The sequence below is a fragment of the Ranitomeya variabilis genome, chromosome 5 (assembly GCF_051348905.1).
Source record: "Ranitomeya variabilis isolate aRanVar5 chromosome 5, aRanVar5.hap1, whole genome shotgun sequence".
NCBI classification, from domain to species: Eukaryota; Metazoa; Chordata; class Amphibia; order Anura; family Dendrobatidae; genus Ranitomeya; species Ranitomeya variabilis.
In genome coordinates this window covers 163541116-163685294 of record NC_135236.1, presented here as the reverse complement: position 1 = coordinate 163685294, position 144179 = coordinate 163541116, and the positions used below count along the sequence as shown (strand labels likewise).

Below are 144179 nucleotides of genomic sequence, written 5' to 3'. Positions count from 1 at the left end.
CAGTGGTTTACCCCCACATATGGTGTATCGACGTACTCAGGAGAAATTGCACAATAACTTTTGTGGTCTAATTTCTCCTGTTACCCTTGTGAAAATAAGAATTTGTGGGCGAAAAAATCATTTTTGTGAAAAATGCGATTTTTTATTTTCACGGCTCTACGTTATAAACTTCTGTGAAGCACTTGGGGGTTCAAAGTGCTCACCACATATCTAGATAAGTTCCTTGGGGGGTCTATTTTCTAAAATGGGGTCACTTGTTGGGGGTTTCTACTGTTTAGGTACATTAGGGGTCTGCAAATGCAACATAACGCCCGCAGACAATTCTATCAAAGTCTGCATTCCAAAACGGCGCTCCTTCCCTTCCGAGCTCAGCCATGCGCCCAAAAAGTGGTTTACCCCCACATATGGGGTACCAGCATACTCAGGACAAATTGGACAACTTTTGGGGTCCAATTTCTCTTGTTACCCTTGTGAAAATAAAAACTTGGGGGCTAAAAATCTTTTTTGTGGGAAAAAAAAATATTTTTTATTTTCACTACTCTGCATTATAAACTTCTGTGAAGCACTTGGGCATTCAAAGTTCTCACCACATATCTAGATAAGTTCCTTGGGGGGTCTATTTTCCAAAATGGGGTCACTTGTTGGGGGTTTCTACTGTTTAGGTACATTAGGGGTCTGCAAATGCAACATAACGCCCGCAGACAATTCTATCAAAGTCTGCATTCCAAAACGGCGCTCCTTCCCTTCCGAGCTCAGCCATGCGCCCAAAAAGTGGTTTACCCCCACATATGGGGTACCAGCATACTCAGGACAAATTGGACAACTTTTGGGGTCCAATTTCTCTTGTTACCCTTGTGAAAATAAAAACTTGGGGGCTAAAAAATCTTTTTTGTTAAAAAAAAAAAATATTTTTTATTTTCACGACTCTGCATTATAAACTTCTGTGATGCACTTGGGCATTCAAAGTTCTCACTACACATCTAGATAAGTTCCATGGGGGGTCTAGTTTCCAAAATGGGGTCACTTTTGGGGGGTTTCTACTGTTTAGGCACATCAGGGGCTCTCCAAACGCGACATGGCGTCCGATCTCAATTCCAGTCAATTTTGCATTGAAAAGTCAAATGGCGCTCCTTTGCTTCCGAGCTCAGCCATGCGCCCAAACAGTGGTTTACCCCCACATATGGGGTGTCGGCGTACTCAGGACAAATTGTACAACAACTTCTGGGGTCCATTTTCTCCTGTTACCCTTGGTAAAATAAAAATTTGGAGGCAAAAAGATCATTTTTGTAGAAAAAATGCGATTTTTTTATTTTCACGGCTCTACGTTATAAACTTCTGTGAAGCACCTGGGGGTTTAAAGTGCTCACCACACATCTAGATAAGTTCCATAAGGGGTCTAGTTTCCAAAATGCTGTCATTTGTGGGGGGTTTCCACTGTTTAGGCACATCAGGGGCTCTCCAAACGTGACATGGCGTCCGATCTCAATTCCAGCCAATTCTACATTGAAAAAGTAAAACGACACTCCTTCTCTTCCAAGCTCTGCGGTGCGCCCAAACAGTGGTTTACCCCACATATGGGGTATCGACGTACTCAGGAGAAATTGCACAACAACTTTTGTGGTCTAATTTCTCCTGTTACCCTTGTGAAAATAAAAATCTGGGGGCAAAAAGATCATTTTTGTAGAAAAAATGCGATTTTTTATTTTCACGGCTCTACGTTATAAACTTCTGTGAAGCACTTGGGGGTTCAAAGTGCTCACCACACATCTAGATAAGTTCCTTAAGGGGTCTAGTTTCAAAAAGGTATCACTTGTGGGGGGTTTCCACTGTTTAGGCACATCAGGGGCTCTCCAACCGCGACATGGCATCCGATCTCAATTCCAGCCAATTCTGCATTGAAAAAGTCAAACGGTGCTCCTTCACTTCCAAGCTCTGCGGTGCGCCCAAACAGTGGTTTACCCCCACATATGGTGTATCGACGTACTCAGGAGAAATTGCACAACAACTTTTGTGGTCTAATTTCTCCTGTTACCCTTGTGAAAATAAGAATTTGTGGGCGAAAAAATCATTTTTGTGAAAAATGCGATTTTTTATTTTCACGGCTCTACGTTATAAACTTCTGTGAAGCACTTGGGGGTTCAAAGTGCTCACCACACATCTAGATAAGTTCCTTAAGGGGTCTAGTTTCCAAAATGGTGTCACTTGTGGGGGGTTTCCACTGTTTAGGCACATTAGGGGCTCTCCAAACGCGACATGGCGTCCGATCTCAATTCCAGCCAATTCTGCATTGAAACAGTCAAACGGCGCTCCTTCACTTCCAAGCTCTGCGGTGCGCCCAAACAGTGGTTTACCTCCACATATGGGGTATCGGCGTACTCAGGAGAAATTGCACAACAAAATTTGTGGTTAAAGGGCCACTGTCACCCCCCCCCAGCCGTTATAAACTAAAAGAGCCACCTTGTGCAGCAGTAATGCTGCAGTCTAACAAGGTGGCTCTTTTAGTTTTTGATTCATTTATTACCTCAAAAAAGCCTTTTAAAAATTGGCCACACATACCAGATATTATACCTGGAGGCGGTCCGAAGCGTCCTGTATGAATCCCCCAACTGCCGTCACTCATCTCTTCAGGGCCGATGGTCCCCGCCCCCTGAGCGCTGTTATCGTCTGAAATCCGGCGCCTGCGCTGTGCGTGCCTGCCTGGGGCCTGCGCAGTGTTCATTGTCAGTGCGGCCACCCTGTTGCTGAATCTCCCGCCCCGCACTGTTATTCATTATGCACAGTGCGGGGCTGGGGTTCCTGGGAAGGCGGGGGAGCTGGGGAGCGTCTAAACAGCGCAGTGCGCATGCCCAGGAAGTCTCCACATTGTATTTTAGCCTTTCATTTCATGCATAGGGCAGGACAAGCCCATGATGTATCTGTGTAACACATGTAAGGTGCTATAATAACAGGCTTAGGCTGGTTTCACACCAGAATTCGGCAGGGCTGCGGACGGCAGCCTTCTTCCTCCGTTAAGGCTACTTTCACATTAGCGTCGTGTGACGCACGTCTCAATGCTTCGTTTCAGAGAAAAAGCGCATCCTGCAAAGTTGCCCGCAGGATGCGTTTTTTTCTCCATAGACTTTCATTAGCGACGAATTGGGATGGATTGCCACACGTCGCATCCGTCGTGTTTTGGCGGACTGTCGGCACAAAAAAAGTTCCATGTAACTTTTTTTGTGCGCCGAGTCCGCCATTTTCAACAGCGCATACGCGACCGAAACTCCGCCCCCTCCTCCCCGGAACTCACAATGGGCCACAGATGCATTGTAAAACTGCCTCCGCTGCCCACGTTGTGCTACATAAAACACACTGTCCGTCGGGCCGACGGTTTGCGACGGCCCGTACCGACGGACTAGTGTGAAAGTAGCCTAAGCCCTGCTCACTGCCACGCCTCTTCCTTCAGTTCCGCCTACGTCTGCATGCGTCCTGCATACCCTATCTTTAATATTGGGTATGCAGGCCAAGCGGATGCCTCCACATGCGTTGTTTTAACGCTGCGCCGACCGCAATAAAATGCAACATGTTGCGTTTGACGCAGTTCAGCGCATCGTCAAAATGAGGCATGCCTGCGCACCCAATGTTAAAGATAGGGGACGCATGCAGACGTAGGCGGAGCTGAAGGAAGAGGTGCAGCAGTGGGCGGGGCTCAACGGAGGAAGGCTGCCGAACGCTGGTGTGAAACCAGCCTGAGACAGGTAAACCACTTTTGAAACAATGTTCACTTGTATAAGCTCTTAGCCCCTTTGTGGCGGGGCCAATTTTTTAAAATCTGACCAGTGTCACTTTATATAGTAATAACTCTGCAATGCTTCAACATCCCATTGATTGTGAGATTAATTTTTTTTTTCGTGACATATTAGACTTTATGATAATGGTAAACTTGTGTTGATATGTTTTGCTTTATTTTGTAAAAAATCTGAAATTTTACAAATTTAAAAAATAGAAATTTTTAATGATTTTCCCTTTAAGGCCGGAGTCACACTAGAGAGGAATACGGACGAGTGCTATGCGAGAAAAAAAATCGCATAGCACTCGGACCAATGTTAATCTCCCATCACTTTTTTTTTTTCACGGCCGTATTATATGTGCGAGTGAAATTGCAGTATGCTGCGATTTGCACCGTATATCAGCCGAGACTCGCCAATGAAAGTCTATTTGTGCAAGAAAAACTCGCACCACACGGGCCATCAGTGTGACTTGTGAGAAATACACAACGGTGTCCTTTGAAAGGCCGACAATTCAGGTGCAGTGTACAGTAAAATCACACTGACAGGTTACAATAGAATAGATATATACACACAGTATAGGTGTATATAAAATCTAAAGAGATACACTACAGACCAAAAGTTCTGTGCTTTGGTCAGGTGAGTCCAAATTTGAGATCTTTGGTTCCAACCACTGTGTCTTTGTGCGACGCAGAAAAGGTGAACGGATGGACTCTACATGCCTTTTCCCACCGTGAAGCATGGAGGAGAAGGTGTGATGGTGTGGGGGTGCTTTGCTGGTGACACTGTTGGGGATTTATTCAAAATTGAAGGCATACTGAAACAGCATGGCTACCACAGCATCTTGCAGCGGCATGCTATTCCATCCGGTTTGCGTTTAGTTGGACGATCATTTATTTTTCAATAGGACAATGACCCCAAACACACCTCCAGGCTGTGTAAGGGCTATTTGACCAAGCAGGAGAGTGATGGGGTGCTACACCAGATGTCCTGGCCTCCAGAGTCACCAGACCTGAACCAAATCGAGATGGTTTGGGGTGAGCTGGACCGAAGAGTGAAGGCAAAAAGGGCCAACAAATGCTAAGCATCTCTGGGAACTCCTTCAAGATTGTTGGAAGACCATTCCCGGTGACTACCTCTTGAAGCTCATTAAGAGAATGCCAAGACTGTGCAAAGCAGCCATCAAAGCAAAAGGTGGCTACTTTGAAAAACCTAGAATATAAGACATATTTTCAGTTGTCTTACACTTTTTTTGTTAAGTATATAATTTCACATAGTTTTGATGCCTTCAGTGTGAATGTACAGAAAAATCTTTAAATGAGGTGTGTCCAAACATTTGGTCTGTACTGTGTGTGTGTGTATGTGTATATGGTGACACAGGTATATACTATATACAGGAGGAGATGACATACAGGTATATACAGGGGAGATGACACACACATATATACTATATACAGGAGGAGATGACTCACAGGTATATACTATATACAGGAGGAGATGACTTACAGGTATATACTATATACAGGAGGAGATGACATACAGGTATATACTATATATAGGAGGAGATGACACACAGGTATATACTATATACAGGAGGAGATGACACACGTATATACTATATACAGGAGGAGATGACATACAGCAGGTATTTACTATATAAAAGAGGAGATGACTCATAGGTATATAGAGGAGGAGATGACTATATGACACACAGATATGTTATGAGCTGGTGGCCTAGGAGCAGCATGGACGAGCTCTGGAGTAGGTGGCCTCTATACTGACCGCAGACCCTGAACTTAACACATCAACTAGAAGTAGCCGTGGGATGTTCCTGTAACTCCCTAGACACCTCGTCACGGCCGGAGGACTAATTACACCTAAAGAAAGAAACAGGAATACTATCTTGCCTCAGAGAAAATTCCCAAAGGAAAGGCAGACCCCCACAAATATTGACTGTGAGAGGAGAGGGAAATTACAAACGCAAACTGAAAACAGAATTTAGCAAAGGAGGCCACGCTACCTACAAAGAAAAGACAGGAAAGAGTACTGTGCGGTCAGTATAAAAAATACTACAAAATCCACCACAGAGAATACAAAAATCTCCACACCTAACTAAAGGCATGGAGGGTAACTCTGTGACTCCAGAGCTTCCAACTTGGCTGAATAAATCTTAACACAGACAAAGCTGGACAAGAAAAAAAATAGCAATTCACAGAACTATTAAGTCCACCGCATGTGAACTGCAAAAACAGAGCCAGGACTTATCTTTGATGATTTGGACAATCCAGAAGGAGAAACCAAGCAGAGATGTGGATCCCTAGAAAACAATGGACAACTGGCACTCACTAAAGGCAGGAGCCAGACTAAATAGCCCCGTCCAAAGTGGAAGCAGCTGATGACTGTTGTGAAGGACAAACAGCAGCACTACCACTCAAAACCACCGGAGGGAGCCCAAGAGCAGAACCCACAACAATATACTATATGCAGGAGAGATGACACACACATATACTATATACAGGGGAGATGACATACAGGTATATACTATATACAGGAGATGACATAGGTATATACTATATATAGGAGATGACATACAGGTATATACTATATACAGGAGGAGATGACACATAGGTATATACAATATACAGGAGGAGATGACATACAGCAGGTATATACTATTTACAGGGGAGATGACATGCAGGTATATACTATATACAGGGGAGATGACATACAGGTATATACTATATACAGGAGATGACATACAGGTGTATACTATATATAAGGGAGATGACAAACATGTATATACTGAGAGGAAAATGAGGTGTGAGGTGAAAATGAAAAGGTGTGAGTGAAAAATGAGAGGAGTGAGGGAAATTAGTGGATTGATTGGAAAATGACAGATGTGAGGTCGAAATGACAATTGTTAGTGGGGAATGAGAGGAGTGAGGGGAAAATGACAGGAGTGAGGGAGAAAATGAGAGATGTGAGGGGAAAATGAAAGATGTGAGAGGGAAAATGAGAGGCGTGATGGAAAAGTAAGAGAAGTGAGGTGCTATAACTAACCACAGATATTTACTATGCCCAGGCAACACCGGGCTCTTCATCTAGTAATATATATACCTGACAGGGGCCCATACATTCTGATATCATCACTAATATATACCTGACAGGGGCCCATACATTCTGATACCATCACTAATATATATCTGACAGGAGCCCATACATTCTGATATCATCAGTAATATATACCTGACAGGAGCCCGTACATTCTGATACCATCACTAATATATACCTGACAGGAGCCCGTACATTCTGATATCATCACTAATATATACCTGACAGGAGCCCGTACAGTCTATATCTACAGTAATATATACCTGACAGGAGCCCTGTACAGTCTTTATCTACAATAATATATACCTGACAGGAGCCCGTACAGTCTGTATCTACAAAAATATATACCTGACAGGAGCCCTGTACAGTCTGTATCTACAATAAAATATACCTGACAAGAGCCTGTACAGTCTGTATCTACAATAATATATACCTGACAGGAGCCCGTACAGTCTGTATCTACAGTACTATATACTTGACAGGAGCCCGTACAGTCTGTATCTACAATAATATATACCTGACAGGAGTCCGTACAGTCTGTATCTACAGTACTATATACCTGACAGGAGTCCGTACAGTCTGTATCTACAATAATATACACCTGACAGGAGCCCGTACAGTCTGTATCTACAATAATATATACCTGACAGGAGCCCGTACAGTCTGTATCTACAATAATATATACCTGACAGGAGCCCGTACAGTCTGTATCTACAGTAATTTATACCTGACAGGAGCCCGTACAGTCTGTATCTACAATAATATATACCTGACAGGAGCCCGTACAGTCTGTATCTACAATAATATATACCTGACAGGAGCCCGTACAGTCTGTATCTACAGTACTATATACCTGACAGGAGTCCATACAGTCTGTATCTACAATAATATATACCTGACAGGAGTCCGTACAGTCTGTATCTACAGTACTATATACCTGACAGGAGTCCGTACAGTCTGTATCTACAATAATATATACCTGACAGGAGCCCGTACAGTCTGTATCTACAATAATATATACCTGACAGGAGTCCGTACAGTCTGTATCTACAATAATATATACCTGACAGGAGCCCGTACAGTCTGTATCTACAATAATATATACCTGACAGGAGCCCATACAGTCTGTATCTACAGTAATTTATACCTGACAGGAGCCCGTACAGTCTGTATCTACAATAATATATACCTGACAGGAGCCCGTACAGTCTGTATCTACAATAATATATACCTGACAGGAGCCCGTACAGTCTGTATCTACAGTAATTTATACCTGACAGGAGCCCGTACAGTCTGTATCTACAATAATATATACCTGACAGGAGCCCGTACAGTCTGTATATACAGTACTATATACCTGACAGGAGTCCGTACAGTCTGTATCTACAATAATATATACCTGACAGGAGTCCGTACAGTCTGTATCTACAATAATATATACCTGACAGGAGTCCGTACAGTCTGTATCTACAATAATATATACCTGACAGGAGCCCGTACAGTCTGTATCTACAGTACTATATACCTGACAGGAGTCCGTACAGTCTGTATCTACAATAATATATACCTGACAGGAGCCCGTACAGTCTGTATCTACAATAATATATACCTGACAGGAGCCCGTACAGTCTGTATCTACAGTAATTTATACCTGACAGGAGCCCGTACAGTCTGTATCTACAATAATATATACCTGACAGGAGCCTGTACAGTCTGTATCTACAATAATATATACCTGACAGGAGCCCGTACACTCTGTATCTACAGTAATTTATACCTGACAGGAGCCCGTACAGTCTGTATCTACAATAATATATACCTGACAGGAGCCCGTACAGTCTGTATCTACAGTACTATATACCTGACAGGAGTCCGTACAGTCTGTATCTACAATAATATATACCTGACAGGAGTCCGTACAGTCTGTATCTACAATAATATATACCTGACAGGAGCCCGTACAGTCTATATCTACAGTACTGTATACCTGACAGGAGTCCGTACAGTCTGTATCTACAATAATATATACCTGACAGGAGCCCGTACAGTCTGTATCTACAATAATATATACCTGACAGGAGCCCGTACAGTCTGTATCTACAATAATATATACCTGACAGGAGTCCGTACAGTCTGTATCTACAATAATATATACCTGACAGGAGCCCATACAGTATGTATCTACAGTAATTTATACCTGACAGGAGCCCGTACAGTCTGTATCTACAATAATATATACCTGACAGGAGCCCGTACAGTCTGTATCTACAGTAATTTATACCTGACAGGAGCCCGTACAGTCTGTATCTACAATAATATATACCTGACAGGAGCCCGTACAGTCTGTATATACAGTACTATATACCTGACAGGAGTCCGTACAGTCTGTATCTACAATAATATATACCTGACAGGAGTCCGTACAGTCTGTATCTACAATAATATATACCTGACAGGAGTCCGTACAGTCTGTATCTACAATAATATATACCTGACAGGAGCCCGTACAGTCTGTATCTACAGTACTATATACCTGACAGGAGTCCGTACAGTCTGTATCTACAATAATATATACCTGACAGGAGCCCGTACAGTCTGTATCTACAATAATATATACCTGACAGGAGCCCGTACAGTCTGTATCTACAGTACTATATACCTGACAGGAGTCCGTACAGTCTGTATCTACAATAATATATACCTGACAGGAGTCCGTACAGTCTGTATCTACAATAATATATACCTGACAGGAGTCCGTACAGTCTGTATCTACAATAATATATACCTGACAGGAGTCCGTACAGTCTGTATCTACAATAATATATACCTGACAGGAGCCCGTACAGTCTGTATCTACAATAATATATACCTGACAGGAGTCCGTACAGTCTGTATCTACAATAATATATACCTGACAGGAGTCCGTACAGTCTGTATCTACAATAATATATACCTGACAGGAGCCCATACAGTATGTATCTACAGTAATTTATACCTGACAGGAGCCCGTACAGTCTGTATCTACAATAATATATACCTGACAGGAGCCCGTACAGTCTGTATCTACAGTAATTTATACCTGACAGGAGCCCGTACAGTCTGTATCTACAATAATATATACCTGACAGGAGCCCGTACAGTCTGTATCTACAATAATATATACCTGACAGGAGTCCGTACAGTCTGTATCTACAATAATATATACCTGACAGGAGTCCGTACAGTCTGTATCTACAATAATATATACCTGACAGGAGCCCGTACAGTCTGTATCTACAGTACTATATACCTGACAGGAGTCCGTACAGTCTGTATCTACAATAATATATACCTGACAGGAGCCCGTACAGTCTGTATCTACAATAATATATACCTGACAGGAGCCCGTACAGTCTGTATCTACAGTACTATATACCTGACAGGAGTCCGTACAGTCTGTATCTACAATAATATATACCTGACAGGAGTCCGTACAGTCTGTATCTACAGTACTATATACCTGACAGAAGTCCGTACAGTCTGTATCTACAATAATATATACCTGACAGGAGCCCATACAGTCTGTATCTACAATAATATACACCTGACAGGAGTCCGTACAGTCTGTATCTACAGTACTATATACCTGACAGGAGCCCGTACAGTCTGTATCTACAATAATATATACCTGACAGGAGTCCGTACAGTCTGTATCTACAATAATATATACCTGACAGGAGTCCGTACAGTCTGTATCTACAATAATATGTACCTGACAGGAGCCCGTACAGTCTGTATCTACAGTACTATATACCTGACAGGAGTCCGTACAGTCTGTATCTACAATAATATATACCTGACAGGAGCCCGTACAGTCTGTATCTACAATAATACAGTTAGGTCCGTATATATTTGGACAGAGACAACATTTTTCTAGTTTTGGTTATAGACATTACCACAATGAATTTTAAACAAAACAATTCAGATGCAGTTGAAGTTCAGACTTTCAGCTTTCATTTGAGGGTATCCACATTAAAATTGGATGAAGGGTTTAGGAGTTTCAGCTCCTTAACATGTGCCACCCTGTTTTTAAAGGGACCAAAAGTAATTGGACAGATTCAATAATTTTAAATAAAATGTTCATTTTTAGTACTTGGTTGAAAACCTTTGGCTGGCAATGACTGCCTGAAGTCTTGAACTCATGGACATCACCAGACGCTGTGTTTCCTCCTTTTTGATGCTCTGTCAGGCCTTCACTGCGGTGGTTTTCAGTTGCTGTTTGTTTGTGGGCCTTTCTGTCTGAAGTTTAGTCTTTAACAAGTGAAATGCATGCTCAATTTGGTTGAGATCAGGTGACTGACTTGGCCATTCAAGAATATTCCACTTCTTTGATTTAATTAACTCCTGGGTTGCTTTGGCTTCATGTTTTGGGTCATTGTCTATCTGTAGGATGAAACGACGACCAATCAGTTTGGCTGCATTTGGCTGGATCTGAGCACACAGTATGGCTCTGAATACCTCAGAATTCATTCGGCTGCTTCTGTCCTGTGTCACATCATCAATAAACACTAGTGACCCAGTGCCACTGGCAGCCATGCATGCCCAAGCCATCACACTGCCTCCGCCGTGTGTTACAGATGATGTGGTATGCTTTGGATCATGAGCTGTACCACGCCTTCACCATACATTTCTCTTTCCATCATTCTGGTAGAGGTTGATCATGGTTTCATCTGTCCAAAGAATGTTCTTCCAGAACTGTGCTGGCTTTTTTAGATGTTTTATAGCAAAGTCCAGTCTAGCCTTTTTATTCTTGATTCTTATGAGTGGCTTGCACCGTGCAGTGAACCCTCTGTATTTACTTTCATGCAGTCTTCTCTTTATGGTAGATTTGGATATTGATACGCCTACCTCCTGGAGAGTGTTGTTCACTTGGTTGGCTGTTGTGAAGGGGTTTCTCTTCACCATGGAGATTAGTCTTCTATCCTTCACCACTGTTGTCTTCCGTGGACGCCCAGGTCTTTTTGCATTGATGAGTTCACCAGTGCTTTCTTTCTTTCTCAGGATGCACCAAACTGTAGATTTTGTCACTCCTAATATTGTAGCAATTTCTCGGCTTGTTTTTTTCTGTTTTCGCAGCTTAAGGATGGCTTGTTTCACTTGCATGGAGAGCTCCTTTGACCGCATGTTTACTTCACAGCAAAACCTTCCAAATGTAAGCACCACATCTCAAATCAACTCCAGGCCTTTTATCTGCTTAATTGAGAATGACATAACGAAGGGATTGCCCACACCTGTTCATGAAATAGCCTTGGAGTCAATTGTCCAATTACTTTTGGTCCCTTTAAAAACAGGGTCGCACATGTTAAGGAGCTGAAACTCCTAAACCCTTCATCCAATTTTATTGTGGCTACCCTCAAATGAAAGCTGAAAGTCTGAACTTCAACTGCATCTGAATTGTTTTGTTTAAAATTCATTGTGGTAATGTCTATAACCAAAATGAGAAAAATGTTGTCTCTGTCCAAATATATATGGACCTAACTGTATATACCTGACAGGAGCCCGTACAGTCTGTATCTACAATAATATATACCTGACAGGAGCCCTGTACAGTCTGTATCTACAATAATATATACCTGACAGGAGTCCGTACAGTCTGTATCTACAATAATATACACCTGACAGGAGTCCGTACAGTCTGTATCTACAATAATATATACCTGACAGGAGCCCGTACAGTCTGTATCTACAATAATATATACCTGACAGGAGCCCTGTACAGTCTGTATCTACAATAATATATACCTGACAGGAGTCCGTACAGTCTGTATCTACAGTACTATATACCTGACAGAAGTCCGTACAGTCTGTATCTACAATAATATATACCTGACAGGAGCCCATACAGTCTGTATCTACAATAATATACACCTGACAGGAGTCCGTACAGTCTGTATCTACAGTACTATATACCTGACAGGAGCCCGTACAGTCTGTATCTACAATAATATATACCTGACAGGAGCCCGTACAGTCTGTATCTACAGTACTATATACCTGACAGGAGTCCGTACAGTCTGTATCTACAATAATATATACCTGACAGGAGTCCGTACAGTCTGTATCTACAATAATATATACCTGACAGGAGTCCGTACAGTCTGTATCTACAATAATATGTACCTGACAGGAGCCCGTACAGTCTATATCTACAATAATATATACCTGACAGGAGCCCATACAGTCTGTATCTACAGTAATTTATACCTGACAGGAGCCCGTACAGTCTGTATCTACAATAATATATACCTGACAGGAGCCCGTACAGTCTGTATCTACAATAATATATACCTGACAGGAGCCCGTACAGTCTGTATCTACAGTAATTTATACCTGACAGGAGCCCGTACAGTCTGTATCTACAATAATATATACCTGACAGGAGCCCGTACAGTCTGTATATACAGTACTATATACCTGACAGGAGTCCGTACAGTCTGTATCTACAATAATATATACCTGACAGGAGTCCGTACAGTCTGTATCTACAATAATATATACCTGACAGGAGTCCGTACAGTCTGTATCTACAATAATATATACCTGACAGGAGCCCGTACAGTCTGTATCTACAGTACTATATACCTGACAGGAGTCCGTACAGTCTGTATCTACAATAATATATACCTGACAGGAGCCCGTACAGTCTGTATCTACAATAATATATACCTGACAGGAGCCCGTACAGTCTGTATCTACAATAATATATATCTGACAGGAGCCTGTACAGTCTGTATCTACAATAATATATACCTGACAGGAGCCCATACAGTCTGTATCTACAATAATATATACCTGACAGGAGCCCGTACAGTCTGTATCTACAGTAATTTATACCTGACAGGAGCCCGTACAGTCTGTATCTACAATAATATATACCTGACAGGAGCCTGTACAGTCTGTATCTACAATAATATATACCTGACAGGAGCCCGTACACTCTGTATCTACAGTAATTTATACCTGACAGGAGCCCGTACAGTCTGTATCTACAATAATATATACCTGACAGGAGCCCGTACAGTCTGTATCTACAGTACTATATACCTGACAGGAGTCCGTACAGTCTGTATCTACAATAATATATACCTGACAGGAGTCCGTACAGTCTGTATCTACAATAATATATACCTGACAGGAGCCCGTACAGTCTATATCTACAGTACTGTATACCTGACAGGAGTCCGTACAGTCTGTATCTACAATAATATATACCTGACAGGAGCCCGTACAGTCTGTATCTACAATAATATATACCTGACAGGAGCCCGTACAGTCTGTATCTACAATAATATATACCTGACAGGAGTCCGTACAGTCTGTATCTACAATAATATATACCTGACAGGAGCCCATACAGTATGTATCTACAGTAATTTATACCTGACAGGAGCCCGTACAGTCTGTATCTACAATAATATATACCTGACAGGAGCCCGTACAGTCTGTATCTACAGTAATTTATACCTGACAGGAGCCCGTACAGTCTGTATCTACAATAATATATACCTGACAGGAGCCCGTACAGTCTGTATATACAGTACTATATACCTGACAGGAGTCCGTACAGTCTGTATCTACAATAATATATACCTGACAGGAGTCCGTACAGTCTGTATCTACAATAATATATACCTGACAGGAGTCCGTACAGTCTGTATCTACAATAATATATACCTGACAGGAGCCCGTACAGTCTATATCTACAGTACTGTATACCTGACAGGAGTCCGTACAGTCTGTATCTACAATAATATATACCTGACAGGAGCCCGTACAGTCTGTATCTACAATAATATATACCTGACAGGAGCCCGTACAGTCTGTATCTACAATAATATATACCTGACAGGAGTCCGTACAGTCTGTATCTACAATAATATATACCTGACAGGAGCCCATACAGTATGTATCTACAGTAATTTATACCTGACAGGAGCCCGTACAGTCTGTATCTACAATAATATATACCTGACAGGAGCCCGTACAGTCTGTATCTACAGTAATTTATACCTGACAGGAGCCCGTACAGTCTGTATCTACAATAATATATACCTGACAGGAGCCCGTACAGTCTGTATATACAGTACTATATACCTGACAGGAGTCCGTACAGTCTGTATCTACAATAATATATACCTGACAGGAGTCCGTACAGTCTGTATCTACAATAATATATACCTGACAGGAGTCCGTACAGTCTGTATCTACAATAATATATACCTGACAGGAGCCCGTACAGTCTGTATCTACAGTACTATATACCTGACAGGAGTCCGTACAGTCTGTATCTACAATAATATATACCTGACAGGAGCCCGTACAGTCTGTATCTACAATAATATATACCTGACAGGAGCCCGTACAGTCTGTATCTACAGTACTATATACCTGACAGGAGTCCGTACAGTCTGTATCTACAATAATATATACCTGACAGGAGTCCGTACAGTCTGTATCTACAATAATATATACCTGACAGGAGTCCGTACAGTCTGTATCTACAATAATATATACCTGACAGGAGTCCGTACAGTCTGTATCTACAATAATATATACCTGACAGGAGCCCGTACAGTCTGTATCTACAATAATATATACCTGACAGGAGTCCGTACAGTCTGTATCTACAATAATATATACCTGACAGGAGTCCGTACAGTCTGTATCTACAATAATATATACCTGACAGGAGCCCATACAGTATGTATCTACAGTAATTTATACCTGACAGGAGCCCGTACAGTCTGTATCTACAATAATATATACCTGACAGGAGCCCGTACAGTCTGTATCTACAGTAATTTATACCTGACAGGAGCCCGTACAGTCTGTATCTACAATAATATATACCTGACAGGAGCCCGTACAGTCTGTATCTACAATAATATATACCTGACAGGAGTCCGTACAGTCTGTATCTACAATAATATATACCTGACAGGAGTCCGTACAGTCTGTATCTACAATAATATATACCTGACAGGAGCCCGTACAGTCTGTATCTACAGTACTATATACCTGACAGGAGTCCGTACAGTCTGTATCTACAATAATATATACCTGACAGGAGCCCGTACAGTCTGTATCTACAATAATATATACCTGACAGGAGCCCGTACAGTCTGTATCTACAGTACTATATACCTGACAGGAGTCCGTACAGTCTGTATCTACAATAATATATACCTGACAGGAGTCCGTACAGTCTGTATCTACAATAATATATACCTGACAGGAGTCCGTACAGTCTGTATCTACAATAATATATACCTGACAGGAGCCCGTACAGTCTGTATCTACAGTACTATATACCTGACAGGAGTCCGTACAGTCTGTATCTACAATAATATACACCTGACAGGAGTCAGTACAGTCTGTATCTACAATAATATATACCTGACAGGAGCCCTGTACAGTCTGTATCTACAATAATATATACCTGACAGGAGTCCGTACAGTCTGTATCTACAGTACTATATACCTGACAGAAGTCCGTACAGTCTGTATCTACAATAATATATACCTGACAGGAGCCCATACAGTCTGTATCTACAATAATATACACCTGACAGGAGTCCGTACAGTCTGTATCTACAGTACTATATACCTGACAGGAGCCCGTACAGTCTGTATCTACAATAATATATACCTGACAGGAGTCCGTACAGTCTGTATCTACAATAATATATACCTGACAGGAGTCCGTACAGTCTGTATCTACAATAATATGTACCTGACAGGAGCCCGTACAGTCTGTATCTACAGTACTATATACCTGACAGGAGTCCGTACAGTCTGTATCTACAATAATATATACCTGACAGGAGCCCGTACAGTCTGTATCTACAATAATACAGTTAGGTCCGTATATATTTGGACAGAGACAACATTTTTCTAGTTTTGGTTATAGACATTACCACAATGAATTTTAAACAAAACAATTCAGATGCAGTTGAAGTTCAGACTTTCAGCTTTCATTTGAGGGTATCCACATTAAAATTGGATGAAGGGTTTAGGAGTTTCAGCTCCTTAACATGTGCCACCCTGTTTTTAAAGGGACCAAAAGTAATTGGACAGATTCAATAATTTTAAATAAAATGTTCATTTTTAGTACTTGGTTGAAAACCTTTGGCTGGCAATGACTGCCTGAAGTCTTGAACTCATGGACATCACCAGACGCTGTGTTTCCTCCTTTTTGATGCTCTGTCAGGCCTTCACTGCGGTGGTTTTCAGTTGCTGTTTGTTTGTGGGCCTTTCTGTCTGAAGTTTAGTCTTTAACAAGTGAAATGCATGCTCAATTTGGTTGAGATCAGGTGACTGACTTGGCCATTCAAGAATATTCCACTTCTTTGATTTAATTAACTCCTGGGTTGCTTTGGCTTCATGTTTTGGGTCATTGTCTATCTGTAGGATGAAACGACGACCAATCAGTTTGGCTGCATTTGGCTGGATCTGAGCACACAGTATGGCTCTGAATACCTCAGAATTCATTCGGCTGCTTCTGTCCTGTGTCACATCATCAATAAACACTAGTGACCCAGTGCCACTGGCAGCCATGCATGCCCAAGCCATCACACTGCCTCCGCCGTGTGTTACAGATGATGTGGTATGCTTTGGATCATGAGCTGTACCACGCCTTCACCATACATTTCTCTTTCCATCATTCTGGTAGAGGTTGATCATGGTTTCATCTGTCCAAAGAATGTTCTTCCAGAACTGTGCTGGCTTTTTTAGATGTTTTATAGCAAAGTCCAGTCTAGCCTTTTTATTCTTGATTCTTATGAGTGGCTTGCACCGTGCAGTGAACCCTCTGTATTTACTTTCATGCAGTCTTCTCTTTATGGTAGATTTGGATATTGATACGCCTACCTCCTGGAGAGTGTTGTTCACTTGGTTGGCTGTTGTGAAGGGGTTTCTCTTCACCATGGAGATTAGTCTTCTATCCTTCACCACTGTTGTCTTCCGTGGACGCCCAGGTCTTTTTGCATTGATGAGTTCACCAGTGCTTTCTTTCTTTCTCAGGATGCACCAAACTGTAGATTTTGTCACTCCTAATATTGTAGCAATTTCTCGGCTTGTTTTTTTCTGTTTTCGCAGCTTAAGGATGGCTTGTTTCACTTGCATGGAGAGCTCCTTTGACCGCATGTTTACTTCACAGCAAAACCTTCCAAATGTAAGCACCACATCTCAAATCAACTCCAGGCCTTTTATCTGCTTAATTGAGAATGACATAACGAAGGGATTGCCCACACCTGTTCATGAAATAGCCTTGGAGTCAATTGTCCAATTACTTTTGGTCCCTTTAAAAACAGGGTCGCACATGTTAAGGAGCTGAAACTCCTAAACCCTTCATCCAATTTTATTGTGGCTACCCTCAAATGAAAGCTGAAAGTCTGAACTTCAACTGCATCTGAATTGTTTTGTTTAAAATTCATTGTGGTAATGTCTGTAACCAAAATGAGAAAAATGTTGTCTCTGTCCAAATATATATGGACCTAACTGTATATACCTGACAGGAGCCCGTACAGTCTGTATCTACAATAATATATACCTGACAGGAGCCCTGTACAGTCTGTATCTACAATAATATATACCTGACAGGAGTCCGTACAGTCTGTATCTACAATAATATACACCTGACAGGAGTCCGTACAGTCTGTATCTACAATAATATATACCTGACAGGAGCCCGTACAGTCTGTATCTACAATAATATATACCTGACAGGAGCCCTGTACAGTCTGTATCTACAATAATATATACCTGACAGGAGTCCGTACAGTCTGTATCTACAGTACTATATACCTGACAGAAGTCCGTACAGTCTGTATCTACAATAATATATACCTGACAGGAGCCCATACAGTCTGTATCTACAATAATATACACCTGACAGGAGTCCGTACAGTCTGTATCTACAGTACTATATACCTGACAGGAGCCCGTACAGTCTGTATCTACAATAATATATACCTGACAGGAGCCCGTACAGTCTGTATCTACAGTACTATATACCTGACAGGAGTCCGTACAGTCTGTATCTACAATAATATATACCTGACAGGAGTCCGTACAGTCTGTATCTACAATAATATATACCTGACAGGAGTCCGTACAGTCTGTATCTACAATAATATGTACCTGACAGGAGCCCGTACAGTCTGTATCTACAGTACTATATACCTGACAGGAGTCCGTACAGTCTGTATCTACAATAATATACACCTGACAGGAGTCCGTACAGTCTGTATCTACAATAATATATACCTGACAGGAGCCCTGTACAGTCTGTATCTACAGTACTATATACCTGACAGGAGTCCGTACAGTCTGTATCTACAATAATATATACCTGACAGGAGCCCGTACAGTCTGTATCTACAATAATATATACCTGACAGGAGCCCGTACAGTCTGTATCTACAATAATATATACCTGACAGGAGCCCATACAGTCTGTATCTACAGTAATTTATACCTGACAGGAGCCCGTACAGTCTGTATCTACAATAATATATACCTGACAGGAGCCCGTACAGTCTGTATCTACAATAATATATACCTGACAGGAGCCCGTACAGTCTGTATCTACAGTAATTTATACCTGACAGGAGCCCGTACAGTCTGTATCTACAATAATATATACCTGACAGGAGCCCGTACAGTCTGTATATACAGTACTATATACCTGACAGGAGTCCGTACAGTCTGTATCTACAATAATATATACCTGACAGGAGTCCGTACAGTCTGTATCTACAATAATATATACCTGACAGGAGTCCGTACAGTCTGTATCTACAATAATATATACCTGACAGGAGCCCGTACAGTCTGTATCTACAATAATATATACCTGACAGGAGCCCGTACAGTCTGTATCTACAATAATATATACCTGACAGGAGCCCGTACAGTCTGTATCTACAATAATATATATCTGACAGGAGCCTGTACAGTCTGTATCTACAATAATATATACCTGACAGGAGCCCATACAGTCTGTATCTACAATAATATATACCTGACAGGAGCCCGTACAGTCTGTATCTACAGTAATTTATACCTGACAGGAGCCCGTACAGTCTGTATCTACAATAATATATACCTGACAGGAGCCTGTACAGTCTGTATCTACAATAATATATTCCTGACAGGAGCCCGTACACTCTGTATCTACAGTAATTTATACCTGACAGGAGCCCGTACAGTCTGTATCTACAATAATATATACCTGACAGGAGCCCGTACAGTCTGTATCTACAGTACTATATACCTGACAGGAGTCCGTACAGTCTGTATCTACAATAATATATACCTGACAGGAGTCCGTACAGTCTGTATCTACAATAATATATACCTGACAGGAGCCCGTATAGTCTATATCTACAGTACTGTATACCTGACAGGAGTCCGTACAGTCTGTATCTACAATAATATATACCTGACAGGAGCCCGTACAGTCTGTATCTACAATAATATATACCTGACAGGAGCCCGTACAGTCTGTATCTACAATAATATATACCTGACAGGAGTCCGTACAGTCTGTATCTACAATAATATATACCTGACAGGAGCCCATACAGTATGTATCTACAGTAATTTATACCTGACAGGAGCCCGTACAGTCTGTATCTACAATAATATATACCTGACAGGAGCCCGTACAGTCTGTATCTACAGTAATTTATACCTGACAGGAGCCCGTACAGTCTGTATCTACAATAATATATACCTGACAGGAGCCCGTACAGTCTGTATATACAGTACTATATACCTGACAGGAGTCCGTACAGTCTGTATCTACAATAATATATACCTGACAGGAGTCCGTACAGTCTGTATCTACAATAATATATACCTGACAGGAGTCCGTACAGTCTGTATCTACAATAATATATACCTGACAGGAGCCCGTACAGTCTGTATCTACAGTACTATATACCTGACAGGAGTCCGTACAGTCTGTATCTACAATAATATATACCTGACAGGAGCCCGTACAGTCTGTATCTACAATAATATATACCTGACAGGAGCCCGTACAGTCTGTATCTACAATAATATATACCTGACAGGAGTCCGTACAGTCTGTATCTACAATAATATATACCTGACAGGAGTCCGTACAGTCTGTATCTACAATAATATATACCTGACAGGAGCCCGTACAGTCTGTATCTACAGTACTATATACCTGACAGGAGTCCGTACAGTCTGTATCTACAATAATATATACCTGACAGGAGCCCGTACAGTCTGTATCTACAATAATATATACCTGACAGGAGCCCGTACAGTCTGTATCTACAGTACTATATACCTGACAGGAGTCCGTACAGTCTGTATCTACAATAATATATACCTGACAGGAGTCCGTACAGTCTGTATCTACAATAATATATACCTGACAGGAGTCCGTACAGTCTGTATCTACAATAATATATACCTGACAGGAGCCCGTACAGTCTGTATCTACAGTACTATATACCTGACAGGAGCCCGTACAGTCTGTATCTACAATAATATATACCTGACAGGAGTCCGTACAGTCTGTATCTACAATAATATATACCTGACAGGAGTCCGTACAGTCTGTATCTACAATAATATGTACCTGACAGGAGCCCGTACAGTCTGTATCTACAGTACTATATACCTGACAGGAGTCCGTACAGTCTGTATCTACAATAATATATACCTGACAGGAGCCCGTACAGTCTGTATCTACAATAATACAGTTAGGTCCGTATATATTTGGACAGAGACAACATTTTTCTAGTTTTGGTTATAGACATTACCACAATGAATTTTAAACAAAACAATTCAGATGCAGTTGAAGTTCAGACTTTCAGCTTTCATTTGAGGGTATCCACATTAAAATTGGATGAAGGGTTTAGGAGTTTCAGCTCCTTAACATGTGCCACCCTGTTTTTAAAGGGACCAAAAGTAATTGGACAGATTCAATAATTTTAAATAAAATGTTCATTTTTAGTACTTGGTTGAAAACCTTTGGCTGGCAATGACTGCCTGAAGTCTTGAACTCATGGACATCACCAGACGCTGTGTTTCCTCCTTTTTGATGCTCTGTCAGGCCTTCACTGCGGTGGTTTTCAGTTGCTGTTTGTTTGTGGGCCTTTCTGTCTGAAGTTTAGTCTTTAACAAGTGAAATGCATGCTCAATTTGGTTGAGATCAGGTGACTGACTTGGCCATTCAAGAATATTCCACTTCTTTGATTTAATTAACTCCTGGGTTGCTTTGGCTTCATGTTTTGGGTCATTGTCTATCTGTAGGATGAAACGACGACCAATCAGTTTGGCTGCATTTGGCTGGATCTGAGCACACAGTATGGCTCTGAATACCTCAGAATTCATTCGGCTGCTTCTGTCCTGTGTCACATCATCAATAAACACTAGTGACCCAGTGCCACTGGCAGCCATGCATGCCCAAGCCATCACACTGCCTCCGCCGTGTGTTACAGATGATGTGGTATGCTTTGGATCATGAGCTGTACCACGCCTTCACCATACATTTCTCTTTCCATCATTCTGGTAGAGGTTGATCATGGTTTCATCTGTCCAAAGAATGTTCTTCCAGAACTGTGCTGGCTTTTTTAGATGTTTTATAGCAAAGTCCAGTCTAGCCTTTTTATTCTTGATTCTTATGAGTGGCTTGCACCGTGCAGTGAACCCTCTGTATTTACTTTCATGCAGTCTTCTCTTTATGGTAGATTTGGATATTGATACGCCTACCTCCTGGAGAGTGTTGTTCACTTGGTTGGCTGTTGTGAAGGGGTTTCTCTTCACCATGGAGATTAGTCTTCTATCCTTCACCACTGTTGTCTTCCGTGGACGCCCAGGTCTTTTTGCATTGATGAGTTCACCAGTGCTTTCTTTCTTTCTCAGGATGCACCAAACTGTAGATTTTGTCACTCCTAATATTGTAGCAATTTCTCGGCTTGTTTTTTTCTGTTTTCGCAGCTTAAGGATGGCTTGTTTCACTTGCATGGAGAGCTCCTTTGACCGCATGTTTACTTCACAGCAAAACCTTCCAAATGTAAGCACCACATCTCAAATCAACTCCAGGCCTTTTATCTGCCTAATTGAGAATGACATAACGAAGGGATTGCCCACACCTGTTCATGAAATAGCCTTGGAGTCAATTGTCCAATTACTTTTGGTCCCTTTAAAAACAGGGTCGCACATGTTAAGGAGCTGAAACTCCTAAACCCTTCATCCAATTTTATTGTGGCTACCCTCAAATGAAAGCTGAAAGTCTGAACTTCAACTGCATCTGAATTGTTTTGTTTAAAATTCATTGTGGTAATGTCTATAACCAAAATGAGAAAAATGTTGTCTCTGTCCAAATATATATGGACCTAACTGTATATACCTGACAGGAGCCCGTACAGTCTGTATCTACAATAATATATACCTGACAGGAGCCCTGTACAGTCTGTATCTACAATAATATATACCTGACAGGAGTCCGTACAGTCTGTATCTACAATAATATACACCTGACAGGAGTCCGTACAGTCTGTATCTACAATAATATATACCTGACAGGAGCCCGTACAGTCTGTATCTACAATAATATATACCTGACAGGAGCCCTGTACAGTCTGTATCTACAATAATATATACCTGACAGGAGTCCGTACAGTCTGTATCTACAGTACTATATACCTGACAGAAGTCCGTACAGTCTGTATCTACAATAATATATACCTGACAGGAGCCCATACAGTCTGTATCTACAATAATATACACCTGACAGGAGTCCGTACAGTCTGTATCTACAGTACTATATACCTGACAGGAGCCCGTACAGTCTGTATCTACAATAATATATACCTGACAGGAGCCCGTACAGTCTGTATCTACAGTACTATATACCTGACAGGAGTCCGTACAGTCTGTATCTACAATAATATATACCTGACAGGAGTCCGTACAGTCTGTATCTACAATAATATATACCTGACAGGAGTCCGTACAGTCTGTATCTACAATAATATGTACCTGACAGGAGCCCGTACAGTCTGTATCTACAGTACTATATACCTGACAGGAGTCCGTACAGTCTGTATCTACAATAATATATACCTGACAGGAGCCCGTACAGTCTGTATCTACAATAATATATACCTGACAGGAGTCCGTACAGTCTGTATCTACAATAATATATACCTGACAGGAGCCCGTACAGTCTGTATCTACAATAATATATACCTGACAGGAGCCCATACAGTCTGTATCTACAGTAATTTATACCTGACAGGAGCCCGTACAGTCTGTATCTACAATAATATATACCTGACAGGAGCCCGTACAGTCTGTATCTACAATAATATATACCTGACAGGAGCCCGTACAGTCTGTATCTACAGTAATTTATACCTGACAGGAGCCCGTACAGTCTGTATCTACAATAATATATACCTGACAGGAGCCCGTACAGTCTGTATATACAGTACTATATACCTGACAGGAGTCCGTACAGTCTGTATCTACAATAATATATACCTGACAGGAGTCCGTACAGTCTGTATCTACAATAATATATACCTGACAGGAGTCCGTACAGTCTGTATCTACAATAATATATACCTGACAGGAGCCCGTACAGTCTGTATCTACAGTACTATATACCTGACAGGAGTCCGTACAGTCTGTATCTACAATAATATATACCTGACAGGAGCCCGTACAGTCTGTATCTACAATAATATATACCTGACAGGAGCCCGTACAGTCTGTATCTACAATAATATATATCTGACAGGAGCCTGTACAGTCTGTATCTACAATAATATATACCTGACAGGAGCCCATACAGTCTGTATCTACAATAATATATACCTGACAGGAGCCCGTACAGTCTGTATCTACAGTAATTTATACCTGACAGGAGCCCGTACAGTCTGTATCTACAATAATATATACCTGACAGGAGCCTGTACAGTCTGTATCTACAATAATATATACCTGACAGGAGCCCGTACACTCTGTATCTACAGTAATTTATACCTGACAGGAGCCCGTACAGTCTGTATCTACAATAATATATACCTGACAGGAGCCCGTACAGTCTGTATCTACAGTACTATATACCTGACAGGAGTCCGTACAGTCTGTATCTACAATAATATATACCTGACAGGAGTCCGTACAGTCTGTATCTACAATAATATATACCTGACAGGAGCCCGTACAGTCTATATCTACAGTACTGTATACCTGACAGGAGTCCGTACAGTCTGTATCTACAATAATATATACCTGACAGGAGCCCGTACAGTCTGTATCTACAATAATATATACCTGACAGGAGCCCGTACAGTCTGTATCTACAATAATATATACCTGACAGGAGTCCGTACAGTCTGTATCTACAATAATATATACCTGACAGGAGCCCATACAGTATGTATCTACAGTAATTTATACCTGACAGGAGCCCGTACAGTCTGTATCTACAATAATATATACCTGACAGGAGCCCGTACAGTCTGTATCTACAGTAATTTATACCTGACAGGAGCCCGTACAGTCTGTATCTACAATAATATATACCTGACAGGAGCCCGTACAGTCTGTATATACAGTACTATATACCTGACAGGAGTCCGTACAGTCTGTATCTACAATAATATATACCTGACAGGAGTCCGTACAGTCTGTATCTACAATAATATATACCTGACAGGAGTCCGTACAGTCTGTATCTACAATAATATATACCTGACAGGAGCCCGTACAGTCTGTATCTACAGTACTATATACCTGACAGGAGTCCGTACAGTCTGTATCTACAATAATATATACCTGACAGGAGCCCGTACAGTCTGTATCTACAATAATATATACCTGACAGGAGCCCGTACAGTCTGTATCTACAGTACTATATACCTGACAGGAGTCCGTACAGTCTGTATCTACAATAATATATACCTGACAGGAGTCCGTACAGTCTGTATCTACAATAATATATACCTGACAGGAGCCCGTACAGTCTGTATCTACAGTACTATATACCTGACAGGAGTCCGTACAGTCTGTATCTACAATAATATACACCTGACAGGAGTCCGTACAGTCTGTATCTACAATAATATATACCTGACAGGAGCCCTGTACAGTCTGTATCTACAATAATATATACCTGACAGGAGTCCGTACAGTCTGTATCTACAGTACTATATACCTGACAGAAGTCCGTACAGTCTGTATCTACAATAATATATACCTGACAGGAGCCCGTACAGTCTGTATCTACAATAATATATACCTGACAGGAGCCCGTACAGTCTGTATCTACAATAATATATACCTGACAGGAGCCCGTACAGTCTGTATCTACAATAATATATACCTGACAGGAGTCCGTACAGTCTGTATCTACAATAATATATACCTGACAGGAGCGCGTACAGTCTGTATCTACAATAATATATACCTGACAGGAGCCCGTACAGTCTGTATCTACAATAATATATACCTGACAGGAGCCCGTACAGTCTATATCTACAATAATATATACCTGACAGGAGTCCGTACAGTCTGTATCTACAATAATATATACCTGACAGGAGCCCGTACAGTCTGTATCTACAGTACTATATACCTGACAGGAGCGCGTACAGTCTGTATCTACAACAATATATACCTGACAGGAGCCCGTACAGTCTGTATCTACAATAATATATACCTGACAGGAGCCCGTACAGTCTGTATCTACAATAATATATACCTGACAGGAGCCTGTACAGTCTGTATCTACAATAATATATACCTGACAGGAGCCCGTACAGTCTGTATCTACAATAATATACACCTGACAGGAGTCCGTACAGTCTGTATCTACAGTACTATATACCTGACAGGAGCCCGTACAGTCTGTATCTACAATAATATATACCTGACAGGAGTCCGTACAGTCTGTATCTACAATAATATATACCTGACAGGAGTCCGTACAGTCTGTATCTACAATAATATGTACCTGACAGGAGCCCGTACAGTCTGTATCTACAGTACTATATACCTGACAGGAGTCCGTACAGTCTGTATCTACAATAATATATACCTGACAGGAGCCCGTACAGTCTGTATCTACAATAATACAGTTAGGTCCGTATATATTTGGACAGAGACAACATTTTTCTAGTTTTGGTTATAGACATTACCACAATGAATTTTAAACAAAACAATTCAGATGCAGTTGAAGTTCAGACTTTCAGCTTTCATTTGAGGGTATCCACATTAAAATTGGATGAAGGGTTTAGGAGTTTCAGCTCCTTAACATGTGCCACCCTGTTTTTAAAGGGACCAAAAGTAATTGGACAGATTCAATAATTTTAAATAAAATGTTCATTTTTAGTACTTGGTTGAAAACCTTTGGCTGGCAATGACTGCCTGAAGTCTTGAACTCATGGACATCACCAGACGCTGTGTTTCCTCCTTTTTGATGCTCTGTCAGGCCTTCACTGCGGTGGTTTTCAGTTGCTGTTTGTTTGTGGGCCTTTCTGTCTGAAGTTTAGTCTTTAACAAGTGAAATGCATGCTCAATTTGGTTGAGATCAGGTGACTGACTTGGCCATTCAAGAATATTCCACTTCTTTGATTTAATTAACTCCTGGGTTGCTTTGGCTTCATGTTTTGGGTCATTGTCTATCTGTAGGATGAAACGACGACCAATCAGTTTGGCTGCATTTGGCTGGATCTGAGCACACAGTATGGCTCTGAATACCTCAGAATTCATTCGGCTGCTTCTGTCCTGTGTCACATCATCAATAAACACTAGTGACCCAGTGCCACTGGCAGCCATGCATGCCCAAGCCATCACACTGCCTCCGCCGTGTGTTACAGATGATGTGGTATGCTTTGGATCATGAGCTGTACCACGCCTTCACCATACATTTCTCTTTCCATCATTCTGGTAGAGGTTGATCATGGTTTCATCTGTCCAAAGAATGTTCTTCCAGAACTGTGCTGGCTTTTTTAGATGTTTTATAGCAAAGTCCAGTCTAGCCTTTTTATTCTTGATTCTTATGAGTGGCTTGCACCGTGCAGTGAACCCTCTGTATTTACTTTCATGCAGTCTTCTCTTTATGGTAGATTTGGATATTGATACGCCTACCTCCTGGAGAGTGTTGTTCACTTGGTTGGCTGTTGTGAAGGGGTTTCTCTTCACCATGGAGATTAGTCTTCTATCCTTCACCACTGTTGTCTTCCGTGGACGCCCAGGTCTTTTTGCATTGATGAGTTCACCAGTGCTTTCTTTCTTTCTCAGGATGCACCAAACTGTAGATTTTGCCACTCCTAATATTGTAGCAATTTCTCGGCTTGTTTTTTTCTGTTTTCGCAGCTTAAGGATGGCTTGTTTCACTTGCATGGAGAGCTCCTTTGACCGCATGTTTACTTCACAGCAAAACCTTCCAAATGTAAGCACCACATCTCAAATCAACTCCAGGCCTTTTATCTGCTTAATTGAGAATGACATAACGAAGGGATTGCCCACACCTGTTCATGAAATAGCCTTGGAGTCAATTGTCCAATTACTTTTGGTCCCTTTAAAAACAGGGTCGCACATGTTAAGGAGCTGAAACTCCTAAACCCTTCATCCAATTTTATTGTGGCTACCCTCAAATGAAAGCTGAAAGTCTGAACTTCAACTGCATCTGAATTGTTTTGTTTAAAATTCATTGTGGTAATGTCTATAACCAAAATGAGAAAAATGTTGTCTCTGTCCAAATATATATGGACCTAACTGTATATACCTGACAGGAGCCCGTACAGTCTGTATCTACAATAATATATACCTGACAGGAGCCCTGTACAGTCTGTATCTACAATAATATATACCTGACAGGAGTCCGTACAGTCTGTATCTACAATAATATACACCTGACAGGAGTCCGTACAGTCTGTATCTACAATAATATATACCTGACAGGAGCCCGTACAGTCTGTATCTACAATAATATATACCTGACAGGAGCCCTGTACAGTCTGTATCTACAATAAGCCGGATTACTCACCGGTAATGCTCTTTTAGTGAGTCCACGACAGCACCCTACTGGAGAGAGGGATCCGCCCCGCAGGAACAGGAAACCTATTGAGAAATAAATGGGGGCGGTCCGCCTCTCCTCCTCAGTTTTGATTTCAGAGTACCCGGAGGACCGCCAGTATTAGGCAAATATCATTTATTTCATTGTTTAAACTTATTTGCTTATGATTAAAAGGATTTTACTCAAATAATATGTATTATATTAATCTAGGGAGGGATGTAAGAGGGTGCTGTCGTGGACTCACTAAAAGAGCATTACCGGTGAGTAATCCGGCTTTTTACTCTTCGCCACGACAGCACCCTACTGGAGATCTTTCAGAGACCATCACCTAGGGAGGGGACCACCGTGCTGAGGACAGTCCTGCCAAAGTCTAGGTCAGAAGTTGACGATAGGTCTAGCCTATAGTGGTTATAAAATGTAGAAGGGTTTGACCACGTTGCCGCCTTACATATAGTTTCAATCGGGACGTCTCCCCTCTCTGCCCAGGAGGATGCCATCGCTCTGGTAGAGTGTGCCGTTATGCCTTCCGGAGGGTTTTCTTTCCTCGCGGAGTAAGCCAGTCTGATAGCCTCTCTGAACCACCGGGATAAGGTGCTTTTTGTTACTCCATGACCCTTCTTGACGCCCTGGAAGGAAATAAACAGAGCCCTACTCTGTCGCCAGCTGCTGGTCTTTTCAATGTATTTTAACACTACTCTTTTAACGTCTAGAGTGTGATATTTTTGTTCTTCAGGAGTGGATGGATTACTGAAGAAAGTGGGCAAGATTATTTCTTGTGACCTGTGGAATTTTTTTGCTACTTTGGGCAGGTAGGAAGGGTCTGGTTTAAGAATTAGCTTATCCTGAAAGGTTAACAAAAAAGGTGGATCTATAGAGAGTGCTTGGATGTCACTGATTCTCCTAGCTGAAGTCAGTGCTACCAAGAGGGCCGTTTTTAGTGATAGACATTTAATTGGTATTGAGTCTATTGGCTCGAATGGAGAGTCTGTTAGGGCTTGTAAGACTAAATTTAAATCCCAGGGTGGAATCCTAGGTATGTTAACTGGATTCATTCTTTCGCAGGCCGTAATAAATCTGGATACCCATCTATCCCCCGCGATGTTATGGCCATAGAGGGCTCCTAGCGCTGAAACATGAACCTTTAAGGTGTTTACAGTTAGACCTAGTTCTCTCCCTTTTTGAAGAAACTCCAGGATAGAATGTATCGGAATTTCTGATGTGTCGGTAGATGTATGGAATTGAAAAAATTTTCTCCATACTCTTGTATAGATTTTTGTGGTGGAGGGTTTTCTACTATGGAGAAGCGTATCAATTAAACCCCCCGAGAATCCTCTCGATCTTAACATCTGCCTCTCAAGTTCCAGGCCGTCAGGTGTAGATTGTCCACCTGAGGGTGGAAAAACGGACCCTGGAAGAGAAGGTTGGGCGTTGAGGGGAGGACCCAAGGATCTGAGACCGACATGGTCTGTAACCATGAGAACCATGGTCTCTTGGGCCAGAATGGAGCTATCAGTACAACTCTCGCCCCTTCTTCCCTGATTTTGCGTATAACTTGAGGAAGCAATATGATCGGAGGAAACGCGTACGCCAGACTGAACTGCCAAGGGGCTTGGAGAGCGTCCAGAATGTCCGGATGATCCGCTGGAGATAGAGAAGCAAATCTCCGGACTTTTCTGTTTTTCCTTGTGGCGAAGAGATCTATCTGAGGACGGCCCCAAAGAGATATTATGTCCAGAAATATCTGCTGGTTTAGACACCACTCTCCTTGCCTCAGGGTGTGTCTGCTTAAGAAGTCCGCCTGCTGATTGCTTGCTCCCCTTATGTGCAATGCAGTAAGGGATGTTAGGTGACTTTCTGCTAGATTTAAGATTTCCGTAGCAGAAGACATCAGAGTCTCTGATCGCGTACCTCCTTGCCGATTTAGATACGCCACCGTGGTGGTGTTGTCGGACAGGACTCTGACGTCTTTCCCCCGAATCTGTGGGAGGAAATGGTATAAGGCGTATTTTACAGCATTCAGTTCTTTAAAGTTAGAGGAGCTGCAATTTTCTTCCCTGCTCCATAAACCCTGGCAATAATCGTTCCCCATATGAGCGCCCCATCCATGAGGACTGGCGTCAGTGGTTATGGTGTGAGATGGCGTTATTACCCATGGAACCCCACTCAACAAATGGTTTGAGTCTAGCCACCACTCTAAGGAAGTTAAAACCTCCTGAGATAAGGTTATTTTTGTATTTAGGTGACCAAATAACCGTCTATCCTCTTGTAAAATTTGATGTTGTAGGACTCGAGTGTGGTGTTGAGCCCATCTCACTGCTGGTATACAAGAGATAAGAGACCCTAGTAACGACATAGCTTGTCTTAGGGATATACAAGGATTAGTTATTGCGGCTAGGACTTTGTGTCTGATCAGTAGGATTTTTACCTGCGGCAGGAGACACTTTTGAGATATGGAGTCTAACTGGAACCCCAAAAACGCCTGACGGGAAAGCGGAGTGAGTCTGGATTTGTCGGTATTGATTATCCAGCCCAGGTCCTGTAGAGAGGAAATTGCGTGAGCCAAACGATCGGCACATTGAGTAACTGAATTTCCTATTACCAAAAAGTCATCCAGATAGGGCACAATCAAAGTTTCCTTCTGGCGTAGGTATGCCATCACCTCTAGCATTATCTTGGTGAAGATCCTCGGCGCTGTTGAGAGGCCGAAGGGTAAGGCCGCATACTGGAAGTGACGAACCTCGTTGTTGATTTTTACCGCCACTCTGAGGAATTTTTGGTATCTGTTATGAATGGGGAGATGATAGTAAGCATCCTTTAGATCAATGCCCCCCATCATACAGTTTGGGAAGAGGAGTTTTATGGTGGACCTAATGGACTCCATTTTAAATGTATAATTTTCAATGAATGAATTGAGTTTTTTAAGGTTTATGATGGTTCTGAAAGAACCGTCGGGCTTAGAGATTAAGAATAGGGGAGAATAGAATCCCCTACCCTCCTGTCCCACTGGCACTTGGACTAGGACCCGTTTTGATATTAGGGTTTGAATTTCAAGCTCTAAAGCCTGTTGCTGTATAGGCGAGCTGAGAGTTGTTATAATATAAGACTCGTGGGGTACACGAGAGAATTTTAATTTAATTCCATCTCGGACGATATTTAAAACCCACGAGCTAGATGTTATCTTCTCCCATTGGGTGGTGAAAAATTTAAGTCTGCCCCCAACTGGTATGTCCTCAGTATTTGTCTTTTGGGGGGTTGGGTCTTCTAAACATGGTACCTCTCTGCTTGTCGTCTTTAGGGGTCTATGTTGTAGACCTATCCGTTTGCCTCCTTTTGCCAAACGGCCTCCTTTTAAAGGCTCTCCTGTAAAACGGAATAGAGGTTTCAGGAAAAGCTTTCTTCCTGTCCTTTGCCTTTTTGAGTATCTCATCTAAGGTTTTACCAAAGAGGTACTCACCCTCACATGGGATTGCGCATATTTTAGACTTAGATTGCGCGTCCCCTTTCCAACTCTTCATCCATAGGGCTCTTCTTGCGTTATTTACAAGGCCCGCAGATCTTGCTGCTAAACGGAGTGAGTCGGCGGAGGCGTCTGCCAGAAAGGCCGCTGCTCCTCGTATTAAAGGGATGGCTGCTCTTAGTTTTTCCCTCGAGCTTTTCTTTTCAATTTGCTGGTCTAACTGATCAATCCAGATGATCATTGACCGGGCCGCGCAAGTGCTGGCTACTGCAGGTTTGAATATCCCTGTAGCCGCTTCCCAGGAACGTTTAAGGGATGATTCAGCCTTACGATCCAAAGGATCGGCCAATAGTCCCGCATCCTCCACAGGTAGAGTGGATTGTTTGGAGGTAGAGGCTACAGCTGCGTCGACCTTAGGGACTTTGGTCCAAGTAAGAAGCTCCTCGTCACTAAACGGATATTTGCGTTTTGAGGCTGAGGGTAGAAAGCCTCTCTGATCTTGCTTCTCCCACTCTCTTTTAATCAATGTTTTCACTGCTGGAATAACCGGAAAACATCTCCTCTTTCTGTCTGCCAAACCCGCGAACATTATTTCTTGCGCGGTTTGCGCACCCTTAGACTCCTCACACCCCATGGTATTTCGAATAGATTTTACCAAGTTGTCCACACTGTCCAAGGGGAAACATGAGCGTCCCTCAATCTCTGATGAGGATGATGACGCTGGACATGATGATAGGGAGGCATCTGACAGTATCGGTTGGTCACTGTCGGAGTCTGACACAAGTGTTGGCGTTTTAGATTTAGAACTACGCGGTTTTTCCTGGGTCATATTTTTTAGTTCTTCTCTAATAATGGCCCGTAGGTCCGTAATGGACACTGCTGCTCCCTGTGTTTCTTTTAAACAGTCCTCACAAAGTTTTTTGGGGTATGAGTCAGGGAGGGGCTGGTTACACAAGGCACATTCCCTGTGCTTCGTTTTTCGTGTAGAGAGAGAAAGGGAAAAGAGAGAGATAGGGAGACAGCGTTAGCTTAATAGGTAGAGTTCACAACTCACCCAGTGAAGCAAATAATACCGGATCAGAAGGCCGAGATCCTGTTCTGGAACCGTCGCTTTTACGAGCGGTGTCCGAGGATCCTCTGGCGTGATCTTTGGCGGGGGGTACTGGAACTCCGGTTGTAGGGTCCATGGCACCTGGGGATGACATCTCTGCATCGCCGATTCAGCGTTAGTGAGCGCTTTAAATAGAGCGCCAAAACGTTTTTTTTTTTTTGTTTTTTTTTCGCGCATGCGCAGATCAGTGCCGGCCCCCCCGCCCTGGATCCGGCCTAGGCGCCCCGGAAGTCCAAGAACCACTTCCGGGGTAGCCTGTATGTGCGGCGGTCGGCGCACGCGCGGCCCGGGATTCCACGCCGGCCGCTGGAAGGTCACCTTACCCGGCTCCTGCTGCCGTACCGCACGCTGGGAAGGACGCCGGTCGGCCTTTCCCGGACCCGGCCGTCTGCCCGCTCCATCAGACGAGGGGGGAGCCGTCTAACGGAACTCCCCCGACGCTGCTTCTGAGCCGCAGCCCCTGCCGTTCTCACGGATACTGCGCAGGCGGCATGCAAGCCCAGGTATGTCTTCTCAGTAAGAGTCCTGTCGTTCCCGCAGGAACAGGAAACCTAAACTGAGGAGGAGAGGCGGACCGCCCCCATTTATTTCTCAATAGGTTTCCTGTTCCTGCGGGGCGGATCCCTCTCTCCAGTAGGGTGCTGTCGTGGCGAAGAGTAAAAATATATACCTGACAGGAGTCCGTACAGTCTGTATCTACAGTACTATATACCTGACAGAAGTCCGTACAGTCTGTATCTACAATAATATATACCTGACAGGAGCCCATACAGTCTGTATCTACAATAATATACACCTGACAGGAGTCCGTACAGTCTGTATCTACAGTACTATATACCTGACAGGAGCCCGTACAGTCTGTATCTACAATAATATATACCTGACAGGAGCCCGTACAGTCTGTATCTACAGTACTATATACCTGACAGGAGTCCGTACAGTCTGTATCTACAATAATATATACCTGACAGGAGTCCGTACAGTCTGTATCTACAATAATATATACCTGACAGGAGTCCGTACAGTCTGTATCTACAATAATATGTACCTGACAGGAGCCCGTACAGTCTGTATCTACAGTACTATATACCTGACAGGAGTCCGTACAGTCTGTATCTACAATAATATACACCTGACAGGAGTCCGTACAGTCTGTATCTACAATAATATATACCTGACAGGAGCCCTGTACAGTCTGTATCTACAATAATATATACCTGACAGGAGTCCGTACAGTCTGTATCTACAGTACTATATACCTGACAGAAGTCCGTACAGTCTGTATCTACAATAATATATACATGACAGGAGCCCGTACAGTCTGTATCTACAATAATATATACCTGACAGGAGCCCGTACAGTCTGTATCTACAATAATATATACCTGACAGGAGCCCGTACAGTCTGTATCTACAATAATATATACCTGACAGGAGTCCGTACAGTCTGTATCTACAATAATATACACCTGACAGGAGTCCGTACAGTCTGTATCTACAGTACTATATACCTGACAGGAGCGCGTACAGTCTGTATCTACAATAATATATACCTGACAGGAGCCCGTACAGTCTGTATCTACAATAATATATACCTGACAGGAGCCCGTACAGTCTGTATCTACAATAATATATACCTGACAGGAGCCTGTACAGTCTGTATCTACAATAATATATACCTGACAGGAGCCCGTACAGTCTGTATCTACAATAATATATACCTGACAGGAGCCCGTACAGTCTGTATCTACAATAATATACACCTGACAGGAGCCCGTACAGTCTATATCTACAATAATATATACCTGACAGGAGCCCGTACAGTCTGTATCTACAATAATATACACCTGACAGGAGCCCATACAGTCTGTATCTACAATAATATATACCTGACAGAAGTCCGTACAGTCTGTATCTACAATAATATATACCTGACAGGAGTCCGTACAGTCTATATCTACAATAATATATACCTGACAGGAGTCCGTACAGTCTGTATCTACAATAATATATACCTGACAGGAGTCCGTACAGCCTGTATCTACAATAATATATACCTGACAGGAGCCTGTACAGTCTGTATCTACAATAATATATACCTGACAGGAGCCCGTACAGTCTGTATCTACAATAATATATACCTGACAGGAGCCCGTACAGTCTGTATCTACAGTACTATATACCTGACAGGAGCCCGTACAGTCTGTATCTACAGTACTATATACCTGACAGGAGCCCGTACAGTCTGTATCTACAGTAATATATACCTGACAGGAGCCCGTACAGTCTATATCTACAATAATATATACCTGACAGGAGCCCATACAGTCTGTATCTACAGTAATATACACCTGACAGGAGTCCGTACAGTCTGTATCTACAATAATATATGCCTGACAGGAGCCTGTACAGTCTGTATCTACAGTAATATATACCTGACAGGAGCCTGTACAGTCTGTATCTACAATAATATATACCTGACAGGAGCCCGTACAGTCTGTATCTACAATAATATATACCTGACAGGAGCCCGTACAGTCTGTATCTACAGTACTATATACCTGACAGGAGCCCGTACAGTCTGTATCTACAGTAATATATACCTGACAGGAGCCCGTACAGTCTATATCTACAATAATATATACCTGACAGGAGCCCATACAGTCTGTATCTACAGTAATATATACCTGACAGGAGCCCATACAGTCTATATCTACAATAATATATACCTGACAGGAGTCCGTACAGTCTGTATCTACAATAATATATACCTGACAGGAGCCCGTACAGTCTGTATATACAATAATATATACCTGACAGGAGTCCGTACAGTCTGTATCTACAATAATATATACCTGACAGGAGCCCGTACAGTCTGTATCTACAATAATATATACCTGACAGGAGCCTGTACAGTCTGTATCTACAATAATATATACCTGACAGGAGCCCGTACTGTCTGTATCTACAGTACTATATACCTGACAGGAGCCCGTACAGTCTGTATATACAGTACTATATACCTGACAGGAGCCCGTACAGTCTATATCTACAATAATATATACCTGACAGGAGCCCGTACAGTCTGTATCTACAATAATATATACCTGACAGGAGCCCGTACAGTCTATATCTACAATAATATATACCTGACAGGAGTCCGTACAGTCTATATCTACAGTAATATATACCTGACAGGAGCCTGTACAGTCTATATCTACAATAATATATACCTGACAGGAGTCCGTACAGTCTATATCTACAGTAATATATACCTGACAGGAGCCCGTACAGTCTGTATCTACAATAATATATACCTGACAGGAGCCCGTACAGTCTGTATATACAATAATATATACCTGACAGGAGTCCGTACAGTCTGTATCTATAATAATATATACCTGACAGGAGCCCGTACAGTCTGTATATACAATAATATATACCTGACAGGAGTCCGTACAGTCTGTATCTACAATAATATATACCTGACAGGAGCCCGTACAGTCTGTATCTACAATAATATATACCTGACAGGAGCCTGTACAGTCTGTATCTACAATAATATATACCTGACAGGAGCCCGTACTGTCTGTATCTACAGTACTATATACCTGACAGGAGCCCGTACAGTCTGTATATACAGTACTATATACCTGACAGGAGCCCGTACAGTCTATATCTACAATAATATATACCTGACAGGAGCCCGTACAGTCTGTATCTACAATAATATATACCTGACAGGAGCCCGTACAGTCTATATCTACAATAATATATACCTGACAGGAGTCCGTACAGTCTATATCTACAGTAATATATACCTGACAGGAGCCTGTACAGTCTATATCTACAATAATATATACCTGACAGGAGTCCGTACAGTCTATATCTACAGTAATATATACCTGACAGGAGTCCGTACAGTCTATATCTACAGTACTGTATACCTGACAGGAGTCCGTACAGTCTGTATCTACAATAATATATACCTGACAGGAGTCCGTACAGTCTGTATCTACAATAATATATACCTGACAGGAGCCCGTACAGTCTATATCTACAATAATATATACCTGACAGGAGCCCGTACAGTCTGTATCTACAATAATATATACCTGACAGGAGCCTGTACAGTCTGTATCTACAATAATATATACCTAACAGGAGTCCGTACAGTCTGTATCTACAATAATATATACCTGACAGGAGTCTGTACAGTCTGTATGTACAATAATATATACCTGACAGGAGCCCGTACAGTCTGTATATACAATAATATATACCTGACAGGAGCCCGTACAGTCTGTATCTACAATAATATATACCTGACAGGAGCCCGTACAGTCTATATCTACAATAATATATACCTGACAGGAGCCCATACAGTCTGTATCTACAATAATATATACCTGACAGGAGCCCGTACAGTCTGTATCTACAATAATATATACCTGACAGGAGCCCGTACAGTCTATATCTACAATAATATATACCTGACAGGAGCCCGTACAGTCTGTATCTACAATAATATATACCTGACAGGAGCCCGTACAGTCTGTATATACAATAATATATACCTGACAGGAGCCCGTACAGTCTGTATCTACAATAATATATACCTGACAGGAGCCCGTACAGTCTATATCTACAATAATATATACCTGACAGGAGTCCGTACAGTCTGTATCTACAATAATATATACCTGACAGGAGCCCGTACAGTCTGTATCTACAATAATATATACCTGACAGGAGCCCGTACAGTCTATATCTACAATAATATATGCCTGACAGGAGCCCGTACAGTCTATATCTACAATAATATATACCTGACAGGAGCCTGTACAGTCTATATCTACAATAATATATACCTGACAGGAGCCCGTACAGTCTATATCTACAATAATATATACCTGACAGGAGCCCGTACAGTCTATATCTACAATAATATATACCTGACAGGAGCCCATACAGTCTATATCTACAATAATATATACCTGACAGGAGCCCGTACAGTCTGTATCTACAATAATATATACCTGACAGGAGTCCGTACAGTCTGTATCTACAATAATATATACCTGACAGGAGCCCGTACAGTCTGTATCTACAATAATATATACCTGACAGGAGTCCGTACAGTCTGTATCTACAATAATATATACCTGACAGGAGCCCGTACAGTCTGTATCTACAATAATATATACCTGACAGGAGTCCGTACAGTCTGTATCTACAATAATATATACCTGACAGGAGCCCGTACAGTCTGTATCTACAATAATATATACCTGACAGGAGCCCGTACAGTCTGTATCTACAATAATATATACCTGACAGGAGCCCGTACAGTCTGTATCTACAATAATATATGCCTGACAGGAGCCCGTACAGTCTGTATCTACAATAATATATACCTGACAGGAGCCCATACAGTATGTATCTACAATAATATATGCCTGACAGGAGCCCGTACAGTCTGTATCTACAATAATATATACCTGACAGGAGCCAGTACAGTCTGTATCTACAATAATATATACCTGACAGGAGTCCGTACAGTCTATATCTACAATAATATATACCTGACAGGAGCCCGTACAGTCTGTATCTACAATAATATATACCTGACAGGAGCCTGTACAGTCTATATCTACAATAATATATACCTGACAGGAGCCTGTACAGTCTGTATCTACAATAATATATACCTGACAGGAGCCAGTACAGTCTGTATCTACAATAATATATACCTGACAGGAGCCCGTACAGTCTGTATCTACAATAATATATACCTGACAGGAGTCCGTACAGTCTGTATCTACAATAATATATACCTGACAGGAGCCCGTACAGTCTGTATCTACAATAATATATACCTGACAGGAGCCCATACAGTATGTATCTACAATAATATATGCCTGACAGGAGCCCGTACAGTCTGTATCTACAATAATATATACCTGACAGGAGCCAGTACAGTCTGTATCTACAATAATATATACCTGACAGGAGTCCGTACAGTCTATATCTACAATAATATATACCTGACAGGAGCCAGTACAGTCTGTATCTACAATAATATATACCTGACAGGAGCCAGTACAGTCTGTATCTACAATAATATATACCTGACAGGAGTCCGTACAGTCTGTATCTACAATAATATATACCTGACAGGAGCCCGTACAGTCTGTATCTACAATAATATATACCTGACAGGAGCCCGTACAGTCTGTATCTACAATAATATATACCTGACAGGAGCCTGTACAGTCTATATCTACAATAATATATACCTGACAGGAGCCTGTACAGTCTGTATCTACAATAATATATACCTGACAGGAGCCAGTACAGTCTGTATCTACAATAATATATACCTGACAGGAGCCCGTACAGTCTGTATGTACAATAATATATACCTGACAGGAGCCCGTACAGTCTGTATGTACAATAATATATACCTGACAGGAGCCCGTACAGTCTGTATGTACAATAATATATACCTGACAGGAGCCCATACAGTCTATATCTACAATAATATATACCTGACAGGAGCCTGTACAGTCTGTATCTACAATAATATATACCTGACAGGAGCCTGTACAGTCTGTATCTACAATAATATATACCTGACAGGAGTCCGTACAGTCTGTATCTACAATAATATATACCTGACAGGAGTCCGTACAGTCTATATCTACAATAATATATACCTGACAGGAGCCAGTACAGTCTGTATCTACAATAATACATACCTGACAGGAGCCCGTACAGTCTGTATCTACAATAATATATACCTGACAGGAGCCCGTACAGTCTGTATCTACAATAATATATACCTGACAGGAGCCTGTACAGTCTATATCTACAATAATATATGCCTGAAAGGAGTCTGTACAGTCTGTATCTACAATAATATATACCTGACAGGAGCCCATACAGTCTATATCTACAATAATATATACCTGACAGGAGCCCGTACAGTCTATATCTACAATAATATATACCTGACAGGAGCCCATACAGTCTATATCTACAATAATATATACCTGACAGGAGCCCATACAGTCTATATCTACAATAATATATACCTGACAGGAGCCAGTACAGTCTGTATCTACAATAATATATACCTGACAGGAGCCCGTACAGTCTGTATCTACAATAATATATACCTGACAGGAGTCCGTACAGTCTATATCTACAATAATATATACCTGACAGGAGCCAGTACAGTCTGTATCTACAATAATATATACCTGACAGGAGCCCATACAGTCTATATCTACAATAATATATACCTGACAGGAGCCCGTACAGTCTGTATCTACAATAATATATACCTGACAGGAGTCCGTACAGTCTGTATATACAGTACTATATACCTGACAGGAGCCCGTACAGTCTGTATCTACAATAATATATACCTGACAGGAGCCTGTACAGTCTGTATCTACAATAATATATACCTGACAGGAGCCTGTACAGTCTAGTGTCTTCACCAGTGAGCCGGCTAGACTGTATGGGCTGCAGTCAGGACCTGGCAGGAGCCCATATATTCTGCTGGCTTCAATAATTTATACCTTGAAGGAGCACATACATTCTAGTGTCAGGTATGGGCTGCAGTCAGGGCCAGGCAGCAGCCAATAAAGTCTGCTATGTTCAGGAATATATACCTGGAAGGAGCCCATACAGTCCAGCGTCTTCAGTAGTGAGCCGGCTACACTGTATGGGCTGCAGTCAGGACCTGGCAGGAGCCCATACATTCTAGGCTCAACCGTGCAGCCTCGCGTCTTCCTGCTCTCGGGCTGCACCTCACTTCCTGCACATAGCATAGGCTCCGCCCACGTAGGCTGGTCACATGGCCGTGACGTATTCAGAGGTCCTGCAGCCACTAGGATTTCCCTGTCCCCGGTAAGTGCGCGGAGCGCCCAGCGCTGGGAGTGGAGGTGCTGCTCCCTGGCATGGCTGGCTCAGTGCGGGACGTCCGGGGGGCCCGGCAGTCCCGCTCCGGGGCACACGGCGGCTGTGCTTCCTCTCGGTCACTCAGTTGTCTGTTGATGCCGTAGTTAGTTTGCCGCTACTTTGTAGTGTCTGTGGGGGAGTGTCCGTGACAATGTGCCGGTGCCCGCAGTCCTCGGAGCTGTGTGGCGTTACCTCTGCACAGCTGAGGGTTTGCCACAGTTGTTTCCTCCGGATTACATCTGATACTCCGGACGGGAAGTGTAATGGTTTGGTTTTGAGAGGATTCCCAACCTGGATACTTGGAGTGAGCCCCGTTTGTGCCCTTAGTGAGCGCGGGCCCCCCTGTGTATGCGCTGCCTGTAGTGAGCGGTCCCCCTGTGTGTGCGCTGCCAATAGTGAGCGGGCCCCCCCCCGTGTGTGCTTTCAGTAGTGAGCGGGCCCCCCTGTGTGTGCGCTGCCAATAGTGAGCCCCCCGTGTGTGCTGCCAGTAGTGAGAGGGCCCCCCTGTGTGTGCGCTGCCAATAGTGAGCGGGCCCCCCTGTGTGTGCGCTGCCAGTAGTGAGCGGTCCCCCTGTGTGTGCGCTGCCAATAGTGAGCGGGCCCCCCTGTGTGTGCGCTGCCAATAGTGAGCCCCCCGTGTGTGCTGTCAGTAGTGAGCGGGCCCCCCCTGTGTGTGCGCTGCCAATAGTGAGCGGGCCCCCCTGTGTGTGCGCTGCCAGTAGTGAGCGGTCCCCCTGTGTGTGCGCTGCCAATAGTGAGCGGGCCCCTCTGTGTGTGCGCTGCCAATAGTGAGCCCCCCGTGTGTGCTGTCAGTAGTGAGCGGGCCCCCCCTGTGTGTGCGCTGCCAGTAGTGAGCGGGCCCCCCTGTGTGTGCGCTGCCAGCAGTGAGCGGGCCCCCACTGTGTGTGCGCTGCCAGCAGTGAGCGGGCCCCCGTGTGTGTGCGCTGCCAGTAGTGAGCGGGCCCCCCCTGTGTGTGCGCTGCCAGTAGTGAGCGGTCCCCCCTGTGTGTGCGCTGCCAGTAGTGAGCGGGCCCCCCCTGTGTGCGCGTTGCCAGTAGTGAGCGGGCCCCCCCTGTGTGTGCGTTGCCAGTAGTGAGCGGGCCCCCCCTGTGTGTTCGGTGCCAGTAGTGAGCGGGCCCCTGTGTGTGTGCGCTGCCAGTAGTGAGCGGGCCCCCCCTGTGTGTGCGTTGCCAGTAGTAAGCGGGCCCCCACTGTGTCTGCGCTGCCAGCAGTGAGCGGGCCCCCCCCCCTGTGTGTGCGCGTTGCCAGTAGTGAGCGGGCCCCCCTGTGTGTGCGCTGCCAGTAGTGAGCGGGCCCCCCCTGTGTGTGCGTTGCCAGTAGTGAGAGTCACATTCACGGACAGCAGGAAGAGGTGTTTGGGAGACAGACTGTAAAGTGAGTAACAAGTGGCCGTGTCCACAGAGCCACATAAGCAGCGGCCATTATGCGGGCTCATGCCATGAGGCGTCCACTGTGGCCCGTGCAAACAGCTGATTTCCTATTGGTTCATGCAGAAAAATCTCCGCATGTGTTACTGTTGTTATACAAAGTGGAGCAATGTCTGAAATGAGAGTCAGCGCAGACCCCCCCTCCTGCAACGCGGAGAAACACAGATCAATATGCACCTGATTTTCAATACAGCCATCTGCATACAGCCTTATCGAGAGTGGAAGCTGCAGGGGGCGCTGTGTTGGGTGTGAAGGAATTCTATGTTTGTGGTATGAGTTGTGTGCCCGGGGTTATAATGAATGTGAAAACGGAGTGCAAGAACACTTTAGAGCGGAGGCCCCCTGTGGTTGCCTGTATAGGCGAAACTTGTGGGGAGGTGGTGATACCTGTATATACAGGTCCTTCTCAAAAAATTAGCATATAGTGTTAAATTTCATTATTTACCATAATGTAATGATTACAATTAAACTTTCATATATTATAGATTCATTATCCACCAACTGAAATTTGTCAGGTCTTTTATTGTTTTAATACTGATGATTTTGGCATACAACTCCTGAAAACCCCAAAAATCTGTCTCAATAAATTAGCATATCAAGAAAAGGTTCTCTAAACGACCTATTACCCTAATCTTCTGAATCAACTAATTAACTCTAAACACATGCAAAAGATACCTGAGGCTTTTAAAAACTCCCTGCCTGGTTCATTACTCAAAACCCCCATCATGGGTAAGACTAGCGACCTGACAGATGTCAAGAAGGCCATCATTGACACCCTCAAGCAAGAGGGTAAGACCCAGAAAGAAATTTCTCAACAAATAGGCTGTTCCCAGAGTGCTGTATCAAGGCACGTCAATGGTAAGTCTGTTGGAAGGAAACAATGTGGCAGAAAACGCTGTACAACGAGAAGAGGTGACCGGACCCTGAGGAAGATTGTGGAGAAGGACCGATTCCAGACCTTGGGGAACCTGAGGAAGCAGTGGACTGAGTCTGGTGTGGAGGAAATGGGCTACAGGTGCCGCATTCCCCAGGTAAAGCCACTTTTGAACCATAAACAGCGGCAGAAGCGCCTGACCTGGGCTACAGAGAAGCAGCACTGGACTGTTGCTAAGTGGTCCCAAGTACTTTTTTCTGATGAAAGCAAATTTTGCATGTTATTCGGAAATCAAGGTGCCAGAGTCTGGAGGAAGACTGGGGAGAAGGAAATGCCAAAATGCCTGAAGTCCAGTGTCAAGTACCCACAGTCAGTGATGGTGTGGGGTGCCATGTCAGCTTCTGGTGTTGGTCCACTGTGTTTCATCAAGGGCAGGGTCAATGCAGCTAGCTATCAGGAGATTTTGGAGCACTTCATGCTTCCATCGGCTGAAATGCTTTATGGAGATGAAGATTTCATTTTTCAGCACGACCTGGCACCTGCTCACAGTGCCAAAACCACTGGTAAATGGTTTACTGACCATGGTATTACTGTGCTCAATTGGCCTGCCAACTCTCCTGACCTGAACCCCATAGAGAATCTGTGGGATATTGTGAAGAGAAAGTTGAGAGACGCAAGACCCAACACTCTGGATGAGCTTAAGGCCGCTATTGAAGCATCCTGGGCCTCCATAACATCTCAGCAGTGTCACAGGCTGATTGCCTCCATGCCACGCCGCATTGAAGCAGTCATTTCTGCCAAAGGATTCCCGACCAAGTATTGAGTGCATAACTGAACATTATTATTTGATGGTTTTTTTGTTTGTTATTAAAAAACACTTTTATTTGATTGGACGGGTGAAATATGCTAATTTATTGAGACAGGTTTTTTGGGTTTTCAGGAGTTGTATGCCAAAATCATCAGTATTAAAACAATAAAAGACCTGACAAATTTCAGTTGGTGGATAATGAATCTATAATATATGAAAGTTTAATTGTAATCATTACATTATGGTAAATAATGAAATTTAACACTATATGCTAATTTTTTGAGAAGGACCTGTATTACCGCAAATAGATATCCGAATGATGCTGCCTTGATCCATGGACTGCAGCCATAGTAGACTTAGGACACTGCAATCCCTGACAGAAGTTATGTCACTTATCCATGTTATGTAAATAAAAGCTTATAGCCTGACGTTAAATTCATCCATTGGTTGTATAAATTATTCTTTTGAAAGCTGAAACCCTCCGAAATGTGGTTTAGGTTAATGAAATAAATTGGCATCAATGCAGAAATATTGATTAGTTAATGGACACAGAATGGTCAGATTCTGGCAAGACAAAAGTTTTACAGAAAGTAATGTGATATTCAAACAAATAATTAACGTAAAATACAAATATATGTTGCATAACATTGCTGAATGAAGTTGTGGTGCTATTAGTCATATTTAATATTTTGTGTGACTTCCATGAGCTTGAAGGACTGCATCCATGCAGTTCAACAATAATTCATACAATTTATTAATGAAGTCATCAGGAATAGCAAAGAATGCAGTCTTGCATGCCTCCCAGAGTTCATCTAGATTCTTTGGTTTTGTCTTCCAAGCTTCCTCTTTCATCCTACCCCAAACATGCTCAATGATGTTCATGTCTGGTGACTGGGCTGGCCAGTCCTTGAGCACCTTGACCTTTTTTGCCTGGAGGAACTTTGTTGTAGAGATGGATGTATGAGATGGAGCACCATCCTGCTGCAGAATTTGACCCTTTTTATGATTTGGAATATAAGAGGTAGCTAATACTTCTTGATATTTTAGGCTATTGATATTGTCTTTCACCTTGCAAATGTTTCGCACACCCACATACTGAATGTAACCCCAGACCATGATCTTTCCACCACCAAATGTAACTGTTTTCTGGATGTATTTTGGATTCATACTGGCTCCAGTAGGTCTCCTGCAGTACTTGTGGCGGCTGTGGTGTAATTCTACTGAAGATTCATCAGAGAAATCCGCCTTCTGCCACTTTTCCAGCGTCCATCTATTTAGCAGGCTGTGGGACTTTGCAAATGCCACACAGTTTTTTATTTGCCTTTTGTTTAGTGCTGGTTTCTGGGCACTGATTCGACCATGGAGGCCATTTCAAGACAGAATCAGACAAACTGTTCTAGTTGACACAGAGACTTGAGGTGACCAGGCCTGTTGGAGCTCTGCTGCAGTGGAAGAGGGGCTTGCTTTGGATTTTCTAACCAACAAACGTTCCTCCTGAGCAGTTGTCTTGCGGGGTCTGCCGGACCTGGGCTTGTCAAACATATCTCCAGTCTCTTCAAATCTTTTTTTAATTCTTTGTACTTGACGCTGAGGCACATAAAGGTGCCAGCCACCTCTACAGTGGAGCTGGTCTTCAGCCTCTTGATAATCCAGGCTTTAGTCGCAGGGTAGATTTTTGGCATGTTGTGTGAGCTCAAGTTGCAGTTCAAGTGAAGGTCTGGGGTGCCGGGTTTTTTTTTTATATATATATATATATATATATATATATATATATATATATATATATATATATATATATATATATATATATATATATATATAGTCAAAATTGGAACAGCATCACATATTACCGCAGTTGTTGTGCTGCACTCTCCCAACCAATGTCCAATTGGCCTCCAATAATAAAGATAAAAAAAAGATACCAATAAAAGTAAAATTTATTGAGACATCAGTAGTTTAAGTGTTTTTGAGTATCCATATTGAATCAGGAGCCCCATATAATGCTCCATAAAGTTTATGATGGCCCAATAAGATGATCCATATTAAAATATGCCCCATATAATCCTGCATAAAGGTTAATAATGGACCCATAAGATGCTCCATAGACACATTTGCCCAATATGCTGCACAAATGTTGATTATGGCCCCATAAGATGCTCCATAAAGATATTTACCCCATATAGCGCTGCACAAACGTTATGGCCCCATAAGATACTCCATACAGACATTTGCCCCATATAATGCTGCACAAATGTTAATTATGGCCCCATAAGATGCTCCATACAGACACTTGCCCCATTTGCTGTTGCTGTGATTTAAGAAAAAAAAAAAAATCACATACTCGCCTCTCCATCGCTCAGGCCCCCGGCACTTTCAATATACACCTGACTTCGTTCCGGCGCTGCTCCATCTTCAGCATCTTCTGCACTGGCGTTCAGGCAGAGGGCGCGCACTAACCACGTCACCGCGACCTGAGCGTCACTGCAGAAGACCCTGAAGACGGAGCGGCGCCGGAACGAGGAGCAGGTGAATATCGCGCAGCGCTGCGCTCCCCGTTATACTCACCTGCTCCTGGCGCTATGCAGTCCCTGCTTCCTCGGCGCCGCAGCTTCTTGTACTGAGCGGTCACCGTTACCGCTCATTACAGTAATGAATATGCGGCTCCACCCCTATCGGGACCTGCAGGGACCGCGCCAGGATCAGGTGAGTATAATTAGACAGCCCGCGCTCCCCCTCCTCTGCCAACCTCTGGGTATGACTCGAGTATAAGCCGAGAGGGGGACTTTCAGCCCAAAAAAATGGGCTGAAAATCTCGGCTTATACTCGAGTATATACGGTAACTGATGATTTACTGAGCACAGGTGAGGATGTAAACTAGGATTGGGTGCATTATATGACCAGGCGACAAAACTTTTGTCTTGCCAAAATCTGACCATTATGTGTCTATTAACTTATCAATATGTCTGCATTGATGCCAACTTATTTTCTTAACCTAAACCACATTTCGGAGGGTTTAAGCTTTCAAAAGAATTATTTATACAACCAATGGATGAATTTAACATCAGGTTATAAGCTTTTATTAACATAACATGGATAAGCGACATAACTTTTGTCAGGTAGTGTAAATGCATCATCAGCAGAGAGGATAGGGCTCTAAATTTTATGAGCCTGTATGGAAAGGAAAATACAGGTTCACTACTGTAACTTTAAGAACAGTAAAATTTGGCGTCCGTACCGATACCTACTGTTCGGGCATGGGCCCCAAACACAGACTTCACCAGGAAGTCTGTGTTACTGTTCGGATTTCGCCCCCCGAACACCATGTCTTAGTCGCGCTGTCATCTGCATGACAACATAGCAAACGCTTTTGATCGGCAGTAAAATCATTACCACTAGTCAGACATCCGTGGTTCCTTAGCTTTGAATTGACTGCGTGAGTCCGCAGCTGTGATCGGAGGTATAAAGTTTACCTCCGGTCACTGGCTTCGGATGATGGGATTACTGCTCCTATCAGCCTACACCTGCTGCCACTAATAACAGCGAGAGCAGGAGCGGCTGATGGGTGTGTTCATCAGCCTGAACTCTAAATAAGAAGAAAAAAAAATGGCGTGGGTTCCCCTGTATTTTTGATAATCTGCCAGCAACACCGACAGCTGAGGCCTGCAACCCTCAGCTATCAGCGTTAGCAAGGTTGGTTATCAAGAATAGAGGGGTCCCCACAGTGTGTTTTTTTAAAGTGTATCTGTCACCCCAAAATTCACCTATAAGCTTCGGCCACCTGTCTCAGGGGCTTATCTACAGCAATCTGTAATGCTGTAGATAAACCCCCGATGTAACCTGAAAGATAAGAAAAAGCGGTTATACTCACCCAGGGGCGGTCCTGGTCCTGTTCTGGTCCGATGGGTGTCGCGGTCCGGGTCCAGCACCTCCCATCTTCTTACGATGACGTCCTCCTCATTGCTTCCTGCTGCGGCTCCTGCGCAGGCGTACTTTGTCTGCCCTGTTGAGGGCAGCGTAAAGTACTGCAGAGCGTAGGCGCTGGGCCTCTCTGACCTTTCACGGTGCAGCAGGAAGCATAGAAGAGGACGTCATCGTATGAAGATGGGAGGCCCCTGACCGGACCGCGACGCTCATCGGACAGGACCGCCCCTGGGAGAGTATAATATAACCTGTTTTTCTTTATCTTTCAGGTGACATCGGGGGCTTATCTACAGCATTACAGAATGCTGTAGATAAGCCCCTGATGCCGGTGGCCGAAGCTTATAGGCGAATTTTGGGGTGACAGATTTCCTTTAAATCATTTAACCCCTTTATGACCTCGGACGGGATAGTACGTCCGAGGTCAGAACCCCCACTTTGATGCGGGCTCCAGCGGTGAGCCCGCATCAAAGCCGGGACATGTCAGCTGTTTTGAACAGCTGACATGTGCCCGCAATAGCGGCGGGCGAATCACCGCCGCTATTAACTAGTTAAATGTCGCTGTCAAACGCTGACAGCAGCATTTAACCAGCGCTTCCGGCCGGAAATGAGCGCATCGCTGACCCCGTCACATGATCGGGGGTCAGCGATGCTTCTGCATAGTAACCATAGAGGTCCTTGAGACCTCTATGGTTACTGATCCCGGCTAGCTGTGAGCGCCACCCTGTGGTCGGCGCTCATAGCACAACTGCATTTCTGCTGCATAGCAGCGATCTGATGATCGCTGCTATGTAGCAGAGTTGATCGAGTTGTGCCAGCTTCTAGCCTCCTATGGAGGCTATTGAAGCATGGCAAAAGTAAAAAAAAAAAAAAAAAGTTTTAAAAAATTTGAAAAAAATAAAAAAAATATAAAAGTTTAAATCACCCCCCTTTCGCCCCATTCAAAATAAATCAATAAAAAAAAAATCAAACCTACACATATTTGGTATTACCACGTTCAAAATCGCCCGATCTATCAATAAAAGAAAAGCATTAACCTGATCGCTAAACAGCGTAGCGAGAAAAAAATTAGAAACGCCAGAATTACGTTTTTTTGGTCGCCACGACATTGCATTAAAGTGTAATAACGGGCGATCAAAAGAATGTATCTGCACCAAAAAGGTATCATTAAAAACGCCAGCTCGGCACGCAAAAAATAAGCCCTCACCCAACCCCAGATCATGAAAAATGGAGACACTACGGGTATCGGAAAATGGCGCCATTTTTTTAACCCCTTAAGCCCCAAGGGTGGTTTGCACGTTAATGACCGGGCCAATTTTTACAATTCTGACCACTGTCCATTAATGAGGTTATAACTCTGGAACGCTTCAACGGATCTTGGCGATTCTGACATTGTTTTCTCGTGATATATTGTACTTCATGATAGTGGTAAAATTTCTTCGATATAACTTGCGTTTATTTGTGAAAAAAAACGGAAATTTGGCGAAAATTTAGAAAATTTTGCAATTTTCCAACTTTGAATTTTTATGCCCTTAAATCACAGAGATATGTCACACAAAATACTTAATAAGTAACATTTCCCACATGTCTACTTAACATCAGCACAATTTTGGAACCAACATTTTTTTTTTTGCTAGGGCGTTATAAGGGTTAAAAGTTGACCAGCAATTTCTCATTTTTACAACACCAATATTTTTTAGGGACCACATCTCATTTGAAGTCATTTTGAGGGCTGAGAACCACCAATAAATGAGCTGCTGGGAGATCCCCGCTAGCACAGTGAGAAAAAGCCTCACGATGCAGCAGTGAGTTCACCGCAGTTCGCTGGGAGAAATTTCTCACAGTGAACTCTTGAGCTCAGTGCTGCACCGTGAGGGTTTGTTTCCACGGTCAGGAATGGCTCTGGATTTGATGCAGATAAACTGGCGGGTCACCTGCGTTTTTGATGCGTTTTTACATGCTTTTTTCATTACATGCATGTTTTTTGTCACTTGAAATAAAGCTAATTGAAAGTTGGCTTCTGGGAAGGAAAAAGTGATTTCCTTTTTGCAGATATATAAGGTTGTGTTCCCACAGTCAGTAAACGTGGCAGGTTGGACGCTGTGTACATCCGCAATGTCCAACCTGCAGCGTCCAGCTTTTACAGCATAGTGGATGGCATTTCAAGAAATCTCATCTCTACTATGCATTCAAAGACACTGGCAACAGACCTGCGTAAACAGGCATGCGGTGCGTCTTTCCAGATGTGGAGACACTCAGTCCCCGCAGCGTAAATTTCCTATAGACTTTCATTAGGTTATGTTTCCATGTTCAGTATTTGCTGAAGATCTGACGCTGCAGACAGCCACCTCCGGCATCCCTGCGTATACGCACATGCGGTGCGTCTTCATAGACCGCAGGATGTCTATTTATCTTGCGGAGACACTCAGTCTCCAAAAGATAAATAGCGCCGTTCTATGTATAGAATGCGGTGATTCCGCCTGTGTTGAATGAACACATGCAGAATCACCGCGCGTACAGAAGCCGGCAGCGCTTTAAATGGGGCGGGCATGTGCTGCGTCCAAAGCGCTGCCGTTCCCGACCGTGGAGACATACCCTTAGAGGCGGTAAAATCGCATCTAATTATTAGTCACATGCGTATTACCTGTGGAAACATGGCTTACTACGCATGTGTACTAATTTACATATGTTGAATCTTGGGTCACATCCGGAAGTACGTGACAGGCCGGGGTCACATTTGCAAGTGTGATGTGAGAAACTCGCATCAGCACCCAGCACTGCCACCGGCACTCAGACCGGCCTGTACGGCTGCATAGAAATACATGCAGCCGCACACTCCGGTCCAGAGTGCCGGGGGCAGTGCTGGGTGCTGATGCCAGAGACTCACGCGAGTCTCTCGCATCACACTCGCAAGTGTGACAGCCGGCCACACAGGAAGTTCCTGAAAGCAGAGAGAGGTCAGTAATATGTAATGTCCTTTTCTTTTTTTCTTTTTTTTTTTTAAATGGCATGGGGTCCCCTATATTTGTAAAGCAGACTACTGGGACTGGTATTTCAGGCTGGTAAGGAACCAATCTATGAACCTTACCAGCCTGATAATACCAGGCCCAGTCCGACGTAGTTCTAAATAACGAGTGTCCCACGACGATCTCCAGCTCTGCTACATCTGGATGCCTGGCTCAGCCTGACATCCAGACACAGCAGAGCTTGTAGATGACAACCGGAGATAACTTGGTCTCCGGCGGTCACCTGCACTGCAGTTCTCACAATCCTCTAACCATGAGAACTTGCCTAGTGACCGGAGATAACCCCCGGTCACATGCACGGCAGTTCTCGCGGTCAGCTCAGTCATCGCAAGAACTGCAGTGGACTCGAACTTCCGGCAGTGTCACAAGCTAAGACATTATTTAAATTAGTACACATGCGTAGTAAGCGGCGTTCCCGCAGTTATTACACATGTGACTAATAATTAGATGCGGTTTTACCGTGACTAATAATTAGATGCGGTTTTACCGCATCTAATGATAGTCAATGGGAAATTTACGCTGCGGAGACTGAACGTTTCCGCATCATAAACAGACATGCTGCAGTCTAAAAAGACGCGCCGCATGTCCGGTTACGCAGGCTGACGCCTGCGTCTTTTAACTTTCTTGAAATCCCATCCACTATGCTGTAACATCTGGACGCTGTGGGTTTGACGCTGCGGATGTATGCAGGGTCAAACCCGCAGCGTTTACTGACCGTGGAAACATACCCCAAGATTTGTCTCACAGAAGTTATCGCAGTTCAGGGACCTGGCTGGGAACGCAACCTCAGTGACCGGCGGTAACCTCGATGAGGTAACTGCTAGTCACTCATGCTGCGCCCGCAGCTCATTCTCCTTGTTCTCGACCTATTTAAATAACACAGGTCAACAAAAAAAAAAATTTTTTCTGGTGTCCAAAATATTTTAATGAATTTGGGGTATTTTTGGGGTGCTGATTCTGAATATGCTATCAGTTTTGCCAGATTGGCTCAAGTTTTTGACATTTTTGGTATCTTATTTATAGCACTTGTTGGTAAATGCGACGCATCATCTCATTAATTTCTTTGGATTAGTACTTGAACTGAGCAGTTCTCAATATAGTTTTGTGTTAATTAGAGTTCTAAAAGTTTGTTCATAGCTTGATTTTTGCACTAACTTTATGTTGTTGTCTGTTTTCCAGTGAAAAGCATGAACTCATCAAGAAGAAGTTGTCTTAACGATCCAGACTCATTCTGTTACATTTGTGGTGAATACACACTGCCAAAACATAGAAGAAACATAACAGACTTCGTAAAAAAAGTGTATTTTGCCTATTTTGGGGTTATGCTTGGGGACCAAGACAAGTTATGGGCACCACACATAGTGTGCAAAGCATGTATCGAATTATTACGAAAATGGAGCAAAGGACAAAGAAAAAGCTTCAAATTTGGTGTTCCAATGGTGTGGAGAGAGCCAAAAAATCATCATGATGACTGTTATTTCTGTGCAGTGCAAGTGCAAGGATTCAATAAGCATAAGAAACGAAAATGGGAGTAACATGGAATCTGCAAGAAGGCCTGTCCCTCATTGTGAAGATGTGCCTGTACCTGTGTTTACCATAAATAACAGTCATCATGATGATTTTTTGGCTCTCTCCACACCATTGGAACACCAAATTTGAAGCTTTTTCTTTGTCCTTTGCTCCATTTTCGTAATAATTCGATACATGCTTTGCACACTGTGTGGTGCCCAAAACTTGTCTTGGTCCTCAAGCATAACCCCAAAATAGGCAAAATACACTTTTTTTCTCTGATCGCCCATGACGGCACCACGGAGAGAGGGGATCCGCCCACCAAGGACAGGAAACCTACGGATAAAAAGGCGGTACCACTCTCCCGCATCAGTTGGTTTCCTGTCCTTGATGGGAGACCTATGGACTTACCAGATCGACGTGGGAATTCCGGGGCCATCTAGTCCGGTTCAGGCAGCTGGGGTCCCTCTGCCTCGGCTAAGGTGGTGACCCGAAGCGCCACCGCGAAGGGCTAGTGGGCCTCTAGGGTGTGCGGGGGAGGTGACAAGGAGTTCGCGGTCACCTCCCCAGGTAAGATGCAGCAGGCAACATCCAGGGGGGTCCCTCTGTGGTTGCGGGAGGTGCGGCGGCCCTCCCCCCAAAAAAGCTGGCGTCAGTCTGCACACTGCACCGCCATCGGGCATGCAGAGCCGCACACTAAGGACTGCATAGGACCGGAGGCGCCGGTCAGCAGCGCCATATATGCACTCCCGGCGCCATCTTGCAAGTTCGGCGCATGCCCGGGATTAAGCTGGTCTCGCGAGGCGCCGGCGAAGCGCTCGTACCGCTTCTGCGCAGGCGCCGCTTGGATCCGACGGCGCAGGCGCCGGCGTTCGGCGCTCCTCGCCATCAGCCGGGCGCTACTGCGCAGGCGCCGGCGTTCGGCGTCAGCCGGGCGCTACTGCGCAGGCGCCGGCGTTCGATCAGCCGGGCGCTACTGCGCAGGCGCGGAAAATAAAAAAAAAAAAAAAAAAAGCGGCGCGAAGGCTTTAAATGGGGAAAGCTACTTCCTCCTAGCGGCTCCGCAAATTTATCAGCAGAAGCCTCAAAAAAAAGCTGCTTGCAACTACATCAGAGTGTTGTCAAAGCAGTGACCGCAGACCAGCAGCAATATGAGCGACCCGGCATCTCCCTTGCCAGAATCATCTCCACCTATAGCAGCGCCACAGCAGCAGCAGCAGCAAAAAAGGCGACAGCAGCGCCAGGACACCAGCAACGAACGCCAGAGGTCCCAACGCAGTAAGGGGTCCAGTACGGCGTCGGGGAAAAAGCCAGAGGCGGAGAATCCCCAATCGGTATTTATGGGTCCTGGAGGTGGTAAGTGGATCTTCGTGAAAGTCAGAGACAGTAAGGTTATTATTTGTCTCTTTTAGGGGAGGAAGAGCGTAGGCAAAACAAAGCATAGAATTTGTGCCATCTGCAGAGAAGATCTTCCACCTGCCTGGGAGAAGACGCTGTGTAATACTTGCATACAGCAGACAGTATCTGAAAGTCTGCCAGGGTTTGCAACCGACTTAAAAAACCTGATTAAAGAGCAAGTAGAAGACACCCTTAGATCCCTAAAAAAGGGGAAAAAACGGAGAAAGACCAAGGATAGGTCTCCATCTCCGGTCTCAAAATCTGACAGCGACAGTGCAAGCTCAGTATCCTCCGACTCCTCCTCCTCCTCATCGGCATCATCCACTTCTTCCTCGGGGGGGCACAATTGTTTCCCTCTAGAGGACACCGATGGCCTTATAAAGGCGGTGAGAAGTACTATGGGATTAGTAGACTCCCACCCCAAAAAATCGGTACAGGACATCATGTTCGGGGGCCTAGAACAAAAAAAGAGGAGAGTTTTTCCACTTAATGATGCAATTGCAGCTTTAATCAAAAAAGAATGGAAAAAGCCCATGAAAAAGTCTCTCTTAACTCCCAAAAGGAAATACCCTTTTGAGGACGAATCCTGCTCCTTTTGGGAAAAAGCCCCCAAATTAGATGTGGCTATAGCCAAAGCGTCAAAAAAATTCGCACTCCCGTTTGAAGACATGGGGGTACTAAAAGACCCTATGGACAAGAAGGCGGACGCCTTCCTCAAAGGCTCTTGGGAGGCAGCAGGGGGGGGCTTAAAACCTGCAGTAGCAGCGGCGTGTACATCTCGCTCCCTAATGATTTGGCTAAACCAACTAGAGGGTCAATTAAAAGGGAAGACTTCCCGAGACTCCATACTGAATACTTTACCAGTGATGAGAGGAGCCGCGGCTTTCCTGGCTGACGCCTCGGCCGACTCAATCAGACTAGCCGCTAGGTCAGCAGCACTAGCTAATGCAGCCAGGCGCGCCCTCTGGCTTAAGAACTGGCCAGGCGACCTCCAAACTAAGACAAGACTGTGTACCATCCCCTGTGAAGGAGAATTCTTGTTTGGCTCCACTTTAGATGACATTTTAGAAAAAGCTGGGGACAAGAAAAAGTCCTTTCCTCCCTTGGGCCTCCCCTCTTACCGGAAGCCCTTTCGGAGCAAGAGGTTTTTCCGAAAGAACCCGGGGAGAGGCCAGGGGAAATGGGAGGATAAGAGGAACAAAAACAAGGGGTTTATCTTTAATAAAAACCCCAATGATAACAAGAAACCTCCGCAATGAAGGTTCGCCCCAGGTGGGAGGGAGGCTGTCTCGCTTTCTCCCAGCCTGGAAAAAGATTACCTCCAGTCAATGGATACTGAACATTATAGAATCAGGACTGAGGTTAACATTCAAGAGATACCCTCGTCCCTCTTTTACGATGACATCTACAAGGTCTTCAGCAGAGGAACAGCTGGCACTAGAAAGAGAAGTCATGGGGTTAGTAGAAAAGAGAGTTCTACTGGAGGTCCCCCCTCAAGAAAGAGGACAAGGATACTATTCCCCTCTATTTCTGAGAAGAAAACCAGACGGGTCTTTCAGAACCATCATAAATCTGAAAAGTCTAAACAACTACTTAGAGGTCCAGGCATTCAAAATGGAAACGATAAAGTCATCTATCAAGATGCTGTTTCCTCAATGCTTCATGGTGGTCCTAGACCTAAAGGACGCATATTATCACGTCCCAATACACAAGGATCACCAAAGATTCCTCAGGATGGCGGTTCACATCAGAGGAGTCCTAAGCCACTTCCAGTTCTCAGCTCTGCCTTTTGGTCTAGCCATAGCACCGAGGATTTTCACAAAACTGATTGCGGAGGTAATGGCCCACCTCAGAGAAGAAAATACCTTGATCGTACCATATCTGGACGATTTTCTGGTAATAGGCTCCTCCCCGCAGCACTGCGAGCAACAACTGGCAATTGTGATTCATTCCCTAAAAGAACTAGGCTGGCTAATAAACATAGAAAAATCCAGACTAATACCTTCTCAAGTTCAGGAGTACCTAGGTCTCACCCTAGACTCCATAGAAATGGAATGTCGGCTACCAGAGAACAAAATACAAAAACTAAAAAGTTTGGTATCGAGGGTTCAGTCTCTCCCCTCCATAACACTCCGTCAGGGTATGTCCCTCCTAGGCTCCATGACCTCTTGCATCCCCGCAGTCCAGTGGGCCCAATTACATTCGAGAGACCTCCAATGGCAGATATTGTCGGAACAAAACCGTCTAGGAGAGCATTTAGACGGGCGGTTAATTCTATCTCCTCGTACCAGCCACTCTCTGACATGGTGGAAATCGCAGGAAAATCTTTCCCAGGGGGTCCCGTGGGTAATTCAGATCTCAAAAGTCCTGACTACGGACGCAAGCCCTTCAGGGTGGGGAGCTCATTTAGACGATCTGGTAGCCCAGGGCACCTGGTCTCCGTCCCTAGCAGACAAATCCTCCAATATGAAGGAACTACTGGCAGTCAAATTTGCCCTTCAGAAATTCTTGAAAGTCCTTCACTCTCATCACGTAAGAGTGATGTCGGACAACCGGGTGGTAGTATCTTACCTCAATCACCAGGGGGGCACCCGTTCCAAAAATCTAATGGAAGTGACCAACTCAATCCTGCAAATAGCCGAGAGCAACCTCCTATCCATAACAAGTCTACACATAAAAGGGGAAGACAACTACAAAGCGGACTTCCTCAGTCGGTCCAGCCTAAAACAGGGAGAATGGGAACTAAATCAGGCAATATTTACCCAGATCACAGAGAAATGGGGTGTTCCCAAAATAGATCTCTTTGCGAGTCACCTAAACAAAAAAGTAACCTCCTTTTGCTCCCTATCTCCCCTGGGGAACCCAGTAGTTGTGGACGCTTTTCTGATGTCTTGGAGCCATCATCTGCTCTATGCCTTTCCTCCTCTCATTCTGATTCCAGCAGTGCTGAGGAAGATTCGGGAGGACGGGGCGCTGGTTATCTTAATTGCCCCGTTCTGGCCGAAGAGACCTTGGTTCTCATGGATGAGAAAGATGTCAATGTCCGACCCCTGGGTATTACCAGACCTTCAGGATCTATTGTCACAGGGCCCAGTCTGCCATCCAAGGGTCAAGAACTTGCACTTGACAGCTTGGCTCTTGAAAGGAAGCTGCTAAAAGACAGGGGGTTCTCCCCAGGGCTAATCTCAACCTTATTACAAAGTAGGAAGCCAGTTACAACGAAACAATATGGCAAGATATGGAAAAAGTTTTTGTCTTCATCAGGCGAAAAAGTAGGGAAAGAAATTCCCCTTAATTCCATACTAGAATTCCTACAAAATGGGTTGGAGATGGGGCTGGCCACTAGTACCCTGAAAGTTCACGTGGCAGCATTGGGGGCCCTATTCAATTTTGATTTAGCTTCAAATAGGTGGGTCGCTAGATTCATAAAAGCAGCAGGAAGATCAAGGCCTCTTCCGACAAAAATCGTTCCTCAATGGGACTTAAACTTAGTCCTTAAAGCCCTGACCAACCCACCATTCGAACCATTACACGAAGCTTCATTAAAAAACCTATCTCTCAAAACCGCTCTGTTAGTCGCCCTCACTTCTGCCCGTAGGGTCAGCGACTTACAGGCTCTTTCGGCTAACCCTCCTTACACACAATTTCTAGAGGATAGGGTCATTTTAAAAACAGACCCAGCATATCTCCCGAAAGTGGCTTCAAAGTTTCACAGGTCTCAAGAGATTTCTCTCCCTTCCTTCTGTCCCAACCCTGTAAATAGGAAGGAACAAACATTACATACACTAGATGTACGAAGATGTCTCTTACGTTACCTAGAAGTCACTAAGGAGAGTAGGGAGGATGCCTCTCTGTTTGTGTGTTTCCAGGGTCCCCGGAAGGGGAAAAAAGCATCGAAAGCCACCATAGCAAGATGGATTACGGATGCCATCAGTCTTTCGTATTCGGCAAGTGGGATGTCCGTTCCCGGGGAGGTTAAGGCTCACTCAACAAGGGCAGTGGCATCTTCCTGGGCGGAGAAGGCCGGAGTTCCTATAGACCAGATATGTAGAGCTGCTACCTGGTCCTCACCATCTACATTCTATAGGCACTATAGATTGGACCTAAACTCCTCTTCAGACCTTACCTTCGGTAAAAGGGTTCTGGAAGCGGTGGTCCCTCCCTGAATGTACTATCTATGCAATTCTCTCCGTGGTGCCGTCATGGGCGATCAGAGAAAAATATAGTTCTTACCGATAACGGTATTTCTCTGAGCCCATGACGGCACCCGTACATTCCCTCCCTTCACCTATGGGTGCTCACATTAAATAGTGCCACGATTTATTCATAGTTTACTAATAGTTTTTAAGTCACGCGGTATCTCGTTATGCTAAACAAGTTAAAGTTAACAAATGTTTTAGTAGTCTCCCATCATTTTCTATGTAAAACAACTGATGCGGGAGAGTGGTACCGCCTTTTTATCCGTAGGTTTCCTGTCCTTGGTGGGCGGATCCCCTCTCTCCGTGGTGCCGTCATGGGCTCAGAGAAATACCGTTATCGGTAAGAACTATATTTTTACGAAGTCTGTTATGTTTCTTCTATGTTTTGGCAGTGTGTATTCACCACAAATGTAACAGAATGAGTCTGGATCGTTAAGACAACTTCTTCTTGATGAGTTCATGCTTTTCACTGGAAAACAGACAACAACATAAAGTTAGTGCAAAAATCAAGCTATGAACAAACTTTTAGAACACTAATTAACACAAAACTATATTGAGAACTGCTCAGTTCAAGTACTAATCCAAAGAAATTAATGAGAGGATGCGTCGCATTTACCAACAAGTGCTATAAATAAGATACCAAAAATGTCAAAAACTTGAGCCAATCTGGCAAAACTGATAGCATATTCAGAATCAGCACCCCAAAAATACCCTAAATTCGATGAAATATCTTTGGCACCAAAAATGCTGTTGACCAGTGATTTTAAAAAAACACACCGTGGGGACCCCTCTAGACTTGTTAACCAACCGTGCTAACACTGACAGCTGAGGGTTGCAGCCCCTAGCTGTCAGTTTTGCTGGCTGGTTATCAAAAATACAGGGGCAACTCATGTTTTTTTTAAATTATTTATTTAGAGTGCATGCGCTGGCTGATGAATTCGGCAGCAGGCCTAGGCTGATAAGAGCAGTAGTCCGATGCCATTGACCGGAGGTAAACATTATACCTCTGATCACAGCTGCGGGAACCGCGACTTTCTGGCCGGCAGTGATGATTTTACCGCTGGTCAAAAGCAATGTTTCCAGGTCACCACCTGACAGCACACTGGAGGACGTCCTTCTTATCCATGATGGGACAGGAAACACGAGAGGTTAAAAGGACCCTCCCCCTACCACCCTTCAGTGTTTTTCCTGTCCCATTATGGATAGGAACGGCGAGAGGAGCTACCGTTCTGTGCGGGGGGATTGTGTATCGGGGGGCTTTGCCTCACCCTTCCCTCCATGAGGCACCCGCTGGCCGACACCCGCCCGAGGGTCCCTCTGCCTACCAGTGTAGCGCTGCTCCTGGTATGAGGATCGCTTCCCCCTGCCGGGGGCTCTCGATCCTTCCGTCACGCCCCCTGGTGCATGCGATCCTGCCGGTTGCCTCTGCGGACGTCGGCGTCTCCATGCGGCCGGCATGAGGAAGCAAATCGTCGCTGCACCATCCTCTCTTTCCGGCCGCGTCACTTCCGGTTTGCGGCTGAGGGGGGCGGGCGGCGTCTCCGAAACAGGAAGCGGTAGTGAGCGCAGGAGCGCTGTACAGATGAACAGACGAGCAGAAATATAAGGTATGTGCAGTAAGCGATCTCCGGTGCATCATGGAGGACGCAGCTAGAGAAGGGCAGGAGTCCACGGCGCTAGTGAGTAGACCAGGGGACCGGTATTATGGACATTTAAAAAAAAAAAAAAAAAAAAAAAAAAATGGGGCATTATCCTGGAGTTTTGTTATTTTTCTATAGGCGGCCTCATTACCAGAAAAACCGTTAAAGAAGCCTGGCAAAAGCAAAAAATGTCCTATTTGCGCAGCCAAACTGAAAGATACCTGGCAGAAACCCCTATGTGAAGCGTGCACCTGCAGAATCATAGGAGAGGAGCAGGCTTCTCTTATGTCAAATATGAGAGCCATGATAAGAGAGGAGGTCCAGGCTTCTGTATCAGGTCTGGCACTACCTCAAGCCTCACCTTCAGAGAGACCGAGCAAAAGGCAGAGGGTCGATTACTCTTCAGGAGATTCGTTATCTGCTGTATCGGATATAGAGGAGGAAGAGGAGAGCAGAGACCCCCCACAGAGAGGGAGAAAATACTTATTCTCTGCGGCAGACACAGGAGAACTGTTGGAGGCTGTGCGGCATACTATGCAGATTGAGGATCCACAACCATCTTGTTCAGTTCAGGACGAAATGTTTGGTGGCTTGCGCTCACAGACTGCAAAAGTGTTTCCAGTAAATTCCCATATCAGATCCATGATTTTGGATGAATGGGAGGAGGCGGAGAAGAGATTGACTATCCCTAAAGATTTCCGACTCCGCTTGCCGTTTGACATGGATGAAGTTAAAGAATGGGTCGATATACCTAAAATAGACATTCCATTGGCTAAAGTGTCCAGAAGAACCTCAATCCCTTTTGAGGACTCTTCCAATCTAAAAGAGCCCATGGACAGAAAGGCAGATGGACTTTTAAAAAGGACCTGGGAGAGTTCTTCGGCGGTTATCGGAGCTAATATCGCAGCAACATCAGTGGCTCGCTCCATGGACCTGTGGCTAAATGATCTTCAGGATCAATTAATAGCCAAAACTCCTAGAGATACTATCATGAAATCTCTGCCTCTGTTAAAATTGGCAACCGCCTTTTTGGCAGACGCGTCCGCGGAGACGGTTAGGTTCGCGGCTAGAGGTCAATCTCTCTCTAATGCAGCCCGAAGAGCTATCTGGCTCAAAAACTGGTCGGGTGATATGCACTCCAAAAATAAATTGTGTTCCATACCCTTCTCTGGGGGCAGGGTCTTCGGACCGGTCCTCGACGATATATTAGAGAAAGCCTCAGACGTAAAAAAGGGGTTCCCTGAAGAAAAGCCTAAAAAATTCCAGCCCTTTCGGAGACCCCGCTATAATCAGAAACAGGATTACAGGGGTAAAGGGAAGCAAGGTAGATGGAGCTACCAGAAAGGGGGAGACAGTAGACCCAAAACCAAAGACTCGAGTTACTCAGGTCCAAGGTCTAGCTACCATAGGAAATGACGCCATCAGAGTAGGTGGTCGTCTAGCCGGATTCCTAGAAGGTTGGAGGGGAATAACAACGAGTCCTTGGGTGTTACAGGTGGTGTCCCAGGGGTACAAAATCGAATTTTCCTCCCTTCCGCCCGAAAGATTTCTGGTGTCCAGCACACATCTAAAATCATCATCCCCCATGTGGTCGGATATACAGGACCTCCTAAAAATGGCGGCAATTGTTCCGGTCCCCTCCCAAGAAGAGTACAGAGGTCATTACTCGAATCTCTTCTCAATAACAAAACCATCGGGAGAGTCGAGAACGATAATAAATCTGAAGCACCTAAACAACTGGGTGGTATACAAAAGATTCAAAATGGAGTCAATTCGGTCTACCATTCCTCTGTTGGGAAGGGGTATGGTGATGTGCACTCTAGATCTAAAGAGTGCATATTACCATGTTCCCATTTACCTAAACCACCAAAAATTCCTGCGGTTTGCGGTAAACATGGAAGGGAAGATCTATCACTTTCAATTTCGCTGTCTCCCCTTCGGCCTGGCGTCGGCTCCCAGGGTTTTTACAAAACTTATGGTAGAGGTAGTCGCATATCTGAGAAATCGGGATGTGATGGTAATCCCTTATCTAGATGACTTTTTGATAGCGGCAGAGTCAGTAAACCAGCTCAGGGTCAACTGTCAGTTCCTCATCTCCACACTAGAGAGTCTCGGTTGGATCATAAATTTGAAGAAATCGGATCTAATACTGAAATCCAGAATAAAATTCCTAGGAGTCATGCTCGACTCAGAAACAAGAATGTCCTACCTTCCGGAAGACAGGCTAAAGGGTATAATAAAAAAAGTCCATCATTTCTCCCGAGGCCGAAATACGATCAGAGACGGGATGAGAATACTGGGATTGATGACGGCCTGCATCCCTTGCGTGAGATGGAGCCAGTTTCATTCCCGACAGCTTCAGCAGGGAGTTCTGAGGAGCTGGAACAGGAGGCAAAATTCTCTAAATCAAAGACTGAATCTTTCTTTTCAGATCAAGAGGTCTCTGGTGTGGTGGACTCTCTCCAAAAATCTCCGGGTAGGAGTGTCATGGCTTCAAACCCCAAGTGTGTCAGTCACGACAGACGCAAGTCAGGAAGGTTGGGGAGGTCATGTCCTAGGAAGATATTTCCAAGGTCGTTGGGAAAGAAAGGACAGCAAGAAGTCATCAAACCACAGAGAGTTGCATGCGGTTTGGAAGGTCCTAACGGCGGCACAACATTTGCTGAAGAACAAGCATGTAAAAATCTTCTCGGACAATACGACGACTGTAGCCTTCCTTCGACATCAGGGGGGCCCAAGACATCTGGCATTACAAGATCTGGCGGAACAGATCTTCAAGTGGGCAGAGAAGTCGGTGCGGTCAATCTCGGCTGTACATCTGGAGGGATCCAAGAACCAGTTGGCAGATTTCCTGAGCAGGAAAAGTGTATCCCCTACAGAGTGAGAACTGAACAGCGAAGTATTCAGGGATCTTTGTCATCGTTGGGGGAAGCCGACTGTGGATCTATTTGCTACAAAGCAAAACGCAAAAGTCGAAACCTTTTACTCCCTAAACCCCTGGGAAAGTCCAGCTGCGATCGATGCCCTGTCACAACCCTGGAGCAACGGTCTTCTCTATGCGTTTCCGCCTCTAGCATTGATTCCAAGGACACTCAGGAAAATTTGCGAGGACGAGGCCAAAGTCATCCTCATAGCTCCTCACTGGCCGAAACGAAGTTGGTTTCCATTGTTAAAAAAATTGTCAGTGGAAGAGCCTCTCCTGTTACCAGTAAGAGAGGATCTTCTTCTACAAGGTCCAGTTCTACACCAGAACCCAGGAGCACTTCAGTTGGCAGCATGGATCCTGAACGGAAGATCTTGAGAGCAAAAGGTCTTTCAGATGACGTCATTTCTACCCTTCAAGCCAGCAGAAAGCCGGTGACATCTGCAATCTACACAAAAATATGGAAAACATTTTGTGGATTCTGTGGGGAGATGACAGTTGATACTGACCATCCAGATATCCCGAAAATTCTTGATTTCTTGCAGTCAGGATTTCAAAAAGGTCTTAGACCAAGTACATTAAGAGTCCAGATAGCGGCCCTAAGTACATTCTTTGATTTTTCTCTATCTACCCACCCCTGGATTAGTAGATTCTCTAGAGCAGTCCAGAGGCTAAGGCCATTCATTAGGAAATCAGTCCCGCCGTGGGATCTTAATCTGGTCCTGAATTTTCTGTGTGATCAGTCCTGGGATATAACTGGAGACATAGATATTAACAAACTCTCTCTTAAAACCGCGTTTTTAGTTGCGATCACATCGGCAAAAAGATTGGGGGAACTACAGGCTCTTTCGGTACAGAACCCGTATTTACAGATCTTTGATGATAAAATAGTACTAAGGCTAGATCCGGCTTTTCTCCCTAAGGTCGTCTCCGATACTAATATGAATCAGGAGATTGTTTTACCGTCATTTTGCCAATTCCCTAAAAACCAAAAAGAAAGATTTTTTCATAACCTTGATGTAAGAGAGTCAGTACTCAGGTACCTTGATCTATCTAGACCCTGGAGACAGGACAATAACTTGTTCGTTCAGTTCAGGGGTTCAAATAAGGGGAAAAAAGCGTCTAAAGCGACTATCGCACGGTGGATAAAATCTACAATTGATTTAGCCTACAAAGCTAAAGGTTTGAATTCCCCGGTTAATCTTAAAGCCCACTCATCTAGGGCCATGGCCCATCATGGGCGGAGAAAGGGGGGGCTACGGCAGACCAAATCTGTAGAGCTGCATCATGGTCTAATCTTAGTACCTTTTCTAAACACTATAAGTTAGATGTAGTTTCGCCTCAGTTGGCCTTTGGTAGAAAGGTACTTCAAGCAGTGGTCCCACCCTAAATACCATTCTCCTTTGGTATTTCTCCAGTGTGCTGTCAGGTGGTGACCTGGAAAACAGTAATTAGACTTACTGGTAATTGTATTTCCAGGAATCCATCCTGACAGCACTGTTAGTTCCCTCCCTATTGTTTGATCTTTATACTTATGTGATGTAACATTTGTATGATTGATTATTTTGTTGTAATAAAACTTGTTTTTGCATCCATCCAGATGTGTTACTTTGGAAAAACACTGAAGGGTGGTAGGGGGAGGGTCCTTTTAACCTCTCGTGTTTCCTGTCCCATCATGGATAAGAAGGACGTCCTCCAGTGTGCTGTCAGGATGGATTCCTGGAAATACAATTACCAGTAAGTCTAATTACTGTTTTTTCACGCAGTCATGCACATGAAAGTGTGGCAAACACTGGATATTTGCCCCCCCCCATTCAAGTGAATGGGGTCCGGCTACTGCTCTGGTACCTGAACCCGCACTTTTTTTTAAATTTTTAATTTTTTTTCCCCCTTCATGGGGCCTCATTCAGACATCAAAACGCGTACCCATTATAAGGGACTATAGGGCAGGTGTGTTTTTTCATACTAAGTGCGCTGCATCAGAACACTGAGACATGGCTGATTTTGGCCCAAATTACAGATCAAATTTTACAATGCAATGGGTCTTTGAAAAAAAAAAAATACCGCTTGGATGCTATCTGGTCACTGTCTGGTATTCATGCTTGTTTGATAAGAGAAGCTTGAGAACACTTCTTGTTTGCAAAAAAAAAAGGCCTAATGAATCTCTAATAGAAAAACTGACACACTGAACAAAATCTGATGAAATTTTGGTATAAAAGTTACTGATGTCTGAATGAGGCTTAAATCCCATAGGATGAGCTGTGCATAAGTATAAGGCTAAGGGCACAAAGTATGAAAAGTCACCATGAACCCTTTCAATAGCAGTTATGGCCAGTAGATGTGACCTCACATTTCCCACTTGCTTCTTATCACAGAAATGAGTGTAGAGGGTCTGTCAGAAGGGAACCTGTCAGTGGGATCAACCCTCCTACACGGTCTCTATGGGCATGTACGTCATAGGAAGTGCAATGATTGATGTCTGCGATCCAATAACTCCACTGGTCACTAGCTACACCTTTCTCCTATGTGAAGGGAAGAACAATGCGCAGAAGTGAGGACGGTTGTGATCTGCACACGCCTGAAATTTTGTGAGCGAAGCCGGGAATCAGTCTACATGCAGAGGCCTTGCTAAGTGTTAAAATAAGCTCTGGAGGCAGACTCTTAGGAAAATCCCTCTGCCGCCTAAAGAATTTAACACATACTTTACTTATTAACCCCTTAGTGACCACAAATAAGTTTTTTTTACTGACCTGAGATGTAAGAGAATAGCATCCCCATATAGGTGACAATCCAGCAGCTGTCAGCTAAACAATATGGCTATGTGCACACGTAGGAAAAGAGGTGCAGAATTTTCTGCACAAAATCCGCATCTCCTGGCAGAATCCAGCCAGGAGATTAGCAGGGTTTTGCAACTTAATTTGAGAGCAACACAATTTTGGGGCAGAGAGCCTGATTCCAGGGATGTCTTGCTCAGCAGCTTGCTGGACTTTCACTGCAATCGGTGGTTTATCAGCAAGAGATGATCACTTCTGCACTAGATGTTGCTCCTCTGATAGGCAGCTTGCTGATGGTATACACATGTAGCTGCCACTCAGGGGTGTGGGCAGGGTTATACAGAGCTCAGCATTCTGGCCACTGCTGCATCTACAGGAGAGAAAACATGGATTCCATCAAATCTACACCAGGTAGTTCAGTAAGTGACACGTCACTGGAATCAGGCTCTCTGCCCATACATACATCCATGCAGATCTTAGATTCCATAGCAAAAATGTGTTGACTGTTTCCCCTTAAAGGGGTTGTCCACTACTGGCGCAAACCTTTCTTGATCTGAACTTCCCGGGGCTCTCGTGCGTTTCCTATAACACGTGAGCCCGGCGCCCAATGGGCACTGGCATCACTCTTCCTGCCTTCAGACAAATCGAACATCAAGAGGAGGTGACAGCCGGCACAGCCCCCTCTTCCTCTTTGCCTACCATGGCAAAAAAAAGTGCTGAAAAAAACAAAGGAAAAACGTAGCGTGAATAGTTCTTAAATGCTTTAATTGGAGAGAATCCGTTAATTTTCAGTTTGTTTTAAAGAATTGTTTAGATAGATTCTGAATAGTTATGTCACTTTTGTTATATTTGTTTTTGTAGATGAAGGTATGTTTAAGATGGATCATGACGCCCCTACTATTAAACCTCGGAGAATACAGAACCAAAATGTAATCCATCGCCTCGAACGCCGGAAGATCAGCTCGGGGAAGCCTGGCTCTCACTGGCACCAAGTTCGCATTTTCCATCAGAATGTCTTTCCTAACTACACAGTGGTGAATGTGGAAAAGCCGCCATGTTTCCTGCGCAAGTTCTCCCCGGATGGTAGATACTTTATTGCGTTTTCTTCTGATCAGACCTCCTTAGAGATTTACGAGTATCAAGGCTGCCAGGCAGCTGAAGATCTTTTAAATGGCTACGAAGGAGAAATCTTGGCAAATTCTAATGATCAGCGGTCGGTGAACATTCGAGGACGCTTGTTTGAGCGCTTTTTTGTTCTCCTCCATATCACTAATGTGGCTTCAAATGGGGAGCACTTGAACAGAGAGTGCAGCCTGTTTACTGATGACTGTCGTTATGTGATTGTGGGATCGGCAGCCTATCTTCCCGAGGAACCATATCCACCTTTTTATGAAATCTATCGTAATAGTGAGTCTGTGACTCCCAACCCCAGATCCCCCCTGGAGGACTATTCCCTTCACATAATAGACCTTCACACCGGCAGACTCTGTGACACCAGGACCTTTAAATGTGATAAAATCATCCTTTCACACAACCAAGGCCTGTACTTATATAAAAATATCCTGGCCATCCTTTCTGTGCAGCAACAAACCATTCATGTCTTTCAGGTGACGACAGAAGGCACCTTCATTGACGTACGGACTATAGGGCGATTTTGTTATGAAGACGACCTACTAATATTGTCCGCTGTTTACCCTGAAGTACAACGCGAAACTCAAACTGGAATGGCAAATTTATACAAAGAGCCATTTATTAATTCATTGAAGCATAGACTTCTGGTATACCTATGGAGGAGGGCAGAGCGAGATGGTAGTGCCACGGCCAAAAGGCGTTTTTTCCAGTATTTTGACCAACTAAGACAACTCAGAATGTGGAAGATGCAACTACTGGATGAAAGTCACCTATTTATCAAGTATACCAGCGAGGATGTGGTTACACTACGAGTCAACGACCCATCACAGGTACAGGTATAAAAGATTTTTCCTAAATTACTTTTACTTTCATAAGGGTGGACCCTTTTTTATTTTTGTTTTGTTTTTAAAGGGGTCATCCGACAAGTACAAAAAAAATTCTTGGCAGATGTGTTTTTTTTTAACCCCTTAACATCCTTTATTGCGTGCAGGGTGTGAAGAGGAGCTGATCCCTCAACACCAAGCAGGCACCGTCTGTGTTTCACAGCCAACATCTGTCTCTAACAGCAGGGACTAATGCTATCTCCAATTGCGGCTGTATAACAATTTAATTACCGCTGTCAGTCACTTGACAGCAGCAAGTAAATGGCCTCTTTGCTGGTGTGCAAGTACACCAGGTTTGAGGCAATGGGTTAGTGGCCCCTTTTTCCACATTCAGATATTGAAAAAAAAACAAAAAAAAAACAATGGGTTTTATTGTGTCCATAAAAGTGTCCCATCCCCTGGTGACCCTTTGTTTGATAGTTGGAAGCAGCGGCTTATAGAATCTATGTAGTGGCAGGTTAAGGATAGTTTTTTTAAAAAAAATCACTATTTTTTGTAATATCATTAATAAAAGTTAAGTTTTATAACCTGTTAGTGAGGGTTTACACATTGGTGTTCTCCCCTTGTACCTTTCTATGGTAATATATCCCTCCCAGGCCATTCGTTCCTCCCTGTTATTTATTTCCGATCCGTCAAAATATAAAACATTTACACCATGCGTTAAATGGCTAAAAGAAAACCTTACCTTCCAGAATTGCTTTTATTCATTCCTCCACATTTCTTACTCCACCTCCAAAAATAGCAATAAAAAGCAATCAAAACCTTATATGTACCCCAATATGGTGTCAATAGAAACTGCAGCTCAGCGTATAAACAAGCTCTCATCCAGGTCCATTAACAGAAAACTAAAAAAACCTTCAGATCTTAGAATATGGTGACACAAACCCAAGTGTATTATTTTGTTTAAATTTTTTTTGTATTTGTTTTTCAACAATACAAAACTTTAATAAATGTGTATGTGATTATATATGTCCAAAATGTGTGTATGTACATATATTATGTGTGTGTGTATATGTGTGTATATATATATATATATATATATATATATATATATATATATATATACATACATATATACACACATACACAAACACACACACACACACACACACACACACACACACACACACACCTAGGAGTTTGAGGATTCTGTGCAAGATCTTAGTTGTTCCCAGCATTGCACTTTTCTGGACAGACAGCTCAGATGTTGCTCCTGGGATCTGTTGTAGCCATTTTCCCAACTTAGAGTCACTGCTCCAAGTGCTCCTATCACCACTGGAATCACTGTTGGCTTCACCTTCCACATGTTCTCCAGTTCTCCTTTGAGGCCCCGGTATTTCTCCAGCTTCTCATATTCCTTCTTTCTGATGTTGCTGTCACTTGGCACTGCCACATCTATTATCATATCATATTATGATCCTTGTCTACTATCACAATGTCTGGTTGGTTAGCCAACACCTGCTTATCCATCTGGATCTTGAAGTTCTACAGGATTTTATCCCTTTCATTCTTCACCACTTTCTCTGGGATCTCCCACCTGGACTTAGGGGGACTTAGACCATATGCTGTGCAGATGTTCCTGTATACAATTCTTGCTACTTGGTTGTGGCATTCGGTATAAGCTGTTCCTGCTTGCATTTTGCATCCTGCCACTGTGTGTTGGACTGTTTCTGAGGTTTCTTTGCGTAGTCTGCACCTTGGGTCTTGTCTCGTGTGGTAGATTCCTGCTTCTATGGATCTGGTACTTAGTGCTTGCTCTTGTGCTGCTGTGATTAGTGCCTTTGTGTGTCTCGGAGTCTAGCTTTCTCCAGCCATTGGTAGAATTTCTCCATGTCAGCCACCTCCATTATCTGTAGATGATACGTCCCATGCAGCAGCTTGACTTGCCATGGCGCTTCATATTCCTGTTCTTCCTTTCAGATCTGTTGTTGTGGCTGCCTTAAGGTACCGTTACACTAAACGACTTACCAACGATCACGACCAGCGATACTACCTGGCCGTGATTGTTGGTAAGTCATTGTATGGTCGCTGGGGAGCTGTCACACAGACAGCTCTCTCCAGCGACCTACGATCAGGGGAAAGACTTCGGCATCGTTGAAACTGTCTTCAACGATGCCGAAGTCCCCCTGCAGCACCCAGGTAACCAGGGTAAACATCGGGTTACTAAGTGCAGGGCCGCGCTTAGTAACCCGATATTTACCCTTGTTACCATTGTAAAAGTTAAAAAAAAAACACACTACATACTCACATTCCAATGTCTGTCACGTCCCCCGCCGTCAGCTTCCCGCACTGACTGTCAGCGCCGGCCGTAAAGCAGAGCACAGCGGTGACGTCACCGCTGTGCTCTGCTTTACGGCCGGCGCTGACAGTCAGTGCAGGGAAGCTGACGACGGGGGACGTGACAGACATCGGAATGTGAGTATGTAGTTTTTTTTTTTGGTTTTTTTTTTAAACTTTTACAATGGTAACCAGGGTAAATATCGGGTTACTAAGCGCGGCCTTGCGTTTAGTAACCCGATGTTTACCCTGGTTACAAGTGAACACATCGCTGGATCGGCGTCACACACGCCGATCCAGTGATGACAGCGGGTGATCAGCGACCAAAAAAAGGTCCTGATCATTCCCTACGACCAACGATCTCCCAGCAGAGCCTGATCGTTGGTCGCTGTCACACATAACGAGATCGTTAAGCGGGATCGTTGCTACGTCACAAAAAGCGTGACGTTGCAACGATATCGTTAACTAAATCGTTATGTGTGAAGGTACCTTTAGGCATTAGCATTGTAAGGAGCTTTCGTGTCTTTACATCTACAGCTTCCATCTCTTCTTTTGGCCAGCACACTATGCCAGCAGGGTATCTGATAACTGGCAGGGCATATGTATTGATGGCACGGATTTTATTTTTCCTATTGAGCTGGCCCTTCAGAACCTGTCTTACCCTTTGATGGTATTTAGATGTTGCAGCTTTCCTTGCCTCCTCATCATGGTTACCGTATCCCTCTGGGATGCCAAAGTACTTGTAGCATGTCTGTACATCTGCTATGTGTCCTGCTGGTAATTCCACTCCCATCAGTCTTGACTACCTTGCCTCTCTTTATTACCAACGACCGCACTTCTCCAGTCCAAAGGACATCCTGATGTCTTCACTGTAGATCCTTGTCAGGTGGATGAGTGAATTGATGTCTTACTTGTTTTTCGCATACATCTTGATGTCATCCATGTAGAGGAAGTGGCTGATGATGCTTCCACTTTTGAACTTGTATCCATAGCCAGACTCTGCAATTATCTGACTGAGGGGGTTCAAGCCTATGCAGAACAGCAGTGAGGACAGTGCATCACCTTGGTATATGCTGCATTTGATGGTCACTTTTGCTAGTTGTCTTGAGTTGACTTCCAGTGTTGTTCTCATTGCCCCATTGAGTTTCTGAGGAAGGTTCTTGATTTCCTGTTGACATTGTAGAGTGCCAAGCATTCACAGATCCATGTGTGTGTGGCATTAAGTCATAGGAATTCCTACAGTCAATCCAGGCTGAGATTGGTCTGTCTGGATCTTGAGTCTTGAGCGACTGCTCTATTTACTAGGGGCTGGTGCTTAAAGCCTCTGGTGTCGGTCCCAATGCCTTTCTGAGCTGGATTCATGTAATGGTTCATATGGTTCTGTAGCTTGGTTGCTGTGATGCCTGACAGGAGTTTCCATGTTGTTGTAAGGCAGGTTATTGGGCGGTAGTTGTATGGAACTGTTCCTTTGTGAGGATCCTTCATGATCAGCACTGTTCTACCTTGTGTTTGCCAATCTGGGTGGTGGCCTGCTTTTAGCAGTTGGTTCATCTGCTTTGCCATGCGATCATGTACCACTGTTAGGTTCTTTAGCCAGTAGGTGTGGATCATGTCTGGGCCAGGTGCTGTCCAGTTCTTCATGTTCTTGACCTGCTGTTGGATGTCTGCTACTGTAATGGTGACTGGATCTTGCTCTAGGTGGTTGCTGTGTTTCATTCTTAAGGTACCGTCACACTAAACGATATCGCTAGCGATCCGTGACGTTGCAGCGTCCTCGCTAGCGATATCGTTTAGTTTGACACGCAGCAGCGATCAGGATCCTGCTGTGATGTCGCTGGTCGCTGAATAAAGTCCAGAACTTTATTTGGTCGTCCGATCGCCGTGTATCGTTGTGTTTGACACCAAAAGCAACGATACCAGCGATGTTTTACACTGGTAACCAGGGTAAACATCGGGTTACTAAGCGCAGGGCCGCGCTTAGTAACCCGATGTTTACCCTGGTTACCAGCGTAAAAGTAAAAAAAACAAACAGTACATACTCACCTGCGCGTCTGCTTCCTGCTCTGACTGAGCCCGGCCCTAAAGTGAAAGTGAAAGCACCGCGGTGACGTCACCACTGTGCTGTTAGGGCCGGAGCTCAGTCAGTGTCAGGAAGCAGAAGCTGGGGGACGCGCAGGTGAGCATGTGCTGTTTGTTTTTTTTACTTTTACGCTGGTAACCAGGGTAAACATCGGGTTACTAAGCGCGGCCCTGCGCTTAGTAACCCGATGTTTACCCTGGTTACCCGGGGACCTCGGCATCGTTGGTCGCTGGAGAGCGGTCTGTGTGACAGCTCTCCAGCGATCAAACAGCGACGCTGCAGCGATCGACATCGTTGTCGCTATCGCTGCAGCGTCGTTTAATGTGACGGTACCTTTAGATCTTGCAGCCACATTGCACTGGTGTTGTGTGTTTTTTCCTTCTCCCATATGTTCCTCCAGTATTGTTTAGTCTCTGCTATTGTTGGAGTTGCTGCCTTTTGTGCTGTTACTCTGTAGTTGGGAGTACACCTTGGATGGTTCTTTGGAAAACAGGGCATTTATCTTCTTGGCCTCAGCTCCTCTAGTGTATCTTCCTAGTCTTTCAGCGAGTGCTTGGAACCTTTGTTTAGCAGTTTCTAGGGCTTCAGTTGGGGTCAGGCCTTGGTACTTGTCTAACTTGGTCTTATTCTTGATCTTTACAACCTTCTGTATTTCTGTTAGTTGGCTGACTTCCCTTCGTGTCACCTTTGATCTTTGTCTCCAGTCTTCAAGGGGCAAGTACTTTTGTTATTCTTGCTGAGGCAGTAGCATAGATCAGTTTATTAGTTTGCGCTTTGGTGGTGGTAGGTATTGATGCTCTATTGGCATCTTTTAGCATACTGTCTGGTGATATTGATGGTATTTAGTTTATCTGAGATCTGTTTCAAATCAGCTGCTGTGCTCTCTAGTTGCAGGATTGGATCAGGATTTTCAGGGGGTTGAACATGTTGCTCTTCCAGGTCTTCATGTGGGGTGGATCTGCAGTGCATTTGATCCATTTCAAGTTGTGAGTTTTTCTTTATGATATTGAAATGTTGGGTGACTAGTTGTTTCTCAGTCAGTGGACATGCAGGTCTTGTATCCATCCAGAGTTTCCTCCTACGCTTCATATATCCTCTCTCATATTTCATCAGATCCAGGTTCTCTTGCCTTGTTCATGTATGGTTTGTTCCAGTAGCCCATTTATCATCAGATTGTCCTGGTTCCTCGACATCTGACGTGGACCTTGTTAATCCGGGCGACGTCTGAGCTGGTATGACTCTCTTTGTTCGTGACACTCTTATGTTTAATGAGGGTAGACACTATAGTGTTAGTAGTCTTGCCCAAGGACCACTACTGGTATATTATTTCCAACAGGGCAGAGCCAGGATTTGAACACCAGTCTCCCATTTCGCTATAACAGCCACTTAGGGTAGTTATTATAGTGTATTATAGTATTAGGAGCCTCGGTATATAATTTATTTTAATTTATTTTTTCCACAGGGATTTGAACCCCAGTCTCCCATTAACCATTACATTCTACCAGCCACTATATTGTTCATTATGTGGTCAGTATTTTATATCAGTATTTGTAAGCCAAAATTAGGAGTGGAACAATCAGAGGAAACGTAAAATAGAAACACGTCACCACTTCTGCATTTGTCACCCATTTCTGGTTTTGGCGTACAAATACTGATGTAAAATACTGACCAAATATTAGACTTGAACATGGCCTCAATTTGACGGTATTCACATCCTAATTAGAGTAAGGGTTTAGGAATTACTGCTCATTAATATGTACCTGTCTCTTTTTAAAGGGACCAAAATTAATTGGGCAATTATCTCGAAAGCTCTTTAATGGGCTGCATGTGCTATGCCCTCGTTAATCCATGATCAATTAAGCAGGTAAAAGGTCAGTAGCTTATTCCAGTTGTGGCATTTAAATTTGGAAGCTGTTAGTGTGAACCAACAACATGCAGTCCAATGAGCTCTCAATGGAAGAGAAGCAGACCATCAATAGGCTGAAGGAAAAGAAGACATCCATCAAAGAGATAGCAGAAATGTTTGGAGTGGCCAAATCAACAGTTTGGTACATTCTTAAAAAAAAAAAGAGTGTACTGGTACCTGAAAAAGACCTGGACGTCCACCAAAGAAAACAGCTGGATGATCGCAGAATCTTTTTGATGCTGAAGAAAAACCCCTTCAAAACATCCGCCTAAGTGAAGAGCACTTTCCAGGAAGTACCATATTTTTTGGACTATAAGATGCATTTTTTCCCTAAAATTTGGGAGGAAAATAAGGGTGCGTCTTATATTCTGAATGCAGCTTACCTGGGATGGGAGAAGGCATGGCGTCAAGCGATCCTGCTGGCTGAGAAGAGGGGTGTTCGGCAGTGCAAATCTGCAAGTTCCCAACTGGTAGGAGGGGGTGATTGGCGATTCCGGGGCTCCACCATGGTTTCAATGCAATGCAAGCTGGGAAAATGGCCACTAGAGATCTCTTTTCCCGTGATCAAATGTATCACACAATCACATCTCGCCACCTGTGCACTTGACTCGATCCCGGCTCATGAATCATGCAGCCGCAGCAGAGACGTACATATTATTTGAGCATGCCCAAGATACTCTGACAAAGCGATATCCAAGCATGTTTGCTCATCACTCGTTAGGATATTTAATCTTCAACTCCTCCATGGAGTGTTTACTGTTTCACGCTGCGTCCCTGCCACCTCTGCGCTGTGGTGTCGGCAGTATCCGCATTGTGATGATGTCACGCCCCTGCACTTCTGGGTGGGGGCTGATGATTGAATATAGAAAGATGAGAACTGCAGTGTTCCTCTTCTCTGCGAGCCACAAAACATCCTATGTATGCCTGTATTACACTCACATATGTGATCTCTAACAAAGGAATTGGATAAAAGGCTGCAGTGGTGATGAATGCAAAGCTTTTACACAAGAGTGACCTGTGCGTTAGGATTCTTTCACACTTCCGTCGTTTGGCCTCCGTCGCAATGCGTCATTTTGGGAAAAAAACGCATCCTGGAAATGTGCCCGCAGGATGCGTTTTTTCCCATAGACTTGTATTGCCAACGGATCGCGATGCATGGCCATACGTCGCATCCGTCGTGCACTGGATCCATCGTGTTTTGGCGGACCGTCACGAAAAAACGTTCAAGGGAACGTTTTTCCGTACGTCGCGTCCGCCATTTCCTATCGCGCATGCGCGACCGGAACTCCGCCCCCTCCTCCCTGGGACTTTAGAATGGACAGCGGATGCGTTGAAAAACTGTATCTTCTGCCCACGTTGTGCCGAATTTTCACAACGTCCGTCGGTACGTCGCGCCGACGCTTAGCGATGGCCGCGTACCGACGCAAGTGTGAAAGAAGCCTTAGTGTCAAAGTTTTGTTGTGTTATGAGTTTCTTTTAGTGGTAAGAACATGAGCATTTCATAGAAAAATAAGCTATTAATATGTTCATGAAACAATCTGTATTTATATTGAATTATATTTATTATAAAGAGTTTTATTTTTTTGTCACTTTTGTTTTTCAACACAATTGTCTGTATTGTTCAGGTGGCCTCGAATGGTAAAGCTGACAGCCAGAAATCACCAGTTTGCGCTTTGTAAACCTCTTTGGTTGTGTTAAAGCTGTTAATTTGCTTTGTGCCCTTTCTACTATTTTGTCTTTCAATCATACCATGCCAAGCACACATTAAATGCTCTTAGCAGCTTCTAACATTTTAGGGAAACATCAAATGGATGAAAAACTACTTGTTGGAAGATTTGGTAATGATAAAGCTGTATGTTAACCACTTGGCACCGAGGACATTTTTAGTATCAACTTTAGTTTTCCACCATTGCCACCTTCCAAAAACCATAACTTTATATTTCCATCAACAAAGCCATAAAGAATAAAATCATCAGAACTGGGGAGACTTTAGGCCATGTTCACACTTTGCGGCGTCCCTCTGCGGGTTCTCCCGCAGCGGAATTGATAAATCTGCAGGGCAAAACCGCTGCGGTTATCCCTGCAGATTTATCGCGGTTTGTTCGGCGGTTTCCGCTGTGGGATTACTCCTATACTATTGATGCTGCATATTCAGCAATATGCAGCATCAATAGTAATGTTAAAAAATAATAAAAATTGGTTATACTCACCCTCCGATGTCCGGATCTCCTGGGCGCTGCACACGGCGCTCCGGTTCAAAAGATGCTGTGCCGAGAAGGACCTTCGTGACGTCATGGTCATGTGACCCAGTCGTCATCACGGTCATGTGACCGTGACGTCACCGCAGGTCCTGTTCGCACAGCAACTCTGACCGGACGGCCGCGTGCAGCGCTGAGAGGTGAGTATAACATGATTTTTTATTTTTATTCTTTTCTTTATCCCAAATATGGTTCCCAGGGCCTGGAGGAGAGTCTCCTCTCCTCCACCCCGGGTACCACCCGCACATTAACCGCTTAATTCCCGCAACGTGGGCACAGCCCCATGCGGGAAGTAAGCGGTTCAATGCATTCCTATGGGTGCAGAATCGCAGCGATTCTGGACAAAGAAGTGACATGCTGCGGGTTTTAAACCGCTGCGTTTCTGCGCGGTTTTTCCCGCAGCATGTGCACAGCGGTTTGCGGTTTCCATAGGGTTTACATGTAAATGGAAACGCTATGGAAACTGCTGCGGACCCGCAGCATCAAAATCGCCGCGGATCCGCGGTAAAAACCGCAAAGTGTGAACATTGCCTAACTCTGGAAAATCCAAATCAGCAGCGTGTCACTCTTCTGAGCTATAATCTGGATTGCCTCTACATATCCCCTGAGTCTGAGATTTTTTTTTCATAAGACATTGGACCTTCTGATAGTAAAATTTTAAATAGTAAATATTTCGGATTTTAACATTTTCATTTTTCAAGCTGGTGTTATACAGTATTCTAATTTACTGAGATAATGACTTTTCGGTTTTTAATTGGCTCTAAGCTATAATCATTAACATTAAGGCTACGTGCACACGTTCAGGATTTCTTGCAGAAATTTCCTGAGCAAAACCAGACATTTTCTGCAAAAAATCTGCATGTGTTTTTCTCGCGTTTTTACCTTGTTTTTACCGTGTTTTTGGTGCAGTTTTTTTTGCGGCTTTTTCCTGAGGTTCCAAGTGCAATAATATAGTGGGAAATCCGAAAAAAATAAGCAAAATTAATGAACATGCTGCGTTTTTTACCGCAATGCTTCTTTTTTTGTGGAAAAAAACGCATAATGTGCACAAAAATTGCGGAATGCATTCTAAATGATGGGATGCATAATGTATGCTTTTTTTCCGCATTTTTATAGCGAAAAAACATGAAAAAAACGCGAAGAATCTGCAACGTGTGCACACAGCCTTACAGACAAACACTTGAAATAGATCAGTCTGTAATGACTCTACAGTTAGGTCCATATGTATTTGGACAGAGACAACATTTTTCTAATTTTGGTTATAGACATTACCACAATGAATTTTAAACAAAACAATTCAGATGCAGTTGAAGTTCAGACTTTCAGCTTTCATTTGAGGGTATCCACATTAAAATTGGATGAAGGGTTTAGGAGTTTCAGCTCCTTAACATGTGCCACCCTGTTTTTAAAGGGACCAAAAGTAATTGGACAATTGACTCCAAGGCTATTTCATGGACAGGTGTGGGCAATCCCTTCATTATGTCACTCTCAATTAAGCAGATACAAGGCCTGGAGTTGATTTGAGGTATGGTGCTTGCATTTGGAAGGTTTTGCTGTGAAGTAAACATGCAGTCAAAGGAGCTCTCCGTGCAGGTGAAACAAGCCATCCTTAAGCTGCGAAAACAGAAAAAACCCATCTGAGAAATTGCTACAATATTAGGAGTGGCAAAATCTACGGTTTGGTACATCCTGAGAAAGAAAGAAAGCACTGGTGAACTCATCAATGCAAAAAGACCTGGGCGCCCACGGAAGACAACAGTGGTGGATGATCGCAGAATAATCTCCACGGTGAAGAGAAACCCCTTCACAACAACCAACCAAGTGAACAACACTCTCCAGGAGGTAGGCGTATCAATATCCAAATCTACCATAAAGAGAAGACTGCATGAAAGTAAATACAGAGGGTTCACTGCACGGTGCAAGCCACTCATAAGCATCAAGAATAAAAAGGCTAGACTGGACTTCGCTAAAAAACACCTAAAAAAGCCAGCACAGTTCTGGAAGAACATTCTTTGGACAGATGAAACCAAGATCAACCTCTACCAGAATGATGGAAAGAGAAAAGTATGGCGAGTCGGCGACGGCATGGTACAGCTCATGATCCAAAGCATACCACATCATCTGTAAAACACGGCGGAGGCAGTGTGATGGCTTGGGCATGCATGGCTGCCAGTGGCACTGGGTCACTAGTGTTTATTGATGATGTGACACAGGACAGAAGCAGTCGAATGAATTCTGAGGTATTCAGAGCCATACTGTGTGCTCAGATCCAGCCAAATGCAGCCAAACTGATTGGTCGTCATTTCATACTACAGATGGACAATGACCCAAAACATAAAGCCAAAGCAACCCAGGAGTTTATTAAAGCAAAGAAGTGGAATATTATTGAATGGCCAAGTCAGTCACCTGATCTCAACCCAATTGAGCATGCATTTCACTTGTTAAAGACTAAACTTCAGACAGAAAGGCCCACAAACAAACAGCAACTGAAAACCACTGCAGTGAAGGCCTGGCAGAGCATCAAAAAGGAGAAAACACAGCGTCTGGTGATGTCCATGAGTTCAAGACTTCAGGCAGTCATTGCCAACAAAGGGTTTAAAACCAAGTACTAGAAATGAACATTTTATTTAAAATTATTGAATCTGTCCAATTACTTTTGGTCCCTTTAAAAACAGGTTGGCACATGTTAAGGAGCTGAAACTCCTAAACCCTTCATCCAATTTTAATGTGGATACCCTCAAATGAAAGCTGAAAGTCTGAACTTCAACTGCATCTGAATTGTTTTGTTTAAACTTCATTGTGGTAATGTCTATAACCAAAATTAGAAAAATGTTGTCTCTGTCCAAATATATATGGACTTAACTGTATATAATATGAGTTTCACTTTTTGTATTGAAGAACTGAAATAAAATAACTTTTTAATGATATTCTAATTTAGTGAGAAGCGCTTGTATATGGAATATACTCCTAAAATAAAGGCACTTATAGCACAAATTAGCCAATTCATGAGAGCCCATCAGTCATGACAAGGCATACCGTATATACTCGAGTATAAGCCGAGATTTTCAGTCCAAAAAAATGGGCTAAAAGTGCCCCTCTCAGCTTATACTCGAGTCATGGAAGCCGGGGGGGGTCGGCGGGTGAGGAGGAGCGACGCCTGTCAAATACTCACCTGCTCCTGACGCGGTCCCTGCATGTCCCACGGTGTTTGGCGCGGCAGCTTCAAGTTCTTCCCCTCTTCAGCGGTCACGTGGTACCGCTCATTAAAGTAATGAATATGGACTCCACTCCCATAGGGGTGGAGCCGCAAATTCATTACTGTAATGAGCAGTACCACGTGAGCGCTCACTACAGGAAGAAGCTGCCGTGCTGAACACCGTGGGACATGCAGGGACCGCGTCAGGAGCAGGTGAGTATATCATATTTACCTTCTCTCGTTCCACCAACGCTCCGTCTTCCCGTCCTCTTGCTGTGACTGTTCAGGTCAGAGGGCGCGATGATGTATTACTGTGCGCGCCGCCCTCTGCCTGAACAGTCAGTGCGGAGAGACGGGACGCAGAGGTGCAGTGATGAGAGGTGAGTATGTCATTTTTTTTTCTAGCGCAGCAGCAGCAGCATTACATGTGGCACAATGCTATATGGAGCGTCTATGGGGCCATAAAGAACTGCATGGAGCATCATATGGGGCATCTGTGGGGCCATAACTGCATGGAGCATTATATGGGGCATCTATGGGGCCATAACTGCATGGAGCATTATATGGAGCATCTATGTGGCCATAAAGAACTGCATGGAGCATTATATGGAGCATCTATGGGGCCATAAAGAACTGCATGGAGCATTATATGGGGCATCTATGGGGCCATAACTGCATGGAGCATTATATGGAGCATCTATGGGGCCATAAAGAACTGCATGGAGCATTATATGGGGCATCTATGGGGCCATAACTGCATGGAGCATTATATGGGGTATCTATGGGGCCATAACTGCATGGAGCATTATATGAAGCATCTATGGGGCCATAAAGAACTGCATGGAGCATTATATGGGGCATCTATGGGGTCATAACTGCATGGGGCATTATATAGGGCATCTATGGGGCCTTAAAGAACTGCATGGAGCATTATATGGAGCATCTATAGGGCCATAAACAACTGCATGGAGCATTATATGGGGTATCTTATGGGGCCATAAAGAACTGCATGGAGCATTATATGGGGCATATTTGTATATGGAGAATCTTATGGGGCCATAATGAACTGCATGGAGCATTATATGGGGCATATTTGTATATGGAGCATTATATGGGGCATATTTGTATATGGAGCATCTTGTGGGGCCATAATGAACAGTATGGAGCATTATATGGGGCTCCTGACTCAATATGGATATTCAAAAACACTTAACCTACTGATGTCTCAATTAATTTTACTTTTATTGGTATCTATTTTTATTTTTGACATTTACCGGTAGCTGCTGCATTTTCCACCCTAGGCTTATACTCGAGTCAATAAGTTTTCCCAGTTTTTTGTTGCAAAATTAGGGGGGTTGGCTTATACTCGGGTCGGTTTATACTCGAGTATATACGGTATATTTCTTTTATGGGACCCTAACTTAGTATTTCTCAAACATGCCCCCTCATTCTAAAAGTCTACAAATTTGATGGGCAGTTAGGATCCACCACTAATTAACAATAGTTTAAGGGCTCAGTCACAAGTAGGTTGCAATGTTGACTTTACATTTTTTTTCTGTACAGCTTACCAAAATATTTCAGACAATATTTTTTTACTGACACTTTGGAAAACCATAATAAATCATTCAATCAATGAAAATATGATATTTAGACTGAATTACTGCTATATGAAAAACTTATAATATGAAGTTACTTAGCGCAGAAATGTCTGCGCTAAGTACCGTCATCTTATAAGTATATTCTGGATTGCATTAATGTAGTCTAAATTGAATATGTTCACAGGAAGCATGAAAGAGGTCAAATAGCCCCTCCTACCTCCTCTCCTCAATGTATTTTCTGTTTCTATATGGATGAAGAGGTAATCCTAGAGTGCTCTGTGCCGGCGGCAGACACTGTGGAAGATGGTAGCCGGACAGCATGAGATTGATTGGGCTTAACTCTCCTCTCATTGCGCAGTTCCTAAATCCCATGGACTCAGAACTCTACCCTCCAATCCGCGCCTTTGGGTAAGGTCTGGGGTGTCTGGAGGACTCTCTGAGCTCTCCAGCCCATCTCCTCCCCTTCCTCCTCACTCGCCGGGCCAGTGAGGCTGGGACACAGCAGTGCTGCTTGCTTCTGGCTTCTCTCGTTGGATCTCATGTGACGCGGTCCAGTCGCCATAAGTGATGCCAGGTGTCTTCTATAAGGTCACTTATGGTTTCTACATTCCACGATGGAACGCAGCGATGCAAATCAGAGGAGGCCTGCGGATACCGCCTCTGATTGGTTGCCCTCACACCGGGAACATAGGGGGAGGAGTCCATCTAATGCAGAGGAGGCTTTGGTCTGGACGCCTGTATAAAGAGCCCCGGACAGAGGACAGATTAAGGTAGGACCAAATCTTACTTTACCGCTCTGCATCTGCGGAGCCCAGTGCTGTTCCGGTTCCTGTAAGTATGCAGGCATTGGGATTCCCCTCCATGGGGCAGGAACAGGACATGAGAGCTAATTTCCTTCTCCCCTTTCAGGGGGACAAGGAACCTGCACCAAGGAGTAAATCCAAGACCGCGATTCGCAAGTGTGCAATCTGTGCGAAAAAATTTGTGTCTTCACATACAAAGGCCCAATATCAATAATGCAAAAAAATAAAATTGTCAGAGAGGAGCAACCCTTCATAAGGGAGGAGATTAATGGGATAGTCCACCAGGAAATACAATCCTCTCTGGCCTTTTTCTCCCAGTCAGTACCTGCTCCCAGTGTCCCTTCAGCGGTTAAAAAAGAGGAAGGTGTGCCAAGAAGATGATTCGGACTGTCAGGAGGAGATGTCCATGCCGGAGAAACTTCTGGATTAGGGTGAGCTAAGCACTGGCCCGGAAGCTCTTCAGGATATGAAGTACTATTTTTCCTTTGAGATCGTGGAAGAACTCCTTATAGCTGTAAGGAGGACCACGAAGGTGGAAGAGGAGAAAACTACACTTATGTTGCAAGAGTAAATGTTCAGCAGTTTCCGATTGAGAAGGAAGCTAGTGTTCCCCATATATAGGACCATCCAGGATTTAGTCTTGGATGAATGAGATTTTCCATAGAAGATGTTAAGCACTCCCGCAGAGCTAAAAGAGAGATTTCCAGTGGATGAAGTAATTGCGGAATGCTGGTCTGATGTGCCGAAGGTAGATATTCAGGTTGCACGGGTGGCTTAGAAGACAACTTTGTCATTTGAGGATTCTTCCCAGCTAAAGGATTGCCTGGAGCGCAAAATGAATGGCCTCCTGAGGAAATCTTGGAAAATCTTAGTAGCACTGCTGAACACTAATACAGTCTCTATGTGCGTAGCTAGATCAATGTCTCATTGTCTTGTTCAGTAAGAGGAACATCTTTCTGCGGGTACTCCGTGAGAAAACATTCTAGCTTCATTACCTCTCCTCCAGAAGTTTACAGGATTTCTAGCAGACGCCTCTGTGGAATCATTAAGAGTGGTGGCAATATCATCAGCTTTATCAAATTCGGTGACACTTACACTGTGGCTAAAGTCATGGCGTGATGACACAACTTAAAAAAATGAAGCTGTATTCTATTCCCTGTAAAGGGAAGTACATGTTTGGACAGGCCATAGATGAGTTACTGGAGTAGGCTTTGGACAAAAAAAGTCCCTGCTTAAGCTGAGAAGGTCTAGGAAAAGGTCCTTTCGGCAACCTGAGGAACAACATCTTCAGTACAGAGGAAAAAGAGAAGATGGGGAGGTGGAGCTACCCCAAAGGCGGCCAAGGCAGAAATTGATTTCTCTCCCAGGGCCAGTGTCAGAATATGCCATGACGCCAAAAGGAAAGTGGGGGGTCGTATTGTAGGATTTCTTCCACAGTGGCAAAAGGTGTGCACAAACCCATGGGTCCTAAAATTCATCCAGGAAGAAGTAAAAATAGTTTGTCTTCTATCCCCCACAGAGATTGAGAATAACACGACTCTTTTCACAAGGACTCAAGAACCCCTTATATTCTGATCTAAAAGACCTGCTTTCCTCAGGGATGGTCTCACTAGTCCCAGAAATGGTGAAAAACAGGCGACACTACTACCGTCTATTTCTGGTAAGAAAACCAAGTTGACCCGACAGGAATATAATCAACTTGAAACCCCTGAACCAATATATTATATATTATGTACAGGAGGTTCAAGATGGAATCTATCAGATCAATAATTCCCCTTATAATCTCCTGAACAAACTATCCACCCTACATCTCATTGACCCATGGCGTATATTTCACCCTACCACTAAAGACTTCACCTTCTTCTCCTCCCCTCACTCATCCTACCATCGTATTGACCTCCTTTTGACACAATCGAGATCCTTAAAGTTAATTAAGTCAGCTAGTATTGGCTTAATCACAATCTCAGATCACGCACCGATCTTCATAGACATTGTCATCGACACCTTACCCCGTCCAGCATCATCTTGGAGACTTAATGAATCCCTATTAGATAACCCACAAAACTTAGAGAAAATAAAGTACGCACTTTCACGATACTTTTTAGAAAATATTACAGATGCGTCAATAACACCCAACATATGGGAGGCCCACAAAGCGGTACTCCGAGGAGAGTTCATCTCAATCGGAGCCCACGAAAAAAACCAAAGAGATAAAGAGATGATGTCTCTTCTTCACCAAATCGCAACCACGGAGCGCCTACATAAAAAAACTGGCAAGCAGGATCTCCAACGGGACTTAGTCGACCTCCGCGTCAGATTAAAAGATTTGCTTAATGTCAAATCGGCTAAGATTTTCATGCATTGTAAACATCGATTCTATATGCACGGGAACAAAAATAGCAAGCTGACCTCCCACCTTCTCAAAAAACAGAAGGAGAGCAAATTTATAAAGCATGTATACAACGATCTGAACGCGAAGGTCGACAGATCCGAGGATATTGCTGAGGCGTTTAGACGCTATTATCAATCCCTCTACAACTTAGAGTCCCCCGATTCTATGAAAGACTGTATAGCTGCGACAGGCAAGATCCATGATTTCTTAGCGCCTCTCTCCCTCCCAAAGGTTCAATCTAAAGACCATGCAGCCCTTCTGTCTCAAGTTACCAGCCAAGAAATAAATAGCGACACCTTAAAAAATATGGCGACCAATAAAACTCCGGGCCCAGATGGCTTCCCACTGTCATACTATAAAAAATTTTCGGACACACTCCTACCGCATTTGACTTCCCTGTTTAACTCCTTTCTAGCAGGAATACCCCCAACCAGACAGACTTTAGAAGCACACATATCTGTTATTCCCAAAGAGGGGAGAGATGGCGGTCAGTGCAGCAACTATCGCCCAATATCTCTATTGAACTCTGATCTAAAGCTCTGGGCTAAAATCCTTGCATCCAGGATCAATAGTGTCCTTGATTCCCTGATACACCCTGACCAAGTTGGTTTTGTCAGAGGTCGTGAAGGGAAGGACAACACATTAAAAATCCTTTTAGCCATCTCACATGCCAGACGCTCCGGAATCCCGTTGGCTCTATTATCAACTGACGCCGAGAAGGCCTTTGACAGAGTCAGCTGGCATTATATGGTATGCACTCTAAAGAAGTTTGACTTCCCACAACCTCTTATTGATGCCATCATGACTCTGTATTCAACTCCAACTGCTAGAGTTAGAGTCAACGGGCTACTTTTGGATTCTTTTGGGATAGGAAACGGGACCAGGCAGGGCTGCCCTCTCTCCCCAACGCTCTTTGTGTTGGTTATGGAGACGCTAATACAGAAAATAAGACAAGAAGAATCTATAAGGGGTCTAACCGTAGATCACACAGAATTTAAGACAGCTGCTTTCGCTGACGACCTTATGATCTTGATCTCAAACCCTAAGGGTACCGTCACACAGTGCAATTTTGATCGCTACGACGGTACGATTCGTGACGTTCTAGCGATATCGTTACGATATCGCAGTGTCTGACACGCAGCAGCGATCAGGGATCCTGCTGAGAATCGTACGTCGTAGCAGATCGTTTGGAACTTTCTTTCGTCGCTTGATCACCCGCTGACATCGCTGGATCGTTGTGTGTGACAGCGATCCAGCGATGCGTTCGCTGGTAACCAGGGTAAACATCGGGTAACTAAGCGCAGGGCCGCGCTTAGTAACCCGATGTTTACCGTGGTTACCAGCGTAAAAGTAAAAAAAAACAAACCGTACATGCTCACCATCTGATGTCCGTCCGGTCCCTTGCCGTCCGCTTCCTGCTCTGACAGATCCGGCCGGAAAGTTAAACATTTCTCTCTCCAATAAGGAATCAAATCAAATTTTAGGACACTCACACGGGTTCTCAAGATGTGTCCTGTTACAGGAGAATGCTTTTAAAGTCCTTTCCAGATGGTATAGAACCCCCGAATCACTCTATCACCTGGGCCTCTCAGACTCTCCTCTTTGTTGGAGATGCACGAAGTCAAAGGGTTCATTATCACACATATTCTGGTCATGCCCAGCTATCACAAAATTCTGGAAAGACGTTTCCGACCGACTCCGCCAATTGGGACTGATAACTCACAACCTAACACCCCAAGAAACTCTACTGTCACTTCCCACGAAGTCATACAAACCGAAAAAACATGACCTTCTCCCTCTTCTAATAGCCGCAGCCAAACACTTAATCTCGTTGCACTGGAGACAAAAGAACCCCCCTCATATTGATGAATGGACCAAAAAAGTTCAGGAAATCTGTAGGATGGAGGAATTGTCCAGCTGGGACTCTTATTCACACGATAAATTCTTTCGGACATGGTTACCATGGCAAATGTTAAATAATCCTTCTTCGCTGCCTTCCACTAGCTATTCTTCTTAGCTATACAAAATGGTTCCCCTGTGAACTCATCGAGTTTATTGACAATGCACTGTGGTGGACCCGGGCACTATTCACTCACCTGGTTACTTTAGTTTTACTTAAATATTCTCTATGGCACTCTGCTACAGATGGTCGAAACTACCTGACTAATTTCTACTGGTTTTTGGTAGTAGTGTATCCGTCCTCCCCAAACTAATAACCTGTACTCAGAAATTTCTACATCGACCACTATCTCCCCTCCGGTATTCCCCCCCCCCCCCCCTCTCTTCACCTCCAGTTTTTGTTGTTCTTGAATCACATGTTAATTGTTTACTGTTTGTTTTTAGCCTTTTGGGTTGCACAACCCGAATCTCGTGACCTAAAATTGCCACCAATATTTCATGCAAATAACTATAGTTATGGTCACCTCGATATTAATATGCAGTTGTATGGTACGTTTTATTCCATTCAGAAGTATGTAACACGATGTCTCAGATTCATGTGTACCATTTTGTTGTTCATGTAATTTGAAAATAAAAAAATTAAAAAAAAAATAAAAAAAAATAATTCCCCTTGATAGAACAAAATTTTGCCATGGCTACAATCAATCTGCAGGACGCATACTATCACGTCCCGATTCACCCGACCTATTAGAAATTTCTAAGGTTTGCGATTGTCCAGGGGAAGCATATAAGGAATTATCAGTTAAATGTACTTCCATTCGGAATAACTTTGGTGCCACGGATCTTCACGAAGATTATAGCAGAAGTCATGGCTTGCATCATAAGGCAGGATATCTGTATAATACCATATCTTGACAACTTCCTGCTTGTGGCCCCATCTGTGCCATTACTCCGGGAGCATCTACAAATGACGACCCAGATTCTGACATCCCTAAGGTGGCCAGTGACCCAACAAAGGTCGAAAATGGTCCCATCCACAAAGAAGACATTCCTAGGGGTTCTACTGGACTCTCACAGGCAGACATCTTTTTTACCCAAGCCAAGACAGATCCAGTTAAAATCAAGGATAAACATCCTACAGAGCAAAAGATCAATATCAGTGAGGTTCGCTATGTCAGTCCTCAACTCCATGACGTCCTGCATTTCGACAGTGACCTGGTAGCAAGCACACACCAGAACCCTTCAGAGGTATGTTCTGACAAATTGGGATGGATCCCCAAAGTCCCTGAACAAGAAATTTCCAATATCTACCTGAATAAAAGCCTGTCCAATATGGTGGAGTAACCCAAAAAACCTAAACAGAGTTGTCCCTTGGTTCCAGGACCCGTTGATAACCATAAAGGTAGATGCCAGCAAAAGAGGATGGGGAACCATGGCCTCCCAGACCTCCTTCCAGGACGTCCCCCTGACAGCACTCTGGAGGACGTCCTCCTCCTCCTTGCAGGGACAGGAAACAACACGAGAGGTTAAAAGGTCCCACTCCGCCCCCTTTCCTTTAGTGTTTTTCCTGTCCCTGCATGGAGGGACACGCGAGAGAAGCAAGCTTACCGGACCGGAGGGCTCAGGGGGATCGTGCGGCTGGTCCAATATCCTTCCCCCTCGTCGATAGCCCAGGGCACATACTTCCCGGGTGGGAGTCCCTGTGCCCAGAGACCAGTCGAGCGGACGCGCTCCTGGGTGAGCCGCTTCCTCCCAGGGGGAGGCTCTCGGCTCGGGCGCCAGGAGGAACAAGAGGCGCCGGCGCCAGTAAGGGAAAAGGCGCATAGGTCCACATGACCTCAGGTGATCATGCATGGACGGCAGAACCTCCCGGCTCAGCGTGCGTTCCACTGCGTGGAACGCGGAAGTAAGTGTGTATTGTCACTTCCGGTGACGTCAGTGGCGTCATTTCCGGCGAAGGCGGTGACAGAACTTGCGTTCCACAGTGTGGAACGCGGAAGCGTCTATAAAAAGGCGCCGGTTTTGAAAATGAGCGTCCAAGCGTTCTATTCGGCAAGCGCTACAGTGAACCGGGACGCACATTCAAACGAGCCAGAAAAGGAGGTCTGCAATGCCAGAGACAAGGGGTAAGTGCAGCAAGGCTGCTAAATCCCTATATGTATATCTGGCAGGGGATGTGCTATTTATGGTATATATATATTTATATTTAAACAGAGGATATGGATCCCAGGAGTGAAGAGACTGGGGTAAGTGCGCATAGCGCATATTACCTTTCTCACTTATTCCTAAGTCACTAAGATATACTCACTCTTATACTTAGGATAAGGAGGCTCAACAGACATCCCTGCCAGTGGCAAAAAAGTCAGGCAAGGCACTGACAAAGTCCAGACGATGCTCCATATGTAATGCAAAGTTACCAGAAGCGCATAAAAAGGAGTTGTGCGGGGCCTGCATTTCTAGAGTTGTAAGAGAAGAGCAACCGTCGTTATTATCCGAAATGAGATCCTTAATTCGGGAAGAAGTACAGAATTCATTAGCTACCATGACACAACGGTACCCCTCCAGCCCAGGTCGAGGTCGCAAGAGACCACGGATGGACCTGGACCAGGATGATGTGGAGGCGTCATCTAAGGAAGAATCAGACGGGAGAAGTTCGGACCAAGAAGAAGGAGAATTACCATTGGAGGAACAGGACCAAGGAAGGAAGTTTCTATTTCCCGTAGAAGAAACAGAAGATTTAGTGCAAGCAGTGAGGAATACGATGCAGATGAAAGAAGAACCGCGGCCTAAGTCCAGACAAGATTTAATGTTTGGAGGGCTTACGTCACAAAAACAGACGGTATTCCCTGTAAGCGATCACCTAAAGCAGATGATATTGCAAGAATGGAAGGATGCTGAACGTAGACTGATAGTGTCTCGGGAATTTAAAAGTCGTCTACCATTCGATCCAGAGGATATCAAGTCTTGGGAGGAAATTCCAAAGGTTGACGTACCCATAGCCAAGGTTACTAAAAAAACGGCTATTCCTTTTGAGGACTCATCTAGCCTCAGAGACGCTATGGATCGCAAAGCAGATATTCTGTTGCGCCGTTCCTGGGAAGCATCGGCAGCGCTGATAAAGGCTAACATTGCAGCCACGTCAGTAGCTAGATCAATGTATTTGTGGATGGGGCAGTTAGAGGAACATTTGGTGAATAAAACCCCACGGGCCGATATAATTTCCTCCTTACCCATCATAAAGTCTGCCACAGCCTTTATGGCTGACACGTCAGCAGAATCCGTCAGATTTGCGGCCAGGAATAGCTCCTTATCCAATGCGACTCGTAGAGCTATATGGCTTAAATCATGGTCAGGAGATAATGCATCTAAAAATAAATTATGTGCTATCCCCTTTTCAGGTTCCAAAGTATTTGGACAGGCTTTAGATGACATTCTAGAGTCTGCTTCAGACAATAAAAAAGGGTTTCCGGAGGAGAAACCAAAAAAGTTTCAGCCATTTCGGAAAAGACCCCCACCTCGAAGTTCCTATAGAGGCAAACAGCCAGACTATAGAGAACAATGGAGATCCAACAGAGGTACCTATAGAGGAGCATACTCTCAGAACCGAAAGGGAAGAAATACCCTATTTGGATCAAGCCCTAGATCTAGGAGACAATGACGCCATAGGTATAGGGGGCAGACTCAGTTTTTTCCTGAACAACTGGAAAAAAATTACAAAAAATGCATATGTCCTCAAAATAATTTCAGAAGGATACAAAATAGAGCTAGTATCCCCAGCACCACAGAGGTGTATACCACCCACCAGCGTGGCAAAAGATTCACCAATGTTCTCGGACCTTCACAAGCTGTTCAGGTCTCAGGTTATAGTGCGGGTTCCCAAAACAGAAATAGCGAGAGGTCACTACTCTTCACTATTTTCAATTCCAAAGCCATCGGGAAAAACTCGCACAATAATAAACCTAAAACCCTTGAACGCCTATGTAAGATACAAAAGATTCAGAATGGAATCAATAAAAACAACTGTCCACCTCATAGACAAAGATGCGGTAATGTGTACACTCGACCTAAAAAGCGCTTATCATCAGGTTCCAATCCATGTAACATCTCAGGAGCTTCTGAGGTTTTCTGTAAAGATTCCGGACCAAACCTGCCACCTACAATTTCAGTGTCTCCCGTTCGGCCTGGCCTCAGCACCAAGGATATTTACAAAACTGGTAGCAGAGGTGGTGGCATATTTAAGAAACGAAGGAATTACAATAATTCCTTATTTGGACGATTTTCTGCTGGTAGCCAGAACAAAAAACACCTTAATCCTACACAGGGATCGAGCCATCTCAGTCCTAGAATATCTAGGTTGGGTTGTAAACCAGGAGAAATCACACATAAAGCCCGAATCTCGGAAGGTGTTTCTGGGAGTTCTTCTAGATGCCACCTCAAGACAATCCTTTTTACCAAGAGAAAAACAGGTGTCAATGAGAGCGTTAATTGTGGAATTCCTAAAACATCGGATTACTATAAGATCAGCCATGAAGATCTTAGGGAAGATGACGGCCTGTATCACTTGCGTAAGGTGGGCACAGGCTCACTCAAGATTGTTACAAGATCAGGTGCTCTCGACATGGGATCGACGTCAGTCATCACTGGACAAAGTAATCCATCTAACAAGAGCAGTAAAAAAGTCATTGCACTGGTGGACTCAAAACAGCAACCTAAGAGTGGGTGTTCCATGGACCTTGAACCCTTGTGTGGTGATTACCACAGACGCCAGTCAGTGGGGTTGGGGAGCCCATCTAGAAGGATCATTCATCCAAGGCAGATGGCCAGAAGGTATCAGTCAAAGATCTTCAAACTACAGGGAGCTTTACGCTATTTGGGAAGCTCTAAGAAGGAATCACTCTCGCTTGAGGAGCAAACATGTGAAAGTCCTAACGGACAACATGACAGCAGTATCCTTCATAAGACATCAGGGAGGTCCCAGACACAAACCACTTCAAGAGTTGGCACGAAGAATATTTTTTTGGGCAGAGAACACAGTCCTGTCGATCACAGCAGTCCACTTAGAGGGATCTCAAAACGTCCTGGCAGATTATTTGAGCAGAAAAGAAGTCTGTCCGACAGAATGGGAATTAAATCAAGAAATCTTTCACCAATTATGTCATCATTGGGGAACTCCCAGGATAGACCTATTCGCTACAAGAAAAAATTCGAAGGTGGCCAGATTCTATTCCCTCAACCCTATGGACATGCCAGAAGCAGTCGACGCTTTGAGTCAAACATGGGTCGAGCCACTCTCTTATGCATTCCCTCCAATAGCACTCATTCCGAGAGTGCTCAGAAAGATTCAGGAAGACCAAGCAACAGTGCTGATGGTGGTGCCATTCTGGCCAAGAAGGAGCTGGTTTCCATTGTTAGGACAAATGACAACAGACAGTCCAATCAGACTTCCCCTATGGAAGGACATCGTTCATCAGGGGCCGGTGTTACATCAAAACCCGGAACGATTACACCTTTCAGCGTGGATCCTGAGAGGGACATCTTGAAATCGCGGGGATTATCGGATGAAGTCATCTCAACAATCCAAGCTAGTCGTAAACCAGTGACTTCAGCTATTTATTACAAGATTTGGAAGAAATTCTGTATGAAGGGTGGCAGGTTGGCCGAGACGTCGGGAAACCCGGATGTTCCCAGAGTTCTGGATTTTCTCCAATCTGGATTCAATATGGGGCTAAGACCTAGTACCCTTAAGGTGCAGATTTCGGCTCTTAGCACATTCCTGGATTACCCATTGGCCTCTCACCCTTGGGTAATCAGATTTGTAAAAGCAATCCAGAGATTACGTCCCACGTTTAGACAAATATCTCCCACTTGGGATTTAAATTTAGTGCTCAGAGCCCTATGTAAAGATCCCTTTACCATTAAAGGTGACATGCCCATTGCAATACGAACTTGGAAAACAGCTTTTTTGGTAGCAATTACAACGGCCAAAAGAGTAGGGGAGATACAAGCCCTGTCAATTAGGGATCCGTACCTCCAGGTTCGTGAGGATCATATAATCTTAAAGCTAGATCCATCATTTATTCCCAAAGTGGCTTCAGTACAAAACAGAAATCAGGAAATAATCCTACCCTCCTTTTGCAATAAACCCTCTAATACAAAAGAACAATCCTTACATTCTCTTGATGTTAGACAGGCAGTACTAGACTATTTGGAGGCCACTAGTACTTGGAGAAAAGATCCCAATCTATTTATCTTGTTTGGAGGTAAAAATAGGGGTAAAAAAGCATCCAAAACCTCTATAGCTAGATGGATCACTACAGTTATCTCAAAAGCCTATACGTCAGAAGGGGTAGATTGTCCTATGGGAATAAAAGCTCATTCCACTCGGGCCATTTCAGCATCATGGGCTGAACGGGCAGGGGCATCTTTAGAACAAATCTGTAAAGCCGCAACATGGGCCAGTGCGAACACATTCTGTAAACACTACAAACTAGACGTGTTAGCAACACAGCAAATGTCATTTGGGCGAAAGGTTCTCCAGGCAGTTATCCCACCCTAAAGGAGTTTTCTTTGGTATTCTCCAGAGTGCTGTCAGGGGGACGTCCTGGAAAATGGGTATTATACCTACCGATAATTCGGTTTCCAGGAGTCCATCCTGACAGCACCGTTACTTCCCCCCCTATGTATACTATGTCATATGCTGTAAATATGATTTGGTTAAATAAAAATTCAAATGGTATCTATCCATGGTGTGGTACTTGTCAAAACACTAAAGGAAAGGGGGCGGAGTGGGACCTTTTAACCTCTCGTGTTGTTTCCTGTCCCTGCAAGGAGGAGGAGGACGTCCTCCAGAGTGCTGTCAGGATGGACTCCTGGAAACCGAATTATCGGTAGGTATAATACCCATTATCTACCTGAATAAAAGCCTGTCCAATATGGTGGAGTAACCCAAAAAACCTAAACAGAGTTGTCCCTTGGTTCCAGGACCCGTTGATAACCATAAAGGTAGATGCCAGCAAAAGAGGATGGGGAACCATGGCCTCCCAGACCTCCTTCCAGAGTCTCTAGTCAGTACAAGTCTGCAGACAGTCTTCCAATTTCAGGGAATTAAAGGCAGCAGAAATACTCAGGTCAGCAATATCTTTGATTTGAAGATGCCAATGTGAAAGTCTATTCAGACAATACTAGCTGGCCTGTGCGAAATTTTCGCACATTGGTTGTCATGGGTGCAGGCAATTTAATGGAAAATCAAGCTGGTCAAATGTTAATGTATTTAATGAGATGATGAACACAGAATGGTATTTATATATGTAGATTGGTGATATAATAAATTGGTTTGATAAGTAGAGGCAAAAAAATGTCTTGAGGTTGTCGTGCCACCTGCAGGTTATTGTTTTTTTCTGCAGGTTTCTGAAAATTAATGTTTAAACTATATTTATTGCTCAAATCGTAAATGTGTGTTTTTTTTGTGTCTTTTGTTGCTGAAGGGGCAAGTTTACGTTTCAAATGGTGTATTATTTGTGTGTGGGGGGCGAAGTAATCACTGAAAATGCAGTGCATGTTTACAAATGTGTTTGCATATGTGACTCACCTGCAGTGAAGTATGCAATCCTCGAATTTGCCTGAAATAGGCTGGGCAAGCTGGAAAGATCCCAAGGCAAATGCCACCTACAGGTATTTTGACCTTTGAAATGGCGTATAATTTGTGTGTGTCGGTGGAGTATAAACGGTGCAAGTGTGCAATTGAATAGTCAGTGCATGTTTACAAATGTGTTTGCATTTGTGACTCACCTGCAGTGAAGTGTGCAATCCTCCAATGTGCCTGAAATCGGCTGGGCAAGGAGTTCGAGAAGCTGGAAAGCCCCCAAGGCAAATGTTAGGATTTGTTTGTGATGTCTGTAAGCAGCTTTGTGGTAGTGTGCTTTGGGGTTGTGTGGTGCCACCTGCAGGTCATTTTTCCTTACTGCAGGTTTATGAAAACTAATGTTTAAACTGTATTTTGTGATCACATTGTGGATGTGTGGTTTGCTTGGCTATTTTCTTGCTGAAGGGGGCAAGTTTACCTTTCAAATGGTGTATCATTTGTATGTGTGGGTGGAGCATGAACAGAGATACAAAGTAATCACTGAAAAAGAGTGTTTAGAAATAATATATAAGGATTACTACAGTCCCACATCTCTGTCAGGGAAACACGAGGTATGAAGAACTAAAGGCTATCTCTGCAAGAATATTCTCCTGGGCCGACGAAAATCTTCTATCCTTATCAGCCCTCCATATAAGAGGAGCAGCCAACATACAGGCAGACTTCCTGAGCAGGAGGGATATTCAACCAGGAGAGTGGAGTCTGAATTCAGAGGTCTTCAACATACTGACCAGTAAGTGGGGTTATGCAGATGGAACGGTTCTCATTGAACCCAGACAATGCCCGTCTACGCGTGGGACGCCTTTGCTCACAGTGGAAGTTCAAGCTGGCCTACTCCTTTTCTCCGGTTCCCATTCTGCCAAAAACTCCTGAAGATAAGAACCGAGTGGACCAAACTACTTTTTAAAGGCTCCTCTCTTCTTCTCGTCCGACTACATGCACTACTGACCCCATTCCCTCTCACCTCATCCAGTCACCTCCAGTCGTCGCAACTCGCCTAACTACAATCTTTAATCTCTTCCTCTACTCATGCTTTTTCCCATCCTCCTTCAAACACTCTATCATTACTTGTTTCCTAAAGAAACCCGCTCTCGATCCATCCTGCACAAACTACAGACCAGTCTCCAATCTCCCCTTCATCTCTAAACTCTTGAAGCGCATGGTCCACTCCCGCCTTACCCGTTACCTCTCCACTCACTCTCTCCTAGACCCTTCACAGTCCGGCTTCCGCCCCCTACACTCAACAGAAACTGCACGTCCAAGTGACCAATGACCTTCTGACAGCAAAGTGTAACGGTGACCACTCTCTGCTCATTCTTCTCAACCTCTCTGCAGCTTTTGACACTGTTGACCACCCTCTCGTACTCTCTAGGCTCCAGTCACTAGGCATTAAGGACACTGCTCTCTCCTGGTTCTCTTCCTATCTTTCTGACCGCTCCTTCAGTGTTCTGTTCTCTGGCTCCTCTTCATCTCTTCCTCTCGCTGTTGGGGTACCTCAGGGCTCAGTCCTTGGCCCCCTTCTCTTCTCTCTCTACAGGACCCCAATTGGACAGACCATCAGCAGATTTGGCTTTCAGTACCATCTTTATGCCGATGACACACAACTATACGTGTCATCCCCTGACCTTACTCCCGCTGTACTAGAGAACGCCAGTGACTGTCTGTCTGCAGTCTCTGACATCATGTCGGAAACTCAACCTCTCCAAAACTGAACTTCTGCTTCCACCGCGTACTAACCTCCCTAAACGTGACATTTCCCTCTCCGTGGGTGGCACCATAATAACACCCCGGCAGCAGGCGCGCTGTTTGGTTGTTACGTTTGACACCAATCTCTCCTTCACTTCCCATATACAATCTCTTGCCTGCTCGTGCCGCATACACCTGAAGAGCATCTCTAGAATCCGCCCTTTTCTCACCATGGAAACAACAAAAACCCTCACTGTCGCCATGATCCACTCCCGCCTGGACTACTGTAACGCTCTATTAATTTGCCTCCCTGTTACTCTACTTTCCCATCTTCAGTCTATCCTCAATGCAGCAGCCAGGGTCATCTACCTGGCTAATTGGTATTCAGATGCAGCCGCTCTTCACCAGTCGTTACACTGCCTACCCATTCATTATAGGATCCTATTCCAAGTACTTGTTCTCACCCACAAAGCTCTCCACAATGCGGCACCCCCTTACATCTCCCTCATTTCTGTCTATCGGCCTAGCCGATGCGCTCTGCAAATGACTTTCGACTAACCTCTGCACTAATCCGTACCTCCCACTCCCATCTCCAAGACTTCTCCCGTGCTGCACCAATCCTCTGGAATGCTCTACCCCAAGAAATTAGGACCATTCACAATTTGCATAGTTTTAGGTTCTCCCTCAAAACATTTGTTCAGAGCGGCCTATCACGTTCCCTAATAAGTCATTTTAGGTTTTTGTGTGTGTGTGTGTGTGTAGCCCTTTCACTACTTCCATCTATCCCCCATCCCCTGAAGATGGCTGGAATATCATTGTAAATACATCATTGTAAATACACACCTGTACTTTGTATATAAAACTTAATTTTGATGGTAAAATTGTAATAATCTTTTCTTTTACTTCCCAATGTTATAAAATTATTTGACACTCCTTTGGTGGCACTATGATCACTGCACCCCTTGATGAATTCATTGAAAAGTGTAGTTTGTAAAATGGGGATACTTGTGGGAGATTCTGCTGTTCTGGCACCTCAGGGGCTCTGCCAATGTGACATGGCACCCTCAAACCAGTCCTGTGTTTTTTTTGTTTTTTTTTTCACGGCTCTACGTTATAAACTTCTGGGAAGAACCTGGGGGTTCAAGGTGCTCACCGCACATCTAGATACATTCCTTGAGGGGTTAGTTTCCGAAATGGGTTCCCTTGTGGGGGATTTCCACTATGTAGGCACATCAGGGGATTTCCAAATACAACATGATGTCCGCTAAATATTCCAGCAAGTTTTGCTTTTAAAAAGTAAAATTTCACTCTTTCCCTTCCAAGCCCTGCCGTACACCCAAACAGTAGTTTTTCCCCCACATTTGGGGTATCGTCATACTCTGGACAAATTGCACAACAAATTTTGTGGTCTATTTTTTTCTGTTACCCTTGCAAAAATAAAAAAAATTGAGGGCAAAAGTAACATTTTTGTGGAAAAAAAAGTTAAATGTTCATTTTTTTCCTTCCACATTCCAAAAATTCCTGTGAAGCACTTGAAGAGTTAATAAGCTTCTTGAATGTAGTTTTGGACACCCTGAGGGATGCAGTTTTTAGACTGGTGTCACTTCTGAGTATTGGGTAATTTACAAAACTTTTTTTTTTTTTTTAATAAATCGCTGGTCAACTTTTAACCCTTATAACTTACTAACAAAAAAAAATGTTTCAAAACTTGTGCTGATGTAAAGTAAACATTTGGAAAATGTTATTTATGAACTAGTTTTGTGTGATATACAGTAACTCTCTGATTTGAGGAAGTAAAAATTAAAAGTTTGAAAAATGCAAAATTTTCAAACTTTTTGCCAAATTTCCATTTTTTCACAAATAAATGCAAGTCAATTCGAAGAAATTTTACCACCAGCATTAAGTACAATGTGTCACAAGAAAACTTACCGCATGAAGGGACACTGGTCCGAATTGTAAAATTTGGCCTTGTCATGAAGGTGCAAACAGGCTTGGGGGTAAAGATGTTAAAGGAGTTGTCCCTTGAGCAAAGGACAATTTAATCAATAGATCTTGGAATTAAAAAGCTTCACAATTGGATGTGTTGGAAAAAACAAAGGTTCCTATGCTGAGATAATCCTCTAAATGTGCTCCTACTGTGTCTAACCGTACAGGAACATGGTCTGATCATAAAACAGCTCCTGGACGCTGGAGGACGCATCGGACTGTGCAAGCTGTTGGTTTCTGTAAGGAAAAACTTTTCTCTGTTTAAAAACTTGTTTTATCCCACAGAATCAGCTGTGATCCTATGCTGTTGTGTCTGTATACTCTCTTTTGATTTCTCCCCAGGAGATGTTATGTTCCTGCACAGTCAGACTTGGACATTACACAGCACACAGAAAGGGCACATTTATAAGATTATCTCGGGACATGAACATTTTTTTAACGCATCCCATTGTGAAACTTAGTTTTACTCTAACATCTAATAAAAAATAAAATATACTTTGTTCATGGGACAACTCCTTTGTGTTCCTTTATTTTTTGAGCACTGTAAATTGGCAGCTTAGAATTGACACTCATTGACATTGATTTGTTTTTGAGAACACAATCTTTGAAAGAAGGAAAATGAAATGTAGAAAAGTGCAATAGAAAATGTCACGTTGCATAGTACGGCACAGTGTGGTAGATGATTATTTCTGAATCTTTTATCCTGGACTTGTGTTTTGTCTTCTCGCAGCCCTCTTTTTTTGTTGTATATAATATGGTTACCACAGAAGTAATTGCGGTCTTTGAGAACACATCCAATGAGCTGTTGGAGCTGTTTGAGAACTTCTGCGACCTTTTCCGGAATGCTACCCTTCACAGTGAAGCCGTGCAGTTCCCCTGCTCTGCCTCCAGCAACAACTTTGCCAGACAGATCCAGCGCAGGTCAGATATGCTATGTTGTCTTCTGGGACTCAATTAACACATGTAAGATTCTATAAAGGTGTATTTCCAAGTGATGATATTTTGTTAGGATATGCCATTACTTTATGATCGTTGGCAGTAAAGAACAGTTGCCTAAATGCTGTTGTCACAATTGACAGAGGCATCTAAGGGGTTTAACTACTGCGATTAGAGCGATTTCTGATTACAGCAGTTACATTTAAGTGCCAGATGTTTAACTGTACACATGTAGTGCAGACAAAGGAAAAGGGTCAACTTGGTGAGATTGGACATTGTACATAACTGTCCTCCATAAGGTTGACCATACACATTACCGAACCTGTCCTCAGGATTGTTCTCAGTTGTTAGGTTGGCGCTGTTAAAGTGTTTAAAATGATACCTTTGTTGTTGAAATCCGTCTTGTGGTTGTTGTTCTTTATTTGCAGTTTTCATTTAATGAGATTCTCGTGCTCCTGGGCGGCCTGTGGGGGCATTTTGGGGGTTCTCTGTTCTCATATTCATCCTTATGAATTAATCTGATTAGTAAGCTGGGTAACGAGAAAAAAATCGAAACAGAATTGAGTTTTTTGGACGCTGCAACATTGGAATAAAATGCAATAAGAGGTGATCAAACCGTTGTATTTTCCCCAAAATAGCATCATTAAAACACCAGCACAGGGAGCAAAAAATAAGTCCCCACCCAACCCCATATCCCGAAAATTGAAAACATTGCGAGTCTTGGAAAATAGCATCACAGGTAAAAAAAATTGTTCACTGCTTAAATAAAAAAACTATACATGTTTGGTAGCTGCGTAAATTGCTGCTGCCCATCAATTTGTGAAGGACTTATAAGACCATTTCTAAAGAATTTGGAGTCCATTATTCTATAATGAGAAAGATTATTCACTAGTGGTGAATGTCTCAACAAATACATCTAAATATCAGACTGCAATTCTCATAGAAAATGCAAAAAGCTCAAGAGCTACAGCTCAGACTCTAAAGTCCTCAGTAAGCATGTTACAGGGAGCCTGCCACGCAATTCATCCTGTTGAAACCACAGGCTCAGATTGGACCACCGAGGGACAGGTGAATTCCCCGGTGTTCCTTTGCAGAAGTGAGCCCACCCCCCCTTATGAACTGTAGTTGATAATTGAATCACTATGTGCAAAAACTGCATCTCATCTTCTTTAAACAAACTACCAAGTTTTTTATTATTAGTGTGAAATGGGGTAATGTAATATTTGCATGTAACTGAACAGAGGGAGCCCTAGAATCAATGTTACTTGTAGGCCCTGGGCAACCCAGTCCAACACTGCATGGGAAGCATGCCTTGGATCCTAGCTGCACGATTGAGGCCATATATACCGTATATATTTTTTTAAAATGCTCCAGCGTTTTAGAGAACACATTGGTTCCCTGCCAGCTCTTTAAACATAGGCAGTGACAATACTACTCCGACGCTGCCCCCAGCTGGCTTCACCCTGCACCGCACCAGGTGATTGACAGGTCTCTATTGAAGACTCCCAAGGCAATTTAAACTACCATGTATACTTGAGTATAAGCCGAGATTTTCAGCCCATTTTTTTAGGCTGAAAGTGCCCCTCTCGGCTTATACTCGAATCACCCCCACCGGTCTGTCTCCCTTCTCCCCCGGTCCGTCTCTCTTCCCCGGGGGTGTTTCTTACCCCCTCCTTCACAGCAGCAGTGGCGTAGCATGGCGATCATGGCATGTATTGAGTCTCTGAGGGAAGTGGAGTGCCGGTAATTAATGGTGCAAGCAGGAGCGGCGCCATCCTGTCATGTATGGAGACGTGGTAGCGGCGTGCTGGTAACGTATAGCGCAGCAGTCATGGAGGCAAGCGGTAGTCATACCGCAGGTGGAGGTTGCGGGCGGCCTGCATTTTTAGTTCCGCACACTTCACTCCCGGTGACGTCACGAATATTCATAAGCCATAATGAGCGAGACTAGAAGTGAAGTGTGCGTAGCGAAAATACAGGCCTCCCACAATCTCCACCTGCCGTTTGGCTACCGCTTGCCTCCACGACTGCTACTGCTGCTCCATACTTAACCGGCATGCCGCTACCTCTGGGACTCCATACGTGACAAGATGGCGCTGCTCCGCTACTGCTTGCTCCATAGGTTACCGGCACCCGCTACCTCCAGGACTCTATGCATGACAGGATGGCGCTTCTCCGCCGCTGTCGCAGCTATGTAGAAGTAGGTAAGAAACACCCCCATGAGACTTGCGGACCAACGGGGAAAGGGGAGACTCGCCGCTACTGTGCAGAAGTGGGTAAGAAACACCCCCATGAGAGACTCGTGGACCGACGGGGAGAGGGAAGACTTGCAGGGAGAGGGGAGACTTGAGGACCCAGTAGCTGCTGCATCTCCCCCCTCGGCGTATACTCGAGTCAATAAGTTTTCCCGGTTTTTGAGGTAAAATTAGGTACCTCGGCTTATACTCGGGTCAGCTTATACTCGAGTATATACGGTATGTTTTCTCTTAAATTCTCCACAGTCAAGGTCTGGTTCATGTTACCCGTGGTTCGGAGAGCATGTATGTCCTCCTGTGTTTGCGTGGGGTTTGTCCAGGTTCTCTAGCTTCCTCAACACTCCAAAGACATACTAATTGGGAACTTGGCTTGTGAGCCCAATGATGATAATGTCTGTAAAGCACTGTCTAATATGATGGTTCTACATAAGTAAGCATAAAAAATGTGAAACCATAGAAATCAAAGAGGGGGGTACTTTTGTTTTTCTCATGACTGTCCATTATTCACTTTTGTTTTTCTCATGACTGTCCATTATTCCCAGATTGTGTGCAATACTTAAGAATGCTATATTTTATTTTTTGCTGCAGGGGATATTTCCGTGAGATCTTTTGTAGTCAGTTCCCGCTTTGTAACCCGCTATAGCAGTGTTTTAGGGGCTGTATACTCATGACAAATTCCCTTTAAGAAATAACCAATGATTGTCTAGTGGCAGATGTGCTAAGCCTTAGATCATCTGCCATTAGACATTCCTTGCTTATAATCTAAGGTATTGTCATTGTGACCTGTGTATGTGTGTACTGTTTGTTTATTGCTGCATGTATAGAATATAGTGTCATGGCACTTCATTACCGATGCACCATGCATTAACGTGAATCTCTGTGCTTTTAGGTTCAAAGATACCATTGTGAATGCCAAGTATGGGGGCCATACTGAAGCCGTGAGGAGGCTTCTGAGCCAGCTGCCTATCAGCGCACAGTCTTATAGTGGGAGTCCTTACCTTGACCTCTCTCTCTTCAGCTACGATGATAAGTGGGTCTCTGTTATGGAGAGGCCTAAAACCTGCGGCGATCACCCAATCAGGTACGTCAAAGCCCAGTGCGTCTGGCAATGTGCTTATTATCATGTATTGCCTATTATACTTAAGGATTTCTTTCAGTTAAGTGTTGTATTGTTGGTCATTGATTACTACATGCCTTTACTTATCTCACTAATATGTTCATGCTATGCATGTCTTTTTTTTAAATATTTTTTTAACCCCCTGCATGCATTTTAGCTAGCAATAATTTTATTTTATTTTTCTTTGTCTTCCAAGACCAAAAACTTTTGTAGCATTTTTCAGTATATGCAATTTTTTAATCACTTTTTTATTTTTTTTTTTCTATTTATTTTTTTTTTGAGGCATAGGACAAAAACAATAATTCTGATGTTGCTTTTTTAGTTTTTATATTCAACATTTACTGTAAGGGATAAATGTGTTTATTTTTCCCACTACAATGAAATAGTGTAGATTAATGTGACATTATTGAGAATGTGTTTTGTTTTTTTTAAACTAATGTCTTGCTTCCATTTATATTTCTATATTACCGTATAAACTCTAGTATAAGCCGAGATTTTCAGCCCATTTTCGGCTTATACTCGAGTCATTGTCCCAGGGGGTCGGCGGGGGAGTGGTGGCTGTCACATCATACTCTCCTCCTCCTGGCGCGGTCTCTGCTTCTCAGATGGTCTCCGGCGCCAGCAGCTTGTTCAGGAATATGCACGCGACTCCACTCCCATAGGCGTGGAGCGCATATTCATTACTTTAATGAGCGGTACCATGTGAGCGCTGGACACAGGAACAAGCTGCCGGCATCGGAGACCATTGGAGAAGCAGGGACGTGCAGAGACCGCACCAGGAGGGGGGTGAGCATGACGGGGAAGGGTGAGCCATTCGATATTCACCTGTCCCCTTTCCACCGCGTCCTCTGGCTTTGACGTTCAGGTCAGAGGGTGTGATGACGTGTTTAGTGCGGCCCCTCTGCCTGAACAGTCACAGCCAGAGGACCCGGAAGACACAGCGGCGCACGGCGGTGGAATGGGGACAGGTGAATATCGCAAGTGCCGGGGGCCTGAGCCAGCAGCGACACTGGCACCTGGCCCCCATAGTGTGCTGGTGTCCCTGCCTGCTCAGGACATCGGCACCTGGCCCCCAGCAACGAGAGGTGAGTAATTTTTTTTTTGTTTTTTGTTTTTTAAATATCGCAGCAGCAGCATATGGGGAGCATATTATTCTATGGAGCATCTTATGGGGCCCATCATGAACTTTACGGAGCATTATATGGGGCTCCTGATTTAATATGGATATTCAAAAACATTTAACCTACTGGTGTCTCAATTAATTTTACTTTTATTGGTATCTATTTTTATTTTTGAAATTTACCAGTAGTTGCTGCATTTCCCACCCTAGGCTCATACTCGAGTCAATAAGTTTTCCCAGTTTTTTTGTGGAAAAATTAGGGGTCTTGCTTATACCCGGGTCAGCTTATACTCGAGTATATACGGTATTTAGCTTTCAGGATATTTACCACAGCCTGCAAAAAAAAACAATACATTTTAAATACACTGCCTTAAAAAAATGAAGGGAACAATAAAATACCACATCCTAGATATCACTGAATTATATATTCCTATTGCAAATCTTTATTCATTACATAGTAGAATGCATTGAGAACAATGAAACCTAAAAATGATCAATGTAAATCAAAATTAATATCCCTTTGTGGTCTGGAGTTGGAATGATACTCAAAATCAAAGTGGAAAATGAATTAGAGGCTGATCCAATTTCAGTGGAAATGCCTCAAAACAAGGAAATGATGCCCAGTAATGTGTGTGGCCTCCACGTGCCTGTATGACCTCCCTACAACGCCTGGGCGGCCTCCTGATGAGGTGGCGGATGTTCTCTAGAGGGATCTCCTCTCACACCTGGATTAAAGTATCAATCAACTCCTGGACAGTCTGTGGTGCAACATTGGTTGATGGAACGAAACATGATGTCCCAGATGTGCTCCATTGGATTCAGGTCTGGGGAACGGGCAGGCCAGTCCATAGCATCAATGCGTTCATCATGCAGGAACTGCTGACACACTTAAGCCACATGAGGCCTAGCATTGTCATGCATCATGAATTCCAGGGCCCACTGCACCTGCATATGGTCTCACAATGGGTCTGGTATGGTCATCTCAATGCCTATGAGTAAGGACATAAAGTCCGAAACGAGTCAGGCGTGCGGGGGATGTTTGCCCCTTGACATTCTAACATGTATGTTATTAACTTTTTATAAACCATGGATTAAATAAAAGACAAAACTTGAATGTTTATGGAAATCACCTGGTGCTGGTTTTTCCTTTTTTGCCTACAATTTTTGAAACATTTTTTTATTAGGCAGGTTTAAGGGTTAAAAGTTGCCCAGCCCAAAAAAAAAAAGTTGACCAGCGATTTCTAATTTTTACAATAAAATTTACAAAACCATTTTTTAGGGACCACCTCACATTTGAAGTCACTTTGAGGGGTCTACATGACAAATACCCAAAACTAACACCATTCTAAGGTGCTCAAAACCACATTTATTAACCTTATGCCGATACCCCATATGTGGGGAAAAACCACTGTTTGGCGCTCAAAAGGGGAGGAGCACTGTTTGACTTTTTATGCTATGTGCACACGTTGCGTATTTGCTTGCAGAAATTTCTGCACGGTTTCTGCATCTCTTGGCAGAAAAACGCAGCTGATAATATGCGCTTTTTTATGCGTTTTTCCATGCGTTTTTGTAAATCCATAGAGCTAAATAAAGATATATCTACTATATAATTGTCTAAAGGTCATTTCCGTCTTTCTGTCTGTCACGGAAATCCCAAATCGCTGATTGGTCGCAGCAAAATGACCACGACCAATCAGCGATGGGCAGAGTCCGGCGGCGAAATGGCCACTCCCTACTCCCTTGCAATCAGTGCCCGCTCCATACTCCCCTCCAGTCAGCGCTCACACAGGGTTAATGGCAAGCCGTGGTGTAACGCACTCCGTTAACACTATTAACCCTGTGTGACCAACTTTTTACTATTGATGCTGCCTATGCAATGCACTCTTGGGACCGGTGCATCGTGAGGAGCATCGGTAAACGCCTGGGCTTGATCTGGGGGGCCGATGGAGGGTGAGTATATAACTATTTTTTGTTTTAATTCTTTTTTTTAACAGGGATATGGTGCCCACATTTCTATATACTACGTGGGCTGTGTTATATACTACATCTCTGTGCTATATACTATATGGGCTGTGCTATATACTACGTGGCTGTGGTATATATTAAGTGGCTGGGCAATAGACTACATCGCTGTGCTCTATACTACGTGGCCTGTGTTATATACTGCATGGGAAGTGTTACATACTACGTCTCTGCTATATACCACGTGGCTGTGCAATATATTACGGTGCTGTGCAATATATTATGTGGCTGTGCAATATATTATGTGGCTGTGCAATATATTACGTTGCTGTGCAATATATTGCGTGGCTGGGCAATATACTACGTGGCTGGGCAATATACTACGTGGCTGGGCAATGTACTACTTGGCTGGGCAATATACGTGTCTGTGCTATTTACTATGTGGGCTGTGCTATATACTACGTGGCTGTGCTATATACTACGTGGCTGTGCTATATACTACGTGGCTGTGATATATACTACGTGGCCGTGCTATATACTACGTGGCCGTGCTATATACTACGTGGCCGTGCTATATACTACGTGGCTGTGCTATATACTACGTGGCTGTGCTATATACTACGTGGGTGTGCTATATACTATGTGGCTGTACTATATACTACTTGGGCTGTGTTATATACTACGTGGCTGGGTTATATACTACGTGGCTGTGTTATAATACGTGGCTGTGCTATATACTACGTGGCTGTGCTATATACTACGTGGCTGTGCTATATACTACGTGGGCTGTTATATACTACGTGGACTGTTATATATGTGGGCTGTGTTATATACTACGTGGGCTGTGTTATATACTACGTGGGCTGTTATATACTACGTGGGCTGTGTTATATACTACGTGGGCTGTGCTGTATACTACGTGGGCTGTGCTGTATACTACGTAAGCTGTGCTATATACTATGTGGGCTGTGCTATATACTATGTGGGCTGTGCTATATACTACGTGGGCTGTGCTATATGCTACGTGGCTGTGCTATATACTACGTGGGCTGTGTTATATACTACTTGGCTGGGCAATATACTATGTGGCTGGGCAACATACCACGTGGCTGGGCAATATACTACGTGGCTGTGCTATATACTACATGGGCTGTGTTATATACTACGTGTGCTGTGTTATACGCTACTTGGCTGTGCTATATTTCTCTGCTATTTCTGTGCATCATGAATCGTGGTATGTGTTAAAGAGGGGGCCCACTGAGACTCTTTCGCCCGGGGCCCTCAAAAACCTGGAGCCGGCCCTGGCTTCACTGATTGGTCACGCCCGGCCACGAACAATCAGCGACACGCGCAGTCCGCCCGCGAATTGGCGCGGAATTTGAACCACGCTTCGCTAATTGGTCGCGGCCGGCCGGTCGAATCCTGTGTATAAATTGCATTATTCTGAAAACTTCATAAATTACATACATATTCTAGAATACCCGATGCGTTAGAATCAGGCCACCATCTAGTGTATATATATATATATATATATATATATATATATATATATATATATATATATATATATATATATATATATATATATATATATATATATATCTGTTTATTTAAAAAAAAAAAAATTGCGTAATTTACATAACCAGCAGAGGGGAAGCCGACGACTGAGGGCTAATGTTAATATTGTGGGAAGCAGCCAATAGCCAGGCTATTAATATCAGCTCACAGCTGTTTGCCTAGCCTTTACTAGCTAGTTTACAGGGGAACCCTAGAAAAAAATTGACATGAGGTCCCCCTAGAAAATCGAACCAGCAAAGGCTAGGCAGACAGCTGCGGGCTGATATTAATAGCCTGGGAAGGGGCCATAGATATTAGCACCCCCAGGCTAAAAACATCAGCTCTCAGCTGCCCCAGAAATGGCGCATCTTATAGATACGCCAATTCTGGCACTTGGCCTTGCTCTTCCCACTTGCCCTGTAGCGTTGGCAAGTGAGGTTCATATTTGTGGGGTTGATGTCACCTTTCTACTGTCAGGTGACATGAAGCCCACAGGTAAGTAATGGAGAGGCGTCTATAAGACACCTATCCATTACTATTCCTATAGTTACATGGTAAACACACACCCAGAATAAAGTCCTTTATTTGAAATAATCACACACTCGTTTATTGAAGCTAAATTTACCATTCTTACTGGACACCTAAACCCCGACGCTCTCGTCACCTGCAAACAATCAAAAAATAATAAACCAACATATACTATCAAACTACCATAGTATAAAGAAAAGGAGCAATGATCAAAAAAATTCATAAATAATTCCAATTTTATTCAATTATGAAACAACTATCAAAACAACATTAAAATATGGATTACAATTACCGTATATACTTGTGTATAAGCTGAGATTTTCAGTAAAAATTTTTGTGCTGAAAACGCCCCCCTCGGCTTATACACGAGTCATGGTTCAGAAAGCCGGCGGGGGAGGAGGAGCGGGGAGTCAGCGGCTGTAGCACAGTTACAGCTGCAGCATCCAGCTTCCATAAGACATCAGTACTTGCCCTCTGTCGCTGCACCTCTGTCCCTGCATCTGTCCTGGCAACGGCAGCACTTTCCTGTAGCTGTGCTCAGCAATCAGGTGGTACCGCTCATTAAGGTAATGAATATGCACGTGACTCCACTCCCATAGGCGTGGAGCACATATTCATGACCTTAATGAGCGGTACCACGTGACCGCTCAGCACTGGAAGAAGCTGCCGCGCAGGGACAACGGAGATGCAGGGATGTTCAGCGAGGGCGCGAGGAGGGTGAGAAGGACGGGGGCGCCCAGACTTGTGTCACGGGGTCCTTCTCCGGTACCACACAATCAACAGAGCAAGAGAATAGTGAGCAACTCCAAGACCTTTATTTAGGCAAAAATACGAAAGGTCCATATACGATCCACCACACAAAGGATAAAATAGTCCAGAACACGATTGCAGTTCAGTAACAGGATAAAAGTCCAACAATCCAGCAGACAGAGGATAGCATAGTCCATATACTCTTTCATCATTCCACACAGGACTGATCTGATCTGTCTCTCACCTCCCTGATATTTTAATTCTAACCCTCCTCATTCACAGGTCAGGAGGGGGAAGGTCTCAGGGGCTCATTGTTTCAACAAGCTAGGTCAGCATGTCATTAGCATATTAGCAAACAGTACAGTGCTGTGGGGGCTGATATCAGATGGCAGCAACAGCCATTCATCAATTGGCAAATAACTCGTTCTACAAGAGAACACTATGAAAATAAATAAAATAGAAATATACACAAAAATTATATCCACATAGCATATCACACCATCACAACCTCTCCCCCCTCATAATAAGTGAGCACGCTATGAGATCTACACAGACCTCTGGCCTGCTCACTTTAGTCCACATTGCTCAATAGTTTATAGTTCCTTGTACAGTGGCAGGGGTTGCAATAATCATGAGCACTTGTCCATAAATTCCCGGGTCCTGGCTTTATGGTCATACCAGGCTTTTTGACTGGACTGGGCTGTTCGCTGATGTTCATTAGCCAAGGTAGCTAGCTGGGCTAGACAGTCTCTGAACTCTAGAACGTAAGGAATAATGGGCGTTCCGGTATCTGTCATATCTTCCTCCAATTGTTCTTTCAGAAGAGTGAGAGGCCCACGGACCTTCTGCTCCCACAAAATGACTTTGTAACTCCCCAATGTCATTTCCAAGGAGGATATCTGCAGGATATAGCACAGCCACGTAATATATAGGACAGCCACGTAGTATATAGCAGCCACATAGTATATAGCAGCCACATAACAGTCACACTGGCACTGACTGGAGGGGAGTAGGGAGGGGGCTCTGACTTGATGAGAGTAGGGAGGGGCCATTTCGCGGCTGGACTAAGCCTGTCGCTGATTGGTCGCGGCCGGCCGCGACCAATTAGCGACTCGGGATTTCCGTTACGGAAGTTAGTGACAGACAAACAGACGGAAGTACCCCTTAGACAATTATATATATACTGTATATACTCGTATGTGTTTGTGTCACTGAGATCTATATATCTATGTATTCTATTTGTATATATCTTTTCTATACTAACTTGTCAGTGTGATTTTACTGTACGCGCACATGAATTGCCGGCTTTTCAGAGGACGCCGGTGCGTAAAAATCGGACAGCACTTGCATGGTCCGAGTCCAGTGCGATCTTTATTATTATTTTTTTTTGCGCACCCATAGGCTTGCATTGGCGAGTCTCGGACAATATACGCGTAAAATCGCAGCATGCTGCGATTTTACACGCACGTCTAATACGCCTGAGAAAAAATACGGTGATGGGAGCTGCCCAATAGATTAACACTGGTCCGAGTGCTATGCAATGTTTTCTTGCATAGCACTCGTCCGTATTCTACGGTAGTGTGACCCTGGCCTTAGGCCACACGTCAGGGCTGAGAAGGAAGGAGCGCTGTTTGGCTTTTGGAGCACAGATTTTGCTAGAATAGAATAGTTCAAATGTGCGACATTTGTGGAGCCCTGAAGGTGCCAGAACAGCAGTAAAACACCAAAAGTGACCCCATTCTAGAAACTGCACCTCTTAATGAGTTCATCTATGGCTGCAAAGACCATTTTGTAACATTCGCACCTTGCTTTAGAATTGCAAATCTGCCAGTCTAGTACCCATACATTGTGCCCACATACAGTGTAGTGCCACATTGTGCCCAGCTTGTGTTACTACCAATACGCCCCCGCAAATTAAGTGCCTTCTCTCCGTTATAATAATGCCGAACATGTGGCCTCTTACTGTGGTTTAGGCACAGTGGGGCATTTGGATTTGGAAGCGCAGAATTCACTGGATTTTATTTGAGGGGACGGGAGCCATGTCACTTTTTCAGAGTCTTTGTTCTACCAGTATCGTGGGATCCCCCTATAGTTCCAGTGACAGATGACCTCAGTGGGAACTGGTTTTGTGTGGGATAAATTAGGGTTTTTATTGGTAGAATGTAGTCCGCAAGGACAGGGTCCTCTCCCCTCTGGACTGGTCTGTCATTGTAAATTTGTTTACTGTAAACGATATCTTTAACCCTGTACGTAACCCCTTTTCTCATGTACAGCACCATGGAATTAATGGTGCTATATAGATAAATAAATAATAATAATTGGTAACATTTTATGGTACATAATATTATTCAATCGCTTCCAGACTAAGGCTGGGATCACATTCTTATGTTCTACACTGAGCACTTACTTGGGGGTTTCCATGTAAAACCCACAAAAATGCGATTTAGATTAAACCCCCAAGGGAACCACCCACCAAGAGGCAGATGGAGACACTTCGTACTCCGATTGGCGTCTGCTCCGGTGGTCTCCATCTTTTTAGGTGTGCACAGATCTGTTGTCGCCCACACTTTTGTGCTAAAAAGATGCCTAAAATTATGTGAAACCGCTGGAACACAGACCAGTCCAAAGTGCCTCATAGTAACATAGTTAGCAAGGCCAAAAAAAAAGAAATTTGTCCATCCAGTTCAGCCTATATTCTATCAGAATAAATCCCCAGATCTACGTCCTTCTGAATAACCTAATAACTGTAAGATACAATATTGTTACCCCCCAGGAAGACATCCAGGCCTCTCTTGAGCCCCTCGACTGAATTCACCATCACCAGCTCCTCATGCAAGGAATTCCAGATTCTCACTGCCCTAACAGTAAAGAATCCTCTTCTATGTTGGTGGAAAAACCTTCTCTCCTCCAGACCCAGAGAATGACCCCTTGTGACCGTCACCTTCCTTGGTATAAACAGATCCTCGGAGAGATATTTGTATTGTCCCCTTATAAACTTATACATGGTTATTAGATCGCCCCTCAGTCGTCTTTTTTCTAGACTAAATAATCCTAATTTTGCTAATCTCTCTAGGTATTGTAGTTCCCCCATCCCCTTTATTAATTTTGTTGCCCTCCTTTGTACTCGCTCTACTTCCATTTTATCCTTCCTGAGCACCGGTGCCCAAAACTGTACACAGCACTCCATATGCGGTCTAACCAGTAATTGGTACAGAGGCAGTATAATGCTGGCACTGGCTGCTCCAGGTAAGTTTATCATTAACTAGGATCCCTAAGTCCTTCTCCATGTCAGATTTACCCAGTGGTTTCCAATTCAGTGTGTCATGGTGATATTGTTTTTTTTCTTCCCATGTGTATAACCTTACATTTATCATTGTTAAACCGCATCCAACACCTTTCGCATCTGCCGTCATCTGCCTCATAAGTTAGTGGTTCCGTTGAGTTTTGCATGATTCACGCTTTTGGGGAATTTACACGGAAACCCCGATGTAAGCTCTCAGCGGTGATCGCAGGATAAATATGAGCCAAGCCTTATTCCGATTTTTGGGAGATAGAATAAACAAATAGTCAGAAGTACAAGAATAGATCTTATTTTTTATTTTTGTGCTGGCTGTTCACTGAGTGGCATAAGTGATAAGGTGGATTTATTCTTTGGGTCGGTGCGATTACAGCAATACCAGATTTATATAGTTTTTTTTTTTTTATGTTTTGCTGCTATCACACAATAAAAATTCTTTTATATAAAGAGTGTTTTGTTTTTTTTGTCACCATATTCCGAGAGCTGTCACTTTTTTTTTTTTATTTCTTGGCGAACAGAGATATATGAGGGCTTATTTTTGGCTGGACGAGTTGCAGATTTTTTTTTTTGTACCAGTTTGGCATACATAATATTTTTTGATTGCTTTTTATTCATATTTTTCAGACACACAATGAGTAAAACCCAGAAATTGAATTATTGTTTTATTTTATTATTTTTTGCGTCGTTCACCGTGCGGTAAAAGTGATAAGACCGATTTGTTTGTTGGGTCGGTACAATTACAGCGATACCAGATTGATATTTTTTTTATGATTTGCTATTTTTATACACTAAACACAATATTTTAGCAAAATTAATTTTTTGCATCGTCCTATTCTGAGAGCTGTAACTTATTTTTTTGCCGAATGAGCCATATTAGTGCTTGTTTTTTGCGGGACGGTTTGACTTTTCATTTACCATATTTTTCGGACTATAAGACGCACTTTTCCCAAAAAAAATTTGGGAGGATAATAAGGAGTGCATCTTATAGTGTGAACACAGGCTTACCGGGGGGTTGCGGCAGTGTTGTAGCAGTGGAATCGGCAGCGGCAGGGGTGTGGCGAAGCTGCAGCGGTGGGCAGTGCGGAATGCACCTGAGCAGGGTCCCTTCCTCAGGATGCCGGCAGCAGAAATGTGGCGATGCCACAGCCTGGTGTCCACAGGGAGCAGAGCCAATTGCATCACCGGATTCCCTGCGGCCATCTTCCTGAAGCCGTGGGCTGCCAGAGGCTTCAGGAAAATGGCCACCGGAGGCCTTGCGTGCGCAGAATGAGATCTCGGTGGCACTCAGTTTCAGGAAAATGGCCCCCAAGATCTCAATCTTCGCACGCACGGCCTTCGGCTGCCATTTTCTTGAAGCCTCCGGCGCCCACGGCTTCAGGAAGACGGCCGCAGGGAAACCGGTGATTCACTTGGCTCTGCTCACCGTGGACACCGAGCCGCGGCGTCGCCACATTTCTGTTGCCAGCATCATGAAAGAGAGACCCTGCTCAATGCTCTGCCTCACTGCCGAAACTGGATCAGCAGCATCATCCCACTGCTGCCGCCGTCTTCATGATGAAGGGACCATGCCTTCTGTGACCCTGCTGTATCACTGTCGGCCCTCAGGTAAGATACCTTAAATTCGGACAATAAGACAGACCACATCTTATAAACAATCTTTTTTTCTGCTATTCTTCACCCCCAAATTTGGGGTGCGTCTCATAGTCCGAAAACTACGGTATATCATATTTTTTTACATATGACTTTTTGGTCACTTTTTATTTACTTTTTTATAAGTCACTATGATGAAAAAGCGACATTTTTGCCATGCTTTTTATTATTTTTACAGCATTCGCTAAGCGGAATAAATAAAGTGCCAGTTTTATAGAGCGGGTCAATACGGACGCGGCGATACCAATTGTGTGCACTTGTTTTATTATTGTTTTATCCGAAAGTTTTAAGTGGCAAAATTGGTTTTAGTGATTGTGTGCGCATTTTTGTGGGTTTTTTTACTCTTATATATTTATTTTACTTTTTTCACTTTTTTATACACTTTTTCACTGTGGGACATGTATAATTTTTACTTTATTCACTGGAATCATACACTGCTGTAATCGTGTACAGCAGTGCATGAGAGCAGTTCAGTGCCTCACTGACACTCACTGGCCCAGCCTATTGCTGGATCTCAGACTATAGTACTCTGGGGTCATCACATGACCTCAGGGTACCATGGGTAACCATCAGGACCCGTGATTCTGTTAGTCGACCCCAATTGGACGCAAAACCGGTAGGGTCCGACACTGCAGGGTGTCAGCTGACACCCGCGGGAATTGCCATATTTCCTTTTTCCTCAGCGTCGTTAAAAAGCATTGCCGAAGAATATTTAGCCTTAATGACTGTCGGTAAAAGGCGTATCGGTGGTTAAGGGGTTAAATGACTCATCAGAAAAAAAGTATAATACAAACATGTCACCACATCTAAATTTGTCACCCATTCCTGGTTTTGGCTTCCAAATGTTGAAGTAAAATACTGAACGTGTGACTGTGGCCTAATAGTGATGTTACTAGATAAATTGGACCTTTAGTTCATTGACTTGAATTATGTACTACCGGTCTTGGAACTAAATGCCTGGCATTGTAGAAGAAAATCTATGGTATTTCTATCTAAAGAAGCCCATTCTTGGAGGCAATTCTTAACTTTTCTGTTGACGTACATAATGCGTAAGCTGCGCACAATATTAGTGCCACTCGTAAGTCCTAATTGTAGTGCTTGTAAAGCTGTCAAAATAGAGGATGTGACCGTACTGTTGCTACAAAGAAGAATTGCCCACAGGCTGTAAAAAAAAAAAAAAATGCCCTGTGGCGAACCTGTGTCACACCTAGCTTTTGAATACGTAAGCTGCATGGTGCTTCATAATTCCCCTCAACATGCCATTTACCTAGTCCAAGACTTCTATAGAATAAAAGAAGGCAAGATGGCTCGTCGTCTCCTGAGCTGTGGATGCCTGCGTGTTAATTTCCCATAATCTTGCATTTCGGACCACATTTAATGTTGGTAAATAAGCGTAACTGCCTTTGAAGTGGTCTTGATTACTAGCTGTTTAAATGATATTTTTAGTTTTCGTTAGCATTGTGAGAAATTACAGAGAATTTGCCTCGTGTGCTGTAAATTGCTTCACATCAGAGAGTTCCAAACATAATTTTGCTAATGTTTTGGGAAGGAAAAGCTTTCCTCTTTAGTACTGGAAATGGAATCAAAACAGCAAATAAACGTAATGGCCGCCTTCAATTACACACAAAAACATCACTGTGATCGCTAATGGGAAGAGCAAGAATTCCGAGTCACAATCATTTCTATTTCTCTTTTCGCTCCATTTTGTACATGGATGCATGGTTTGTGTTTCTGGTTCTCTTGGAACATACCTAAAGTCAAGTTCGAGATCTTCTGTGTAGAGAGGTATGAACAGCTGGAAAGCTTTTAGCCATTGCATAAATCAGCAAAGTAAAAGCATAAAGGAGTGCAGACATCCCATGTATGTCAGCCCTGATTATTATTCACATTGCTTTCTGCTGTTCTTACACTATTAGAGGAATGTTTGGATGTGTACTTAGAGCTGTTATTCTACCACTTGGGCTAAGGAAATATTCGAATCTCAGCTACTGGCGCTGTGCACATTACTATGTGAATTTTAGTAATGAGTGGAATTCTCCACTTAGAGCCCAGGAATACACAGCTTCATGGCTTGTGAGTGCATAGAAATTGTACAACACTTCTACAAAAAACTGATAAAAATGGTTCCATTGTTTGCTCTGGCTAGCATGTAGGTTATAATGTAAAGATCTTGAGGGTTTCTCCATCCGAATTCCTGATACTACTTCATCTGTTCTTTCTCTTTTTTTTTTTTTCCTCCTTAAGATCTTTTCAAAATAATCTTAGAACTGCTCATATAGTATGCCATACTGTGGCTTACATATGGGTCGTACACTTAATGGTTTGTTCACACAGAGTTTTTCAGAAGGTTTTTCAAGTTATCAGCTCTAAAACTCACATCAAAAAACAATTCAAATGCAAGGTCAGTTCCTTGTTGGATCTGCTCCAGACTTGACACTGTCAAGTTGAAAAGCTGTGAAACGCCATGTGGGAGAAAAAATAACTCTTCAAACATCTCTTCATGAAACAAAAACAAAAAAATTCAGCCAAAAGTAAAATGGAAGTGTTTCGTGTACTACAAAAAAAAAAGTCAGATTTTTGTGCGCCGAAAAAAAAAATACCTTGTGAACATACCCTTTTTAGACTGTAGTCCAACAAAGCCTTTTTAGGCAGGTTATTACAGTAAGAAACCCACTATCAGTGATGTGCGCGGAAAAAGGTAATAATGAAAATGGGTAAAATCTACATTTTGTTTAAAATTTAATGTAAAAATATACATATTCAGCCATGGCCAAAAGTGTTGGCACCCTTGAAGTTGTTGGAGAAAATGAAGTATTTCTCCAAGAAAATTATGGCAGTTATACTTGTTTTGTTATACACATGTTTATTTCATTTGTGTGTATTGGAACAACACAGAAAAAGCTGAAAAAAAGGCAAATTGGTCATAATTTCATAAAAAACAAACAAAAATGGGACAGGATAGTTGACGCCTTCAACTTAATTTTTGGTTGCACTCCCTTTGGAATAAATGACTGCAATCAATCACTTCCTGTAACAATTAACAGGCTTCTTACACCTCTCAGCTGAAATTTTAGACCAATCTTCTTTTGCAAACTGCTCCAGGTATATCATATTTGAAGGGAGACCTTTCCCAAGAGGAATTTTAAGCTCTTTCCACAGGTGTTAAGTCAGTTTAAGATCCGGATTAATTGCTGGTAACTTTAGAACTCTCCTGCGCTTTGTTGCTATCCATTTCTGGGTGGTTCTTGAAGTATGTTTGGGGTCATTGTCTTGCTGAAAGACCCACGACCTAAGACGCAAACCCTGCTTTCTGACACTGTACCTTGTGACCCAAAATCCTTTGGTAATCTTCAGATTTCAAGATAGTCAAGGCACCCAGTGCCAGAGGCAGCAAAACAACCCCAAAACATCTTTCAACATCTACCAGATTTGACTGTAGGTACTGTGTTCATTTATTTGTAGGCTTCATTCTGTTTTCAGTAAACAGTAAGAGTAAAAAGCTCTATGATGGTCTCATCTGTCTACAAGATACTTTCCCAGAAGGATCTTGGCTTACTCACATACATTTTGGCAAACTGTAGTCTAGCTTTTTTTATATCTTTGTCAGCAGTGCAATCCTCCTGTGTTTCCTGTCATAGCGCTTCATGTCATTCAAATGTCGATGGATAGTTTGTGCTGACACTGAAGCAGCCTGCAGAACATCTTGAATTTCTTTGAAACTTGATTGAGGATGCTTATTCACCATCTAGACTATACCTGTGTTGTAAACTTTCCTGAATTTTTTGAGATTAGCTACAGTTCCATAAGTTGTAAACGTCTTGATTATGTTGCGCACCGTGGACAAATTAACATCAAGATCTCTGGAGATGGACTTGTAACCTTGAGATTGTTGATATTTTTCAAGAATTTTGGTTCTCAAGTCCTCAAACAGTTCTCCATGCTTAGTGTGGCACACACAATGCAAATATTGAGTCAACTTCTCCCCTTTTGATCTGGTTCCAGGTTTAATTTTCATATTGCCCACACCTGTTACTTGCCACAGGTGAGTTTGAACGAGCATCACATGCTTGAAACAAAGTTGTTAACCCACAAATTTGGTAAGGTGCCAACAACAATTTTGACCTGATCATTTTGAGGGCTTTGTGTGAAATTATGTCCAATTTGCCCTTTTTTCTTCCTTTTTTTGTGTTCCAATACACACAAAGGAAATACATGTGTATAACAAAACGCTTAATTGCAATAATTTTCTGGGAGAATTACTTCATTTTCTGGAGCAACTTCAAGGGTGCCCACACTTTTGGCCATGACTAACCATGTATGCCTGCATTAGAAACAAATGGAGTCGTTTACAGGCTAATATTTCTTATTTGGTTGGGTCACCCCACAGACGACATTCAAGTCCTATTTATACATGCCAAGAAAGCCAGCTTGTTGCTAGGCAACACATCATATTAAAAGCGTCGCAAAACACTCATTCTAGACCTCGGTTTGAAAGAATGAAAACAAGGTACATACATTTATTGAATTTCTCATGTTGAGGAATGGTTTGTCTGCCAAGTAGATTATTTCCAGCGTCGTGTAGTAAATTAAAGTAGAGACGTTTTTAATTATGGCAAATTAGTACTTTTATTGCTGGAAAGTGATGTAAAAATCATTTTTAGCTGTGAAAGTCCTTGTGCATGTTCATAGATAATCTCAAAAACCCTCCTAAATACAGTCTCTTAAAATGCATTTTAGCCAGAATTGGCAGATTACTCTGAATGAACCTCTTTGTAAGCTGTTTTTTTTCTTGTGGAATATTAACGCAGAAGTAATGTCATAATAGTTTATTATTTTTTCTGATATCTCTGTATTTCTATTCATCTTTTTCTTTACTGCCTGGCAAGCGGACCATTTTATGTGTCTTCTATTCAATATACGAAACTTGGTGGAAAAAGCAGTTCTGTGAAGCAACTTCATTTCTTTTTATCGTTTAAAAAAAAACTAAACAGGTTTTCAGCAGTTAGATGTTCTTCTGCCATTTTAACCCCTTCAATATCGGTTTAGAGTGAATGTATACGGGGGAGCCGTTAAAAAATAGAAATCGACTAAACAAGCATTCGGCCAACAGCTACCTAGGATGTATGGGCAACTTCAGGCTGTTCATGTTCCATTTTGGTGCCCATGAATGTGCCTTAAGAACCATGCAGTACTGTTTTATTTTGTCAACACCGGATTTTCAACAGAAGTGTTAACCCTAAGTTCCCCAAGACATCATCTTTTTTTTTTTTTTTTTTTCTTGTACGACTATTTTTACCATCAGTGTGGCATTCCCGTTTTCTTGTAATAAAAAAAAAAAATTTCTAAGCTTCGCTTACCAACAGTAAAAAAAACAGTCGAAAGCTCTATTTTATTTGGCTGACGCATTCACTCGAATTGGTGAGTTTGAACCTCAGATTTTTCTTAAAAAATGTCGTTTCCAAATGAGTCCAAAAAAGTATGCCCTAATGAAAATTTTCAAACCACTTCTTCTCTCATAACTAGGGTTGAGCGAAACGGATCGGACAAATTCAAAAATCGCCGACTTTCAGCAAAGTCGGGTTTCATGAAACCTGACCCGATCCCAGTGTGGGATCGACCATGAGGTCGGCGATCTTCGCGCCAAAGTCGCGTTTTGTATGACGCTTTCAGCGCCATTTTTCAGCCAATGAAGGAGGACGCAGAGTGTGGGCAGCGTGATGACGTAGGTCTCGGTTCCCACCATCTTAGAGAAGGGCATGACAGTGATTGGCTTGCTTTCTGCGGCGTCACAGGGGCTATAAAGGGGCGTTCCCGCCGACCGCCATGTTACTGCTGCTGATCTGAGCATAGGGAGAGGATGCTGCCGCTTCGTCAGAAGCAGGGATAGCGTTCGGCAGGGTATATTAACCCCCAAACCGCTTGTGCTGTAGCGATTTCCACTGTCCAACACCACCTTTGTTTTGCTGGGACAGTGGAGGCTAGATTTCTGTGCATCAGCTCTGTAGCTTATAAGGCTCCCTGATGGCTGCATTGCTGTTTGTACGCTGCTGTGCAAACCAACTGCTTTTTTAAAAGCAAAAATCCTGTTGCTCCTTTCTGCACAGTTATCTTGTTTATTTGTCCACAATTTTGTGTGCAGCAGTCCTTTTTATTGCTGGCTGCCATACTTGTCCTGAGATCATTGTAGGGAGATTGAAATTTGTAGTACAGTCCTTGTATTTTTTGATATATCTTCCAGTCACGTTCTGCCACTTACATTGTATAGTCTAATACACAGGGCCTGTTTTTTGCTGCAGTCTCCCCCCCCCAAAAAAGGGACATTTAAATTGCCACTAAGTGGATCTACGTCAGTTCTGTTTGTCGTAGATCTGCCCGCCACGTTCTGCCTTTTACATTGTGTAGTGTAATACATAGGGCCTGTTTTTTGCTGCAGTCTCCCCCTAAAAAAGGGAGATTTAAATTGCTACTAAGTGGATCTACGTCAGTTCTGTTTGTCGTATATCTGCCCGCCACGTTCTGCCTTTTACATTGTGTAGTGTAATACATAGGGCCTGTTTTTTGCTGCAGTCTCCCCCCCAAAAAGGGAGATTTAAATTGCCAACAAGTTTATATACATCAGTACTGTTTGTCGTATATCTGCCAGCCACATTCTGCCACTTACATTGTATAGTCTAATACACAGGGCCTGTTTTTTGCTGTAGTCTCCACCCCAAAAAAGGGAGATTTAAATTGCCACTAAGTGGATCTACGTCAGTTCTGTTTGTCGTATATCTGCCAGCCACGTTCTGCCTTTTACATTGTGTAGTGTAATACATAGGGCCTGTTTTTTGCTGCAGTCTCCCCCCTCAAAAAAGGGAGATTTAAATTCTCAACAAGTTTATATACACCTTCTACCTTGTTTTACAGTACCATATAACGGTTGTTAGTTTGGTTACATTTTCCCAAAAATGATGAAGTGTGGTGGAAGAGGCCGTGGGCGGTCGTTGCCAGCTGGTAATGATGATGGTGGTGGTGGTGGTGGTGGAGCATCTGGTGGTAGTGGGAAAAGCAAAATAGCACATAAGGCTCGAGTTTTTGAGCCATCGTCATTGTCTGGCTACACAAGGCCTCGAAGGCTCCCTTATCTGGGAGTAGGAAAACCGCTTTTAAAGCCGGAGCAGCAGGAAAAAGTTTTGGCTTTCCTTGCTGACTCAGCCTCTAGCTCTTTCACCTCCTCTTCAGAAAGTTTGAAATATAAAAGCAGCGAGTTGTCAGTGGATGCTCCCGGTCAGGAACAAGTTGCTTCCTTGTGTCCTTCACCCAAAGCAAAAGTGAAGGATGCGGCAGGCGACACTACAGTTTACTCCATGGAGCTCTTTCCACATACCGTGCCAGGGTTAGAAAGGGAAATATTTAACAGCCCATTACAAGATGAATCGGACATGGAGTGCACAGCCACAGCTAGATTATTATGCTGTTCCATTGACTCAGATCACTACATTGCCCTCGCAGTATACTGAGCCAGAATCTGACCCTGATGAGACTATGGTGCCCCGTCCCGAACGCTATAGCACCTTACACGGTGACACAGAGGAAGGTGCACATGACATTGAAGAGGAGGTGTTAGATGACCCAGTTGTTGACCCAGATTGGCAGCCATCGGGGGAACAGGGTGCCGCTGGCAGTAGCTCTGAAACAGAGGAGGATGATCCGCAGCAGGCATCTACATCGCAGCAGCTTTCATCTGGCAGGCCCGTATCTGGCCAAAAACGTTTGACAAAACCAAAAACACTTTTAGGACAGCATGGCCATCCGGTGAAAGTATCACAGCGTGCAATGCTTGAAAAAGGTATTCGATAGTAGGAAGAGTGCAGTGTGGCAATTTTTTAACCAAAATCCGAATGATCAGTGCAAAGTTATCTGTAAGAAATGCTCAAAGACCTTTAGCAGAGGGAAGAATGTCCAAAATTTAAATACAACGTGCATGCGTAGACATTTAACCAGCATGCACTTGCAAGCCTGGACTAACTACCAAATGTCTCTTACCGTTGGTGCACCCGCTCAGAAAGAAGGTAGTCAGCAACACTACATTGCTTCCCTCACTGTAAGCCCACCGCTTAGGACACCACCAGCAGCAAATGTGGAGGTATCGTCGTAAGGCCAAAGCAGTCAGGGAATCACGAGGTTCTTGGTAGGAAACACTGTATGTAGGCCAACATCAAGAATACCATCACCAACCCTCTCTCAATCTGCCAAGTCCACCACCACCCCCGCTAGTTCCACCATATGCAGCTCTCCAGTCCAGCTCACTCTACAAGAGACTCTCGTTAGGAAAGGGAAGTACTCATCCTCTCATCTGCGTACACATGGTTTGAAAGCCCACATTGCTAGACTAATCTCATTAGTGATGATGCCCTACCGGTTGGTTGAAAGCGAAGCTTTCAAAGCCCTGATGGCCTACGCAGTACCACGCTATGACCTACCCAGTTGACACTTCTTTGCGAGAAAAGCCATCCCAGCCCTCCACCAGCATGTCAAAGACCGCATTGTCCATGCACTGAGGCAATCAGTCAGTAGAAAGGTGCACCTCACGACAGATGCATGGACCAGTAGGCATGGCCAGGGACGTTACGTGTCCATCACGGCACACTGGGTTAATGTGGTGGATACAGGGGACAGCCATAGTCGGACAGTTCTGCCTAGCCCATGGTCTAGGAAACAGTTGGCTGTAGGCGTTCGCCACCCCTCCTCCTCCTCCTCCTCCAGAAGCGAAAGCTTGTCCACAGAGCGCAGTCGCACGACCACTCCATCCGCAGCTGCCAGTGTTGCACACGAGGTGTCCCATTATGGAACAGCTAGTGGTAAGCGTCAGCAGGCTGTGTTGGAAATGAAGTGTTTGGGCGACAACAGACACACCGCGGAAGTACTGGCAGACTACTTGCAGCAAGAAACTCAGTCATGGCTGGGCAGTGTACATCTTGAGGCAGGCAAGGTAGTCAGTGATAACGGAAGGAATTTTATGGCTGCCATAGCCCTTTCAGAACTGAAACACATACCTTGCCTGGCTCACACCTTGAACCTGGTGGTGCAGTGCTTCCTGAAAAATTATCAGGGGTTACCAGCCCTGCTCCTCAAGGTGCGAAGACTTTGCTCGCACATCCGCTGGTCGCCCGTACACTCCAGCCGTATGCTGAACCATCAGCGATCGCTGAAGCTTCCCCAGCACCGCCTAATAATCGACGTTGCAACAAGGTGGAACTCCACACTGCACATGCTTCATAGGCTGTGCGAACAGAGGCATGCTGTAATGTATTTGTGGGAGGATACACATACACGGGCAGGCAGTTGGATGGCAGATATGGAGTTGTCTGGTGTGCAGTGGTCGAAGCTAGAAGACCTCTGTCAAGTCCTTCAGTGTTTTGAGGAATGCACACGGCTGGTAAGTGCAGACGACGCCATCATAAGCATGAGCATCCCACTAATGTGTCTGCTGATGCAAAGTTTGACTCACATTAAGGAGCAGGCGTTTGCGGCTGAAGAGGAGGGAAGCCTTGATGACAGTCAGCCATTGTCTGCTCAGGGAACTCTCCTGGATGAGGTGGCGGACGAAGAGGAGGAGGATGATGGGGATGAATATTTATGGGAGGAGGATGCTTCTCAGGGGGCAATGGAAACTGGTGGCGTTGCAAGGTCAGGTACAGGGTTTTTGCGGGAGACGAGTGATGTTGATTTGCAAGAAAGTGCTCCTCAACGCAGCACAAGCAGTGAATTGACACCTGGAACATTGGCCCACATGGCTGATTATGCCTTGCGTATCCTAAAAAGGGACCCCCGCATTATAAAAATGATGACCGATGACGATTACTGGTTGGCCTGCCTCCTGGATCCACGATATAAAGGGAAATTACAAAATATCACGTCACATAAGAACCTTGAGCAAATATTGGCTACCAAACAAGCAACTCTTGTAGACCGTTTGGTTCAGGCATTCCCAGCACACAGCGGCGGTGATGGTTCTCACACGAGCTGCAGGGGGCAACATTGCAGAGGTGTTAGAGGTGCACAAATCAGAAGTGGCGTTGGACAGAGGGGTTTTATGACCAGGTTGTGGAGTGATTTCGCAATGACCGCAGACACGACAGGTGCGCAAGCACCCGTGCGAGTGCCGTTTGCCTGGACAGGTGGGTGTGCCCACTTTTGGGCGACGGCACTGGCACAGGGTCCCTCATAGTACATTGAAGTGTCTCTGACGGTGGTGGTGCACACCCAACGTCAGACACACCGTCGTAATATGAGGGGCCCTGTGCCAGTACCGCCGCCCATGAGAGAGTGTCCCCCCCAGCTCAAACAGTGCTCTACCACTTGCAAAACTTACGTCTCACTGCTCCACCACTGTTTAGTCTGTGCTGTTAAATCCTTCAATGGCACTGCCAATACAAATTTGTTGAAATGATAGATGATAATAAAAATATACAGGGGCCCTGCCCTCCATTTAGACCAGTTAATACTGTGTGCGAACTACCACTGTCTGCTACTCAGCAGAGGAGCCCACCCCTGTACCTAGCTATGCCACCTGTTTATTTAGGAACATTGTTTTGGCAGACATTTAGCCCACTTTACTATTTTGGCCTACTAACTGTGTCAGCCACTCCTTCCAGTTATCCACCGAACAAAGCAATGCCGCCTGTGTACTCCAGTTACCAATTTTGAACTGCATTTAGCCTACTTTATCATTTGGGCCTCCTACCTGTGTCTGTCTGTGCCACTCCTTACAGTTGTCCTCCACTGCACAAAGCTATGCCGCCTGTGTACTCCTGTTAAAAATTTAGAACTGCATTTAGCCTACTTTTTTAATGTGGGCCTACAAACTGTCTGCGCCACTCATTACAGTTGTCCTCCATTGAACAAAGCGATGCCGCCAGTTTACTCCTGTTACCAGTTTTGAACTGCATTTAGCCTACTTACTTATTTGGGCCTACTCACTGTGTCAGCCTCTCTTTACAGTTGTCCTCCGCTGAACAAAGCTATGCTGCCTGTGTACTCCAGTTACCAATTTTGAACTGCATTTAGCCTACTTACTTATTTAGGCCTACTAACTGTGCCTGCCTCCCATCACAGTTGTCCTCCACTGAACAAAGCTGAGCCTCAATTTTCATCTTGTTTCGGATATTAAACTGCATTTGGCCTACTTGTTTGGTAGGGCCTACAAACGGTGTCTGCCGCTGCTTGTTGTTCTCCACTGAACAAAGCAGTGCCGCCTGTTTACTCCTGTTACCAATTTTGAACTGCATTTGGCCCACTTTATTACTTGGGCCTACTAGCTGTGTCTGCCACTCATTACAGTTGTCCTCCACTGAACAAAGCAATGCCGCCTGTTTAGTCCTGTTACCACATTTGAACTGCATTTAGCCTACTTTATTATTTGGGCCTACTAACTGTGTTTCCTTCTCATCCTGCCAATTGCCCAGCCACTGCTAGATGAGTCTGCTGGTACATTGACCCAGACCACTACATTCCCCTTGCACTCTACCCTGCTGAAAGTCAGGTTCCCCTTCCCGCATACTATACCACCTTACATGGGGACAAAGAGGAAGGTGCAGATGAAAGTGCAGGTTCCTTCATCAGGTGGGGGGGCATACTCATTGGCGATGTCACTGGCACAGGGCCCCTCATAGTACGCAAAAGTGTCTCTGCCGGTGGGAGGTGCCCCCGCCGTCAAACACACCGCCGTACTTTGAGGGGCCCTGTGCCAGTGCCAATGCGAACGAGTGGGCCCCCCCTGCTTGCTCAGGATCACAGCACTTGCAAAGTTTAAATACTTACCTCTCCCTGCTCCACCGCCGTGACGTAGTCCGCGTTTCCTGGGCCCACAAATAACTTGAACCAGCCCTACCCCCCCCACAACTTTAGCCAAATGACCCCCAATTTTCAATGACTAACTATTATTATAAAGTAAATTAAGATTGACAAGCTTCAGTAATAAGAATTGATGTTTTTGGCATTAAAATGGGCACTGTAGGTGTTTTCCTGTCCTCCACTCACTGCCGACTTTGATTCCCCATTGACTTGTATTGGGTTTCGTATTTCAGTCGGTCCCCGACTTTTCGCAATAATAGGCCGATTTCACCCCACCCGACTTTTGAGAAAGTCGGGTTTCGCGAAACCCGACTCGATCCTAAAAAAGTAAAAGTCGCTCAACTCTACTCATAGCGTTGCTTTGGTGATTTATTTTCTACTAAACGACTATTAATTTGTTTTTGAACAGTTCAATCGCGCTTCAGGTAGAATCTTGATTGAAGAAGTCACAACCCTATAAATTATGGGAAGGGGGAGACACTAGTGATTGTATGGCAGTTAATAGCCATTCATCTTCTGCATGGTGGACAGGAAGCCAATCATTGAGTATGACAGGACTTTCACGTGATGGTTACCCGGATTATTGTTAGGCAATGACCCAGACAGTCTATTGTAAAGCCTGTTTTAGGTGGTGGGCACACACACGTCTTTTTCAGATGGTTCTTCTCCATAACCAACCTGAAAAATCGCTAACTTGAATACAGTGCAATGTAAAAATGACGTGCAGTGCATATGTTCTGTTTTTAAGCTGCTTTTAACTGCTTTAGGCTACTTTCACACATCAGTTTTTTGCCGTCAGGCACAATCCGGCTAATTTTTTAAAAAACGGATTCGGCAAAGTTGCCGCTGGATCCATTTTTTGTTTTCATAGACTTGTATTGGCAACGGATTGCCTTGGATGGCCTCACTTTTCATCCGTTTTTCGCCTGATCGAAAATAGTTTTTCTGGCAGCCGGAGAAAACGGACATAGTAACTTTTTTGTGTCCGTCGAAAAAACGGACAATGACGGATCCGTTGCCATCTGTCGTTGCTATAATGGAACCCTATGGCGCCGGATCCGTCAAGTGACGGAATCCGGTAACAGATTCCTTTTTTAAACTGAGCATGCGTTTTCCATTCTGGGGTCTCTCTCTCTCTTTCTCTCTCTCTCTCTCTCTCTCTCTCTCTCTCTCTCTCTCCCCCCCTCTCTCTCCCCCTCTCTCTCCCCCCTAGTCGGATCCGGCGAAAAAACGCATCCGTCGCATTATCACAATTTGCGACGGATCCGTTTTTTTCAAAATTTACTGGATTGTGCCTGACGGCAAAAAACTAAGGTGTAAAAGTAACCTTAGGCTCCAAAAGACACAAAGCTGTTAAAAGAAGTGACCCTTGGGAGCCGCTCATTAGTTAATAAAGAAAAACACTGGTGGTAAAAGATGTTGCAAAAACTGCTCAGAAAATGACCTGAGAAGCCAAAAAAACTCTTCAGGAATAAAAACATTGATTCCTGATACATCTTCTTTGTGAAAAACAAGAAAAAGTACCGTATATACTCGAGTATAAGCTGACCCGAGTATAAGCCGACCCCCCTAATTTTGCCACAAAAAACTGGGAAAACTTATTGACTCGAGTATAAGCCTAGGGTGCAAAATACAGCAGCTACCGGTGAATTTCAAAAATAAAAATAGATGCTCCATACCGTTCATTATTGCCCCAAAGACGGTTCCATATAAAGCTGTGCCATATATGATGCTCCATACCATTGATTATTGCCCCATAGATGCTCCATATATAGCTGTGCCATATAGAATGCTCTGCACCGTTCATTATGGCCCCATAGATGCTCCACATAAAGCTGTGCCATATATAATGCTCTGCACCGTTCATTATGGCCCCATAGATGCCCCATATACAATGCTCTGCACCGTTCATTATGGCCCCATAGATGCTCCATATAAAGCAGTGCCATATAGAATGCTCTGCACTGTTCATTATGGCCCCATAGATGCTCCATATAAAGCAGTGCCATATATTCTCTGCACTGTTCATTATGGCCCCATAGATGCTCCTTATTAAGCAGTGCCATATATGCTCTGCACTGTTCATTGTTGCCCCATAGATGTGCCATATAAATCTGTGCCATATATAGTGCTCTGCACCGTTGCCCCATATATGTGCCATATAAATCTGTGCCATATATAATGCTCTGCACCGTTGCCCCATAGATGTGCCATATAAATCTGTGCCATATATAGTGCTCTGCAGCTTTGATTATGGCCCCATAGATGCTCCACATAAAGCTGTGCCATATATATAATGCTCTGCACCGTTGACCCATAGATACTCCACATAAATCTGTGCCATATATAACGCTGCTGCTGCAATAAAAAAAAAAAACACATACTCGCCTCTCTTGCTTGCAGCTCCTCAGCGTCCCGTCCCGGCGTCTCTCTGCACTGACTGTTCAGGCAGAGGGCGGCGCGCACACTATATGCGTCATCGCGCCCTCTGACCTGCACAGTCAGAACAAGAGGATGCGAAGACAGAGCGGCGCCCGGCGGGTGGAACGTGGACAGGTGAATATACAATACTCACCTAGTCCCGGAGATCCTGGCGCTCCCCCTGCCTGTCTCACTGTCTTCGGGTGCCGCAGCCTCTTCCTCTATCAGCGGTCACCGGCACCACTGATTAGAGAAATGAATATGCGGCTCCACCCCTATGGGAGTGGAGTCCATAATCATTTCTCTAATGAGCGGTCCCACGTGACCGCTGAACAGGGGAAGAGCTGCGGCACCCGAAGACAGTGTGACAGGCAGGGGGAGCGTCAGGATCGCCGGGACTAGGTAAGTATGCCTCAGCGCCCTCTCCCCCGCACCCGCCGACCCTGCCACAGACCGTGACTCGAGTATAAGCCGAGAGGGGCACTTTCAGCCCAAAAATTTGGGCTGAAAATCTCGGCTTATACTCGAGTATATACGGTAGTCAAAATACGGTTTGACCCGGAACAAATTCCAAGAAAGCGTTTTATGATTTTTTTTATTACTATTATATGTGGGGAACAACATATTAAAAGTTTTCCAAAAATTGATCACCACAAAGGTCCTAACTATGACGTCATAAGACGATGACGGCCATCGCACTAAAAATAACGAATATTTCCCTATTTCAAAGCTGTAGCTTTAGGTTACAGAAGAGTTTGCATTTTGTATACTATATATTTTCATATAACAATTTTTATACAAAGTTTTATACTAAGTACATGGACAGGCGAGGTCATGATGTCATCAATGACGTCATGACGTGTACATTTCTAGAAATTATAGAATTAATACACAGTGCATTTTAAGACCTACTTCATCACTGAATAAGCGTGTCAGGTCAATAGTCACTATTTTCATCATCAGACACTGCTTCCTCACTCGTATTGTCACAATGCCCTCCTTGACATGGTCCGCATACCCGTGAACAGGTAAGTCCGTGTCTTTTGCAAGTGCTCTGTCATTTTCTTTGCAAGATCTGTGACAGTCAGTTGCTCTTCATCGTTGTCCTCGAGAAATGCACACATTCTCAAGAACGCTTGCTCTTGGTCCATGTTCATCGGCCTCCCTACCTTCCACTGTTTCTTTGTAGTAGATCCACCACCATGACGCATAGGAATTCCGTAATTTGTCCGAAAGTTAATGTCACATGAACGAAGATACAGACAGTCTGCAGCATGTACGTCCTTCCCAAAGTACGCGATTCACCCTTGAATGGTGATTGCCCAGTCATCATTACGCTGTTTGCAATGTGACATGATGGACCTTACAAATCCATCCGTTTTAACAAAGCTATAGTCATCGAAATCACTACTAGATCTTGTCTTCACCACTTCATGTCCACAGAACAAACACTGCGTCGTGCTATCATAGGATCCAGTAGACACCCGTGTACCTCTCTTGGCAGGTGAACGATGAACGGAAGTAGCTTTCTTATGCAAGTCTATTTGCTTCTTGTTTATGTAGTTCATACCACATCTCTTGTGCACCACTGCTCCAGCAGCTACCACCGTGCTAACGCCCCTCTCAATACTGGCTTTATTGATCCCTTCAGCTCCTTTCGCTCCAATCACCACTCTTTCTCCGTCATCTTCTACTTCATGGCTGCATAAGGGGCAAGTTTCTTGACTTTCCATCATTCTCAGCTCTGTAAAAGAAGATAAATCGTTAAATAATAAATATAATAATAATAGTAATTGTAAAAGGAATATGATAGACACTGAAAGGCGAGTCGCATTTAACATTTTACAGCTTTGGCGGCCATATTCTTTGACGTCACATTTGGACCCTTTGTGGTAACCCTATCTTGGTAAACTTTTAGTATGTTTTTCCCTACATGTAATACTACCAAAAAAAAAAACAATAAAACGCTTTCTTGGAATTTGTTCAGGGTAAAGTATTTTTTTTTCGTAGTTTGACTGGACTAAAGATTCTACCAGCTCCTTGGAAAAAATGAATGCTCCTTTATTAAAAAAAAACATAAAAATTCCATGCAGAAATTCGGGACTATAGATGACAGATGAACAGACAGAGGGACGTGTTTCGATCACTGCGGTGATCACTTCTTATTTGTGTATATCCACATCGGCCAGGACGGACTTGCGTGCACCTGTGCTTCAAACAGGGAGCTGGCCTTTTTTTTCCTTTTTGTGTTTCATTCCTTGTGAAAAACGTAGCATATAAGCGTTTGTCTAAAAGTAGTTGTGTGAACATACCCTTATTATGCTGGTGTCATTCTTGTAGGTGTGCGATCACTTACTTTATGTGGTGAAATGGTTATGGAAAATGAATCCAAGCATTTGGCTAAAATAGGTAACAGCACCAGTATGGGTTGCAGTCTGAAGAAACACTTCTCGTTTGCAGCCCGGTTCTGTGCTCATTTGTTTGTTCTGTGCTCATTTGTAAACCCATAGTGCTCATATTGTACCCTACTGTAACTGTAAAAACTGTAAAGCGCTGCGGAATATGTTAGCGCTATATAAAAATAAAGATTATTATTATTATTACTGTAAACTTGTCACACTGATGCAGAAGAAAAGCCCATTCTGCTCAGTTTCTGTACCCTACTATAAATGTGAGGACAGTGATTTCTACAATATGCAACAATACTGTGGTATTGCTGTGTTTAGCAAAAATGATCAGATGATCGCAGGTTCAAGGAGGACTATCGCTGCATCCATAAAAGTCTTTTCTATCAAAAAGTAAAAATGATTAACCAGAAAGGTAAACATTGTAAGCAGACAAAAATTCAGATCTTCAAAATTTCGTTCTTTTGGCCGCCGCAATAGCACAAAAGATGCTGTAAGCAGCAAAATGTCATATCTATCCCAAAAATGGTATCAATAAAATCGTTGTCTCGTACCGCAAAAAATAAGTCTTCAATCTGCTCTATAAGCTGAAAGAATGAAAACTTTACGGATCTTTCGGAAAATGGCGACTCAATCAAGAAATAAAATGTCCTTTTTTTTTTTTAACCTCTAAAATGATGATACCAAAACTTGTCCAGTTGTTTTTTTTGTAATCTCTAACATTTTTACTAATGAGGAAAATCATATTGCCACGTTATTTTTACCCCACTTTGTGCGCTGTAAAGACAATGCCCAAAAGCAAGATCAGAATTGCGTTGTTTTGCAACACAGCGCTTGATTTTTTTTTTTCCAATGCGCTATGTGGTAAAATGAATGGTGTCATTCAAAACAATGTCTAGTTATAATTTACTATGTTTTACCCTGGAAGTGTGAAGAGCCTATACAATGGAGATCCTTTCTGCCAAAAGTGGGAGTCCTATCCTTTTTCTGAAATGAAAACGAGCCTTCGCATAAAGGAAAGCTTGATATTTAACTAACCTGACTATGGCACCCTCACTATTGTGCCATCACCTCATTCGCTTTGTCTGTCTGTGTTCCTAATTATCATAATATTCTACAAAGCCATCGCACAGAACTAACGTTATTGGACACAAATATAAAAATAAATTTTTTTTTTACAGCTGTAGCAATACCCCAAAACACCCCTGTCACTTCTGCATGGCTTCTTCACCCGCTATTGTCTTTCCGTGAATACAAGGAAACACTGGTTACCATGGAAACACTTTCTTTTCTGGTACTTATGGTGAATAGGCTACACTTCACGCCTGCATCTCTCATCTACACAGAAACCTACTTCTCGCCAAGCCTTGCCCATCTGCTCAACATTCATAGGAAAAAAGATGAGGATGACGATATTGTAGCACAATCACTGAATAAATGTATAGAGGCATAAATCTTATACCACAGGTGGAGATCACGAGAATTGTGAGATTTGTATTTTCATTGTCTTCTTTTAGATGTAGCTTTTGTTTTTGTTTTGTTTATTTTTTTCCAATTTTAAACCATTATTGATCCTTTTGGTATCTACACTTATTTTGTTGGGATTTTTCTTTCACAAAAATATTAAAAGTTTATCAGAAATGTATTTTATTTTTTTTTTGCCAAGGAAGTTTACCAATCCTATTGTTTAAGAACCTCTTCACTTTTGAAGTAACTTTGAGGGGCTTTAATATCAGCCCCCAAACAAGAAGCAGTTTTTAAAACTGCACTCCACGGAGAATTGAAAACCATATTCTGTAATATGTTAATCCTTCAGGTATTTCAGAAGAATTAACACAAATCGAAATGAAAAAATTAAAAATTACTTTTTTTCCAGTTAAATGTTTTAGTTTCAATATTTTTTATTTTCAACAGGGGTAATACGAGAAAATGAAGCCTAAACATTGTTGTCCAATTTCTCCTGAACACAACAATACACCAAATGTGGTTTGAAATTGTGATCACACGGCAGAAGGGAAGAAGCCCTATTTATCTTTTGGAGTGCAAATTTGGCTGGAATAGATTGCAGACACCATGTCACTTTGTCTGAGACTTTGGGGTGCTAAAACAGCAGAAACACCCCATAAGTGACCCCATTTTAGAAACTGCAACCTATAGGGAATTCATCTAAGTGGGGCATTAAGCATTTTTAACTCTCAGGTGCTTAAAAGAATGTTATACCCCTCCCCCCCCCAAAGAAATAATATAATTGCACCAGTGCCTTTTGTTGTTGAAATCTACTGTGTAAGCACAGGAAGGGGATCATAATTTAAGGAGCTCTATTTGTCTTTTGGAGTGTAGTTTTAGGTGGAATAAACTGTGAGGACCATGTCACATTTTCAGAGTGACCCCATTGTGGAAACTACTGCTACATCCCTTGTGGAATTAATGTATGGGTGTATTGAGCATTTTGAATCCACAGTTGCTTTCCAACAAAATGTTGCTTTAGCCCCCAATTTTTTATTTTTATAAGGGGTAGCCGTAGAAAAATAATCCTATAATTAATACGCCGATACACTAAAATTGGTTAGAAATTATGGTTTGGCCACACTGCAAAGCTCAGAAGGGAAGGAGGGTTGTTATGGAGTGCATATTTGCTGGAGTGGTTTATGGGTGCCATGTCACATTAGCAGAGATTGATACTGCCCGAAGAGCGCCCGGTGGAGTCCAGGGTTATAGTGAATGACTTCATCAGGGTTTTTACTTGACTCCTGTTTTCATGAGATTGAGATAGAAACCCTGACGTAAGTGTTCAGTATATAGAGCACAGGATAAATGTATGGTGCCTTCTTCAATCTGGCTCCCAAAATCAGAAGAAGTTTAGGTTCACATTTATCCTGTGTTCTACTCTGAGCACCTACTACACTTTGGCAGATAGTACCTGTCTGGCCTGTTTTTTAACAGTATCTGTCTTTTTATGCATGTACGAAAGCCCGGTCAACAAACTTTTGTGCACCTCTAAAAATGCAAGACACAGCTGGAACAGAATCACATAGTCCAAAATGATTGTTTGTCAAAAGTGTTGAAAATTTTAGTGACGCCATTCTTCTTTACATACTTTTTGATTGCTTACAATTTGATTGTGTTTGATTCCACTTCTTATATGGCCGTATGATGAAGAAATATTGGCATTTTGATTTTTATTTTCTTATGGCGTTCACTTTGCATGTTAAATAGGGAGACTGTTATATAGTTCAGCTTTTTTCCAGGTGGGTATTAATACTAATTGGGTAAGGGGGTTTTGTATCTTTACATAAGTTTTTAATTTAGAAAGATTTTTCCATAATTTTTATATATATATATTTTTACAGTATTTGAATATTTTTCTTTTTCACTTACCGGATTTGCTTAGTCTAGCTATGGGACTTGGTCCCTGAATTGACAGATCACTAGTCTAATAGGCTGCTATATTCATAAAATAAATTGGGTTCAGTAGTTCAGCACAGGATGTGCTGTGAATATTTTTATAAGCATTTGGGAAAGTTATGAAATGTCCTATAAATGTCTGTTTCGTTCCTGATCTAAGGATTTCGGCTTTTAGCTGAGATAAATCTGTGCTGCACTTTATGTACATGCTCAGTAGTGAAGCACTGCTGTGGAGTTGGAGTCGGTAGTCAGAGAAATTGAGGATTCTGAGTCGGTGGTTTGACTTACCACCTCCACAGCCTGGATTGGTGCTGGCACTGACCCTGTTTGTTGCTGCAGGACCTCAGCTGTCCATTAAATAGAGCTTCTGGCTGTGGGTCGACCTGGTACATCCTGTTACAGGAACACCTTCCCAAATGAGAAATGACAGGATGTCTGTCAGGAAGGGGTTAATCATGCACATGCTATTTTATGATTACTCTGAAATGGTCGTCTCAATAGAGCTGTTGTCCCAAAAGTCACACAGTCCCCAGTGGCTCCACTCAGATGACGACTTAAGGATTACTAGAATACAGCACATTGATAATTTAGTTATCTTTCTCCACTACACTTTTATGTCTCCAGACACTTACTTGGAGAAGTACTAAAGAGCTACATAACATATTTGGTGGTTTGCAGTCGATAACCTAGGTGATGGGTTCCCTTTATGTGTTGAGATGGACGTTCAGTTCATAAAAATGCTATTTTGGAGGTACAATGACAGTAATGTCCATTGCTCTTAACATCATAATCTTTTTCTGGTAAAGACAGATTCTTCTTAAAAGTGCCCCACTATATATTTTACTTGAAACCTTTTATCCCAGATTTTCTGTAATTTTAGCATTTTTCTGAGATGACAAGAATGCAATAAATCCTATTTGAGCCTTAGATTCTGAGATATGTGACCGTGTTGCCTACATTGAGAAGCGAAGAATGATCATCATTACCTTCTTCCATAATTTAAGGCACTGCATCGTTTTACTTGTCATGAATTTCCACCAGTTGTCCAGAGCAATCTCTGCTCTTACTCTTCATTGATGTCTTTTCCTTCTCAACATAGTAATTTTGTTTTATTTCTAACAAAACTATTTTATCACAGCACTAAACTAATTAATGCGACAGCATGCATCTTTTTACTGGTTACATAAGCATCCTATAGCTTGGAAAAAGCAACCAAGAGATATTCCCAAACTAAGCATTTATTCTAGATCCTCAAGATAAGTTTTCAATGATTGTTAGGTGTGCGTCCTACAAATGGTCTCCTCATAGCCAAAAATAAATGAGATCCATTTTTCTCTGCTGCCACTCAAGCATGTCATTGAGCTTGGATGTTTAGGTTTGCCTCCATCCGAAGGGGAACCTGTTTCAAGTGTGTTACAAAATGCTTTTTGCATTGCCACCTATAGATGGCCTTATACAATCAACTAGGTTGGATTATGTTTAGAGTGAAAACATTTCTTAGTGTTCTAATTCTTTTGCTTTGCTTTTCTAGGTTCTATGCAAGAGATTCAGGACTTTTAAAGTTTAAAATCCAGGCTGGCCTTCTTGGGCGACCCATCAATCACACTGTACGTAGGCTTGTGGCCTTCACATTTCATCCATTTGAGCCATTTGCAATATCTGTGCAGAGGACTAATGCAGAATATGTGGTGAACTTTCACATGAGACACATCTGCACCTAGAAGATTTCCGAGATCTAACCTGCTGCCTTAATATCGTCATTTTTTTTAATAACTATAAAACCAAATCATGACATTCACCTCTAAAGCTCACTGTACAAATGATGAATAAAAAACAGGATGTCGAAATACACCACAATAATTCACAGTAAGGTTTTAACACTGACACCTCAATAATTGTAACCCACCACACTTAAGATGATGTCTACCTCCAGGACTACGTGAAGTCATCTTCTGTCTCTACAGGTACCTGAAGTACTCAAAAGATCACATCTTGTTTGACCTTTCCATATGTCAGTACCAAAAGTAAGCAATCCTTATATACAACCCTTACTTTATTCATAAAGGTTTTCTGGAAGTATTCATTAATGGCCTATTATTAAGATCATAATCTTCAACCGCATTGTCATCGATGAGGGTACCAGTGGTTGGACATCAGTTTATCAAGGCGCTACACTGTGTATATGTTGCTCTGCCTGGTATTGCCGGTCAGCTCAATGAAAACATCAGCTGATTTTTTAATTGTCTATTAATTGAGACAAATGAAAGTGGAAAAAAACGGTCAGCACATCATTGTAAGTATTCAAGTTGCATATGAAGCAGTCACGTGACGAGTACCGGGAGTGTAGAAACAGCAGAATCCTAACAGTGAGTATATTACACAATGTTAGGATACTGCCTAAGTTAGTGTCATTCTATAAATGTCCCAAACAACCCCTCTAAAGTGAACAGGTCTGTGCTTGAGGATCTGACTTAGCTGCATTCATTAAGTGCCTTATCCTGGGGTGTTGTATCACTGATCACGTTGATAGCCTATGTTAAATGTGCACAGAACAAAAGGATCAAGCCTTTATAATTGCTGTTTAAGGCCTCACTCACTTATTTTTTTTTTGTGTGTGAAAAAAATGGGACAGATTTACATCAGTGTACTGGATCAGATTTTCACAAGTGCTTTGCCTTTGTCTGTTTTTACCTGCAGTATTTTCTCATACTGTAAAGTTGAAAAAAAAAATTGCAAAGCTTCTCCAACCCATTACAATGTTAAAAACCGATCCATAGACATGTATGGTTGACTATGATCAAAATACAAAATGGACATGTCTCTGACTCTTCTTGTGCAGACACACTGTCTGCAAAGAAAACATGGACATATGAACTGTACCATAGGCTTTAATGGGTCAATGTTTTATCCACGAAAAACACAGAACACTTATTTGAGAAACGGATGTCTGAATGAGGCCTTAAAGGACTTGTCCACTACTTGGACAACCCCTTATCATTCCCCATGTTTGGTACGTGGTCATTGCTCCACAAACCGGCTACCACTGATACACTGCAGAGATGGTTGGTAACCAAGACAACAAGAAGAAAATTATAGAAATAAGAATCCGTGCATTCTTGATAACGAATAGAATTTGTAATAAGAGGTAACTTGCAATGTTGCTTGGCCAAACAAGATGAGATTTAATTAGGTATGCCAACGTAAGATCAGGCCACCAATGTGTTTTCCTGAAAAACTGCTGAATAGGCAGTGCAGTGTGGTGGAATCCCTGACCTGCCTGGCTAGTTAGGCTGGGTTCACACTGTGTTAGTGTGACCCGTTTAACGGACTACGTTACACCACGGCATAACGCGGTGTAACGTAGTCCGTTAACGCCACCATTGAATGCAATGGCGGATGCATCGCTAGCGCACGCCCACAATGGGCGTGCGCTAGCGATGTGCCGTCATTGAGTGACGGACCCTGAGACGCGGGCTGCAGCGTTTCCGGGTCCGTCACTGCTAGCGCAGATAGAGCTAGCAGAGCTCTATCTGCGCTAGCGGGATGCAAACGCCGGCACTTGCGCTAGCAGCAGCCCGTTAGCTTATGTGCTGAACGAGCTGCTGCTAACGCAGTGTGAACTTAGCCTTAATAATGCAAGAAGATTTGATTGGGCAAACAAGGGAGACAGAGAATTTGTTGCACTGCACTGCCCTTCTTCACCAGCACAATAGAAGGAAGCAGTATAAGGCTACGTTCACACGATCCTTTTTTTGGTCCTTTTTTTTTCAGGTCCTGTTTTGGAAAATCCGCAGTGCAAAACTGCACTGCTGATTTTCCGACTGTTTCTTCTGCGGATTCCTCTGCGGGTTTTCAACAGCACTTTCCTATTGGTGCATGTTGAAAACAGGAGCGGAATCCGCAGCAAGAATTGACATGGTACTTCTTTTTTTTCCGCAGAAAATCCGCGCGGATTTTCCAGCGGAAAAAAGGATAGTGGGCACAGCAGTTGGAGTTTTCCATAGGGTTACATTGTACTGTACCCTGCATGGAAAACGGCTGCGGATCCGCAGTGCAAAATCCGCTGCGGATCCGCAGCAAAAAAAGGATCGTGTGAACGTAGCCTGAAGCAGTGTTTGGAGGCCTCTTCCAAGAGCAGGTACCTACTGCTAATGGGGAAAGGTGACACCTACAAATGAATGGGTCCTCTCTAATCTATTGGGATTTTCATATTCCTGTTCTTGATGAATGAAGACAGATTTCCCCAGTCCCGGTGTGAACGCTGCATGGAATATTATTTGTACTGACAGTTCTCTCAATGTGTTATTAAAACTCTGTTTTTGGGAAAATAAGTGTTACTGCAATTTTACAAAACTATACAATATTTCAGTGAAGTGAGTCATCTACAGATATTGAAATATAAATATCTGTTCTATGTACTAAAGTGTATGTTGCTTCTATCATGTGCCAGTAATGCTGTGTCAAGAAACGACAATGCCCAGTCTGCTAAATCTTTAAACATTCACTTTATTTTACAGTATATCAGTTGGTGGAAGCCAATGCTGAGAGTTGAACAAAAAGATTTGTAGGACCCTGGTCCAGTTACAATATTGGTAATTTGTGGCCAATGCACCAGAGTCCAGTAAAATTTTCCTACTGGCTGGCATCCTCGGTGAATCTTCTGATTAGTAAGCCCATGACACCATCATGCATGGGTCATGCCACAAAGATGATGATGTGCCTGGCCTTATTAATCAGATCAGGTACCAGGGATGCCAGTAGGTAGGAGAGGGTTCATAGCGCTGTTGTCTGGAGGCCACAGCATGGCTTTCTGCTTAATTGTAATCACTACCTATCACCGATAAGGACTTCTGATCATCGCGTTAACCATTTTCAGAAACCGCTTAACATTTCATAAAAACCTGTTAGAAGATATATTCTGTGGGGGTCTTGAAGAGACCTTCACCAGTTATTAAAATACATTGACCGAAGCATTCAGACAATTGTGCTGCTCTCGTCATGGAATGAATAATGGTTCATAGACTTCTTGTTGAGCTAGTCTTCAGTCTCAAAGGAGAGCAGTACCTGGGTGAGCACTTCCTCCTCTTTATTTTTGGTGATCTATGGAGATCTTGTCACACAAACCTCCATTAATCAAACCTTCTGACAATTCTCAGTGGAGTCAGAAGTTCTGTTTAAGTACATTTACATGTTAGTCATATAATTATATTATAGCGATTTTTTCTTTTAATTATGTCATGTATGAAATCCTGAAGTTAGCAAAGGACTTAGCAGCTCAGTTGTGATCATTGGGATGTTAAATTATATAAGGACATTTGCGTGATTTTTGGTATTGTCTGTGTAATACTTTCATAGACAAAATCCTTGATAACCCTTGTCTTTGATGATTTTTTTTGTCATGAAATTATCAGCTTTTCCCTCACTGATAGTTGCCTATACTTTGATATCCAGATCTAGTTTATGAGCACTTTATCTCCTCTTTAGTCTCCTGTAAGCTAGTCGTCATATTAGAACATAAAATTGTATATACATATTATTCCATTATACCTGGTGGATGGCCTCAACAGACCGTGCAGGACTCAGAGATTCATTGATAGAGTATCTCTGTGAGAGGCTGAAGTCCTGCACAACTCCGAGTACTGCTTATTCCTATGTGTATGTTCTCACATTGTGTACTTGCTGTGGATTTTCTTAGCAGATTTGCTCATGGATAAACTTTTGTGTAATATAAAGTACCAGCTAAATAAATGAATGTTAAAAATTTCTCCCTGGAATTTGTGTAAACTTCACCCTTTGCGATGGAAAAGCTGAAGTCTGTGGCAAATCTGAAACAAAATCTGCACGTAAAATGTGGATTTTACTGCAGATAATCTGTGGGAAGATCTGCAGCAAATCTAATACATCCTAAAAAGTTTGACAAGTAATATAAGAGAATGGTTGAAAAAATAGAACAAAAGCGGTTACCCATCGAAGTTTTCGATCGACAATCGGGGACTAGTTTACTCTGCATTGTACAAGATGTAGAAATGGATGATGGATTAAAACCTTGTGCAAATTTTAAAGGGGTTTTCAATATAGTTTTCGATCAGAAGAAAAAAAGGAACATTTATTAACATGCCTATATGTTAAATTCTGCTTTTCAACCCCCCTCTTGGTTCCCCAAGGCCACCAACACATGCTCAGTCTGTTTTATATATGGCACTTCTGGTCTGCTCAAGAAGACTACAATTCCCATGACTCACAAGCAGCACTGTTGCCACTCCTGTAAACTTTAAATGATTGTGTCTGCACACTACCCTTTCAGCCCCATCTTAAGACTTTCACAGCGCTGGTATGCCTATATCACCCCATCACCACCACTTTTCTTGTCCACCCTGAACAGCTTTCTTGAGACTGTTTTTCTTTCAATAATTGCCACCCACTTCTCTCTGGGATATTTTGAGACTTGTGTCTCTAGTTTGCCCTCTTAGATTGCTGCCAGCTGGTCTGTCACTGACATATCACCACTATTGCGCGTTGCACACCCACACACTGCCCACCCTGGTAAATACACTCTAGAAATGACAGAATAAATTCTCAAAACCCTGGTTCAGCAGCAACATCCGTATTATGCAACAATGTGTCTTGCCAGGCAAACTAATCAAAGTAGTCAGAGATGCCGGCAATTAGTAGGCAGTTTGCTGGGCTCGTCCCAACAGCCACCGAATATGGACTGGTTGCTGGACTTAGAGTTCCTGCAAATTCATTTGCTCATCTCTAGTAGCCATGCCACCTGTGGTGAACATTGCCATGTTGTGATCTTTCAGCCCAGCTAGTCCAGCACTTTCCCTGGATAGAATAGGGTCACACGACCAATTTTATTTCATCTGAGAATATCGGTCCAATTATGCGACTCAGACTCTGATCAGAGTGTGATCTGATTTTCTCGGATGTAGAGAATTAAAAAAAAAAAACTAAAATCTTCCATCTTCTCCATTCAGCGTGTCCATGAAATTTCGACCGCATTCAGATGTCATCCCAGTGCGGTCCAGTGTTTTTCATGAACAACACATAGACATGAATTGGTGAGTTCCATACGATTATCGGTAGGAACTCGTGCATGCTGTAATTTTTTTTTGTTTGTTTTTTTCCTCTGATTGAATCAGTCTGAGGAAAACATCGGACATGTGCACAACCCCATAGAATCACATGGAGACAAGCGCTATCTGAAAACCACGGTTAGCGCTCATCCGATTTTATACGGTAGTCTACACAAGCCCTTAGAGTGCATGAAACCTGTGACATGCCGAGCTCAGCCCAGGCTGGAAGTATAAGGCACAGTGCAGGATTGGCATGGCACAGGGGGAGCTAAGTGATGCGTTTCCATAGAAGCCGAACAATGTAGTTTGCCTACATTGAGTAAATGAAAAAGATGCTTACAATTGGAAAATAAATTATATTTTTTACAAATGGCTGTTCCTGGAAATGCCTTTAAAATAGTTATTGTACCAGCTGTAAAAAAAAAAGTGTGTATATATATATATATATATATATATATATATATATATATATATATATATATATATATATATATATACAGTACAGACCAAAAGTTTGGACACACCTTCTCATTTAAAGATTTTTCTGTATTTTCATGACAATGAAAATTGTAAATTCACACTGAAGACATCAAAACTATTAATTAACAGATGTGGAATGATATACTTAACAAAAAAGTGTGAAACAACTGAAAATATGTCTTATATTCTAGGTTCTTCAAAGTAGCCACCTTTTGCTTTGATGACTGCTTTGCACACTCTTGGCATTCTCTTGATGAGCTTCAAGAGGTAGTAACCGGGAATGGTCTTCCAACAGTCTTGAAGGAGTTCCCAGAGATGCTTAGCACTTGTTGGCCCTTTTGCCTTCACTCTGCGGTCCAGATGACCCCAAACCATCTCGATTGGGTTCAGGTCTGGTGACTGTGGAGGCCAGGTCATCTGGCGTAGCACCCCATCACTCTCCTTCTTGGTCAAATAGCCCTTACACAGCCTGGAGGTGTGTTTGGAGTCATTGTCCTGTTGAAAAATAAATGATGATCCAACTAAATGCAAACTGGATGGAATAGCATGCCGCTGCAAGATGCTGTGGTAGCCATGCTGGTTCAGTATGCCTTCAATTTTGAATAAATCCCCAACAGTGTCACCAGCAAAGCACCCACCACACCATCACACCTACTCCATGCTTCACGGTGGGAACCAGGCATGTAGAGTCCATCTGTTAACCTTTTCTGCGTTGCACAAAGACACAGTTGTTGGAACCAAAGATCTCAAATTTGGACTCATCAGACCAAAGCACAGATTTTCACTGGTCTAATGTCCATTCCTTGTGTTCTTTAGCCCAAACAAGTCTCTTCTGCTTGTTGCCTGTCTTTAGCAGTGGTTTCCTAGCAGCTATTTTACCATGAAGGCCTGCTGCACAAAGTCTCCTCTTAACAGTTGTTGTAGAGATGTGTCTGCTGCTAGAACTCTGTGTGGCATTGACCTGGTCTCTAATCTGAGCTGCTGTTAACCTGCGATTTCTGAGGCTGGTGACTTGGATAAACTTATCCTCAGAAGCAGAGGTGACTCTTGGTCTTCCTTTCCTGGGGCAGGCCTCATGTGAACCAGTTTCTTTGTAGCTCTTGATGGTTTTTGCAACTGCACTTGGGGACACTTTCAAAGTTTTCCCAATTTTTCGGACTGACTGACCTTCATTTCTTAAAGTAATGATGGCCACTCGTTTTTTCTTTACTTGGCTGCTTTTTTCTTGCCATAATACAAATTCTAACAGTCTATTCAGTAGGACTATCAGCTGTGTATCCACCAGACTTCTGCAGAACACAACTGATGGTCCCAACCCCATTTATAAGGCAAGAAATCCCACTTATTAAACCTGACAGGGCACACCTGTGAAGTGAAAGCCATTTCCAGTGACTACCTCTTGAAACTCATCAAGAGAATGCCATGAGTGTGCAAAGCAGTCATCAAAGCAAAAGGTGGCTACTTTGAAGAACCTAGAATATAAGACATATTTTCAGTTATTTCACACTTTTTTGTTAAGTATATAATTCCACATGTGTTAATTCATAGTTTTGATGCCTTCAGTGTGAATGTACAATTTTCATAGTCATGAAAATACAAAAAGATCTTTAAATGAGGTGTGTCCAAACTTTTTGTCTGTACTGTGTGTGTGTGTGTGTGTGTGTGTGTGTGTGTATATATATATATATATATATATATATATATATATATATGTATGTATGTATGTATGTATGTATGTATATATATATATATATATATATATATATATATATATATATTTATAATCACGTTGTGACTGGTTGTTATGGACAATCACTTCGGTCTCGCTCTGCACTACTTTCTATACATCGTAAGTGAACATGGAATGTGGAGCTGATCATGACCTTTTGTGGTGAAATATGAGTAGAAAAAAATATTTATACGTGTGTATGTATATATAATATATTAGACGGCAGGTGTGTTAAACATGTCACAAATTTTTTAAATAAATATATTTCTTTTGCAACTATTGACATGAAATTTTTACCAGATGTCAGTAACAACCCATCCAATCTACACAGGCAAATATATAGAAGTTATGTCTAATAATGAGAAATGACACAGGGAAAAAGTTTTGAACACACTTACTGAGATGTATTTAATACTTTGTACAAAAGCCTTTGTTGGTGATGACAGAGTCAAGACGCCTCCTGTATGGCGAAACTAGTCGCATGCATTGCTCAGGTGTGATTTTGGCCCATTTTTCTACACAAACACTCTTCAAATCCTGAAGGTTCCGCGGGCTCTTTCTTTGAACTCTGAGCTTTAGTTCCTTCCATATATTTTCTGTTGGATTCAGGTCAGGTGATTGGCTGGGTCATTTTAGCAGCTTTATTTTATTTCTCTGTAACCAGTTGAGAGTTTCCTTGCCTGTGTGGATTAGATGGGTTGTTACCGGTATCGAGGGAGGGTTTCATGACATTAATACTCTTAGAAATATATTTACTTAAAAAATTGTTGACATGTTCAATACTTATTTCATCTGCTGTGCGCACCCGTATGTTTTTGTGATACATATTTTATTTTTTTTATTTTTTTTTTTGCAATGCATCCCAAGGGGTTTCATTTGTTTAGCAGGATACCTAGACTTTTATTGCTTGGAAAAAAGAGTGAAAACATAATAACTGATACTTGCACTTCTCCATCATGATGGGTCTACACCGCAGATCTGTCTGATTTGGTCACACTGCCGTACCTTGTGCTGACAGCAGAATTATCTGTGTTTCTTTGACCAGCATTACTTGTACTTGGGTTGCTAGGCCATGTCTACACCCTCCTGTGCTTCTGTGTATCACATTTAGAAAACAATATGTTAAATGTTCCATTCTCTGTATAATATTTTCCGTATCCAAGGACCTCGCCAAAGATGGCACAACACAATGGTAAATCAATTCTGATCCGTCTAGCGCTATCTTTCCCTCACAGTGCTATTGAAGGCCTTAAAATGAAGTAAAACACATAGATAAAACCTGTAAAACCGAATGTGGGGAAACCTTGTAACCTTTTGTGTTTGAGAGTGCTGTGAAACCAAATGCAAAAGTCTCTCTAAATGACTAATTTATTTAGTACTAAGGAGAAATCCATTTTCTGTAAAGCAGCTCCTATAAAGATCCTCACTTCATGTCAAACCTTTCAACCTCGAGGTTTAACGGGAACTCTGTCTCTATTCAGCAAGTCTTTGTCTTCTGAAGGTGAAATCTCTGTGTGGGCGTGATAAAGCTCAACGCGTATTTCATTTAACAGAGGCATTTTCATGTAAGCCTTTAAAGATAATATTTTCTGGTTTGATTATTTTGTCTTTATGCATTTTAAAAGGAAAAAGCAAAATTCTTTGATGCCAAAGTTGGTATTTTTTATGCATTCTGTAGGATGACTGTATTTTACATGGCTGAATTATAGTCATATGCAACAATGGAGTTTTATATACATATGTATAGATAGTAAAATATTTATGTTTTTATTTAAATAAAAGGTTTTGTATGTATCTGTGGCTGGTTATGAGTCTCATTGTATGGTAAACACTTATACATTTTCTCTCATTCCATTAACATTAAAGTAA

The 144179-nt window shown here is 43.3% G+C and overlaps 1 protein-coding gene across 3 annotated transcripts; it reads left to right on the top strand.

Moving 5' to 3' along the window:
• The first annotated feature begins 41264 nt into the window (after window positions 1–41264).
• DET1 (DET1 partner of COP1 E3 ubiquitin ligase) lies at window positions 41265–140517 on the top strand. Of its 3 annotated transcripts, none has more exons than XM_077263456.1 (5): window positions 41265–41480; window positions 66910–68009; window positions 98514–98704; window positions 101864–102055; window positions 134554–140517. In XM_077263456.1, the coding sequence occupies exons 2-5, from the start codon at window positions 66918–66920 to the stop codon at window positions 134741–134743; spliced, it is 1665 nt and encodes a 554-aa protein (XP_077119571.1). In that variant the 5' UTR covers window positions 41265–41480; window positions 66910–66917; the 3' UTR covers window positions 134744–140517. The 3 variants fall into 3 exon arrangements, with proteins under 3 accessions (XP_077119571.1, XP_077119569.1, XP_077119570.1); XM_077263454.1 differs by having other exon boundaries at window positions 41365–41480; window positions 66910–68015; XM_077263455.1 differs by lacking the exon at window positions 41265–41480 and adding an exon at window positions 41519–41634 and having other exon boundaries at window positions 66910–68015.
• Window positions 140518–144179: the final 3662 nt, after the last annotated feature.

Coding starts and splice junctions, on each gene's coding strand:
- DET1 (XM_077263454.1), top strand. CDS start 66,918: ATGTTTAAGATGGATCATGACGCCCCTACTATTAAACCTCGGAGAATA. Junction 68,016..98,513: donor ACGACCCATCACAGGTACAG/GTATAAAAGATT, acceptor GTCTTCTCGCAG/CCCTCTTTTTTTGTTGTATA. Junction 102,056..134,553: donor TGCGGCGATCACCCAATCAG/GTACGTCAAAGC, acceptor TTGCTTTTCTAG/GTTCTATGCAAGAGATTCAG.